At 33.0% G+C, this 144,179-nt stretch overlaps 1 protein-coding gene across 3 annotated transcripts; it reads left to right on the forward strand.

The window, feature by feature from the left end:
* The first annotated feature begins 26,587 nt into the window (after positions 1-26,587).
* On the forward strand, positions 26,588-116,803 carry LOC118188352 (poly [ADP-ribose] polymerase 2-like). Of its 3 annotated transcripts, XM_085808860.1 has the most exons (12): positions 26,591-27,084; positions 44,497-45,025; positions 64,021-64,419; positions 76,802-76,898; positions 81,949-81,999; positions 82,167-82,251; positions 98,035-98,173; positions 103,823-103,886; positions 104,041-104,175; positions 104,680-105,003; positions 111,828-111,955; positions 112,452-116,803. In XM_085808860.1, the coding sequence occupies exons 1-12, from the start codon at positions 27,078-27,080 to the stop codon at positions 112,588-112,590; spliced, it is 2,097 nt and encodes a 698-aa protein (XP_085664986.1). In that variant the 5' UTR covers positions 26,591-27,077; the 3' UTR covers positions 112,591-116,803. The 3 variants fall into 3 exon arrangements, with proteins under 3 accessions (XP_085664987.1, XP_085664988.1, XP_085664986.1); XM_085808861.1 differs by lacking the exon at positions 111,828-111,955 and having other exon boundaries at positions 26,588-27,084; XM_085808862.1 differs by lacking the exon at positions 64,021-64,419 and having other exon boundaries at positions 26,589-27,084.
* Positions 116,804-144,179: the final 27,376 nt, after the last annotated feature.

Consider the following 144,179-nt stretch of genomic DNA (forward strand, 5'->3'; position numbering starts at 1 on the left):
CTTTATTTAAAGGTCATTAGTGCACATTTGATCAAATATTAGTAGTTATATGCTTTGACTCTTTCTCAATTTTTAGTAAATTTCATTTCTTGGTTCTGAATTATTTGAGTGGTTATTCACTGCCAGAAAATAATTTTTCTTTAGTTTTTTTAGCCTTATGTATTAAAATTTGACACATTATATGATATAGTGTTAGTGTATTAAAGTGTATCGCAAATTTGTTTTTGAAGGAGAGCATGTAGGTTTTCTACACATGCCAAGAAAAAGTGTGCTTTCTTTTCTTTTATGTGTTTGTGAACATTTAATGAAAATGATCTCTTTCAGTAATGTATATAAATTCTGTAGTAGAAGTTTAATGTAAACTTGCACATATTACTACTGTTTATATGACTTTATTGTGAACAGATTGTACATACTCCTTTTCTGAACTTCACTTGTAGCTTTATTGCCTCTGATTTTTTAGTGTCTATGTAATGTAACAATTATTTATTATTATTAATTATTTATTTTTATACATTTACTACGTTATAAAGAAAGTTATATGTAATTATGATTAGATGCCATTAGATGTTATTTATTTGGAAAGTGCAAGTTTTTTTAGTCATATTCAGTATTATATATGCATTGTGATTGAAATAAAATTCCTTAAACTTATAGCTATCTTGGAGTTAATTACAATAAAAAGTTTTTCTTGTATAAAATTTATATTTTACGATACTAAATTCGCCAAGAATCGTTCTACATTTGAATCTATCACTGAACTTTTTGTATTTTTAATTTCAGATTATTATTAATTTAGTTTGTTCCAGTTTTTTTTTATTTTATTTTAAATTTTGTAGACGCCGATGGACATATTACAAAATATTATTCTACAGCATGAAAATTATCCTGTTAAATTTAAAAATAAAGTGTCCAATTTTAGGGAAATTATTAATTTTGGCTGGTGTTTATCGATCTAACCTCTTCTGCAAATTCAACGGCAGCTTCTGCGAAATGACATCTTCCCAAGTTCGCATTTCGAACTGAGAGAAAAGAGGAGAAAAAAATCGCAAGCCATGGTGATAGCCCGCCAAAGTCTGAGTTCAGTTCCATTTCATGCCCAAACTCCTGCAGCTCATTCCTGTGCCGCTTTTTCACCCAGTTTTGAATGGCGATGCTCCGTCTAGTATATAACAGGTCTATGGATGGCACCAAAAGACAATAAGCAAGTAATTTTAAATGACAAATAAAATAAATAAACTTTACTGTTAGCTTTGATGCAGGTGTTATATATTAAACTATCTTAATTCACACACAGAATCACTGACATAACAGATAAAAAAAGAGTAAGAATCAAACTCGCAATATATTGCCATTAAAAGAGACATTAAAGAGACATATATACTTTTATAGATTTTTTTTTAGAAACGGCTCAAAAACACCATTCTAAAAAGAGATTTCGAAAAACACCTTGGAAACAAAAGTCATAATCCATAAAAGAAATATTTCATTCAGAATTTTAACGTAAGAATTGTTTCTAATTTTAAGTTCTTTACTTAAGTAAACTCATCCATGAGAGAGGACGGCTTAGTCCAATGTACTAGAATTTATCCTGAAATATTACCACGTCACTTTAAATGAAATTATAGCAATATTTCACTCAGGGAAAGAACATATGGTCTGGCTGCCCGGGTTCGAGCCCAGCTTTAATACAGCAAGTCAAAACACATCAAATACCATTGAATGATACAGCATTTTGAAATGTTGCAAAAAATTTAAATAAAATTCTGTGAAACAGCTATTGCAATTACCTATATTCTAAAATTTTGACCAAAAATTCAACAAAACTAAGATACTCTTTTTTTTTTTTTTCGAAGGAATGAAAGTCATATAGTAATGTAGGAATGCTCAACTTATTGTACTATAAAAATTAAACATAGGAATGAAATTTTGTCAGCTATGTGAGATGTCCAATACCGAGAAATTCCGTAAATTGTAGAATAGAACGTAAGTCTGAAAACACACGAAAGGTAAAACACAATTCAAATACTTTACTTCTAGCCTTGAAGCAGGTGTTCTATATTAAACTGTCTTAACTCACATACAGAATTAGTAATATAATAGCTCAAAATATTGTAAGAACAAAACACGCATTATATAAACATTAAAAAAAAAAAAAAAAAAAAAAAAAAAAAACCTACATACATTTATTGTGTTATGAGGGTTTATTCTCAAATATTATAATGTCACTTTCAGTGAAATGATAGAAATTTTCACTCAGGGAAGGTACATTCTGTCTGGCTGCCTGGGATCCATCGCAGCTTCGGTTACAAAAGTTTCACAGAAGAATTTTAAAAATCCAGAAACGAAACTTATGACGAAATTATTGACCATAATTTGTTCTATGATTTAGTCATTCTTACAGACATAACAACTAAAATCTTAAACTTGAGGGGGCGAGAGAACTAAACTTAAGTCTTTGAATTCAAGGGTATTTTAAATTCGTTTTAAATCAAAATTAATTTTGTAAAAAATATTACACAAATATAAGAAATATACATTTTTACCATAATGCAATGTACGATTTGCCACTTTGAAAATCTGGAGAACTAAAGCATGACATAAAAGAAAACTGAAAAAACATTTGGAAAATCTCATCGAGCTTAAATTAGTTTCTAAATTAGATGTTTTTTTAGTGTATTTAAAATTAGGCCAACTACTTCATTCACTTCAAACCCATTACATAATACTAGTACGTAAGAAAAATGGTAAAAGATTGCAAATATGTTAAATAACAATTCTACTGATCTAGAAGTGGAAATAACTGACTTTCATCCTAATTAAGATCAACAATATCACAAAAAGCCATTTGAATAGTCCTAGATCAGAAAAATCATGAACTGTTAAACTTTTAAAAAGATAAATTCCTGCTTTCGATCTACTTAAAAATGTGAAAGAGGATTTTCAACAACGAACTCGTTAAAATCAATGTTCAGATACAGAATAACAAACAAACATCCGTAGTTCAGAACGACTGCATGGATTTAGCCATAACATCGCTTTACAGGAGGCAGGAAAAAAAACTTTCAGAAGAAATGCAGTGTTAAATTTCACATTAAAATATGATTTCCCTGTATTTAATTTTCATCTTGCTGAATTTTTTATAAATAATACAAAGAGTATACATTTACTTTAACATATTATAACACACATTTTTATACTTTGTGTAATGCACTTACATCTGAAATATTAAAAGTGCAATATATAATTGCAGCAAGCCAAAATTTTATAAACTTAAAATTGGCTCCCATTAAGTTAAAGTTGTGAATAATTGCACCAGGGAAGGAATGAAATTTTATTTCTTTGTCTGTATTTGGTTTCATTTTCATATAGAAAGTGTTAAAATAGGTTATCTAGGTAACAAATTTAAAGACACATTTTCAGTAAAAATTACAGAATAACAGATTTTGTTTCCCTGAAGACCCAACACCTTGCTAATTCCAGCTATGATACAGACTGCATACTGTCATAGAGAAATTCCTTTCTTAAACAGGGAATTCATATACTTTAATCCGTTTTTACACAAGTACTCTTTATGACTAATCCATGGTCAAGGAGTAAAATACTTTATAGTACACCTTTATAGTAAAGCGTGATTTCGCGTATAGGAGTACCTTAAAGGATACTGTTTAATTTGTCCACTGCTAGAATTTCACTCATACGTGGTGCAACATTCATCCATCAAAACCAGAAAGAATGAATCTGCTACTTTAAACAATTTCCATTGACTGGAAATGAAGTCCAAAAAATCTTACAAATCTCAAAAGTAAACGATGCCAAAGAGTTTTCACATATGGAAGACATAGAAGACAAACAATGAATCGGAAAATTACAAAAGAAGAATTGAGGTCTTATAAAACCCCTTGATAATAAAAGCGCTCATTATGAAGAAGAGCTTTTAACTGAAGATAAGATAAAGGAATTGTTAAATAACACAAAAGCAACGTCTGATCTTCTAGCGGAGAATGACCCAACTAAAGAATAAAACAGGACACTTTAAAACAGCTACTGGGAAACATGTGCTCTTTACAGCGACACGCATACAGTTGCATCAGTCATTCTTATAAGCAAAAGACATCAGCTTTTTCAAAAAATAATTCTGTCATGCATTTGCCAAGAAAATGGGAAGAAGTCTAAAAGAAACTTTCAGAGTGCTTTGCAAAACAATGTTGAAAGTTAATCTGCAGAATTTTACTTCGATAATAATAAAACATCCCTGATTTCATTTCAAAAATGAATTTTTATTTGTGGAATCAATTTTAAATAGATCTTCGCAAATTGGTTCATAAAACTTCACAATATGCCAAAACAGTTCAAATTAAGGGAAAAATATAATAAAGTATATGCTTAAAACAACTAAGAAAAAGCACATTTTGAGCAGCCTTAACAGAAGACAATTTGGCTCCACTAACTTTCTTTACGAATACTCATTAAATTTTTATTTACATTTCTTTTTTGTTCAACATTTAACTTTCAATGGTTTTAAGAGATACAGCACTTGTTAGAGAGACTCTAAATTCGGAAAAAACTGAAACAAAAATTGGTTTATACACAGGCAGTGCTATTACACTGACCTGTTGGGAAGAGAAGGTCCCGTTGGACAGGGAAAATATTAGGCCACACACAGAGGAAAATGTTTAGCCTCCACCTCGTAATGAGAAAGGAGGCCACTTGGGAAAAAATTACACTACAGCAGTAATTTTAAAACCACTAAGAAGCAACAGAACTCTAACAAATCTCAGACTTCTGATAATTATAGTGTGATTAACAGTTCAACCTCACTTTGAATATTACAATACAATATAAAGAAAGCACCCATTCAGACACTTCAATACGAAATTCAAAACCTAAGAAATTAATGCATAAATGCTACCCTAAACATTAAAACGTAATATGAAGCGTTCACGTAAAATAAATAACTAGTAAAACTCCAATATAAAGCAACATGTGAAAAGGTGTGGTGTGGTGTATTTAATTATGGCAAAGCACACTAGGGCTACGTGCGTAAGGGGAGGGATGCCTTCGTGGAGGACTTTCTAAGGGAAACTCGCTCGTATACATGTTACACATGGAGAAAACCACGAAAACACCCATGCAGCCAGCCCGTTCGCAGGATTCGAACCTCGGACCGAACTACCAGTGTTCAGCGACTTTACCGCTCGGCTGCTGGTGGCCCAACATGTGAAAATGGACGTAGAAATTATAACATTCAAGCATTTCTAGTGGAAATAAAGTTAATATAAAATAACAATTACCAGCCACAGATGTCTTTTTGCTCTGCACTATTTCACCATTCTTTTCATCTTCGATCTTCTTCTTTGACGATATCATGTTCTGCAATCCAAGAGTGCAAAAAATGATGACAAATTAACACTAGAAGAGGCCAAGGAGGAAAAATGAATCATTAGATTTTAACTACTTAGAAATTAAAGAATAATTATACACAAAGAGAAATATCTAATATCGTTTCTTAATATATAAAACTTCAAAAGTAGCTTCTTTCTTTTAAATTCCAGCAATGTGCTACATTGTTATTATAATCATGACTGCAGTCGATAGAAAAGCAAATGATTTCCCTAATACGACAGAAGTACAGTAAGAGAAAGGGGTTTTTAATGTATGGGTACAACATGAATAATGAAAGAAAAAAAAATTAGACAGTTATTACAGATACACAGAATAAAAGGGATAATGATCTTCGAGAAAAGTAAATAATGTCAGCGCTGGTAGAAAAATGGCACCAAAAGACAATAAGCAGGTAATTTTAAATGACAAATAAAATAAATAAACTTTACTGTTAGCTTTGAAGCAGGTGTTATATATTAAACTATCTTAATTCACACACAGACTTACTGACATAACAGATAAAAAAAAGAGTAAAAATCAAACTCGCAATATATTGACATTAAAAGAGCTATAAATATATACTTTTATAGATTTTTTTTTAGAAACGGCTCAAAAACACCATTCTAAAAACAGATTTCGAAAAACACCTTGGAAACAAAAGTCATAATCCATAAAAGAAATATTTCAGTCAGAATTTTAACGTAAGAACCGTTTCTAATTTTAAGTTCTTTACTTACGTAAACTCATCCATCAGAGAGGACATCTTTGTCCAATGTACAAGAATTTATCCTGAAATATTACCACGTCACTTAAATGAAATTATAGCAATATTTCACTCAGGAAAATAACATATTGTCTGGCTGCCCGGGTTCGAGCCGAGCTTTAATACAGCAAGTCAAAACACATCAAATGCCATTGAATGATACAGCATTTTGAAATGTTGCAAAAAATTTAAATAAAATTTCGTGAAAGAGCTATTGCAATTACCTATATACTAAAATTTTGACCAAATATTCAACAAAACTAAGATACTTTTTTTTTCTTTCGAAGGAATCAGTCATATACTAATGTAGGGATGCTCAACTTATTGTACTATAAAACCTAAACATAGGAATGAAATTTTGTCAGATTTGTGAGATGTCCAATACCGAGAAATTCCGTAAATTGTTGAGTAGAACGTACGTCTGAAAACACACGAAAGGTGAAACACAATTCAAATACTTTACTTTTAGCATTGAAGCAGGTGTTCTATATTAAAATGTCTTAACTCACATACAGAATTAGTAATATAATAGCTCAAAATATTGTAAGAACCAAATACGCATTATAAAAACATTAAAAAAAAAACCTACATACATTTATTAGTGTTACGAGGGTTTATTCTGAAATATTATAATGTCACTTTCAGTGAAATGATAGAAATTCTCACTCAGGGAAGCTACATTCTGTCTGGCTGCCTGGGTTCCATCCCAGCTTCGGTTACAAAAGTTTCACAGAAGAATTTTAAAAATCCAGAAACGAAACTTATGAAGAAATTATTGACCATAATTGGTTCTATGATTTAGTCATTCTTACTGACATAACAACTAAAAACCTGAGGGGGGGGGGAGAGAACTAAACTAAAGTCTTTGAATTCAAGGGTATTTAAAATTCATTTTACATCAAAATTAATTTTGTAAAAATATTACACAGATATAAGGAATATACATTTTTACCATAATGCAATGTACGTTTTGCCACTTTGAAAACCTGGAGAACTAAAGCAGGAAATATAAGAAAACTGAAACAAACATTTGGAAAATCTCATCGAGCTTAAATTAGTTTCTAAATTAGATGTTTTGAGTGTATTTAAAATTAGGCCAACTACTTCATTCACTTCAAACCCATTACATAATACTAGTATTTAAGAAAAATGGTAAAAGATTGCAAATATGTTAACAATTCTACTGATCTAGAAATGGAAATAACTGATTTTCATCCTAATTAACATCAAGAATATCACAAAAAGCCATTTGAATAGTCCTAGATCAGAAAAATCATGAACTGTTAAACTTTTAAAAAGATAAATTCCTGCTTTCGATCTACTTAAAAATGTGAAAGAGGAATTTTAACAACGAACTCGTTAAAATCGATGTTCAGATACAGAATAACAAACAAACATCCGTAGTTCAGAACGACTGCATGGATTTAGCCATGACATCGATTTACCAGAAGGAAAAAAACTCTCCGAAGAAATGCAGTGTTAAATTTCACATTAAAATATGATTTCCCTGTATTTAATTTTCATCTTGCTGAATTTTTTGTAAATAATACAAAGAGTATAACTTTTCTTTAACGTATTATACCACACATTTTTGTACTTTCTGTAATGCACTTATAACTGAAATATTAAAAGTGCAATATAAAATTGCAGCTAGCCAAAATTTTATAAACTTAAAATTGGCTCCTATTAAGTTGTCAATATCTGCACAAGGGAAGAAATGCAATTTTATTTCTTTGTCTGTATTTGGTTTCATTTTCATATAGAAAGAGTTAAAAATAGGTTATCTAGGTAACAAAATTTAAACACACATTTTCAGTAAAAATTACAGAATAACAAATTTTGTTTCCCTGAAGACACAACACCTCGCTATTCAAGCTATGATACACACTTCATACTGTCATAAAGAAATTCCTTTCTTAAACAGGGAATTCATATACTTTAATCCATTTTTACACAAGTACTCTTTATGACTAATCCATGGTCCAGGAGTAAAATACTTTATAGTACACCTTCATAGTACTTTACAGTAAAGCGTGATTTCACGTATTAGCAGTACCTTAAAGGATCCCATTTAATTTGTCCACCGCTAGAATTTCACTCATACGTGGTGCAACATTCATCCATCAACCCCGGAAAGAATTAATCTCCTACTTTAAACAATTTAAATCGACTGAAAATGAAGTCCAAAAAATCCTACAAATCTCAAAAGCAAACGATGCCAAAGAATTTTCACATATGGAAGACAGAGAAGTCAAACAATGAATCAGAAAATCACAAAAGAAGAATTGGGATCTTATAAAACCCGTTTATAATAAAAGCGCTCACTATGAAGAAGAGCTTTTAACTGAAGATAAGATGAAGGAATTGTTAAATAACACATGAGCAAAGTCTGATCTTCTAGCCGAGAATGACCCAATTAAAGAAAAAAACAGGACACTTTAAAACAGATACTGGGAAACATGTGCTCTTTACAGCGACACACATACAGTTGCATCAGTCATTCTTATAAGCAAAAGACATCAGCTTTTTCCAAAAATAATTCTGTCATGCATTTGGAAAGAGAACGGAAAGAAGTCCAAAAGAAATTTTCAGAGTGCTTTGCAAAACAAAGTTAAAAGTTAATCTCCAGAATTTTACTTCGATAATAATAAAACATCTCTGATTTGATTTGAAAAATGAATTTTTATTTGTGAAATCAATTTTAAATAGATCTTCGCAAATGGGTTCATAAAACTTCACAATATGCCAACATAGTTCAGATTAAGGGACAAATATAATAAAGTATATGCTTAAAACAACTAAGATAAAGCACATTTTGAGCAGCCTCAACAGAAGACAATTTGGCTCCACTAACTTTCTTTACGAGTACTCAATAAATTTTTATTTACATTTCTTTTTTGTTGAACATTTAACTTTCAATGGTTTTAAGAGAAACAGCACTTGATAGAGAGACTCTAAATTCGGAAAAAATCTGAAACAAAATTGGTTTATACACAGGCAGTGCAATTACACTGACCTGTTGGGAAGAGAAGACCCTGTTGGACAGGGAAAATATTAGGCCACACAGAGAGGAAAATGTTTAGCCTCCTCCTCGTAATGCGAAAGGAGGCCACTTGGGAAAAAAGTACACTACAGCAGTAATTTTGAAACCACTACGAAGCAACAGAACTCTAACACATCTCAGAATTCTGATAATTATAGTGTGATTAACAGTTCGACCTCACTTCGAATATTACAATACAATATCAAGAAAGCACCAATTCAGACACTTCAATATGGAATTCAAAACCTAAGAAATTAATGCATAAATGCTACCCTAAACATTAAAACATAATGTGAAGCGTTTACGTAAAATAAATAACTTGTAAAACTCCAATATAAAGGAGCATGTGAAAAGGGACGTACAAATTATAACATTCAAGCATTTCTAGTGGAAATAAAGTTAATATAAAATAAGAATTACCAGCCACAGATGTCTTTTTGCTCTGCACTATTTCTCCATTCTTTTCATCTTCGTTCTTCTTCTTTGATGATATTATGTTCTTCAATCTAAGAGTGCACAAAAATGATGACAAATTAACACTAGAAGAGGCCAAGGGGGGAAGAAAGGAATCATTAGATTTTAACGACTTTCAAATTAAAGAATAATTATTCACAAAGAGAAATACCTAATATTGTTTCTTAATATAAAACTTCAAAAGTAGCTTTGTTTTAAATTCCAGCAATGTGCTACATTGTTACTAAAATCATGACTGCAGTAGATAGAAAAGCAAATGATTTCCCTTATACAACAGAAGTACAGTAAGCGAAAGGGGTTTTTAATGTATGGGTACAATATGAATAATGAAAGAAAAAAAAATAGACAGTTATTACGGATACACAGAATAAAAAGGATAATGATCTTCGAGAAAAGTAAATAATTTCAGCGCTGGTAGAAAGATGGCACCAAAGAGCTGTAATGTACTAGAGAGAGAAAAGGCAACCCTGAAGGGGAACAGGAATGCGAACCACGTGACATTTGGTACTTTTCCCAGATCCTATTTCCCGCGGATCTTACTTACCATTACAGTTCTATGGAGAATTTGTGAGAAGCAAGTGTTTTGCGTGTACGCGCATTGTTTCGGACTTCAAAAATGGTACTTTCGTGCTCCGCATATGGATGTAATTCCAGATACGTGAAAGGTGGAGGAGTAACATTTCACAGGTGAGCTTTTTCTAATGTTTTAAAACCTAATTTTATAAAATGTAGAGGTTTTTTTAACCATTCTACTTGCCGTTTTCTAATAAAAAATAGATTTTTCTAATTTTATATAATATATGCATGCTTGAAATAACATTTAAATAAAAGTATCTTAATATATATGTATGTTTCTAATAACTGTGTTCTGAAATAAATGTTAAAATTTTAGTAATATAATATAATTTTAATTAGTCTAGTATTCTGCTTTGGCGACATTTTTTATACGGCAACAGACTGCTTTGAATGCGTTTGTTTAAATATTCTTTGTATGCGTTTGCTTATGCGGACATGTGCGAAGTAGTAATGTACGTATTTAATACTTGGTAATGTTGATGTAACACTGTGTAAGAACTGCATAAAATTATGTTTTTTTTGGGGGGGGGACATGAATGACTTTATTTTATCCCCTTTTCTTGCATCCAAATATAACAAATATGTTTACTTTCAATCACGTATTTTCTTTCTTATATCATGTTTCTGCAATTTATTCAATTATTAAGAATTTGTTAAGTATTAAGAAAATAGTAATTATATAGCAGTTAAATTTCAAAACTTTAATAGTTTTAAGTTTCTTTTTAAAAATAATGAACGTTATTTAAATTTTACCTTCTAAAATTATTTAAAATAAGTGCGACTATATTGTGCAACGTGCATAATATATATATATATTTTTGCTAGTAAAAGGAAGTCTTAATTTACCACCTTTTTGTTTCATAATTTAATTATTTACCTCTCTCTCTCTATTCCTTTTAACTTATATCTGCTATATCGACATTCATTTTTAGTTAATTTAATTTAATATCTTTCTCACTTTGATTTGCCTACTCTGTAGTTCTCTGTAATACACCGTATTAACATTAAATTTCCTTATCGTATTAATATTAAATTTCCTTTTTGTACTATTTTCTGTTTCCACTCATTTTTCTTATGTTATCTATTTTTTATTTTTTATTCTGTCCTAAGTACTAAAAAAAACCTTCTTCTTTATTTATTTATTTTTTTTTTCCTGGCCCGTTTTTTCCTTTTAGGCTTATAATCTTCCTGTTTTATTTTAATCTTTTTTTCACTCAAAATCATTTCTTAAATTATCTTTACTCCTTCTTTATGCATTACAATAAGTATATATATATATATGAATTTTATTTATTTTTAATTTTTTAATTATTTTATTTTTCATCCACTATCTTTAGTATGTATTTTATGCTTTGCCTAAATCACTTTTTATTTATTTATTTATTTTTAAATGAAAAAACACTTTTTTTATATTTATTTTATTTGTACTTTATTTATTTCTATTACCATTTTTCCGATATGTTGTATTTATTGTACACTGTTTCGTCTCATTCTGTTTTTGTCTTTTTGTCTACCTTTGTGCTGCTAAACTAGTATGACTATTTGTCTGGCTGTCGGGGGTAGACTGCATTTTGCAAATTTAATTTGTGCAGTATAGAAACAGCCTTATAGTGATGCTACCCTTCTGATAAAATCATCCTATTTTTCCATTTAAAAACAATTTTTTTTTTCCATTTTCTGCACATTTTTGTCACTTTCTCCATTTTCCCCTGCATATTCTTCATTTCAATATTATTATAATTTCTCTTATATTTTTCTATAGAGAGTATTTGCTTTTGTTAATTTTATTTTTGCTATATACTCACAATCTTTGTAAAAATCGTAATTTTATTTCTAGCTTTCCTAAGGATGAGAAAATAAGAGCATTATGGGAGGTTAGATTAAAAAGAGAAGGATTTAAAGCTACAAAATATTCAAAAGTATGTTCAAAACATTTCAAGCCCGAATGTTTCGACACAGGGAAATTTGGAGGTTGGTTAAAGAAAGATGCGCTTCCATCAATTTTTAACTTCCCAAATCATTTGCATAAGGACAAAAATAAAAGAAAGCCCCCTAAAGAAAGATGTGTTGTAGACCACACCACTAATAAAAAACCAGGTGGGTTTTTTTTTCTTTCTTTCTTTAAGTTTCCTAATTAAAGTACATATAATTTCTAAAATTGTCAGCACTTTTGACTCCCATGCAAATTATTTTATATTTGTACATTTCCTTAAAATTCTAAATCAACAATATATTTTCTATATTTATATCTTTTGTTAAAATTCTAAATCAACCATAATATTGGATTAGTTCAGTAATTAATCTTTTGTGAAGAAACGAATAGTCCATACCTGCCTGAATTTATCCGAGGATCCCATATTAATGAATTTTCATTTGAATTATTCTTTCATTGTAATCCACTACTAATCAGGTTAAACAATCACTTGGTATAAAGCACCATAAATAATTACGTCAATTATATTTTTTTTTTAGTCTGTTTATAAAGCATCTCATATCTGCTTTGTTTAGATACTTCTGAGAATGCTGTGAAAGGAACAAAACGAAAATGCTTTTTGGGTGATTTCACCGAAGAAGATGTAGCCTCGTCAACAAAGGCAAGAAAAGTTCTTAGTGTCGCAAATCATGTTGCCGAAGCATACAGGAAAAAAATCAGGAATTTGCAAAAAAAGAACAAGAGACTAAAAAGAAATATTTTATCTTTGAAAGACGTTTTGAATGAAATGAAACAGAAGTCGTTAATTACCGATTCAGCTTCTAAGGTATTAGAAATAAGTAAACATAATTATACTCTAAATTTATTTTACGTACTTTTTCACTGTTATTTAAAAAAAAATGTTAGTTTTTGTTAAGATAAAATTTTTACTTTTTAAAAAAATCTGTGCTAATACTCTTTAAAATAACAATCGTCCTAATTTTCTCAAAATTTTTCTAAATTCAAAATTCTCTTTAGCAGCTGGCATATCTATATATAAAATATGCAGAAGTCGTTTGCTCTATTTGCAAATATGTATGCGTGTGACCTCTTCATGAATAAAAATAAGAATTTGCAAGTGAATAAGTATTTTTATACATATTTTTTTTTCCCTCCTAGCTTTCTGTTCCTGGCTCTGCTGTTGAACTTCTTAGGCGGATAGAAAAGGGAAAGACAAACGAGACTTATCCTCCACAGTTGCGGGCATTTGCCTTAACTTTAAACTTTTATTCATTGAAAGCTTATAATTATGTCAGGAAAGTCTTTAATAGCAGCTTGCCTCATCCATCCACTTTAAGAAAGTGGTACCAGGGGGTCGATGGATCGCCTGGATTTACATCCGAGGCTTTTCTCGCACTTTCTGCTAGAGTTGAAGAAGCAAAAAAAGAAAATAAGAAGCTCATCTGTGGCTTATTAATGGATGAAATGGCCATAAGATCTCATGTTGAGTGGGATGGCAGTAAATATTTAGGATACGTAGATTTGGGAAGTAACGTTGACGACGATGAAATGCCTCTTGCAAAGGAGACTTTGGTCAATGCTTTGAACCAAAACTGGAAAATTCCAATTGCATATTTTCTCATTAATGGATTAAATTCCAATGAAAGAGCAAATTTAATAAAAGATGCCTTAGGCCGATTACACTGTATTGGAATAGACATTATCTCTCTAACTTTTGATGGTTTGAAAGCCAATGTGAGCACAGTAAATAATCTTGGTGCAAATATTAACGCTGAGCATTTAAAAAATAGTTTTCCACATCCGGTGACAAAAAAAGATATATACATTTTCTTGGATGCTTCACATATGATCAAATTAATAAGAAACACTTTAGCCAGTAAAGGTTCTATTTTTGATGAGAATGGTGAAATGATTAATTGGCAGTATGTAATAGACTTGGTGGAATATCAAGAAAAATGTGGGCTGCATGCTGCTAATAAATTGCGCAGAAGACACATTGAGTGGCAACGAGAAAAAATGAAAGTTAAACTTGCCTCTCAAGTTTTCGGCCTAAGTGTTGCCAATTCCTTAACTTACCTATGTGATGATCTTAAACTTAAGGAATTTCAGGGTGCTGCTGCCACAGTTCGCTTTTTAACGATATTCAACAATTTATTTGATATCCTTAATTCCAAAAATATATTAAGCAAAGGGTTCAAATCACCACTAAATGCAAACAATCATCATATAATTTTTGACTTTTTAGAACATGCTGCTGCATACATAAGATGCCTCAGAATATCGGCTAATGGGGACCATATCCTTGTAAGCAATAGGAAAATGGGAATTTTGGGCTTTTTAACATCTGTTAAAAGCGTTCGACGTTTGTACACTGAATTGTGTCGGGGGCCAAAGCCTATAATGAAGTTCCTTTTAACATACAAGGTTTCGCAAGACCATCTCAAAATGTTTTTTAGTGCAATTAGAATGAAAGGTGGACATAACAACAATCCAGCTGTTAAGCAGTTTAAAGCTGCATACATAAGACTGTTATACCATCATGAAATCATCACATCTGATAATGCTAATTGTATTATTTTGGATGAGACACATATTTTAAATATTACATCTGCCACGAACAAATATGTGTCTCAACTGAATTATTTTCATCAGAATAGTGATAATGACGATGGTATTTCAGACAACAGAAATGAATTAGAAATCCACTTATATTCGGATGAGTATCCTCAAAAAGTAAGGGAATACATTTCAGATATAGTGGAATACATTTCTGGATTCGTAGTGAGGAAATTATTAAAAAAAATATATTGTGCATATTGCTTATCAGCTTTAAGAAGGGACTTACACTTCGAAAACAGCTCTTTCATACAAAGGAAAAATATGGGTGGATTAATCACTCCGGCTGCCAACGTTGTAAAACTTTGTAAAAATGGGGAAAGAAATTTCAGAGTAGCGCAAGCTGCACGAGATTTAGTGAAACGTCATATTATGCATCGACTAATTATTAAGACCCTCCATGAATCTGAATCCATTCTCACCTCGTTAAATTCACACACTTAAAATTTTTCTCCATTAGAAAACCATAGATTATCTTTAATGAAAGCTATCTTATTTGAATATTTAAAAATCAGATTTTATCATGTGGGGAAACAGATTACTGAAAAACTGCAACTTAAAAAACTTCGTAGCATTAACACCAAAACAACTTTATTTAAAGGTCATTAGTGCACATTTGATCAAATATTAGTAGTTATATGCTTTGACTCTTTCTCAATTTTTAGTAAATTTCATTTCTTGGTTCTGAATTATTTGAGTGGTTATTCACTGCCAGAAAATAATTTTTCTTTAGTTTTTTTAGCCTTATGTATTAAAATTTGACACATTATATGATATAGTGTTAGTGTATTAAAGTGTATCGCAAATTTGTTTTTGAAGGAGAGCATGTAGGTTTTCTACACATGCCAAGAAAAAGTGTGCTTTCTTTTCTTTTATGTGTTTGTGAACATTTAATGAAAATGATCTCTTTCAGTAATGTATATAAATTCTGTAGTAGAAGTTTAATGTAAACTTGCACATATTACTACTGTTTATATGACTTTATTGTGAACAGATTGTACATACTCCTTTTCTGAACTTCACTTGTAGCTTTATTGCCTCTGATTTTTTAGTGTCTATGTAATGTAACAATTATTTATTATTATTAATTATTTATTTTTATACATTTACTACGTTATAAAGAAAGTTATATGTAATTATGATTAGATGCCATTAGATGTTATTTATTTGGAAAGTGCAAGTTTTTTTAGTCATATTCAGTATTATATATGCATTGTGATTGAAATAAAATTCCTTAAACTTATAGCTATCTTGGAGTTAATTACAATAAAAAGTTTTTCTTGTATAAAATTTATATTTTACGATACTAAATTCGCCAAGAATCGTTCTACATTTGAATCTATCACTGAACTTTTTGTATTTTTAATTTCAGATTATTATTAATTTAGTTTGTTCCAGTTTTTTTTTATTTTATTTTAAATTTTGTAGACGCCGATGGACATATTACAAAATATTATTCTACAGCATGAAAATTATCCTGTTAAATTTAAAAATAAAGTGTCCAATTTTAGGGAAATTATTAATTTTGGCTGGTGTTTATCGATCTAACCTCTTCTGCAAATTCAACGGCAGCTTCTGCGAAATGACATCTTCCCAAGTTCGCATTTCGAACTGAGAGAAAAGAGGAGAAAAAAATCGCAAGCCATGGTGATAGCCCGCCAAAGTCTGAGTTCAGTTCCATTTCATGCCCAAACTCCTGCAGCTCATTCCTGTGCCGCTTTTTCACCCAGTTTTGAATGGCGATGCTCCGTCTAGTATATAACAGGTCTATGGATGGCACCAAAAGACAATAAGCAAGTAATTTTAAATGACAAATAAAATAAATAAACTTTACTGTTAGCTTTGATGCAGGTGTTATATATTAAACTATCTTAATTCACACACAGAATCACTGACATAACAGATAAAAAAAGAGTAAGAATCAAACTCGCAATATATTGCCATTAAAAGAGACATTAAAGAGACATATATACTTTTATAGATTTTTTTTTAGAAACGGCTCAAAAACACCATTCTAAAAAGAGATTTCGAAAAACACCTTGGAAACAAAAGTCATAATCCATAAAAGAAATATTTCATTCAGAATTTTAACGTAAGAATTGTTTCTAATTTTAAGTTCTTTACTTAGGTAAACTCATCCATGAGAGAGGACGGCTTAGTCCAATGTACTAGAATTTATCCTGAAATATTACCACGTCACTTTAAATGAAATTATAGCAATATTTCACTCAGGGAAAGAACATATGGTCTGGCTGCCCGGGTTCGAGCCCAGCTTTAATACAGCAAGTCAAAACACATCAAATACCATTGAATGATACAGCATTTTGAAATGTTGCAAAAAATTTAAATAAAATTCTGTGAAACAGCTATTGCAATTACCTATATTCTAAAATTTTGACCAAAAATTCAACAAAACTAAGATACTCTTTTTTTTTTTTTTCGAAGGAATGAAAGTCATATAGTAATGTAGGAATGCTCAACTTATTGTACTATAAAAATTAAACATAGGAATGAAATTTTGTCAGCTATGTGAGATGTCCAATACCGAGAAATTCCGTAAATTGTAGAATAGAACGTAAGTCTGAAAACACACGAAAGGTAAAACACAATTCAAATACTTTACTTCTAGCCTTGAAGCAGGTGTTCTATATTAAACTGTCTTAACTCACATACAGAATTAGTAATATAATAGCTCAAAATATTGTAAGAACAAAACACGCATTATATAAACATTAAAAAAAAAAAAAAAAAAAAAAAAAAAAAAAAAAACCTACATACATTTATTGTGTTATGAGGGTTTATTCTCAAATATTATAATGTCACTTTCAGTGAAATGATAGAAATTTTCACTCAGGGAAGGTACATTCTGTCTGGCTGCCTGGGATCCATCGCAGCTTCGGTTACAAAAGTTTCACAGAAGAATTTTAAAAATCCAGAAACGAAACTTATGACGAAATTATTGACCATAATTTGTTCTATGATTTAGTCATTCTTACAGACATAACAACTAAAATCTTAAACTTGAGGGGGCGAGAGAACTAAACTTAAGTCTTTGAATTCAAGGGTATTTTAAATTCGTTTTAAATCAAAATTAATTTTGTAAAAAATATTACACAAATATAAGAAATATACATTTTTACCATAATGCAATGTACGATTTGCCACTTTGAAAATCTGGAGAACTAAAGCATGACATAAAAGAAAACTGAAAAAACATTTGGAAAATCTCATCGAGCTTAAATTAGTTTCTAAATTAGATGTTTTTTTAGTGTATTTAAAATTAGGCCAACTACTTCATTCACTTCAAACCCATTACATAATACTAGTACGTAAGAAAAATGGTAAAAGATTGCAAATATGTTAAATAACAATTCTACTGATCTAGAAGTGGAAATAACTGACTTTCATCCTAATTAAGATCAACAATATCACAAAAAGCCATTTGAATAGTCCTAGATCAGAAAAATCATGAACTGTTAAACTTTTAAAAAGATAAATTCCTGCTTTCGATCTACTTAAAAATGTGAAAGAGGATTTTCAACAACGAACTCGTTAAAATCAATGTTCAGATACAGAATAACAAACAAACATCCGTAGTTCAGAACGACTGCATGGATTTAGCCATAACATCGCTTTACAGGAGGCAGGAAAAAAAACTTTCAGAAGAAATGCAGTGTTAAATTTCACATTAAAATATGATTTCCCTGTATTTAATTTTCATCTTGCTGAATTTTTTATAAATAATACAAAGAGTATACATTTACTTTAACATATTATAACACACATTTTTATACTTTGTGTAATGCACTTACATCTGAAATATTAAAAGTGCAATATATAATTGCAGCTAGCCAAAATTTTATAAACTTAAAATTGGCTCCCATTAAGTTAAAGTTGTGAATAATTGCACCAGGGAAGGAATGAAATTTTATTTCTTTGTCTGTATTTGGTTTCATTTTCATATAGAAAGTGTTAAAATAGGTTATCTAGGTAACAAATTTAAAGACACATTTTCAGTAAAAATTACAGAATAACAGATTTTGTTTCCCTGAAGACCCAACACCTTGCTAATTCCAGCTATGATACAGACTGCATACTGTCATAGAGAAATTCCTTTCTTAAACAGGGAATTCATATACTTTAATCCGTTTTTACACAAGTACTCTTTATGACTAATCCATGGTCAAGGAGTAAAATACTTTATAGTACACCTTTATAGTAAAGCGTGATTTCGCGTATAGGAGTACCTTAAAGGATACTGTTTAATTTGTCCACTGCTAGAATTTCACTCATACGTGGTGCAACATTCATCCATCAAAACCAGAAAGAATGAATCTGCTACTTTAAACAATTTCCATTGACTGGAAATGAAGTCCAAAAAATCTTACAAATCTCAAAAGTAAACGATGCCAAAGAGTTTTCACATATGGAAGACATAGAAGACAAACAATGAATCGGAAAATTACAAAAGAAGAATTGAGGTCTTATAAAACCCCTTGATAATAAAAGCGCTCATTATGAAGAAGAGCTTTTAACTGAAGATAAGATAAAGGAATTGTTAAATAACACAAAAGCAACGTCTGATCTTCTAGCGGAGAATGACCCAACTAAAGAATAAAACAGGACACTTTAAAACAGCTACTGGGAAACATGTGCTCTTTACAGCGACACGCATACAGTTGCATCAGTCATTCTTATAAGCAAAAGACATCAGCTTTTTCAAAAAATAATTCTGTCATGCATTTGCCAAGAAAATGGGAAGAAGTCTAAAAGAAACTTTCAGAGTGCTTTGCAAAACAATGTTGAAAGTTAATCTGCAGAATTTTACTTCGATAATAATAAAACATCCCTGATTTCATTTCAAAAATGAATTTTTATTTGTGGAATCAATTTTAAATAGATCTTCGCAAATTGGTTCATAAAACTTCACAATATGCCAAAACAGTTCAAATTAAGGGAAAAATATAATAAAGTATATGCTTAAAACAACTAAGAAAAAGCACATTTTGAGCAGCCTTAACAGAAGACAATTTGGCTCCACTAACTTTCTTTACGAATACTCATTAAATTTTTATTTACATTTCTTTTTTGTTCAACATTTAACTTTCAATGGTTTTAAGAGATACAGCACTTGTTAGAGAGACTCTAAATTCGGAAAAAACTGAAACAAAAATTGGTTTATACACAGGCAGTGCTATTACACTGACCTGTTGGGAAGAGAAGGTCCCGTTGGACAGGGAAAATATTAGGCCACACACAGAGGAAAATGTTTAGCCTCCTCCTCGTAATGCGAAAGGAGGCCACTTGGGAAAAAATTACACTACAGCAGTAATTTTAAAACCACTAAGAAGCAACAGAACTCTAACAAATCTCAGACTTCTGATAATTATAGTGTGATTAACAGTTCAACCTCACTTTGAATATTACAATACAATATAAAGAAAGCACCCATTCAGACACTTCAATACGAAATTCAAAACCTAAGAAATTAATGCATAAATGCTACCCTAAACATTAAAACGTAATATGAAGCGTTCATGTAAAATAAATAACTAGTAAAACTCCAATATAAAGCAACATGTGAAAAGGTGTGGTGTGGTGTATTTAATTATGGCAAAGCACACTAGGGCTACGTGCGTAAGGGGAGGGATGCCTTCGTGGAGGACTTTCTAAGGGAAACTCGCTCGTATACATGTTACACATGGAGAAAACCACGAAAACACCCATGCAGCCAGCCCGTTCGCAGGATTCGAACCTCGGACCGAACTACCAGTGTTCAGCGACTTTACCGCTCGGCTGCTGGTGGCCCAACATGTGAAAATGGACGTAGAAATTATAACATTCAAGCATTTCTAGTGGAAATAAAGTTAATATAAAATAACAATTACCAGCCACAGATGTCTTTTTGCTCTGCACTATTTCACCATTCTTTTCATCTTCGATCTTCTTCTTTGACGATATCATGTTCTGCAATCCAAGAGTGCAAAAAATGATGACAAATTAACACTAGAAGAGGCCAAGGAGGAAAAATGAATCATTAGATTTTAACTACTGAGAAATTAAAGAATAATTATACACAAAGAGAAATATCTAATATCGTTTCTTAATATATAAAACTTCAAAAGTAGCTTCTTTCTTTTAAATTCCAGCAATGTGCTACATTGTTATTATAATCATGACTGCAGTCGATAGAAAAGCAAATGATTTCCCTAATACGACAGAAGTACAGTAAGAGAAAGGGGTTTTTAATGTATGGGTACAACATGAATAATGAAAGAAAAAAAAATTAGACAGTTATTACAGATACACAGAATAAAAGGGATAATGATCTTCGAGAAAAGTAAATAATGTCAGCGCTGGTAGAAAAATGGCACCAAAAGACAATAAGCAGGTAATTTTAAATGACAAATAAAATAAATAAACTTTACTGTTAGCTTTGAAGCAGGTGTTATATATTAAACTATCTTAATTCACACACAGACTTACTGACATAACAGATAAAAAAAAGAGTAAAAATCAAACTCGCAATATATTGACATTAAAAGAGCTATAAATATATACTTTTATAGATTTTTTTTTAGAAACGGCTCAAAAACACCATTCTAAAAACAGATTTCGAAAAACACCTTGGAAACAAAAGTCATAATCCATAAAAGAAATATTTCAGTCAGAATTTTAACGTAAGAACCGTTTCTAATTTTAAGTTCTTTACTTACGTAAACTCATCCATCAGAGAGGACATCTTTGTCCAATGTACAAGAATTTATCCTGAAATATTACCACGTCACTTAAATGAAATTATAGCAATATTTCACTCAGGAAAATAACATATTGTCTGGCTGCCCGGGTTCGAGCCGAGCTTTAATACAGCAAGTCAAAACACATCAAATGCCATTGAATGATACAGCATTTTGAAATGTTGCAAAAAATTTAAATAAAATTTCGTGAAAGAGCTATTGCAATTACCTATATACTAAAATTTTGACCAAATATTCAACAAAACTAAGATACTTTTTTTTTCTTTCGAAGGAATCAGTCATATACTAATGTAGGGATGCTCAACTTATTGTACTATAAAACCTAAACATAGGAATGAAATTTTGTCAGATTTGTGAGATGTCCAATACCGAGAAATTCCGTAAATTGTTGAGTAGAACGTACGTCTGAAAACACACGAAAGGTGAAACACAATTCAAATACTTTACTTTTAGCATTGAAGCAGGTGTTCTATATTAAAATGTCTTAACTCACATACAGAATTAGTAATATAATAGCTCAAAATATTGTAAGAACCAAATACGCATTATAAAAACATTAAAAAAACACCTACATACATTTATTAGTGTTACGAGGGTTTATTCTGAAATATTATAATGTCACTTTCAGTGAAATGATAGAAATTCTCACTCAGGGAAGCTACATTCTGTCTGGCTGCCTGGGTTCCATCCCAGCTTCGGTTACAAAAGTTTCACAGAAGAATTTTAAAAATCCAGAAACGAAACTTATGAAGAAATTATTGACCATAATTGGTTCTATGATTTAGTCATTCTTACTGACATAACAACTAAAAACCTGAGGGGGGGGGAGAGAACTAAACTAAAGTCTTTGAATTCAAGGGTATTTAAAATTCATTTTACATCAAAATTAATTTTGTAAAAATATTACACAGATATAAGGAATATACATTTTTACCATAATGCAATGTACGTTTTGCCACTTTGAAAACCTGGAGAACTAAAGCATGAAATATAAGAAAACTGAAACAAACATTTGGAAAATCTCATCGAGCTTAAATTAGTTTCTAAATTAGATGTTTTGAGTGTATTTAAAATTAGGCCAACTACTTCATTCACTTCAAACCCATTACATAATACTAGTATTTAAGAAAAATGGTAAAAGATTGCAAATATACAGTCAAAAGCCGTTAATTCGGACACCCATAATCCGGACCTCAAAGCTACAAACTTTCTGCGCATGCGTCGCGTTGACGTATGCGCATAAGACTTTTACGGCTGCGAATTTGCGTGTGCACGTGCGCAAAATACGTTTACGAATGCGCGTTTAATGTATAACGGACGGTATAAGCTAAGCTCTAATTATCTATTTCAGTTGATGTTGCAGATTGCGTTGTTCCTTAATCTTCGAATTGGATCCGGCTTATTATTTTTTGCAGACTGTTAGACTGTTATTTTATAAAAGTAAGCTTGAACTTTCGATTATGTCAAATAGAATTTCCGATTTATATTTACTAATATGCAACAGATCTACAAAGCGAAAGAATGTTTCGGAGTCCATTAAACAAAAAGTGGAATTGCTGCAAAAAATAAATAATGGAATATCCTTTGTTTATCTAAACTTTGTTTATCTTTAACGCCGCGGCGCGCACAATTAATTGGAAGTTGATCTGTCAGCACTATCCTTATATTCAGGGCAGATGTTTTTATTTTATTTGGCTTATAATTGCTTACTAAATGTAGTATTTCATTTCGATGTACTCTGTCTTTGATATGATTTAAATCAAATGCCTCGTTATTATAATTCGCTTCCGATAGCGAAGAAAGTGACAGAGTGTTATTGAAAACGAAAAAATTTCGATTAACAAATTAGTCGGTATTCTCGACACAGCAATTATAGGACTTGAACAGCGGAACTTTGTAACTGAACGAGAAATTATGTCTGTTTATAGAATTAAAGAGAATGTATTATCACATAAAAAACGAAGCAACTTAAACAACTTACATTGAAAGAAATGTTTAGTAAAGTAAACAAATAAATATTAAGCTTTTTTTTTTGTAAATTTTGATACACTTTAGATCATAATTGTTGTTTATTTCATAAATTACGGTTTCATATTTTTAATTTTATAATTTCTGCATGCCATTTTGCCAGATTTAAATTGATGATCTATAATCCGGAAAATCGATAATCCGGAATCGCCGAAGTCCCGACGAGTCCGGATTAACGACTTTTGACTGTATTAATAATTCTACTGATCTAGAAATGGGAATAACTGATTTTCATCCTAATTAAGATCAAGAATATCACAAAAAGCCATTTAAATAGTCTTAGATCAGAAAAATCATGAACTGTTAAACTTCTAAAAAGATAAATTCCTGCTTTCGATCTACTTAAAAATGTGAAGGAGGATTTTCAACAACGAACTCGTTAAAATCAATGTTCAGATACAGAATAACAAACAAACATCCGAAAGACTGCATGGATTTAGCCATAACATCGCTTTACAGGAGGGAGGAAAAAAACTTTCAGAAGAAATGCAGTGTTAAATTTCACATTAAAATATGATTTCCCTGTATTTAATTTTCATCTTGCTGAATTTTTTATAAATAATACAAAGAGTATACATTTACTTTAACATATTATACCACACATTTTTATACTTTGTGTAATGCACTTACAACTGAAATATTAAAAGTGCAATATATAATTGCAGCTAGCCAAAATTTTATAAACTTAAAATTGGCTCCCATTAAGTTAAAGTTGTGAATAATTGCACCAGGGAAGGAATGCAATTTTATTTCTTTGTCTGTATTTTGGTTTCGTTTTCATATAAAAAGAGTTAAAAATAGGTTATCTAGGTAACAAATTTAAAGAAAATATGCACTCATTATGACGAAGCGCTTTTAACTGAAGATAAGATAAAGGAATTGTTAAATAACAGAAAAGCAACGTCTGATCTTCTAGCGGAGAATGACCCAACTAAAGAATAAAACAGGACACTTTAAAACAGCTACTGGGAAACATGTGCTCTTTACAGCGACACGCATACAGTTGCATCAGTCATTCTTATAAGCAAAAGACATCAGCTTTTTCAAAAAATAATTCTGTCATGCATTTGCCAAGAAAATGGGAAGAAGTCCAAAAGAAACTTTCAGAGTGCTTTGCAAAACAATGTTGAAAGTTAATCTGCAGAATTTTACTTCGATAATAATAAAACATCCCTGATTTCATTTCAAAAATGAATTTTTATTTGTGGAATCAATTTTAAATAGATTTTCGCAAATTGGTTCATAAAACTTCACAATATGCCAAAACAGTTCAAATTAAGGGAAAAATATAATAAAGTATATGCTTAAAACAACTAAGAAAAAGCACATTTTGAGCAGCCTTAACAGAAGACAATTTGGCTCCACTAACTTTCTTTACGAATACTCATTAAATTTTTATTTACATTTCTTTTTTGTTCAACATTTAACTTTCAATGGTTTTAAGAGATACAGCACTTGATAGAGAGACTCTAAATTCGGAAAAAACTGAAACAAAAATTGGTTTATACACAGGCAGTGCTATTACACTGACCTGTTGGGAAGAGAAGGTCCCGTTGGACAGGGAAAATATTAGGCCACACACAGAGGAAAATGTTTAGCCTCCTCCTCGTAATGCGAAAGGAGGCCACTTGGGAAAAAATTACACTACAGCAGTAATTTTGAAACCACTAAGAAGCAAGAGAACTCTAACAAATCTCAACTTCTGATAATTATAGTGCGATTAACAGTTCAACCTCACTTTGAATATTACAATACAATATAAAGAAAGCACCCATTCAGACACTTCAATACGAAATTCAAAACCTAAGAAATTAATGCATAAATGCTACCCTAAACATTAAAACGTAATATGAAGCGTTCATGTAAAATAAATAACTAGTAAAACTCCAATACAAAGCAACATGTGAAAAGGGACATACAAATTATAACATTCAAGCATTTAGAGTGAAAATAAAGTTAATATAAAAGAATTACCAGCCACAGATGTCTTTTTGCTCTGCACTATTTCTCCGTTCTTTTTCTTTCATGATATCATGTTCTGCAATCCAAGAGTGCACAAAAATGATGACAAATTACACTAGAAGAGGCCAAGGGAGGAAAAAAGGAATCATTAGATTTTAACTACTTTGAAATAAAAGAATAATTATTCACAAAGAGAAATATCTAATATCGTTTCTTAATATATAAAACTTCAAAAGTAGCCTTCTTTGTTTTAAATTGCAGCAATGTGCTACATTGTTACTAAAATCATGAATCATGACTGCAGTCGATAGAAAAGCAAATGATTTTCCTAATACGACAGAAATGGGACGGCGCTGTGATCACGTACGATGGAGGTATAGTTGTGTGCCACTGAACGGAAGTGTGTTCTGAAGGTAAGTTTTTGATCCAGGGTGACTCCAAGGTATTTCGTTTCACTAATTCAGTCTATTTCTTCGTCAATATGCCAGGAGGGGGAGGATATGTTTCCCTTACGGAAAATCACTGCCTTGGATTTATCAGTGTTTATTTTAATCCTCCAACCGGTGAGCCATTTTCCCAGTTTGATGAGATAGTTTTGAAGTTGGTTTCTTACGGCGATTGTTTTGCAGGCTTTAGTAAGTATGGTGGTGTCATCGGCAAAGGGTGCAAGATGAACAGAAGGGTCTTTAGGCAAAGAATATGTATTGTATACATAGACTTTTTCGCATGTATTCGTTACTGAGTAACGGGTACATCGTTTGACTCGAAGTACCGATTCGGCAAGGTCTACGGACCTTGAAGTGAGCTAACCTTTTCTTTCTACGGACCTTGGCTCACAGCTATCCCTGTTTTGAGCCGGCAATGGAGTCCTGTGAACTGCGTATCCGGCTCTATCAAACTAGCCCCAATGGCGACATCACGATAAGTCAATCGTCACGTAATTTTTTGCTTTAGGGATGTCTTGCGCATATATATATATATAAAAGATACGGCGAAAGTACCGCCCCCTGAGGGACATCAGCTTTGATTACTCTCGTAGTTGAGAATGCAATTCAAATTTTAATTCTGAAAGTTCTGTTGCTGAGATAAGAGGCTATTAAGCGAATAAAATTATCTGGAAATTTGTGAGTGATTAATATGTAAATGAGGCCGCAATGCTATACCCTGTCAAAAGCCTTCGTGCCTGTAGTCAGGATGTTGCGAGCAATAACCTTACAGCTTGCCTTGTTTCTGCAACCTGTCCATTCTCTTTACATATTTAGGAAACAATGCCTTGATTCATACAAAAGGTTTTATTGCTTCTCAGTCTGTAGCAGTTCAGCGGAGAAAGTTCCACCCCATCCGCTTTCTATTACCAGACCCTTTTCTTTTTCGGGCTACATAGTTTACCAACGATGGCAACGTGGTCAAAGTAGTTGTGAAAACCGCGGGAAGAAGTTGATGTTCTAAAATTCTATATTCCGTGCTTTCTGTTTCGTTTCTTGGAGTCGTTGTGGTTCAGAGTGATATATGTTAACGAGGAACTGAAATTTTAACATAATGGAAGGTAAGGCTGTTTTCTTTCTCTGGGTTTATTTGGTATAAATTGTACATGCAAAATATTTCGGATATTATTTATGCTAAGGTGTTATGAAATCCATAGCTGAGCTTTCTGAGTACTTGAATAACTGTTCTGTAGTTTCGCCTTCCTCGGAAACTATTATATAAATTTTTTTATGAAGAGATATTTATGGAAAATTTTTGTTGTGGTCAAAAGTGGTTACCATCTTAGCGAAATAGTATTGCAAAGCGATCTTAGCGAAAAATTTTCTTTTTATGTAGCTTTCGCCTGAAAAAAAAAGCATAAAAGTGAAAAGCTGTTTCTCAGTACAAACTGCTGAATAACAAATTATTTTTTTCTTTGATAAAATTTCTTTTGAATTTTTCTTTTGATTTCTTTAATTCCTTTTTTTCTTTTTCTTTAATTTTTTTTTTTTTTTTTTTTTTTTTTTTTGTAAATTGCTTACATTTAAAATTCTGAGACAGTATGGGGTAAAAAAGCAGTTTTCAGATAACCGGCCCTTGGCGATTTTTGGCGGTACATGGATACCGAGTTTGTGCAATTCTTTGAATTATTATTTTGGTTTGCATAACGCCAATTTTTGCTCCAAAAATAGCCGCTACAGAAATCCAAAATAGCAAGACAAAGAATTGCCCAAACTTGGTATCCATGTACACATTGACCTATTTTTCACTTAAAAAAAAACCCCGAATTGCACAAAAATGGCATTGCGCTTTCCCTTGACTTTATCCATGTACATGTTTACCTATTTTCACTTAAAGAAAATCGAAGAATTGCACAAACGTGCATTGTGCACTCCCTTCACTTTGTCCACGTACACATAGATATATTTTCACTTAAAAAGTCAAAGGAGCACCCAATTCTACAATACAGGCAAACAAAAAATACGTAATCTTTATAAACTACATTTTAAACCAGACAATAAAATAACATAAAAAAGGAAATATATGTTATTCATTTAAGCACTACAAAAAGCAAATATTCACTTACCCTATTTATAAGTTCCTTCGTCTTTAGTCTATGGCACGCAAAATTCCTTAACAGCATCCAAAAATTTCCTAACATTATCTGAACTCGGAATCTGTATATCGGGTCGCCACATCCGATCCTTTCTTCCTTCAAACCCATTCAAATTCATCTAAACGGTTTTTACGTTCAACTAGATGCATATCCTTCCTACATACAGACCACTTATGACTACTAAGTAAACCTTCATTTACACACCAGTCAAATAACGCGCTTTTTCCCTTTCGTTCCAAATCGTCAAATTAATCTTACTACATTCAGCCATTCTACAGTCTAAACAATAAAACCAACACACACCATAAATGCGCTTACAAAACATCCCATGATTCAAAATTTCCCAGAATCATACACCGGATTACATCACGATAGGGTTTCTATAACATTCAATTACTCAGGCTACCATATATCAATCAACTTCGCCATAATACAAGGGGTACCTTAAAGTCTACTCTAACCCAGTATGGCTCTTAGCCTGTGCACGCAGCCCATATTTTACTTTTGGATTGTCTAATAATTGTTAACTTAGTAATGTTGTTGAATGTTTCTGTTATATATTAATGGTTTTCCTCTATAAATTGTAGGCTTTCTAATTTTATGTTTTCAGCTGCATGGAACTTTTAAAGAGGAAATCGTGTTTAATTTTTACCTGTTAGTAGTTGTGCTGTAATGTTATAAACTGTAATCTTTATTATGTACATAATGCATATTATGTTTAAATATTTGTTCTTTTGAATTAATCCATCTAACAAAGTTGAATAGAATAAGAGAATGAGTGATTTCTAGCGTATCTTAACTTATCTAAAAACTGCTGAAAACCAGAGAAGATTTTTCACTTCATGCAGTAAGTATTGAAGATTAAATGATAAAAAGTATTTTTTTCTGGGGGATATAACAATCATTTTTAGCTGTTCTTTATGAAATGAGAGTTGATAATTTATTTATTTAATTTTTAATTTTAACTGTATCACCTGTAAACTACTTCATAGCTTTTTAAGTGAAATTTTTGAATACTGTGCACAATTTCATAAATAAATAAACTTGAAAATGAATAATGAAGAAATGAAATATTTTAACAGTTACTTCTGTGAAATGGTGCTTGACAAAAGTATTTTTATATTCCAAGCTTAAATCATCGTCAACACTTTTTATTAGAGAAACAGTATTTTAGCCTCATTAAGTCTAGTATTCTCAGCAGTTGTGCATATAGCGGGCCTCTTAATTTAGTGCTGCAGCAAGATGTTTTCTTACTTCAGCACTGGAGAAGTTCCTTGAACATTCAAGGAAATATAGGACCTTTGATAGATTACATATAAAAACCTAAGTAATTTAAAATTGATTAAGAAATTCAAGAGTAAAAATTGATTGTATTGTATGTTTCTTTTACACAACTATTAGTTTTGATATCACTTCTATAGTGACTAAAATTTCTTGTATAAAATGCTGTTAGATCATGGCCTTAGCTTTTTACGTAGTTTAATTATATGTATATAAAGGTAAAAATATATTTACGGTTGCCCCTTGGCGGCACATGAACACCAAGTTTGTACAATTCTTCGACTTGCTGTTTTGGCTTTGTGTATCGCTGCTACACAAATCCAAAAGGTTGATCTTTGGATTATGGTAACTTGGCGAAAATTTGGCAACCAACTTTGCTACAGCAACCCTCTGTTTTTTTTTTCCGCTGCCATTTTGTCTTCACGAAGTAAAGACATGTTTCTTTTCTTTTTATTTACTCAACACTTTTTCCAACAATCTACTAGCCGAATTACACTTATGCTAGAAATTTTATGGAACAAAACTCCTTAATCATGACAAATATTAACTGCAAAATTGGGAAAAAGTGCAGAATCGCAAACTCCTTGCCGCGTTTTTCAAAATCGCACATACACAGTAACCATGTACACGTCGACTTATTTTTACTTAAAAAAATTCTTAGCATTCTTAGCAAATTTGTTTGGGTTAGGAGTCGTCTAAAGGATTGGTATAGTCCCAACCACTGAGATCAAATTTTCTTTCACCTAATATATCAATAGCAACTTATATAAACTGACACAGTCCCTCATTGCTACTGATGCTTATTTAGCAGTTATCCACATAAAAGCTAATTTACAGTTATTCTAAATTTTTGAAGGATACTTGTCATTTTCTTCTCTTGTTCCATTCAAAGTTGATTTCAAATCAAAATGAATCACAGAGGCAAGCAAAAATGGGTTACATGAAACACTTGAAACAATTCTGGAATATCGGAAGTACTTTAATAATCCATCAAATCTGTACCACAAGAATTGTACATAAACTCTGTTCACAGGATGGATGCTTATTTGTAAAAAAATATCTTATGGATATCAGATGTAATTCCAATTTGCTTCAAGTGAAATCAGTTAAGAATAGAAGGAATTAATTCACTGACATTAAACCCTTTTTCAACATAATCATTTAGACTAGTTGATTTTTTCTGCTTTTCTGAAGCATTGAAAACAGGTCTAATTTTTGTAGTGGCAATTTTCTTTCACAGCATGTCTATGGCGCAAATAATAACAGGGTAATTCAGTTTCATTACCTGTAATCTCTTCTATCATTTCCACTTTTATAGTATTTCTCCATAAGCTACATGTAGATTTTCTAATTTTAGACATTTGATTGTATTATTTAATCTTTTAATATCAAAATTATACACTGACTACCAATAAGTATTTGGACACCTATGCAAATGACGATATCTGCGGTCCTAAGGTACGTCACGGTATATATCGTGTAGGAAACAGCATCGGCTTTAGTCGCATGCAAGATGCCTCGCAGTTCGGAGCTCTCTGATTTCGAGAAAGGTATAATTATCAGGTATCACAAATGTGGCTGATCCTTAAGGGACATATCTAGTGATCTGAAGAACCCAAAATCGACAGTGGCCTTTGTGATTAAGAAGTGGAAGGTGAGCGGTGATTGTTGGAATGTGCCCCGAGTCAGCAGACCATCGAAACTGGAGATAGAGACCGACGAGTGCTGTTCAGAGAAATTCAGAAGAACCGCACCCAACCGATGGCACTCATCCGCGAGGAGTTTCAACAGGCATCCGGGAGTATTGTTTCAATGAATACCATACGTAAGAAAGCACATCTGTTTGGTTTTCATGGTCGGGCTGTTGCCGATAAGCTTTTGATAACAAAGTTCAATCGCACTGCTTGGTTAATGTGATGCAAAGCACATCGAAATTGGACCGTGGATCAGTGGAAACGGTTTCTTTGGAGTGAGGAATCAAGGTTCACCCTTTACCGTTCGGATGGCAGGGTCTGGGTCTGGCGTCTACCTGGAGAACGTCTCCTGCCAGAATGCATTGTGCTAACAGTCAAGTTCGGCGGCTGTGGAATTATGGTCTGGGGGTGTTTTTCCTGGTATGGGCTGGGACCCTTGGTCCCCATTCATGGTAAGCTCAACTCCGATGCCTAATGCACTATTTTGGATGACAATGTGCTTCCTACGTTGTGGCAGTTTTACGGGTTGGACCCCTGTTACTTTCAGGATGACAATGCCAGTTGTCATGTTTCGACGTTAACCAAGGCTTGGTATGGTGCCAATAAAGTTCATCGAATGGACTGGCCTGCCCAGAGTCCAGACCTGAACCCTATCGAGAACCTCTGGGATGAGTTGCATCGCCGAATTCAGGGGTGCACTACCCGTGCAAAATCGGTGAAGGAACTTCTATGTCTTCTCCAAGCTGAGTGGAAGAAAATACCACTAGCTGTCATACAAAGATTTGTGGAAAGTATGCCCCGGAGGATCCATGCTGTAATTACCTCTCGTGGAGGCTCTACCAACTATTGATTTTGAATAAAGTTAGTTTTTCTTTTCTATCACAGGTGTCCAAATACTTATTGCTAGTCAGTGTATTATAAGGGTGCATGGTTTTGGGCCATGGTAAGTTTATATGAAAGCGACCTACATCATGCATTCTAATTCTGTTTCAGAAATGTTCTCTTACAGCTTCATGCAGCTGTAATTGATTTTTCTTTTCAGAAGGTTCTAAAATCCCTCTTGAATCAAGAGATCATAAATCAGATATTAACACTTCCTTATTCAATGTTGATATTTCTAAAAATGTTGAGTTATTCAAGATCTTTAAAATGGTATTTTTATCCATTACAGTCCAACCTAATTTTGTCTCTGTGGCTGAGAGTCCTGGAGCTAGAAGTTGAAAGCATCTTGTCATTAATTTACATGTTATATCATCACCTGTTAAGATTTTCTGTAGGACCAGAATTTTGGTCATTAAGAGTAATGCCATTTTTAACTAATTCAGCTATCCGTTTCCCAGTAACAAGTAGAGGCACAGTACCACAAATAACATCTTGACCAAGAACCTTGAAATTGCAAAGATAGCTTCCATCAGTTTTAGCTATAAATAGAGTGAAAATATTGTGCTCTGTTATACTTGTTGAAGTTTCACCAAATAACGAGTGACAGAGCTTTTCTTTAATGCCTTATCCAAAATGCATTTCTGCTGCAATGCTTTGTAAAATATATGATCGTTGGGTAACAGAATCTACTATAGCCCATGCAGCCAGAACCATGGCCTCTTAGAGTAACCATTAAAGCCATTAGAACCATGCCATTTAGAACCATGCCCTCTTAGAATAACCATTAAAGTTAGAAGTAGAAGATTTGGGGACTTTGAAAAACTCGCTGATATTTTCATCTTGAGGAATTTGGCTATTCGGTTGATCTTTACATTACGGTAACTTGGCGATTTTTTGGCGAAAATTTGGCGACCAACTCCCCTACAGCAACCCTCTATTTTTTTTTCCCCGCCGCCATTTTGTCTTCACGAAGTAAAGACATGTTTCTTTTCTTCTTATCTACTGAACACTTCTTCCAACAATCTACTAGCCGAATTACACTTATGCTAGAAATTTTATCAAACAAAACTGCTTAATCATGACAAATATTCACTGCAAAATTCGGAAAAAGTGCCCAATACCATACACCTTACGCGTTTTTCAAAATAACACATACACATAAACCATGTACACGCCGACTTATTTTTACTTAAAAAAACATCCCAGAATTGCACAAAAATGGCATTGCGCACACTCTTCACTATATCCATGTACACTGCTTTTTTCTCATAAATTCGAAAAATTTCACGAAAATACATGACAATTTTCTCAATCTTTAAACCCGGTAAAAAGAACATATATGAAATTACCTGATCGCGAAAAAGTATTTACCCTTTACAAATATGAACATTTCCACATATAAAATAAATAAAATATCCAAAAACTTTTACCTCTAAATCATCTATTACATTATACACGTCACCAACGAATTCATACATGAAGCATTACAAATATTTAGTATCAAATATTTAAATTATTTCCATGCACGTTTATTTCAACTTAAACGTAAACCAAATTCCTACAAGCATAAAATTCACAAAATAACTATCATTTCATTAAAATATCACTGAACCATGTACACGTCGACTTATTTTTACTTAAAAAAACATCTCAGAATTGCACAAAAAATGGCATTGCGCACACTCTTCACTATATCCATGTACACTGCTTTTATCTCATAAATTAAAAAAATTTCACGAAAATACATGACAATTTTCTCAATCTTTAAACCCGGTAAAAAGAACATATATGAAATTACATGATCGCGAAAAAGTATTTACCCTTTACAAATATGAACATTTCCACATATAAAATAAATAAAATATCCAAAAACTTTTACCTCTAAATCATCTATTACATTATACACGTCACCAACGAATTCATACATGAAGCATTACAAATATTTATTATCAAATATTTAAATTATTTCCATGCACATTTATTTCAACTTAAACATACACCAAATTCCTACAAGTATAAAATTCACAAAATAACTATCATTTCATTAAAATATAATTAAATTCAAAAACACCACTTAAAATATACATGAGCACATACATTCAATTAATAAAAATTACCTTACAATCCTAATTACTTTAAACTAAATCATTGCTAATAACAATTTTCCCAATAATACCAAATTCATTCCACCTTACATTTCCAACAATGCATAAAAATAATTAAAAATACTAACTTACCTAATCTCCTTCAGAATCTTCATTACGTGGCGGATACACTTTTCTTCATTCTCTTTCAGAATCTTTAAAATCATACTTATCTTTCAAAGCAAGATACCACGTAAAATAAATAACATAATAAAACATGTTTATTTCTCTCTCACACAACCTTAAAAAACATTTCTTACTATCCTTTTCAATACCACTAAATACCCATTTCGAATTCACTTTACTTACGGCCATGGGATCCAAAAATTCACAAACACTTTTTCACACAACACAGAATAAAGCCAAATACAAAATTCCCAGATTTTTCCCCATTAAAGAACAGTAATTCGTCCATTAAAATCACGACATATCCCATGATCTCTTCCGATTAAAGAACCGTAATTCGTCCATTAATATCACGACATATCCCATGATCTCTCATTTCCCCCACACAAAATAATGCGTAATCGGAACTCAGTACTGCTCACATTATTACCAAAGTCCCAGGTACTTTATCGCCTCCAAAATGTCGCCAAACTACCAGTTACCGTAATGTAAAGATCAACCGGCTATTCATTCTCTTTTGTAATAGTAGAGCTACTTTCATGTTTATTGTAAGTGTGGTTATTCCTATGCAAGATTTTGTAATTCCCCCCTACAAATAATACTTGATGCTCTTTTCTCAGCATTAAGCTATGATATGATCCTGATCTAAGCAAAGTAAACAACTCTAACTACTCTGTACAATATTTTGTCTTTCTTCTACTGCCATTTTTCAAACTTTATAGACATGCATGATCTATGAAATACTGAACAAAATATACAATAATTTTCTTTTGTAATTGAAATCAAAGAATATGCTGATTGAAATGGTGGAAATTTACTCTGGCTTTTAAAATCAGTACTTATTTAGCTATAACTTTTAGATGGTTCATTTGTTCCAAAACCTCTTTAGGCCCCATTCAGACGAGGGCTTAAAGGGCATAAGTGGTTAAAGCCGAGCTCCGTTGCCAAGGCAACTAGTCACTGCTATGTCACAGAATCTGGTTTAGGGCTCGTGGCATAGTGTTCCAAGTTTTCAACTTTACGCCGAGTTTGGGATAAGCATTGACCAATCAGAGCGAAGCTAAAATGAAGCGGCTTTCTTTAGACGATTTTGCTGTCACATCGAAGGCGATGTTTTTTTTTAATATGGAACACATCGTATCCGAACAAAATAGTGAGTTGTAATCGTATCCAAACGAAATAAAGAGTTGATCTCGCAAGAAATCTACGATGATGACATGCATTTTTTAATGAGTTTTTCAATTTATATTGAAAAATATGGATGAAACTCGTAAAGCGAAAGTTAAGCTCAGGATTATGCACGCTGTGTATGATCCTGTAGATGATTGATCCCATCCAGTATTTTTCATTTTATTATGAAAATTCTTTAAAAAATGCACGCTTGCAAAGATTTTATTTTTTCTGTGTAAATTATTATTATTACTTTCTTTCTGTCTATAATTTTTTTTAAAAATCATTACTGTAATTTTTTTCCTGTTTAATTATTTTTGTATTTAAGAATAAATTTATTAAAAAAGCTGGAAATATTGTATTGGTATTTGCTTCAAATGCTGATTTTCTTTCCAAACAAACTTCATGAATTAATTTTACTAAAACATCAAATCAATATCAAGAATCTGCTGTTTTTTTAACAGTAAAAATATTACTTTAAAAAAAGAAAAGAAAAAATTATTTTCACTTGTTTAAGAATAGTCACAATAGTCAATTCAATGGTGTAAGCTTTGTATAAGTAATAAAAGATTAATCTTTTGAGAAAAATGCTCTTATGAACTCCAAGAAAGAAAAAATGTAGTGAAATATCCTTAAAACTGCAGTCAACAGTCTAGACAGTTTTGTCTCCTGTTGAAGTCCAGTTTTGTCTGTTCTGTTTTTTAATTACGTTCTCCATGAAAGGAATTTACTTTTAATGAAACTAAATAGCACACATAATTCATAACATGGACTATAATTTAATAAATAGTATTTGTTATTATTATCCACTCTTTATTACTATCATTTGAATGGAGTTTTAATCATTAAATTCATGCTATTTCTCTGGTAGAAATTCCTGGATAAGGTATGAATGTTTATAATTTTGATGTATTTGAAGACTTGGGTACCTAAAATTTGTCAATGTGAAATTACTTTTGAGATTTGGTTGTAAATAGAAATGACAGCATATCTTGAAATTAAATTCAGGGGTGCGGCTTATACATGCAAATTATTAAAAATAGATGTATACAAACAGCTGGCAAGACAGCAAAATGTATTTAATGATTGAGCATAAAATACATTGTTGGGTGAACGTTTCCTAGTATTGTACTAGTTGTGTTTGCTTTTCATTGTGACCAGTTGTGGGATACTAGTACAAGTGCTAATTGATACTGGTGGTGCAGCAAACTACTATAATGATCGACAGAGACAATGAATAAGGAGTGCTAAGTACACGTTTCATTGTCACAGAAACATGTTCCTTTTGATTGAAAATTAAAAAAAATAATAATAATAATGCTTAACTGCTTTCACATCTGCAAAATGAAAAAATATTATATACAGGCTATCTGTTAGTTATCCTCAAGATTTTTTTTTAATTAGGCATATTTAGAATATCATATTTCTCCGAAGACAAATTATATATAAAAATTGAAGAAGGCTTTATATAGTATATAAATATGCATGTACATGTTTATAGTATAGAGAGTACTACAGTACAATGCAGAAATATTCCATACTGTTTTGTACAGAAAGATATGTGCCAACCAAGTATTGGTCTTTCAAAAAAATATCTCTAGACCATTTCGTTATTTTTCTTTTTTTACCTTCTTCCGTTGCCTCTTGGCTAATGAGAAGGGAAGATAAATGATCATTCTGCTGAGCCAGTAAAACTTTGTGGTGGGCTGAAAAAGTCATGACACACACAACGAAAAAAACAAGCAGAGCGAACGCGGGAAATCAATCGAGCGGGAGAACAGCACGGGAAAGTTGTAGACATTCCACGCATGCACAAATTTAGCTTCTCTCATTAGCCATGGCTTACACCTCGTTCTCACAGGTGTGAACGGATCTCCCATATTTTATGCCCTTATGACTATGCCTCTATGCGCTTTACGCCCACGTCTGAACGCACCTTTATAGGCTACAGGGAGTCGCTCTTCTCTCTCTATTTCATCAAGAAAAAATTGATGTAACCTATTTAAATCCATTTATCAGGAGGAATCCCTATCATTTTGATCACCATCTTCCTTATTTGCTTCAAATTCTCTGCACTTTTGAATTATATCTGAGCCATTGCCATGCGTTAATAGTTTTAGTAGGTAATGATGATTCAACTAGTGGTTATAACATTGTGACATACTTGAAAACTTTTTATATAAATTTTTCTCTGAGACTAAAAAATGTAAATCTCTAATACAGACTTTTGTCAGGACATCCGTACCATAAAGCACTTGTAATAATTGCTCTAAAGCTTTGCTATAACTTTTCACTACTCCGTAGGAATCTTTTAATTAATTCCTCAGCAGATGATCATCTCTCCATTAACTGCAGTAAATATACAAATTTATCATGATCATCTAAACTTGGATCACTATCAATCTTCTTAAATTGCCTCACCTAACCAGTTTTTAATATTACCATCAAGAAATAGCAACTTTAATTCAGGATAGTGAAGAATTGTGTTTTTCGAATCATTTATGGGAATAGCAGAGTTACAATCTACATTAACTAAAAGGTGTGAAAGCTTAAATTCTAATACTCTATTTACCAGTATAAGAGTAGAGTCATTAGGTAATTTGGAAGCAACTCCCCCCTTTTTTTGTATGCTTTAGGCTTGTTCATTTTGGTGTTTTTTCACAATAAAATATGGAGATAATTTCATAATAAAATGTTTTACACCCCTGATGCCAAGCTGGCAAATCATTATTTATTGTTTTTCCTTTCATCAACACAGAGCTATCAACATACTGCAGTGTGAGAAATCATTCATGCAGCAATGTCTAAACAGTTTTTTAATATTAATAACTGAATACCAAACAGCGTGATTAACCATTTCTGTTAACATTATGTTTGGTGATAATTATAGACTTCAGCTAACTGAGTTGCGAAGTGTGTTGATGAACAGAAATTTCTTCCATATGCATAAAATATGTTTTATAAATGATAGTCAAGGTGTCCCTTGGATTATCGCTAAGTTGTTGTTCCATGTATCACAAAGTTTTTGTTTCATTTATGGTAACCTGAATAGTTGAATGTTATGGAAATCTTATTATGACGTATTTGGTTACGTAATTGTGGTGAATTTGAATTATGGGAAAAGATTTGTAAAGGCTTGTTTGTGTGTTGGATGTTGGTTAAGAAGTACATTGTTATTTTGTGTTTTACATAGTAAAATAGTTGAATGTGGTAAGATTAATTTGAAGTTTCTGTACGATTTTGGATTGAAAGGGAAAAGCATTAATTGGCTGGTGTGTAAATGAAGGTTTGCTTAGTAACCATTATAAGTGTCCTATTTATAGGAAGGAAATGCCATATGGTGAACGTCGGAGGATACTGCCACTACGGAGAATATTTTTGACTCTTTTTTTTTTTTTTTTTTTTTGTTTTTGAATTTATGGGTGATGCCGGTAGCTCAGATAATTTTAAGAAATTTTTAGATGTTGTTAAGGAATTTTGTTTGACTGAAGACATGGAAATTTGTAAATAAGGTAAGTGAATATTTCCTTTGTGTACTTGCTAAGATGAATTTCCTTTATGTTATTTCATTGTTTGATTTAAAATGTAAGTTTGTTGAGATTATTTATTTTTGTTGGCTGCTCCTTTGACTTTTTAAGTGAATCAAGATCGATGTGTACATGTACAAAGTCAAGGGAGAGCACAATGACTAATTTGAGCAATTCTCTGATTTTTTTTTTGAAGTGAAAATAGGTTGATGTGTGCATGGATACCGAGTTTGTGCAATTCTTTGACTTGTTATTTTGGATTTGTAAGTGGCCCCAAAAATCGCCGCTACACAAAGCCAAAATAACAAGTCAAAGAATTGCACAAACTCAGTGTCCATGTACCGCACAAAATTGCCAATTATTGCCAAGGGGCACCCGTAAATATATTTTTACCACACTAAGCAATAAAATTAAGGGATGGCAAAATCATTAGAATTTAGAGAGGGCACTGGGACACAAAATTTTAAGGAGCATTCGACAACAGAATTTATGATGTGCAGAGATTACATCGGGCCACAAAATGTTCTAGCTCTGGTTAAGCTTTAAGCATATGTGATATTCATGCTTAACTTCATCAGCGTGCGATAAAAGCAAGACAAAATTTAGTGGAACAACATGTCATTGGTCACCATTCTCATAATACAAGGTTTGTACGGTCCTTAAGAGTCCGTAAAAGTCCTTAAATTCTTTGGAATTCGATTTTTGGTCTTTAAAAGTCCTTAATTTTGGCCAAAATCAGCAGAAGGTCCTTAATTTTAATCATCTGAAATTTCTGTCTGTTTTTATGACTGCCATTTTGAGTGTGAATTAGCATTTTGGAGGAATATTTTTGGCGATTTACTGACACATATGGTTATCTTTTGAATGGGTTATAATTTGTTTCTATTTCTAATATAAATGATGGGATACTCGAGTTTCTAAGCAAGAAGTGAAACATAAGCATTTCGAAATTCATTTTTCTAATAAAGAAATCTTAAACAACTTTTAGCTTTTGGGGATGTGAATTCTTTTATTAAACGGTTCTAAATTTTTCGACTTGTCAACATTTTGGCGATTTTAAGATCAGTTTCTATAGAAAATTTTTAATTCCGAGATCTGAGAATTTTTCGACGATTTTTTTTTAAAACATCACAACATTGATAAATTTCATTAAAATAATGGTAATATATTGAAATTATATTTAAAAAATAACATTAAAATAAAACATCTCTATTTTTCACTGTCATATTATAAAGTTTCATTTTGGCAACTTATTATTACAATATTATAAATCTGAAAAAAAAAAAAGGCATAATGCTATAAATCGTAATTTACGAAACAGCTCGTAACAAGAGCAAAATTAGCTATGTAATTAATTAAAAATGTCTTCTTTTTAATTTTTTCATAGTAAGCGTTTTTTCCCGTCTCAGAATATTCAAAATTCTCAGAATATGCATCAGTTTTCTCTATAAAATTAATTTTACACTTTTTCCCTCCTTTTTTTTTTTTTTCCAAAATATTTCTGCCTTTTTGCTGTTACAGAATTGGTAGGGATAATTTTTCTCTAGTATTTTAGACATTGCAGCTTGGAAAGTTTAGAAGGATTTGAAGGCAAGATTTATAGACCCATGATTCTAGAAGATTCGAGAAATATGTGACAAAATGAAAAATGTCTCCATGGTATCAACACGTAATAGATGTATTTTACAGAAAGTTTGCGATGAATTTCTTACCTTTTGGAGAACGTCTGGAAGAACAATGAAAATATAATATTTGAATGTTTTACTTCTGATACTAGAATCTTTTTCCTAACATGTTTATCTTCCCTTTATTTTCTCTATATCTCACTAGACACAAGTATGGAAAATATCAAAACTACTTCTGATCTTCTCACTTGGGCAGCCATTATAGAAAGAGATTTTTTTATTAATAAAGAAATCGAGAGCTTACAGTTTAAAAGATTCATCTAATATGTCTAAATGTATCGTACATAGAGCTGGTGCTATGTGCATTTTCCCACCTGATGCAATCTCTGTGTATCCTAAATTCTTCTGCCTAGTGCCTATCTAAATTCTGCTTCCAATGCCTGCTCTAAATTCTAAAAGTTTTGCCATTTCTAGATTTTGTTCTTCTGTGTGTCACTAAATTCTAAAAATTCTGCCGCACCAGCTCTGTAACCGGCCTTTACCATATATATTTCATATTTCTTCTGAATGTTCATATTACTAAAGAAATAAAATTAGCTGCTTTTTCTGTACATTCTAAATTAGTGTTTTTTAGAGTAACAGAAATCCTTAATTAAATACAAAAATTCTAAAATTAAAAGGAAACACGTTGAAGAAAGAAACCGAATACATAAAGAAAATTATTCTTCAAAGATATGTGCAGTTATTATTATGTAAATTACCCAATTGTTTATGATTTCAGCCTTTACTATAACTTCCCATTTCTGTTTCCTATGATAGAGTTACTGAGCCAGATTAAATTAAAATTAAATTGTATGATCTTTGACCACTAGGCCACGTTTTTAGTTTGAATTTGACTGTTCTTGTTTAACTATGTCACCGTGAACTGTAATTGACTTTGTTAGCATCAGAACATGCCTTAATGTTCCAAGTTCTTTGTCTGATATTGTAGTTACTTTCAGACATAGTGATAATTTGCTTCACGTCTATCGGGTGGGGGGAGGTTGGGACTATTTAACTTTTACCAGATCAAGTAAACCCTCATAGGTACATTGTGGAGAGGTTGACAGGTTAGGAGATAAAGTACACAGAAACTAGCAAGAACATTGGTTTGCATACTGAGACAAATTTCTAATTATTGTCAAAAAAGATCGATAATTAAAGAGGAGGAAATCAATATAAACTAGCCAAAATGTTTGGGAAGCCTTGTAGAGACATTAGGTATTTTTGAAAGCAGGAAAGATGAAAAATTAACAACGCCTTCACTGGGAATTGAACAGCGGACCTCTGGAATACCGGACCACTACACGAAGGCTCGCTAAGAAGGTGGGAGAAATACCTAATAGGCTTCAAATTAAAATGACGGATAAATATTTTGTTGAGTGTTGTTGTATGTGTATCCAAATATCATTTATCATAAATTACATGTATTTGAAACTGCGAAATTTCATTAGATTTTTATTTTAATAGGGCTTTTTTTTTAACAGACATTGTTAAAAAATAAAATTTAATAGTGGCCATGTAAATCCATAATGACTAAGGTTATTTAATTACCTAATTTAATTATTTATAACTAACTACTTACCCTTAAAAATTATCTCTACATATTAAAGCGAGTTATTGCCTTTCATTAATACTCACTGTGGTCACAAGATAAAACACAAAAATGTAAAAATTCAAGTAAAACTTATTCTTTGTATCTACTGAGACTTATATATAAAACAACTTATCGCGTCTGGTGCTTTAATGGCTTATTGGAACCTTAAAGTATATTAACTGGGTTACACCTGGAACTCTATGCAAAGCTATGACATTAACTGCATTAAGCAGAGCCTGACTAACTTTCAACACTTGCCAACTGTGCCTATATCAGGCCTTTCAAGTTTGTTCAAATCAGCAAGTCTCTCTATAGACAAGCAGCAGAGGGACAACATTCAGTCTTTTGTTACGAATCATGCTGATTATGATCTCACTTCTCATTTTAACCTATGCCGTTTGACATAAAATCTCCCTATTATTTGCTAAACCTCTAGACTGACCAAGTACGTGACAAAATGAGACATAAAAAAAAAAAAAAAAAAAAAAAAAAAAAAAAAAAGTCAGCATAAGCTAACTATTAGTAAAACGTAAATGTCACTTATCTTCTTTCAAATATGTCCAACTATTATAAGTGTAAAATATTTTATGCTACTTGATAAACTAACTGCATGAAGCTTATTTTATTCTCAAACTTATTAATAATTATGTTAGTTAATTCATGTTTAGTGATAATGCATACTACTTAGGGATCTATTTTATTTTTAGGATGGTATTACAAAAGTGAAATTCAGGCATAGAATAATATTTTTAATTGAATATATTCAGTTCCCATTTGTGCATAGGTCCTTAATTTTTTTCATTAATGGTCCTTAAAAGTCCTTAAAAGTACTTAATTTCCGTGTGCGGAAATGTGTATGAACCCTGTTAAAAGTACTTAATTTCCGTGTGCAGAAATGTGTATGAACCCTGTAATACTTTGCCAATAATGTATAGCAGATGCTAGCTAAGTTTATGCTGCTTGCCACGGATTTGAAGGTTTTCATGTGTTGCAAACAAAAAGCAAAATTTTCCAATTAATAGAATTTATGAAAAAATGTGAAGAAGTAATATGTGATGGTGATATAAAAGAATTTTTTCATTGTGATAACAATGTCCGAATCATTAATCATCTATCAGATGGCAAAATCTGTAAATCCAGAATCTGTAATCTAAATATAGAAAATATTGCTACCGACAATGAAGAAAGTGTCAGAGAGGTAGCTGAGAACGAAAAAATTGTGATTGGCAATTTAGTGCTAAATCTCGACCCGGTAACTGCAGAATGTGAATAATAGAACTTAGTTACTGAACAAGAGAGTTTATGTCTATATATAGAATTAAAGAGTAAGCATCAGCTTATAAACAGAACAACTTCAAATCTTTTATGCCTTACGCTGAAAGAAATGTTTAATTCAGCATTTTTTTTTTTTTTTTTTTTGGTAAATTTTGATTCCATTAAGGTCCTATAAATGCTTCATTATTTCATAAACCATTATTCCTGTTTTCAATTTTTATAACTTTTGCATGCCATTTTGCTAGATTTAAACTTGCATTTCGATATCTTACTTGATATAATATCTGGAAAATCTCGAATCCAGCATCACTGAAGCTTCCATGAGTTTGGATTGTGGGCTTTGTACTGTAATTTTCTTTCTTCTTGTTTGAGAACATCGCCTTTCTTTACAGTACATTGGCACAAATCCAATTTCATCAGTAGTCATAGCATAATAAGTAAATGATTATGATGAGTTTTGTATCATGTTCAGCATTCAACACTATATCTAGAAAAAAGATGGAGGATAAATGGTTTTAAAATTCATTTAAATTAAAACCTTTGCATATTATTTTGTTTACTGTTGATACAGATATTTAAAGATACTTCATTTTTTTAAGTGAATGAATATTTTTTAAGACCATATTTAAAATCAATGTTAAAGTATTTCCTCTGGATATTTGTTACTTTTTTCCACACCTAAGGAATGTCTCCCTTTGTTATCTAATCACAGTGCTTACCTTGCATTTACTGGACAATATGCTCATTTGAAACAAAAATAAATATTTCGATGCAAATATTATGTCTATGTGCCACATGTAAATTCTGAATCAACATTTTTAAAGCTGATTCAAATTTTAGTATTCTGGACAGCAATTTTGATTGAAAAATGCTGTCTTGTTGCCAAATTATTCTTTTGAAGTGTCACAAGTGTACAATAAAATCATTCTTAAAATGTGTGAAAAGGTCTTGGTAAATTTTTGAAACATTATATGCATTTTGCAGATTTTGTTTAAAATCTTATTTCTTTCTTTTTAGGGTCTGTGCAGCTGTGTGATTTTATTTGGCAGCATGAATGTAGAAGAAGGTGGATTATATATAAAGAAGAAGAATTGACTATACTAAATAAAGCTATTGGGAAAAAACAAAAGACTGTCAAGTTGCCAAGTAGTAATATTAAAAAAGAGATTATTGTTCATCTGGATAAAATGTATCAAAAAAATCAAGTTACATCATATGAACAGCGAATTCGATGTGGAGTTTATAATAATGGTTTCTATTCTTGGTCTTGGCAAGATGATGATGGTTACTGGTATTGCTATCCTGCATTTGTAGTATTATTACTAGAAGTTGCATATGAACAGAAAAAAGAAAAGCTGAGTATGTATCTTAATGGAGACTTGGAAATTGACTTAATAAACTTTGTCGAAACTAATGAGGAGACTGGAACCTCTCGACGTATCAACAGAGATTGTCTTGAAATTCTTCTAACCAGTCTTGAGGGAATGATGATAACAGCAAATTGTAAAAATCACGTGCGTAAAATCGCATGTGAAGTAAATTTAAGGTAAGTGATAAGAACACTTCTTTTTTTAACGAGGAAATATATACATGCATAATTTTTCACATTTGAACAAAGTTTATTAAGTATGTTAACGAATGCAAGAGTTTCCCAAAATAATGGTAGCACCTAAAAAAATAGAAAATTGTATGTTGAGTATGGTATAGAACATATCTGCCAACTCTCTCGGTTTTACAGGGAGACTCACGGTTTTTCGTCATATCTCGCAGTACATCACTGAATCTTCCAGTTTTTAATTTTTAACATTTGCTGAGGAAAATATTTTCCATGAATAATGGAGATTCTTTAAATTATTGAAACTTAAAGTAGGCCATTCCATTCCTCACCTCTAACAATTTTGAAAATACTTTTTTTATTAAATTTTATTTATCTGAATTGTATTCTGTGTTGCATTTTATTGAGCATGTTAAATTTCATTTGATTTAGTTGCCTTAATTTATTGCAGGTATTTGTAGACTTTTCTAAGATGATTAAAAAGTGTTTAATCAGTTAACATTTACATTTAATTTTGTTTACTTTAACATGTGGTATATTACTATGTTTATCCAAACAAATACTATGTACATTAATTATTAATTTTATTTTCATGGTTATTTAAAAGTTCTTTGGTGAATAAAAGCTTTCTTTCACTAAATGGGATTGTCTCAGTGTAAAAGGTATAAGAAAATTAAAAAAAAAAAAAAAAATAATAATAATTTAGCCAACAAACATAAATAGAATATCCAATAAGCTATTTTACATGAGAAATGAATTTGAAATAATTCATAACCTGTGCCATGGATTATAAATTAAAATCAATATAGAATTCTTTTAAAATGGTTTGAAAGCAATGCAATGTGAAAACTTTCAGGTTACCTTGCAAAAACATTCCAATTTTTAAGATTTCAAGGTTGGCAGCTATGGTATTGAAGTATCTTTGGCATCCAAAGCTCCAAATGACAAATTTCATTTGTAGTTTTATGCAATCTTGAGAGTATGTACAAAGTGATCATATAAAAAAGTGGTGACTCTTTTTGTGGTTTACTGTATATTTGATAGAAAACATTTTTTTTTAATTTTTTCAACAACACCTATATTTTTGCTGTATGAAAATAAAGCCTTGATTTTTAAAGAATTAATGCAATCAAAATGCACTTTAATTGAAGTTTTAAGCAAAATAGGTATACTTCCTTATTGATTTATTTCTTGATATTCTTTCTGTTGTTCAATGCTTTGAGAATACGGAGAAAAAGCAATTTGTGTTCATTTTGTAAGAAATGTATAAAATTAATGTTTGAGAGAATGTTTGAATGAAATTGCTAATTCATGACTGGATTTGTGTGGTAATGAAAGTTTATTTATCAGTTTTTGAAATTAAAGTTCATATGAAGTAACAATATTATTATCAAGAAATATGAAATATGTTAATTTTATTAATTAATGTATGTCTTCATTGCATGTAGTTTTGCATGAGCATTTGTCTTTAAAATTTTTAATAAACATGTTGAATGGCTAATATTCATTCATTATGTACTCTTTAATTTTTGTTTACATTTCATTAGTATTAGTTATAAGTGATTTGATGTGTAATGAAACATTTGTATACTTATATGAATTGCTTGGATAGAGGTGGATGTTTGCTTTTTTTAATTGTGATCATTTAAAAATGTTGTTGCGTTTCTCTACGGGGGTTCGTGGATTTGGAGTGATTGGCGACAACACTTAATGAAGAATGAAAACAATTTATTTATCCAGTATTACTCAGGATAAAGGAGGAACAGAGAAAATCTTCAAGGGAAAAGAAACAACCAGTTAGGTATTCTAATCCTGAGACTTACCAAGTATAATAATTTGTGCATTTCCGAATCAGATGATGGTGGTTCAGTGAGTTTACTAATTTTAACACTTTTACATTTTAAAAATATTTTAATTCACTATATACAGAGCATGTTTTTAGGCTGCCGCCTTCAACATGAACAAACTGTATTCTCTTTTTACTATGCGAGCAACAGCGCCGTCTAGCCTTTTCTTTCAAATTACGCAACACTCCCCACCTGAACTCAGTGGAGAGTTCATCTTTCAATAATATATTCTAGAATATTCAATTAATATTTCGACAAACAATCCTAGACAAATGGTTATATATAACAAATATGCATACATAATTATAAGCACATAAATTTTACAAAACATTAAATGATACCTATCAGCGAGGTCAGGAGAATCAAACCTAAAAATACAAAATACAAACATTAGTTAAGTTCCATATTATATAACAATTGTATAGGCCTTTTAAGATACCAGTAGGTGTTTTAATTATGCAAGATCTTATTTTACCATCTCTTCCTGGCATTAATTGCAAAATTTTACCTATTGTCCAGAGATTTCTGGGATGTTTATCATCATGAATCAAGACAACATTGTTGATTTTAAACTGAGATGCATTAGAGTGTGGAGGACAAATATTGACAGATCTCAGATTAAAAAGATACTCTGATCTCCAACGCTTCCAAAAATGATTTAAAATATCTTGATGGTATTTATATCGTTTAATAATTGAATTTCTTGATCCCATCAAATTATTTGATGTTATTTTATTAGCAGGCAGAGATAGTAATCGTCTACCAACCAGAAAATGAGAAGGTGTTAGTGGAGAAGGTTCACTGGGATCAGTAAACACGTAGGTAATTAGTCTACAATTAATCATTGCCTCTTATTTCAATGAGCACTGTTTCAAGCTCTTTCACAGTAAGGGATGATCGACCAATAATTTTGCGTAAGCTTTATTTTATGGTTCGTACCATATGCTCCCAAAACTCTACCCACCATGGACCCTTCTCAATAATAAATTTCCAATTTATGCCTCTAGCAGAAAATAATTCTTTTACAGATGAGTCACTCAAAGTTTTGAAAATATGCTTTAGTTCTTCGTCAGCTCTTTTAAAAGTCTTGGCATTATCGGTAGTACACAGTCCTCGGCGAGCTAAAAATCTTCAGAAAGCTAGCAAAAACTTTCAGTGCTGAGATCAGTTACTATTTCTATATGTAAGGCACGAGTGACCGCACACGTTAACAACAGCATGTAAATTTTACCTTGCCTGTCTTTTGTAAAAAATGAACCGGCGAAGTTCAATCAGGTCACAGCAAATGGAGGCGACTCTTGGATTTTGTCTGGAGGATGTGGAGCGATATCCTGTATTTCTGTAACACGATTGGCAATAAATGGTTTTCAATTATTTGGCAAACCTTTAATCCAAGTAATGGCAATTTCGGAATCACTCCAAAAATAAACATCCTCAATTAAATCGCCAAACAATTTTTTAAAATATTTATACATTCGAGCAGCCACGAGTGCTCCCATTAATTCTAAACGAGGAAGCGTGATTGATCTTAAAGGTGCAACCCTGCATTTCGACATGGTAAAGGAAGTTTTAATTTCTGAATCACTCGTACAGTACCTGAAATATGCGATGGCCCCATATGCTTTAAGACTAGCGTCCGAAAATAGATGAAGGCTTATATTCATTGGATCGCCATCAAAGAAATTTCGCTGTATCAATATTTCAGTTAAATCACCAAGTTCCTCCCGCCAAATGTTGAATTTGTCCTTAATCTCTGCAGGAAGGACCTCATCCCAGTCAGAACCGGAGCACCAAATTTCTTGCATAATAATTTTTGCCCTAATAACTAAGGGTGCTATAAATCCAAAGGGATCGTATATTTGGATGATACTTTGCAAAAGTTTCCTTTTTGTAGCAAAATCATCAATTAAATTTTTTAAATTTAACTTTATATTGTCCCCAATGGAATTCCAAATCATGACTAAGAAATTTGATTCACTAGTTAACTTGTCATCTGATTCCTTAATCCCGTTTAAGACCCATAAATCGTTTAATGCTTTAGAATTAGTTCTTAATTTTCTGAAATTCATCCCAGCATCCTTAAATATGTTAATCGCATCTACAGATAACCGATATGCATCTTCAACCGTTCCTGCTCCAAAATATAGGTCTGTCGACATAGACAGAAGAATTCAACATTTGGAAACTGTCCGGCATTTATCTTTATATTTCCGAATGTGATATTTTATAGTGGTGGCCAAAATGAAAGGAGATAGTTGAACCGAAAGCTACACGACACATTTGCATAATCTTAAAGGAGTCTTTAGTTTCATTAAACCAAAGAAATTTTAGAAATTGTCTATCACCTTCAGCAATTCCTATCATCAAAAAGGCTTTTTCAACGTCTCCACAAAATTCTATCTTAAACTTACGAAAATTTAACATAATGTCTAGTATATTTGGATTTAGATTAGGTCCCAATTCAAGGCAATCATTTAATGAATTCGTGTCCTCTGTCCTTGAGCTAGCATCGTACACAATTCTCACCTTATTAGTTTCACTAGGTCGTATCACTGCTCGGTGCGGCATAAAAATTCCCAAATTTTTATCATTATTCAGACATTCCTCCACAATTCCTTCTAATATCTGGTTCTCAATTATATTTTTATATTCCTGAAAAATCTCCGGAGTTTTACTCAGTTTATTGTGAAGGTTTGCGAATCGTTTCTTAGCTACCTTAAAATTATTTCCTAGATTTTTCGGACTGTATTTCCAGATTAAATTTGCCTCGTATCTTCCGTTTTTAAACTGCAAATTTCTTTCAAACTGGTCTATTATTTCACAGTCAGTATCGGAATAATCATCAGAATCATTTATTCCCATATGCTCTAATTCCCAAAAACCTCTTAAATCTTTCAACACAATAGTGTTTGTCATTACCGCTAAATTTTCAGAACAATTTTTATTTGTTTTATTTTTCTCGATTCCTGCAGCAACCCAACCAAACACAGAACTGACTGCGTACAACCCTTCAGATATTTTAATTCTTTCTGAATAAATTACATTTTCCAGAATTCATCCTCGCCAATTAATACCTCAACATTTATGTTATTTTTCTTGAGCAATCGGCGATCTGCAACCCCAGATGCTCCATGAAGTCTGCAATTTGTTTACTAGGCACACTGATGGGTGCCGAGGAAATAACATCGGAGATGAAACATTGAATTTTTGTTTTATTATTTTGTTTCCAATTCTGAATTTCGATTTTAACGACTGGATAGGAATGATTAATTGCCTTGGTCGCACCAAATGAATAAACAGAAAGTCTTTCATAACGGATTGAATTAAGTTTTAAATAGTTGGCCAATTTTTTCGTTATAAAGGATCTGTGACTGCCTTGATCAAGAATTAATCTAGTTAATTTTGATTTATACTTAGAACAAGCATAAACTGTACAAGTTTGTAATAATATTTCCCTGGCATTACATTATCTTATTATTATCACATTGAGGAACAGAAGCAATCAATTTTAAGTTTTGAACTTTATTTCTTTCCTCAGAATTCAAAGTCAGAGATTCAGTTTCATTTTCGGAAAAACCTTGTTCCGAATTTTTGTTTACAGGGGATTTATTAGTACAAATTGATTCATTGTGATACATACCGTCACATTACATTTCGTTTTATTTCTATGCTTTTTTGATGTATGAAATTTTTTAAAACAAGAATAGCAGCGGTTTTTGGATCTTAGTTTCTTTAATTTATCAGAAACATTCACTTTGCATTTAAATGACTCATGCAAATTATCACAAAAGATGCATTTTCGGTTAACCACAGTATGAAATGCAGCCATGGGTGTATTTTTTACATATTTTCTAGTTTCATATTTTGATTGATCGACTCGTGGAGGCACAGGATTTTTCCTTTCATTTAATACTAGATTTGAAACCTCCCTGCATTCTATTTCCGTTTTAATAAATTGTGTTAATTCCAAAACTTCAACTTTATCTTTCGATCCTATTTGCCAATTAAATTCCAAAACTAAATCGTCCGGAATGAATTTTAATAATATTGGAATTAGTAAATGTCCATATGAGCCAGAAGTTACTTCTAAAGTTTCCAAATTACGAATCAAAACTTCTAATTTGTCATACAATTTACATAAAGTCTTTACGTTAGCAGACTTTTTAACGGCTTCTAAATTGAGAATTTTATTCATGAATGAATTAATGATCAGGTCTTTTTGACCATATCTGTACTTTAGTGATGCTACACAACTATCATAATTACTTTCTGTTAACTCAAAGCCTGCAACAACGTTCGAAGCTTGTCCCGTTAAGAATGTTTTTAAGTATGCAAATTTTTGTATTTTTGAAAGCGTTTCATTTTTATCTATCGAATTTTCGAAACTATTCCAAAATTCATTCCATTGTTTGGGGTCTCCCCAAAATTTATCAATCATTAATTTTGGTAATTTCAGCGTACTACTCCCACTAGAACAGGAACTTACATGCAAAATTCAATTACCACTAGACTGGTTTAAATCAGAACTTTGGAAATTCCACATTGGCGGTACTGCGGTAATCGCATCTAGAAACTGCTTAATTTGACTACAAGCAATTATACATTTGTCATTGTATTTTTCACTTATACTATAATCTTCTTCATTTAAGATAACATCAATTAACTCTTGTATTTCATCATCAAGCGTTCTCAAATTATTTTTCTTTTCGGTTAATAATTCGAACAATTCCTGTAATTCTTTAATCGAATTTTCCTCCCCTTCAATTTTTAATTTATCTTCAATCACTTTAATTAACCTAGTAACAGACGATCTCAATGTGGAATGTTTACGTTTCAACGTATCTAACTTATCTTCCATTTTTTTAATTTAAATACACCCATGACAGCAATAATAAATACTTACTAATTGACTACAAATAATCACTAAATAATTAATTTAATATTTCCCTACCTTTATTTGGAATTCCATTGTCCCTTGAATATGAAATATCCATTGTTAAATCCAAATCGAAACACTCAGATTGAACACCTAAATCTTCACAAAGCCTTAATTATCGGCCGCATGCGCCATCTAATAATTTTTGCATTTCCAAATCAGATGATGGTGGTTCAGTGAGTTTACTAATTTTAACACTTTTACATTTTAAAGATTAAAATTAAAATTTTAACAATATTTTAATTCATTATATACAGAGCGTATTCTTAGGCCGCCGCCTTCAACATGAACAAACTTTATTCTCTTTTTACTATGCGAGCAACAGCGCCCTCTAGCCTTTTCCTTCAAATTACGCAACGCCAAGTGATGTTTGCACAACAAGACACTCTGACATTTGAAGCTATTCTAAATCTATCACAAGTAGAACAAAAACTATGAAAAAGAGCTATGGACAAGGAAATGAAATGTATGGAAGATAACGACGTCTGGGATCTAAAGTTTACCCCCTGATAAAAGAGCTATTTCCTGCAAATGGGTTCTACGTAAAAAACGAGATGGAACTTATAAAGCCAGGCTTGTTGCTCGTGGCTTCATGCAAAAGGAAGGCATAGACTGTACAGACAGACACGTTTTCTCTAATTAGTATGTGCTCTTTACGTTTAATCCTGGTAATCATCAATAATGAAGGTTTACAAACTTTACTTTAGATGTCAAGACAGCTTTCTTGAACGGCAAGTTAGTTGAAACCATCTATATGGACCAGTCCAAAGGATATGATGATATGAGTGGTAAGAAATGTAAACTTAAAAAGAGTTTATATGGTCTTAAACAGTCTCTTCGACAATGGTATCAGAAATTTCTTAATTTTGTTATTAAATTAGATTTTAAACAATTGGACTCTGAACCATGTATTTTTATCAGAAATCTAAATTGTAAGAAAGTAATTATGGCTCTTTATGTGGATGACTTATTAATTGCAGGTTCGGATGTAAAAGAGCAAGTATTATAGTATGATTGTTATCTAAAGAACTTCAAATGTCAAAATCTGAAAGTGTCTCAGAATTTTTAGGCATTAGACGAAAGTTTGAGTCTGGTTGTTTATATTTAGATCAGAAACCATATATTGAAAAATTATTTGATAAATTTTAAATGTCTGATTGTAAAACTGTCCAAACTCCCATTGAACCAAAATCTACATCAGCTGATTTTCAGAAAGGAAATGCATTTCATGGCCCATACAAGGAATTAATTGGATCTTTACTTTACTTAGCATATATTACTAGGCCAGATATTTTATTTGCAGTAAATTGCTTAAGCCATCTGCAGGAGCATCTTACTGATGTTGCCTGGTGTGCTCTATAGAGAATTCTTAGGTATTTAAAAACACCTTAAATTTAAAATTGATATACAAAAAGGATGATTTGGAAAGGGCAAACTTATGTTTGTATGTAGATGCAGATTGGGGGGGGGAGATACTGAAGATAAGAAATCAATTACTGGTTACTTTTATAATGTTTTCAAACCGTCCTATTGTGTGGTGCTGTAGCAAGCAAAAGTGTATTGCACTTTGATCAACAGAAGCTGAAATAATTGCTTTATGAAAAGGTACTCAAGATGTTTTATGGATAAAAAATGTAGTAAATGAAATTTCCAGTGTTAAAAATGTCTATATTTTTGAAGATAACCAGTGTATTAAAAGTATTGTTAATGAAAACTTTTCAGGTAGGCTGAAACATATCGATATAAAATTAAAGTTCACTCGTAAGACTGTTAAAGAAAATAATATTAAAATTGAATATGTACAATCAAGTTTACAAATCGCAAATATGTTAACTAAGCCTCTGTCCAAAAGAAAATTCTATGAACTATCGTCATTTAGCTGATTGTGTCATTCTTCTATCTTTTCTATAATGTGCGATTAAGGCAGAGTGTTGAGATATTTGTAATCACATTCTTATTGGTTAAAAAGAAGTATAGCTTTCTGTCACATCTGATGCATTAGCTTTCTATCAGGTCCGATGTATTCTGAAACTTAATCCCATTCTATTTGTTTATATTTTCTTTGTTATTTTTAATTGGTTGTTTATTGTGTCTTGTTTATGATTTGTTAAAACATGACCTGTTGTAAAGTTACGTGTATAAAACCTTTGTAAACTTTTTCTCTCCCTGCGTGTATCTCTGCGTATTGCTCTGTAATAAATGTTTGTTTTTTGAGCCACAGCATTTTCAATGTTCAACAGATAGCAGCATTAACACGGACTAACATCTCACTGTACACTTTACTGTCGAGGGTTTTACCATTTTCTAGATGCTCATTGTGGATAATACCACGACAATCCCACTAGATGCAGAGATGATCTTTTGGTTAGTTAAATTGCGTTTTGTGTCACTGCCAACAGGCTCACTGGAAGCAGACCAACCCCTCCCTTTTTGGCCTGTGTTGTTGAAATAAATCCACTTTTGATCACAAGTGGAAATTCGGTCCAGAATTTTGTCCTTGCTTTACATATTCGAGCAGATTAGTGTAGGCCCAAACACGTCTGTCCTCATCTTTTTGATTCAGCTCATGTGGCACCCATCAGTTGAACTTGTACGTAAAGTTTATGCAATGCATAGCACGACTAATGGAGATGGCACTACCGTCTGACTCCTTAGTAAGCTCTCGAGTGTTTGCATACTGATCTTCTTCCACAAGTTATTACAGGTGGGCCTCAACAACATCAGTAGGTAGGCCAGAGTGCTCTGCTTCTTGAATATCACAGTCCTTGTTTTTGAACTTTCAATACCAAGCCTTCACAGTGTCATATAATACAACATTAGTACCTAAAGCTATTCATATGATTTGGTGACATTGTGTAGCTGACTTTTTGCAACAGAACTGGAAGTAAATGTTGGCTCTAATCTGGTAGTTTGATAGTTCTATTTCAGATACTCTATGATAGCAATATTTTTTTACTTAATGATAACGATATTTTTTTTTTTTACAAATTTCACAATACAGTGTTTTAAACATCTTTTTCTTTCAAATGTCAGAAGTCATTTGGCAAAATATGATTAAACATGTCAATGAGAAATGTTTGCTTAGACGATATTTGTGGTGGTGAGAAACTTTCATTAAAAAATGCTATAAAATTAATAATATTAAAATGTATTAGTAAATATTAGTAAAAAATGAATTTTGACAGTTGAAGATATTTATTAAAAAACACATTTTAAAAATTGTATATGGGCACATTAATTGAAATTCTAAATGCGATTTGGTTATTCTCTGCAAGTCTTTTAAGGTTTCTGTTCCTTACCACATCCTTTATAAAAACTACATTTCAAGTTTATGTGAAATAGTAAGAAGAAAGTCCATATGTTTCAGATTTGCATAATTTTCCACTAATGCTTCCAAGTGCCGAATCAGTTGTGCATATTTAGTTTTTCTAGCTCCTGTGTTACGAATTCCTGCAGCAAAGCATGTTAAGCAGATTTCCACCATATCTTGCTCTTTTTAGAAATGATCAATGAGTTTGTAGAGCAATGGATGATGGCAATCTACAGTTTGCTGGAATGCTCTATACCACACTTCTACCGAATTATTTGTCTTCAGAAGACCATTGACTACGCACTGAGGAACATTCCACACATGTATTGCAAATTGTGATTGTGCTTGGCAGTTGCATCTTACTTGTTCTTTATTATTTATTTTCCCAGTAGTCAATAATCGGGTTTAGTTCTTTTGGGAAATTTTCAATTAATTCTTCAAATACTCTGATAACATCATGCACTGGTACAAAACTCGATGCTAACAACGTTTTTGTATAAGCACACACATTTTTATTATTTACATAAGCTTCTGCCAAATTCAGTTTTGCACTTTTTGCCGTACGGACTGTTCCAGATGAAACAAACATGTGAAATGCAATTTTGGTAAAGAATGTGGTAAGAAACAGAAGTTTGTAGAGAATTGCCAAACCACATTTAGAATTTCTATTAATATGTTCATATATAATATTTAAAATGAATTTTTTAATAAATATTTTTGACCGTCAAAATTAATTTCTTACTAATATTTACTAATATATTTTAATGTAATTAATTCTATATGCTTATTTAAGTAGGCTTAGCTATTACTTTAGGGCTATTTTATCGGGGCCATTTAGTTTGAGACTATTTTTTTAGTCTTGAGCTATTTTGACAGGTAACAGTCCAAGACCATTATATTTTAATATAATTAATTCTATATACTTATTTAAGTAGGCTTATCTATTACTTTGGGGCTATTTTATCAGGGCCATATAGTTTGGGACTACTTTTTTTAGTCTTGAGCTATTTTGACAGGTCACGGTCCAAGACCATTATATATTTTAATATAATTAATTTTATATACTTATATAAGTAGGCTTAGCTATTACTTTGGGTCTATTTTGTCGAGCCCATTTAGTTAGGGGCTATTTTTTTAGTCTTGGGCTATTTTGACAGGTCAGGGTCTAAGACCATTGTTCAACATTCTGAGTGATATGAATTTTTGGATCTGTTAATGAGAAACTGTATTAAACCCTCTAACTGGCAAGGCCATATATATATCGCATAGAATATTTTTTATGATGTGTGTAAGAACATATATATGCATACGTCTTGAAATACATCCAAAAAATCAAGGCAATATATCAAAAGTGTGTAAATAGAGGTATAAAGTACCAGGGATATTTTGGCATTAAAAATCAAGAACTCAATTCATGGCAGCTAGCTTTCCACGTTGTTCTTTTTCACTCGTGGTTGCCAGATCACTCTAGTTAAACTATACTCTTATTAGATCTTGGCATCACTTCACTTCTGCCTTAACAGTATTTTAAAATTATAAACTAATATACAATAAGTAACAAAAAAGATCATGATGCCACTCAGTGAGTTAAGAAAATAAAGCTTTCACAGCAACTTTTTCAAGCACTTGGCATTTTCCAATTAAATAATCTCTTGTTATGTAAATATTATTGACATATATATTATAAAATACACTGAAAGGTCGAATAAATTGCTATGCAGTCTGTGCTCCAAATTGGTTCACACATGTTATCTTTTTAAATCTATCATAGAAAGATGTGCTATTCTCTTTGTGTTTACATTGAAAGCTGTAGGTCACTAGTTAAAATAAATGAAGTAACTATTAATAAGCAGTGTGATTTGACAGTCATTTTTAACCTTCCAGCAGGAGCACCTTCTGCACCAACAAGAAAGGTCGTCCGTATTTCATAGACACGCTATTATAAAAAATAGATTTTCCAGAGCAAAAATATTAAAATTATTTTGTAAATAGTTAAACGTTAATAAGTGCAATTGAGTTAAACAATATTAACTTTAAAGAAAATAAAATAAGTATAAAACACTAAAACAATATAAAAAGGACTAAAGACTTACCAAACTAACTTGAAAGTAAAACAAAATTAAACTGCCAATATTTCAACTGAACTTTTATATTTTTAATCAGTAAGTGGAAAAACACATTAATATTACATAAAAAATCAATTTCATAATCACTTCATTACATCGCTGCATTCTGAACAAATATGCTTACAGTGCTCTAGACAAATGAATTTAAGCAAATCTCACAGTTGAACCTCGTAATTCTAGTGCGCTTGTTATTTTGGCAGGGTTTGCATCTTTTTCTTCCCTGAAGTCATTTCTTCAACAACAACTAATTCTGCTTTTCATTTCAACAATTTAAATTTCAGCTCGCTTTGAAGAAAGGTAGGGCTTCTTCTTTCAACGTTTTCCTTCATAAGAGCATTTGCTAGCTTTCACAGATATTGCCTTCGAAGTAATTTTTCACTATTATTTGTTGAATGAATTATGTAGCTGTTGATTGCTGCTATATTCAGCATAGAGAAGAAAACTACAAGAGGCCAACGCCTGCTGTTCTTGGCAACATTGTAGGAAGCACAGAGTTTGTCGACTGCATCCACACCTCCTTTGGTAAGATTGTAAAAAGTGATAATCTCAGGCTTTTTTTGGTCCTGGGTATCTTCATCTATTGCTACATCATCATGATGACTTGAAATCACTGTGACGTTTCTATAACGTTTTGGTACATAGGAGAGAAGTGTCATATTTTTTCTAAATCCAAAAAGACTCGCATTAGGTTTGCGAGTTTTCGTCTGCTTGAACTGATCCGGAATTTGAGGTTTATTTTTTTTCAAAGTACCTACAAATGACAATTTTTTTTTTCATCTAAATCTCGTACTAACTCAAAACTTGGAAACCAGTTGTCTGTGGTTACATTTCTTCCAGTGTTATGAATAGGTTTTGTCAACCTTTTCACAACATCTTGTGGTTTGTTGCTTACGCAAAAAGGACCTGCGCTCCAGCATAAATTTCCATATTGTATGTGTAAAACATACGAGCGTCTACCTTGGCGTAAATTTTTATACATATTTATTCGGTTTTTTAGGAATGTATTGAATGAAACCACATCTTCCTCGAAATCCTTTTAATTTCTCATCGACTGTGACATTTTCTCCAAGTCGACTCCTCTTTGTTCTGCTCTTGTGTTTATGTCATCAAGCTGTAAAGCTCTTAGTAAAAACAAAAATCTCTTCAAGTTCATCACTTCTTCAAAATCATCATTCTCCACAGTTCCTCAAGATTAACTCTGTTACCATGATAAATACTAGCTAAGTAAAGTAAGCCCAAAAGAGCTTTTATTTCAGCTCTATCCGTGTCTCTGCTGTCCCTTATACGAGAATAATTGGACCTCGCAGAAAAAATAAACTTATTCGTATCTTCAGCGATGATTTCTATCATACTAGCAGTAAAAAGGCATTTCCATATATCCAAAATATCTGTTAGATATTTAGCTTCACCGATGACTCCAGGAACATGAACACATATGTTACAAGGCGCTTGTTTAGTTTTCTTAACCGGTTCTTTATGCCATGTCCAAGAATCAATGACTTTTCTGTTTTTCATTTGATGAGCTATATACACGTCGGAAGAATTATCATCATTATTTTCCTCTTCAGAATTGCTCTCTGCACTTATCTCTGATTCTGAATCTTCTTCATCTGTAATGCTTTCATCGAAAATAATGTTCTCATTGTCATCACTGTCACATAAAAGCATATTTTCTGTAATTTCAAGATTCTTCGGATCATTCATGTCGAGCATTTTACTTTTATTTGCCATAACTGAAAAGAAAAGAACAAAAATATAATACATGGTTGCACGTATGTGATGTATACAGTGCTTCTATTTTATCATTAAAAGTAATTATATAAAATCATAAGATTTAGATGCAAAAGATGCAAAGATTTTCTAAAATAAAGAAGGAAATTAGATATAACAAAAACTTACTTCAACAGTCACGCGTATTTCTGGAATACAAATAGTAAATCTGCAGACTCGCATTAGCCTCTCGAAATCCAGCAGACGACTGAAAGAAGGGCGAATGAAGAGGAGAGAATAGCCAAGGACACACAGTCATAGTGCCTTCTGGCCTACGAAACAGATGCGAAATTAATATCTAGTGTATCTCGCACATATGCGCGCCCGCTGGAAGGTTAAATGTAGATTAACTTTACAAGCTGTGTTAAAATTTTGGTTTCTGAAGTAATTGTTGTACTGGGATTTCACATTTGCTTTTGGGAAGAGCATATCAAAGGCAATATTTATACTGGAAAGATGATCACCAAAAGAGGTTCATGGGCCCTGGAAATCGTACTTGCTGCATCATGACTTTTGTTGCCTAACTTTTTGTGTGCACTCAGCTGAGTCACCTTGCAGTAGCTTTACGTACCAAAAAATGCAGCAATTGGCAATCCTAACAGTACTCCCTGAAAAAAAGAATGCTACCATTTTACAGGTATTTTTGTTTGGCATCTCTCTTTTCTGATCTAAGCCAATATTGTTTCGAAGAATAAGCATGAGCACGAATGGCTGACTGTTCAGTGACGTCATGATCAGAAGACCAACCCGAAGCTGTGGAAAGTGTCTCCCACAAGCTCAAACCAATATTTCATCAATGAGTGTATAATTTGCACGTCTTTACTATGCTCTTGCTTTCTAAATTCGAATTCTGCCTTGCATTTAGAATGTAATTTTAAATTAAAATTTCCAGAACCTTGTGGAAAGTTGATCAGAAATTATGAACAACGGAAAATATAAATACCATGTGTAAATTTTGTTTTCTGCAAATGCTTGGATATTTCCTTCTTAAATGGTGTGAAAGTGATTTAAATAATAATTGACAAATATGCCCCAAAGCGTAATGAAACAAATAAAACAGCGAGAAAATTTCTGATATTAAAGCACAATGATACAAGAAACTAGAATGAAAGAATAGTAAATACTTTAACATTTATTGTTCTTTATCAGACATATTTTTCATTTATACATTTCAGAGAAAAGTGACTAAAGAAGTTCATCTCAAAAATATAAAATCAAACTATTTTTTAATTCAGAAAATGAAAAAAGACTGAACCAGTAAATATGTTAAACATTTTATTCTAAATTTAGATTTTTAACTAAAGATAGTTGAAGGAATTCCTGTAGGATGTAATGATATTGTTGCTTCAACCACAAAACAAAACTAGTTGAAACTTGCTGTACAAAAGATTTCTACAAGCAAAATGAAAAAATAAAATTTTATTGTTGAATATAAGCTCATGACATAAAACACATTTTATATTTCTAAAAATTTTTTTATTATCTTACTTTTGAAAGTAAATCTTCTATATAGATTAAGTACTTAGAAGACAACTATTTAACAAGAAATTAATTGTATATGTCTTTCAAGAGATATTTTAGTCTGTGAAATTTTAGGCAAAAATTTCCATTGATATCATGCATTACTTTTATATATTAGTGTTTGTGTCTGTATATCATTTAAAATTCATAATTTTACTCCTTGAAGCACATTAATTTCTTTTTTAGATTTAGCTGTTTTTTGGATTAAATTTGCTATTCCATTCACGTACGAAAAGTTAATCTTTAAAAGAACTTGATACATTTGCTAACAACTTTAAACAGAAAATTAAATTATGATCAAACAATTAAAAATTGTTACTGAATCTGATAGATGTCGGTCACTGTTAGAATGTAGTGAAATTACTTTTGTCTTTGTATAAACTATTCTTTTTAAAATGACATCAGCTATACTTAATTTGTTCAATAACTATTAATCAGTTACCTTTTTCAGAACTGTAGACATATCTTTATCAGGGCATAATGCTGAAGGCATAAAAAATTGTTTTTATAAAAGGAATGATGTAATTAAAAAAAGCCTAAGAAATGGAAAGTTCAAGTTTTTAAAAATATCTGCATATTGCAGAATTTACCATAATGGGCATATAATATACTGTCTATGGTGAACTGGTTTAAATTTGTTTAAACACATTATCATAATGGATACAAATTTAATGCTTTGTTATTATATATATGTATTCTTTTTCTATTTAATTTAATTAATTTTTATTTATTTGCTTCTTGAATAGTTTTAATTTTGTTAATGTCTTGTAATATTTATTTCTTGTATTTTTTTTACCTCTTGTATAGTTTTAAATAATTTAATTTTTTAATTCAAAGAATTTTCTTTTCTTTTTCTTTTTTACACTTATTGTGGCTACATTGCATAGATTTCCCATATTGTATATAAGAAATAATCAGTAATATAGTTACATTTATAAATATCTTTATACCTACGACATCTGCTTTATAAGTGCATAAAATAGTCCAGATATTTCTATAGTACCTGCAGTATTTTTATAGTATTTAATAGTACTTACTATAATAACCTTATTCGAAAGAAAATAATTCCAGACGGGGTATTATTTAAAAATATAACCTTTTGATGAATTGATTAAAATACATTATTGGAATAACAATTAATTTAAAGTTTTATTCCTTTTTATATGTCTTGAATAAAAGTTTCTTTTCATATATTTCTTCAATAACTTCTTTTTGTGTGTGAATTTTTATTTCATCTTGTTAACTTCTGATAATTTTTGATAATTGCTTTATTTCATGAAAATGATTATTTTAAGTAATTTTTATTTTAATTATTATTTTAAGTAATTTTTTGTAACTACTAAGAAAAACGTTTTTAACAGGTGCATTTATTTATATTTGTTTATTAATATTTGCCTGCTTAATTTGACACAAAAATTCCTTACCTTTGATAAAAAATTATTATTTAATATTTTTATAGAGTATACCAGTTTTTATACTCTGAAAAATGCCATATATTATATATATATATTTTTCTTCAGAGCAAAGTTTTATTTCATTTTGAAAAATTTTTCAGTGCTTGTTAAATTAGAATATGAGGTTTGAAATAAAATGGCTGAAAGAGAACAATAGAAAAATAATAATAGCAGTTCTAGTTTCATTGAATAATAAATTATGCAAATCAATATTTGCTTAAATTTCTTCTGAAATTTACATCTTTTTGAAATCAGAAATTTCATGAGAAATAATCTCTGAGAGTTACTTCATTGGGAAAAGTTTCATCTCTTTAGTCAACAGAATCCAAGGGAATTTCTTCCTACTGTAAAGAGAAAGTTACAGGACAAGTTCTATTGATCATGTAATAATAATAATCAATAAAGAGAGCAAATTAGTATTTGTACTTATTCATCAACTTTCATATCCTACAATTTTCAGTGCAACAAAAAATCAAAGAAATCTTCCTTACTTCTTCAAATAATATGCAAGTTTAAAAATTCCATTCTGAATTTTATTATAAATTAGATATCCTAAATATTAAGTGAAACAAACTGGAAACAAGCAGGAGCTAAGTAGATAAATGAGCAAAGCAAGGAATGAATAAGGATTGGACTCGTGAGCAACCGATCTTTTGCTGTGACGTCATGCTCAGCCCTTGTAACTATCTAAGCAGTTAGCCCTTTTTGAGATTCCATTGTTGGATAAGCTATTTCAGTTCAGTATCATAATGATTTTGTTTGCTTTATAAATACTCTGTTTATTGGAGTGTATAATATCTCGACTGTGGAAACTTTATGACCCATCTATTTTGCCGTTGCAACTTTTTTTTTTAGTTTTGGGCATAGTGTGCACTCTTAATAATCTATTATTTTCTTTCAGCATTTGTGAAAAATTTTTGTAGGTAACAGCAACAAAACAAAAAGTTGGACACCTTTTAAATCACTCAAATGAACTATAAGTTCTTTATATGCATGAATATTATAATATTAAAAATTAACAGCTATTTATTAAGTGTAGATTAAAATTAGCATTGCTAACAAAAAAACACTGGGCAAGTATAGCACTACACTCTTGCGCAGATGTTAATACCAGACTTGTGTTGCACCTTTGATGAGACAATGCTGTGGGGATTTTTGAATGATCACATATGCGCATCGTGCGTGTTGACCATGCCTTCTGTTGTAAACCTGACTTCTTCTGAGAATAAAAGAGCAGTAGGAAACTGCGAATCATTCTGTGTGGCATCCAACATAAGTACTCTACCCAAAGGGGATAAATGGCATCACCTAGGAGTTTGACTTGCACATGGAGGGAGTGCATGTTTTCTGCACACAGAACCTTTCACGCCACAACTACTTGTGGTTTGCAATGTTCTATGGTAATATTTCATCCTCTTAATGCCTACTATCACCCCTCTGAATTTGGCAGCACTATGTATGAAACTTCATTTATGGGTTTACATAATGTGATTTCTTTAATACTTTTTTTTTCTTTTAATTATTGTATTTTGTCTTAAGAGAATCTTTTTGCAATGAATTCAGCAAAGCCAGTTGTACAAAATGAAAGATATATGATTAGTCAAAACTGATGATTTTCTGCTTATGAAGAGCCATGATACCTACGTAACCACTTGTGTCTAAATCTCAACCCTTTTAGTTATTGGTTTTGTAATTTCCTGAACCAGTATGCTTCTGTAAATTATTCTGTGAACTAAGAATAGAGTATTTTGTGTTTTATTGAGTAAATAAAAGATTTTTAGAAGTTTAAAAATCTCTTCTTTTTTTCTGATTTCTATTTTATTAGCTTTCTAATTTATCTTTTCAGTTTTAATCATTTTTATGCAACTTTTGTGTACATGTTTTATTAAACTACTAATGACATCATTTTGGTATAGGTGCTGTGTAACTGTAGCTTCTAGGTTAGGATACTTTTTTAATAGTATGACATTTTTTAATCACCATCATAGTTTTTTAAATTAATTTATATCTTTTGGATTCTAGTCAAAGGTTTGTTTTACCTGAATTTTCTGCCAGTGCCAGAGCAATTGGAGATACAGTTCAGTCATCAGTTATCACTGTTGGCATGACTCTTCTAAATACAGAAGAAGAAATTGCTTTAAGTCCTGAAGATTTAAAATGTGTTCCAGTGGACTCAGAGTGTCAAGAACGTGAAAATTTTCATCTGTACTTTGAGAATGGCGTGCTTTTTACTGCCACATTAAATCTAACAAGTTTGCAGAAAAACAGTAATAAATTTTATATTATTCAAATTTTAGAGCATAATAAAAGAAAACAGTACTGTGTCTGGCGCCGATGGGGCCGTGTTGGTAGCAAAGGACAAAATGAACTTGTCAAATATGGTTCTAACATCGAATCAGCAAAAGAAGAATTTGAAAAAAAGTAATTAAAAAAACATTTTTTTTTTTCATTTTTTTTTTGTGTAACTATAATGCATCATTTTAACATTTGTTTTGATACATTTGTGATATGTTTAAAATACTTGATAATTAGTGATGGTTGACTAATGGAGCATCATTAAGACTCACAGTTATTTGCTATATTACTGATAATTATGTTACAATACACATCTGACTTACCCAATAGGTTAAGAACTTCATTCTGAAGAGTATGTAGTAAACAAGTGCTTTCTAATGCGAATTCTGTTTCATGTTGCATATTGCTATCATCACATCCATCTTAATACCGCAAACAGTTTTATCTTTTATCAGACTATCCGTTAATTGTGCCAACTTGCCTGTTTTAGCTTTGTTTTGAAGGTCAGTTACATACTCATCTGGGGTTTCCGATGTGGTTTGATTTCTAGTAAAGAATAAATGTCTTTCATATGTAGTATTATTCTTAGGTATACGATATTCCATAAATTTTGTATTAATTTCATTTAATTTAATTTCTTTACCATCTACAGGAAATATATTACGTATTTCAAGACCGTGAATTCCTATTAAATGAAGAAAAGTATTAACTTTCACCTTCTCTTCTTTATTATGTAATCCACTGGCTGCTTCTTGAATTTTGAATGATAGCAGCCATCTTTGCCCATGAGATTCTCATCAAATGTCATCGGATCTGGTGCTTTTAAACTTTCCATTTTAAAAGCAAAACACACCTGATATATAAAATAAAGCGTAGGAGTGCACAAGCTTTTTAGTAGAAGGGCCACTCACAGAAACGACTTAGTTGCCGAGGGCCAATAGTGTATGCAAAAAGATTTGGGGAGGGGGTCAATGCAATAATTTGCGTAATTTGTAATTCAGACATGTACCGTATCAAATTTAAACTGATTTGGAAACCATTGCATATGTATGTAAGCAAGAAGGGAGGAGGTTTCCCTTTCCTCTTGCATGTATTACTGGGGCCAACACACTCATTTGAGCTTGAAAAAAAAATTAGCTTATGTTTGTGCATGCTAATTTAATATATAAATATTTTTATAAAAATGTGAACTGGTTAGCCATAGTTTAATGCATTACTGTGATGGTTGAGACTAAATTTTATCAACAATTTTTTATATATTTGCTTGAAAGCTAGCCGTTAATATTCTTAAGACAGATTGCAAGTGTTGATCTGTCAGTTTATTTCTTAACTTTGACTTACTTAAATTCATAAGAGGAAATGTTTGTTCACATATATAAGAACTACCAAACATGGTAGCACATGTGCTTGCATTACTTTTTAAGTGCAAAAATTCGGTAGGTAGAGTTTTATGAAAGTCAAGAACGTCTAGCTCATGGAATCTGGATTTGCACAAGTCAGAAGTTTGTAAATCACTAAGTTCCGTTTGAACATCTGGAGCTTCTTCAACTACAACAGAAAATGGATCCCCAAACAGTTTAAATTTAGCCTTATGCAACTAAAAATCTGTAAATTTCTTTTCAAATAAAGTAAGCAGTATCATTATTTGATCTGAATAATCCAGTTGTTTACCAGGAAAAATTTCCTTGAGTTTCCTCAGGTAAGGAAAATTGATAAAATTTTGACAGTCAAGCTGTTTTGAAAACAGCTGGAGTTTTAGTTCGAAAGCAGATGTTGCAATGGCCAATTGACTGATGTACTGTTTTTTTTCCCCATCAATTTTTAAGTCATTCAGATGGGCTGTCACATCAACTAAAAATGCTAAGTCACACTTGAAAGATGGTTTCTTTAACATCCTAGTTCGTTTGCCGTTTTCTTCAAGGAATGATTTTTTTTTCATCAGTCAAATTAGCAAACTTTTACAAAGACTCTACATGGTTGAATCATTATACTTCAGAGTAATATATGAGATCATTATGTGGTGCGTCTCTATATATTGTAGGATTTCCTTTAATTGCCTGTGGTTTAAACCATGTGAATAAATACAATTGATTGTATTCAAATTTTAAATGGAGAATGAAGTATCAGCTCCCAGTTGTTTGCTGCTTCATTGATCTCATTCTAACAAGTTCTTCAATTACTTCAAAATTTTTAGAAATTATTCTAACAAACAGAAGCAGCTAAACTGTTGAAGTAATGTCCTTTCTCATCAGCTGCTAGAGAAAAGTACTTAAAATTTATGGCAGCAATCTGTAATTGTTATTTAACATCATCAGATAAATTTTCAATTCTTTGAATTGTCATTCTGCTCAGACTCACCTTTTCAAATTTCTTCGTAATGTCAGGGCATACTTTCTTGGATGCCAACAATATGCACTCCTTTGCATAACTGCCATCAGTAAATAGGCAGCCATTTTTAGCAATTAAAGGTGCGATTCCCAAACTAACTTCAACACAGTTATCTAATTGTGAAGATGTCTTTGTAAATACACACTTTTGTGCAACGAGAGAACAGAGAAGAGATTCGATTTTGCGATTTCGATCCTCTCCCTCAAGCTTTGAAAATGTTGAATGTTGTAATGTCGCTCAATAGTATACTTCTTGCGAACACTAATCATAAAATTACATATCAAACATGTGATTCTATTATTTTGCTCCATAAAAAAGTTTTTCGAAGTCCTGGCCTCTGAAAATTTCCTATTATTGCCCGCTACCTTTCTTTTCATTTTCAGTCTGTTCATCATGGCAAGCAACTATCAAAACCATGTGGCACAAAAATGACAAAAATTCTACGTTGGTTCCTTTTTCAAAGTAATAGTTAAAAAAAGTGAAATATTAAAAAAAAAAAAAAAAAAAAAAAAAAAAGAAAAGAAACTTTTTAATAGTTTCCTAAAAGAAAAATGAACACACAAGTGATAAAACAACATATAGTCACAAAGCCAAAAGGTGCAACAATGCAAACAAATGAATGCAGTGCTTTGTTCTCCATTTCTGAACTGTGCATGAAAAAATTAAAAAACTTATGGCTTGTTTAGGCTATTATTCTCTATATTGGACATCTGGATTACGGATTTTGTACCGTATTTAATTTGTAGAAAAAATTACATGGATACGAGTCATATTCACAGATCGAAATGTAATGCTGATATGAGCCAGTTCCCTTTGAAAATCCTCTGCGAAAGCATCTCTTCCCATAGATAGCTCTCAATTGCTTTGCCATAATCAGAATAAACCAAACCATTTTTATAACAGATTATGATTTTTTTTGCATTTATGGAAAGATAAAGAAAAAAGCGACTTAAGGGATAATTTTAGGAACATATCTTCCTGTTCTACAATACGAGTCTAACTGAGCATGAGAAATCAACAGCACATCTCTCGTCGGTGGGATGAACTGCAACTTTACTTGCAAGTGTAGATTATTTAATCAAAATTAATCTTTAAATAAATTGTGCAATCTATTTATTTTCACAGCTTGCATAAAAATTTCATAATTTCATTGTCTGTTCTTACAACTGTTATTAGAATTAGAGTTTTCTTCAAGGGCATTAAAACAATTTTTATCCCCATTTTTAATTTTTCTGAAAATATGTAACAGTTCTTTTCTAGAAAATTCAATGTAAAATACTTTAAATATTTCAGATTGGAATTCACAATCTTGTGCATTGTTATTGCACATAAAAAACTTGCCCTAGAGTGGTACTGTATTCCAAGGTTTTCAGAGATTGGATGTTTGTTTATAATATATAGGCATAGAAGAAAGGCTTCTTGGAGGGAAGCTGATTAAATTTATATTTAAACATGAGGTGAACCATAAAAATTTCGTGTAGGCAGTCTATCTAATCATCAGGAGTAAGAATCCGTGATAAACTATCAGTGTTCCGATGGAGTTAGTTGCTTAAATTTCAGTGAGCTCTGAAGGATTTTTATATAAATTAAATTTTTTAAGTAGGATGGTAAGATAACAGGACTGAGAGGATAATTGCCTGGAATGGAATACTTTCTTTGGAAAATGGATGAAAATTAATATTCTGTGTTCAATGGTTCTTGTGGTGTTTGTTGATGGCTGCCCCACTTTTTGTAATGATATGCAAGGTCTGTTTTAATTGAAGACTTTGGAAGTTAAAATAGAATGAGGAGAAATTTTTAGTATACCCAAAGATCCTTCATTAGGTATTTTTGATGCTGGAGATGGGGAAAATGAACGATGCCCTCCCTGGGGCTCAATCCTGGACCTGTCAAATACGTGCCGAGTGTGCTACCATTACACTATGTAGGCATGCTGGAAGCAAGGAGAAAATACCTTATATTCTCTCCCTTTTAAAGAGTGACTGGAGATTGGAGAACCCAGTTGTCAAATTCTGGTGGTGATGAATTATTGTCAACTACTTTTTAGTTCAGGCGCCACTTGTAGAGTTATTAGGTTTTTTTGATGCTAGAGACATAAAAAATGAACAGTGCTCTTGCCGGGACTCAAACCTGGACCTATCAAATATGCACAGAGTGTGCTACTGTTGTACTATGAGGGCATGCTGGAAGGAGGGAGAAAATTCCTTATAAGTTTATTCATTTAAAAATATCATGTAAATGTAGATGAGACATCTGATAGAATCAATGTTCTTGTCAAATACAAGATTTGGTCTGTAGCATTTCTTCAAGCTAAAGGCTGAAATTTATTGCAGGTGCGTAATTTTTATTAAAAATTTTTATGAGCAATAGTGCTATGTGTAAGCATTTCATTGAAAGAAATGGAGATGTTCATGGGGAGAGTTTGTGCAGATTCATGTTCATGGAACAAGAGAAAAATTGTAGCAGCAATTTTTTCCCCCGAAGCATGTAAAGAGTGCTCAGTGGCAAGACAGGAAGATTCTGTGACAAATACAATCAAAAATATTCACACATCAGAACATGTTTCAACTGAAAAGACAATTGCATACAGCAGTAATGTTATGTGTAATTTTGTGTGAGTTATTTTTCTTCATTCCCATTTTTATTTGCAAGTTGTTGGAACTTAAATAATAAATCTTATGTATTGGTTCTATTTTTTGTAATCCACATAAGAAGGGAGAACACTTTTGAACCTTTTCAACACAAATTTATTTGAGCATAAAAGGTGTAGAGGATCTGTGACTAATTTGATATGTAAACCAAATATCCAAGCCTTTGAATATTACTGTAAATGACTTTCTCTCAGCTGCTGAGATCTCGTTAATTTTCGGTTGCATAGCATATAGAACATAATTTTCCTTCTCTGCTTTGATATAAACAAGCACTGATGTCTGTTAATGAAGCATCTGATTATATCACAGTATTCTCAAAACTTGGTTTCCTTATCTCAGTTGAAATAAACAAGTACTAATGCCTATTAATGAAGCATTTGACTATGTCACCAAGTGTCCTCAAAGCTTGGGTGTATACAGATCACAACTGCATTATGAGGCTAAAGAGGCTTTTTTCATTACTTTTTCAGGATTCCTCAGCTGACAGTCTTCACAAGGTGTAAAGTGTTCTGCGATATTCTTAACCATGGATGGGCAATAAAAGTTATGCGGAACCTGTTCTTTGGGGTTTATTTTTTTTTAAATTCCTCAATGCAGATTCATAGACTAGTTGAAGTTTTCTAGCCTCTTTTCACCGCCAATACCAACTGAGATATCTTTTCTCAGGCAACTTTGTTGTAATCATCAGTTAAAAGAAAATTTCCTTATTTATTAAGCTCCATTTGTTCTTTTAGTTTTTCTCCTTCTGATTTCTCTGCTCATGACCTTGGTTCATAATTTTGACTCTATTTGATTTAGTATTAGTTGATATAAGCCGATTATTTTGATTTTCTGCTAAAGGTGTTTCCCCTACATCTAAACTTCGGAACAGACTTAAATCGTCTGCCATCTCTGAGTCTATACTTTTTCATTTCCTATTCCATTGTCTTTCACTTAATCGTTGAATGTTACCGGAGTAAAAAATTTCTTGTGTTCAGTAGTAATCCTGGACTTCTTTTATTTGTCTGATATGATTAGTGTAATTTCTATTGGTGCTCTAAATGTATTGCTTCTCCCCTTATTTATGGGCACAAAAATTTTAATTCTTTTATTTCTTTTTCAGAAGCTTAACTGAAAGCAATCATCCCACAATCAAAATTTACATGAAAGTCATGTTTTGGTCATAAAATTGTTATCCCAGTTCTGCTGTTTTCAATCCATTCAACCTCTCTCCCATTTACATTGGCAGCAATGAATCTTAAGAGCTGAATGACCTCCAGTGCTTCTATTGCCTGTTGATCCCTGAAGTTGTGCAAAGTCACTTTCGCTATAAGAGCCTTGCTATTTCGTCCTAGTGATGGCAAGTCTTTTGTTTTGTTTGTTCTTTCTGTGCAGTTTTGCACTAAATGACTTGAGTTCCCACAAATATACTCTCTTTTATTTGATTTTCTCTTGACATGTCAGTTAAAATATTTCCTTCCTAGCTATGTGGTCTTCCATTTTGGATGTGGCTATGCTTCTGGCTATATGGCCCCCTCCTAGGTTTGGGAGGTTAGCTCCCATGAATAGGTAATTTGAAATTCTCAGGTGTGATACTTATTTGCATACAAAAGACATGATTTTTTTTAAAAGTAAAATGCAGATTACTTTCTTTAGCTTTTGGATTGAACTAGTTTTCTCCTTATATTTTTCGGCGTGCTGATGTTTCATTGTCTAAAGTTTGAATTAATTTCTCCTGTATGATAATTTTTTTAAGAGTTCTAAATCTTCAACTTTTCTCAATTTGCATTAGTAATACCATGCAACCTTGACGCAAAGTGAATATGTGTCACAATTCTGAATCACTTAGCTTTCGCAAAATTGTCTAAGTATATTTTCTGTAATATGTTAAGTAATGCAAATACTTCTTCCATTTCATTAAGAAACTTTCTTAATTTCAAAACCTTTCTCCAACGAATTTGAATTCCAGACCTCTGCTTGTTGAAGTATGGTATAGTTCGACTGCCTCACCTGCCACCATGAGTGCAAACATACATAGAGTGGAAGGATGGAGACTTTCTTTCATATAAATTCTATCTTTCCGGAGAAGGGATGACTCATGTGACCTTTCACATCACAGCAAGTAATAATGCCCGTTTTAGACAAGGCTGTGTGTTTTGGCAGAATTCCCAGCCAAGGTAGCTCTTTAGATGGTCGGATAATAATTTTTGATGTGCAGACGCTTTTAATCACATCTTTGAATGATGTTACTCTTTCTATATTGGAATCCTTACTTTTGCACTTTTAGCCAGTTCTAGTTGAGTTTCACATTGCAATCGTAAATGTTTCTAATTTGAAAAATCTGTGTTTACAGTTAAGACTGTGTGAAACTGTGCTTCTGAAAATTTCTTAATGAAATTCTAATCATTCTCACATTCTGAAATTGGTGAAATAAGTCTTCATAGTTGTGCTATTGTTAAGTTAGGGGGAAGAGTCTGTCCTAATTCTTCTGCAACAAATATTAAAACTTCTTTCCGATTCCTTCTATCATGAACATTTTCTTGTGGTTTTTTCTTTTTCTTTCCAACCAACATACATCTATGGAAGAAATAAATTAGACTAAGAACTGGAAATTGGCCTACCTTCTTTCTTCTTGATGGCGAACCTGCTCCTGATTGCAGGAATATTGATTTGATTTTTTCTAATCCACATAAGAAGATGGTACTTTAAAAGTTTTTAACACGTATGTAAATTTATTCAGACATAAAATATATAGAATTATTGTGTTCAATATTTACCCAAGATTAACTTTGCTTGCCTGTCAATGGTTAAATTGCATTGAAACTTTGTGTCATTTATTCAGTAAATGGTAAGTACACATCTGTCGCTATTGTGCAGTTACATGGTTCTTATACAAATGGTAACTCCCTGTTGCAGTATGCCATTAGAGAGAACTATGTGCATTTTCCTGTGTCACGAGAGGAAAGGGAAGTATCAAATAATACATGGAACTTGGCTTCTGAAAGCAATTGAATTTTCTCTAGATTATATCTAAAACAAAACATTGCGAATCAGATGGGAGTTTCTGCTTTGTGAGTGAGAGCATACGTATCCAGAAACGTTGTTCTCCAGTTCTCCAATGGGCATCGAGCTCCACTGCGTGTCATCTGGCATGTATTAGCCAATGAGCACAAAGCCATTATTTGGATGTTCTTTTGTTATTTGGTTCATCTTGTCCTGAGTTGTGTACGTGCCTTCGGGAAATAGTTTTAGAAATTATCATCTTTTGTGATGTCTGCAAGAAAGGTGAAATACTCGTGTACATTTCAAAAATCGTACACAGTTGACTTTCCTTCCATTATTTCCTCGAGGAAATGTAATAAATTTGCGATGTGTACCATCTGTCGTTGCGATTTTTCGATTTCGTTTGGTGGAAGGGTGGATGTTCTCAAACATGTGCGCACACACAAACACAAGGACAAGAAGTCAAACAACAAAAATCAGCGTTATATTTACAAAATTTTCACAGGACTAGTTTCGATGGTTTTACCGAACCACCATCTTCAGAAAAATTAAATTTTTCTTTGGAAACAAAGGACCGAAAAGTGATTAATGCGGAATGTCTGTTCTCTGCCTTTTTACTGGAGCACAACCTGCCACTGAATGCATCGGATCACACTGCAGCTTTATTTAGAAAAATGTTTCCCGATAGTGAAATCGCTAAGAAATACTTAAGTGCAAGGACGAAAACAGGTGCAATTATTAAAGAAATAGGTTTGAAAAATAAATCTTCAGTTATTGATTGCATTAAAACAGCTCTGTTCTGCCTCTCTACCAATAGAAGCAATAATACCGATTCAAAACTGTATCCAATTGTTGTTTCTTTTTTAATCCAGAGTCTTCAGAAATTGAGTGCAGTTTACTTTCTGTCCCCACTTTAGAAGGACATTCTACAGGCTTTAATATAGCACAGCTAATTATTAAAACTTTAAAAGAAAATGCAATCCCTCTGGATAATTGCTTAGCACTTGGTCCCGATAATGCACCAGTAATGGTAGGCTTGAAGACTGGTGTTGCAGGCATCTTAAGAAAGGAAAATTCAGATTTGCAGATTATGAGGTGCACCTCTTAAATTTGGCAGCCGAAAAAGGGGCAGCTTCTTTAACAATAAATGTGGATGAACACATTGTTGATATTTATTGTTATCTTGAAAGGAGTTCTAAAAGGAAGGAAAAATTGAAACAGTTCAACAACTGCATAATACTGAAATGAGAAATAGTTTGAAACGTGTGTACACGCTAGCTGTCTTTAAAGAAACGCTTATCTAGAATCCTCGATCAATGGAACCCACTTCTAGCATTTTTTACAGAAGTAAATGCTTGCTCCGAGAGTTAAGATGAAAGGCTCTATTGAAAGTTGTAAATACCTAAAGTAAATGGAGATGTAGTTACTACTTCCATTGTTAAAAATAGGTTTGAGAAAAATAAAGTAATTTTTGCACCATTCAGCAATTCAACTGGAAGTTCTCAAAATAATACTGCAAAATATAAGCGTAAAGCTGATACAAATTTCTCTCAAAATAAAAAAATTGCTCAACACACGAAACATTTTCCGATTACTGTAAGTTTATCTTGTGAAGAACGAATATTTATGTTTTTTTCTTCGGACCTAAACAAAGCTTTTTGCTTTTTTTTTACAATTCATTTTGGATGTTCATAACACAATTCTACAAAGCAGAATTCCATTAATTCATGTTTTGCAATCAATGATTTATGATCTGTTTAAAGACATTTTATCAAAGTTTGTAAAACCAGTCTGTGTTTTGTCTTGTAATTCTATATATGATGTGATTTATGGTGAAATAGAAAATTAGAAGAAAGATGAAGATTTGGTAATAGGAGCTGCAACTACAAAAGTAGTGGAATAACTTTCAGAAGAAGACAAAAATAAGTTTTATCTTCATGTTAGAAGTTACTTCTGTCGAGTAAGTGATTACATACTGCATAAATTTCCTGGCAACGAGGAAGTGATTTTGCATGCTAAAGTTGCTGATGTTTCTGCTCTAGCAAATGCATCTTTTTCTGATGTAAGGTACTTTTTGAACAGATTTCCTGTGTTACTTCATTTAGTCATGAAAGATGATGATATTGATGTTGCCACTGATATACTGCAGACACAGTTTTGCAGTTTACAATTAGAAGACTTGGATGATGTTATAAAATCAGTTAGGATTGATACCCAGTGGAGTTTAATTGGAAAATTGAAAGATGTTGATGGAATTTTTAAATATAGTGAGCTCTCTAGAATTATGTTGGCCATCTTGACAGTTCCCCATAGTAATACAGAGTGTGAGACGATTTTCAGCCTTGTTGTGAAAACGAGGACTAAATTTAGATCTAATATTGGTTATGACACATTAGGAAAACTTTTATTAGCGAAAGCAGGCCTACGGGGCAACTGCTATTATAAAATTATGAAGTTTCTTTCTTAATGAAAGCAAAATCTGCCACTGTTCATAACATTTGTACGAAAACTGATTAAAGTGACTTTTTTTTTAAACTATACTAGTAATAAAAATGTTTTTTATGTGTAAGGTATTTTTGTGTTGCTTGCATTTAAGAATTAGTAACTATTTAAAGTTAATTCATTGTTAAAAACTATATTTTTATCATTTAAAAAGTCTTTTTAACATTATGAAAAATATCTTGATTTTGGGTGTCGTAGGTTGGCAAGTATGTGAATCAATTCAGAAAGAAGTTTCCAAGATGAATTAAGATTTTATTAATGTACAGAGAGAGCTGTTGAACTGGCTAATCCAAAGTAACCTGGTTGTTCAATTGCTGGAGATAGAATCTACACTGAAGAGTCAAAACATTATGACCATCCCCACATTTTTCAATGAACTCATCTGGATGTTGTGGAGGGCACGTGATTAAGTGGGAATGGTATTTAACTGCTGCTGGAAAAGGTAAAGAATCATTCTTGCGCTTACTTTTGCAAGTGATGGGAAAGGCTGTGGATCTAAGCGAATTTGATACAGGGCAGATTCTAATGGCCTGAAGACTGAACGAGTATGTCTGAAACTGCATGACTGGTTGTTTGTTCATAATCTGTTTTTGTTAGTATTTATGCAAAGTGCATAATTAACGGTGAAACCAGCAGTAGATTGCAATCTGTTAGACGTCCAAAGAAAAAGGATGTTGGAAACTCTCCCACTTGGTACAGCAAAATCGGTGCCAGGCAGCAGCTCAGCTAACAACCCAATAAAATACAAGTCCAAATGCAGGAGTTTTGAAACGCACATTTCGGCGGATTCTTTTGGATATGGGATTGTGTAGCATACATCCCACTTGTGTGTCTTTGTTGACCGGGTGTCATTGCCAACTACGCCTACAGTGTACCTGGAATATTGAGATTGGAGTGTGGATAAGTGGAATACAGTTGTCTGCTTGGATGAATCACGATTTCTCATTCACAACATCCATGGTCTTGTCTAGGTACAGGCAAACAGTTGCTTCCCCGTACAGCAGGTCATATGCAGGTTATTGTTAGTGATATTATTCTTAGGAAGATATTCTAATGGGCGACTCTGGGATTTTTAGTTGTGGCAGAACAGACTGAAAAAACTGCAGACTATCTGAACATAATTGCAGATCAGTTTCATCTTTACATGGTGTCTGTCTTTCCTACTGGAAATGGAATCTTCCAGGAGGACAATGTCCCATTTCAGATGGCTCGAATTGTGTTGGAGTGGTTTGAGGAGCACAAGGATGAATTTCAATGAATGTCCTGGCCACTTGGTCACCTGGTCTTAACCTCTTAGAGCACATTTGGGATGCCATGAAGTGCCAGCTCAGAGCTCAAACACCACCATGTTGGAATATCTCAAATTTGCTTGACAGCTGCTTGTATGACCTGTCTCCAGTCATCTACCAAGAACTTATGGCATCCATGCGAAGGTGAGTTGCAGCCGTTTTGCAGACCAAAGGTCACACAACATATTATTGAGTAGATGGTCATAATGTTTTGTCTTTTCAGTGTAGAAAAGGGATGACTTGATTTAGTAAGTGCATGTTCCAATGATTCGAGCTATTGCCAAACTTCTGAAACTGTCATGCTGAGTTAAGTCTAAAGTATGACTCATTGGCATTAAATGAAGTAGCAATGTCCAGTTGGCTCCCTAATTTATGCATATTTGCAGAACAGTGATTGTACTGAACTTATTGTAATATTAAAATCAGTATAAGCAAAAACTGGGAATTTGCAATTGTATGGCAGTTGTTAAATAGGTACCTGTAAACTTCCATTGGGGTCAGAGTGGCAAGCTAAGTGCGAAATCAATGAAATTACTTATTTTTGATAACTTACTTTTCTTTTTTGCAAATTCTAATGATGCGTGATATGGCAAATGTAATATGCCTCATCTTTTGTAAGTTTTAATTGTATAAAATTTTTCTGAATGCATATATTTTGAAAAATCATATTTCTTAATTTATAATATTTTTAAATAGATTTTTTGAGAAAACCCATAATGATTGGAATAACAAATCGAAGTTTGTCAAACATGATGGAAAATATGATCTCCTGAAAATAGACTTGAATTCAGGGGTAAGGTTTTTGGTTTTATGTAGCATTTTAATCATGTTATTATTTTTTGATGCAAATTACATTTAAATCAAAATATTTTTAATAGTTTAACAGCATTTCATTTTCTGATTAAGTGAAATGAAACATTTGTTGAAAAATTGCCATTTTCTTCAAAATTGAACATTTCAAAATTTCAATTTTCATATGTTCAGAGTTTAGTTAATGTTCTAGGGCAAATTCTTGACATAATGTTTAATTGGATAAGTATGTATAAACTATTGTTAAATGTAGTGTATAACAGTAATGGTCAGTTGCAGGCTACATGTGACCTATGAAGTCATTTTCTGTAGCTCATTGTAAATTAAACAAAATTTATCATTATTTTTTAAATTTTATTTATTTATTTATTTATTTTTAGTGCAGACTACTTGCTATATGCATCTGTGTTATCTTATATATGATCTTTGGGTTCTTTTGTTTGTACATAATTTAAAAAAAATGTGGCTGCTGTCTTGAAGTAACTTGAATTCATTTGAAAATGTGCTGAATAAAATGTACTATACTGTCTGCAATGCCAACATGCATCTTAAATTGTCATTTATAGGAATAGAAGTTAGCCACCCCTGCATAGTAGTAAGAAAGAAATAGGAAAATTATTTATTAAGCATAGAAAATTAAACCTGTCTAAGCAGTTATAGTAAAAAGGAAGAATGTCGAGCGGCACTCATAACACAAAGCATCAGCCATATAATGACCTCAGAACTTATGAATACATTATGTTTGCCAGTTGTATGGTTGCAGATTCTGCAAGCATGTGCCTAACTATCCACCATTTTTTGATGGGTAGTAGGCAATTGCAAACTGCCACATGTCATACTATTGCATTATTTGTGTGCTTGTGCACCGCTGAAAGTTTGTTTCTCATTGGGAGACGTGATAGCTTCCCTTATTAGTCTGTGACACATTGTTGTGTTACTGAGTCTACTACTTGGTGATACTGTTTTAGACTTTGCTGTGTTAGTGATGATTTTATGACCTCTGATGTTTTTTGTGTACTAAAGAACATTTCATTTGTTTTCCTTGAGCTATATTTAGCTTATTATCTTATCTGCAAGAACTGTTATTCATCTTAAACTGGAATCAAATTTCAAATTATTGCTCTTCTAGCCTGGTTACTTGATATGTCTTTGAACACAGAAATTTGCTTTTTGTGTCATTGAATATAAATATTTAATTTTTTTTACTAGCCATGGAATGACACTGTTTGTGAATTGCATCATGTATAAACTGCCGTTGATCATATTAGGTATTATTTTGTTCAACACAGATGAGTTTAGCATTTTAAAAAATAGAATACTCTTTCTTGTATTGGTGTTTTATAAGATTTCAAGAATTAAATTTTATTTTTTAATCATTTATTGGATAGTGCAAGTATTCAGGAAGACTTGCAGAGTAAAATACATATATCTGTTGTCACAAAACTTATATTTCTGAACTAAATAATTTTTTACAAATTCAGAAAAATGAAATATATCTTCAAAAGTTATTTGAGACATTTTTGGATTCCAATTAATTTTCTGATACCAAATATCATAAGTTTGGGTCATGAAAGAATGCTTATCTGGAAGGATTTTTTGATAATGATTTTAATGGATACAAATACTAGTGTCAAGATCTGTCAGCAAACATGTTCAAAATTAAAATTGTGCTGAGGGCATTCCGAAGCTGACTTACTAGGGAATTTTCATAATTTGGAGCCATTTTGTTGCTCCTAACATATACTGAAATGTAGACTGAAACTTTTTTGGATGTACCATATATATGGTTTTTTTTTTTTTTTCCCATAAACAATATGAACAAGGAAATTATTTCAAATGAAAAACTAGTCTGTGATGAGTATATGAGAATATCTGGTGAAAAGTATAAAAATATTTAGTATGGGTGGGAAGAGGGCAGAATATTTTCCTTAAAATATTTGAAATCTCAACTGTTTAAAGGTTGTATTAAATGGAGGACATTTGAGCAGATTTTGGTATATATGATTGGAACCATTAGAACAGCAACAATACACAGAAGGTAGTTGTTGATATTGATATAGGTTTAAAAACATTAGACATGTCTTTTTTATTTTATTTTTATTTTATTTTTATTTTGGGTAAATGTTTGAAGGAAAGAATAAGTGACATGTCTGTAATTGCTATGATAGTATGGTACTGATATAAATCTTTTTCATCTGCAGCAGTTATTTACCATCCTGGTAAATATGACTTTGATTTCACGAAAAACGTAAATTTTGATATGCATTTATTCTTTACTCTACAAACCTTCTCTTTATGAAAGACCTGAGTGAATACTTATAATAGCAGAGTTGCCAACTCTCCAGATTTTCGACCGCTCTTCCGCCAACCCGATTTACAATATATTTCTTCTCACTTTTTCTTATTCTTAAAATTTCTCATGATTTTTATGGAACTTGGCTTAATACTTCATTATATGAACAAAAAAAGGGGGGGGGTTGGGCATCTGAAAGCAATTGAATTTTCTCTAGATTATATCTAAAACAAAACCTTGCGAATCAGATGAGAATTTCTGCTTTGTGAGCGAGAGCATACGTATCCAGAGATTTGATTGATTGAGCAGATTTCTTGTGTTACTTCATTTAGTCATGAAAGATGATGATATTGATGTTGCCACTGATAATACTGCAGTCACAATTTTGCAGTTTACAATTAGAAAACTTGGATGAAGTTATAAAATCAGTTAGGATTGACACCCAGTGGAGTTTAATTGAAAAACTGAAAGGTGCTGATGGAATTTTAAAATATATAGTGAACTGTCTAGAATTATGTTGGCCATCTTGACAGTTCCCCATAGTAATGCAGAGTGTGAGAGGATTTTCAGTGTTGTTGCGAAGACGAGGATTAAATTTAGATCTAATATTAGTGATGACACATTAGAAAAACTTTTATTATTGAAAGCAGGCCTGCGTGGCAATTCCTATGAACAAAATTATGAAGTTTCTTTCTTAATGAAAGTAAAATCTGCCACTGTTCATAACATTTGTACGAAAACTGATTAAAGTGTCTTTTTTTTTTTTTTTTTTTTTTTTTTAAACGATGCAAGTAATAAAAATGTTTTTTATGTGTAAGGTATTTTTGTGTTGCTTGGATTTAAGAATTAGTAACTATTTAAAGTTAATTCATTATTAAAAACTATATTTTTATCATTTCAAAAGTCTTTTTAACATTGTGAAAAATCTCTTGATTTCTTAAAAAAAAAGTCTCCTGATTTTTGAGTGTCATAGGTTGGCAAAAGTAATCTGAAAAAGCATGAATAATTATGATACAGCATGTGGATTAGAGGTAGTGTTGCCAAGAAATTTTGCTTGTCAAGAATTGCATTGTGGCTGAAAATAATGGTCCTGATTTGAGCATCTTACTCCAACCGAAAGCTGAAATTTGCTTTCACACATAGAAAGGGCATAGAAATTTTAGACGTAGTAATCTAATAAATACCAAATATTCTTAAAATATTAATAAATTATCTTTGCCCTCTTTGTTCTAGAACATTAGTGCTATATTTCCTACTACTGAGCCTCTGATAGCCAATATATGATTGTCGTTGCCATTACCTTTGATTTCTAGTATGCTGTTTTTTATTTTTGAAACCTTAAGCTACATAATTATTTTTATATTATCTATGTATCTACCATTTCATTATTTTTATACTGCTGTTTTGAGATATTTATTTAATAATTAGTTAGGGGAGCCTGATCGCAATACCAAAGGGCCCGGGTTCGAATCCCGGAGAAGGCATGGATGTAAAAATTGTCTGTCCCTTTGCAGAAGGTAATGGTGGCCACCTATTATGTGCCTTCACAATAAAATGGTCACCGCTTCTGGCCTTAGTGGTCAATGCCTTTATAGACAAGTGCCCACCATTTGAATATATATATATATATATATATAGTTTGAAGATCTGGGAATGGTCAAAGCCATTTCCATTTCTATTTCTTTCCTTTACTATATTTTGGTTTGTAATATGTTTCACATAAACACTTTAATTTTGTAAACTGGGAAAAACCTGTACTTTTGAAACTGAAACAGGTATAGTAATTAAAAATGTCACTGAATCATAAGTGCATCTACTTTTTTTTTACAATAAAATTGATATGAAATGCAAAATAATAGTTCTAATGGAAAAACGAGCAATGTAAGGCCTTATGCAATCAATCAAATGGAATTCTTTTAACACAGCAAAAGAAATTGTTTGCATAAGAACATGTAAATATTTTTGTGAGTGATCATGGTACTTCAGAATTACAAAAGTATCCAAGTCATCATGTTAAAATTGCAGAAAAAATTGGAACTGCAGAAATACATATAGACTACACAGTGTAATATTAATAAATAATAATACACTGTGATTAATTTATTAAGACAAAACTACTTCAGGAGATGGACTATTTAAGGAGAAGGATGCCTTTGTAGAGAACTTTTGAGAAAAAATTGGCTTGTATCTGTATTATACAGGAGAAAAATTCCAAAAATGTCCATGCAGTTAGCCTTTTTACTGGGATATGAACCCGCGGCAAATTACCAATGTTTAGCATGTATACATCTTGGCCATTGGTAGGCCCTTACTGATAAGAAAACCAGATCTGCGAGACTGAATTTAATTATGGCGAAAATAGTTACAAAAGTGAGTAAATTAATTTAAATTTGTATGTTTTTATTTCACAGCATAAGAGCTGGAATTTTCTTCATGTCTGCTTCATCAGTGACACGCTTATAAATTAAAAAGATTTTTGGAAAACTTTTGATTTGATAACCACTTAAAATGTGCCATCTGTACTTGCTAATTTTAAAGAGTGAATACATGCTTGCAGCAGATGGCAAGTTATGTTTGTGTGAAAATTATTTTAAAAAATTAACTGCATTTCCACATGTCTTAAAAATTTTGTTTTATAATAATTTTTGCCAATAAAAGTTTGCAATATTAAGCCATAAATGTGTGAAATGAGAGGGGGAAGATATAAGATCTCTGGCTAATTTATGCTTTTACGATTTAGATTACAGTTCCTAGAACAGCAACTCAATCAAAACTGGATCCCAAATTGCAGGTAAAAATTTTCATATATTTATTTTTTATATTTGTTTTAACATTAATTTTTCATAAAGGTTTTATATATGATTATTTTATGTATGTGTTACTTGTGAATGTGTATGTACTGTACCTCAAATGTATGGTATGTATGAGTTTGAAAATTACAGATAATTTTTTTTTCAGTCTCTTCTGAATTTGATTTGTGATAAGAAACTCATGGAAGAAGTGATGAAAGAGATGAATTATGACAGTAAAAGAACACCCCTAGGTAATATTTATCAGGTTTCTCTGCAAAGCATTTAATTGTATTTATACATTTAAGCAAAAATTTCACATTTTCTTTTAACTTTCTGTGAGCACACAAATAGTAGGTAGAAATTTTAAGTTTTCTTGTATAAAAAAGCATATATATCAAGGGCAGCAGAATCGAAGTTGAAATGAATTTTAATTCTGTTAGAATGAGAATAGTTATGCTTGATTCTGGCTGCTTACTCTGAATTTGCAAGAATGAATGCTGTTCATGGGAAGCTTGATGGCTTTTGTGTGTTTATACAGAGATTGTCTGTTGTCCATATTTGCTAGTTATGGGTATTAGCTCTGTGACAAAAAGATATGTTTCTGTTCAAAAAATGTTTAGAGTCCATGATCAACTTTTCACAGTGCGAATCTCTTGAATTCCTTGCAATATCCTGAGGACTCTTAATACTGTTTTCTGATTGCACTTGTAGAATCCACCATTTGCTGCCCTGGCATTTACAGGCGATTTAACCAATGACCTTTGAATCCTTAATTCGCCAAACTCAAAAGTTTCCTTGGGGCACTGCACGAGAATCTTAGCACTGTCACATTCGTAGGGCTTTGATATGATGAAACTTGTAAAACTGCAACTGATTTCCCATTCGTGTGGAGCAATTTTCTCAGCAATGCTTTATTTAAAATGTTGCCGATTTTTTTTTTTTTTTAGTATGCTTTTTTATAAAGTAGTCGAGAGAGAGAATTTCATGGGAACTGTTATTGATCAATTAAAACATCTGAAGCTTGTGTGTGGATAACAGTCTGTTTTGTTGGTATATATAAATAAAGCGCATGACAGACGGCTCATTCTTTCACACTTGCATCTTGAAGTGTGTTTGGACAAAGCACCATTTATATTGGAAGAAAGAGTCAAGGTACTGCTACTGTTCTTGTAGTGTACAGTGCATTTTTCATTTCAATTCCTCGTTTTCCTGTGCTGTTGAGCCTGTCTCATTCTGAACAGATGCCAGTATTGGTTTTCATCGCAACCTTCGGAGCAGCCTTGAGAAAATTTTTTGACCCACTTATTCATGGTGTTATGCAACAAACTGTGTTTTCCATAAATAGAAATCATTCCCTTATGATTATTTTTTGCACAAAATCTTTTAAGCCCCCTCACCCAAAAAAAGGATAACAGCCTGATGCTCTTGTCTTGTACAGTCACAGAGTTCCATTGTCATTCATTGTCACTTAGTAACAAAATGAATATCATGAACTAGGATGGATCTGTCACCTATTAGCATGCATGGAAAGTTCTCCATGTTATTTTGAAATATATCTTGTTCCAGTTTGAATTTACTGACCTTCCTTCACATTTAAATACTTGAAAGTTGTATCACAGTATTATGTTCTACTTCATTTGTTAATCATACCTCTCACTTAATTGGATATTCTACAGTGAGTCGGTTATTTAATCTAACCAAAAGAAATTAACTGCTTTTATTTCAGTAACTAAAGCAAAGCACAGCATAATTCCAAAAGTTATTAGACTTTTTAAATTCATAAAATATAAATGATTTGTCATATGAGAATAATATTTACACATAAATTCATGCCATAAACTTGCAGCTTTTTGGAGGGAGGAACCTCAAAATTTTGCTGATGAATACTGCACTGTCATCTTTCTCTTCTGGTAATATTAGCACTAGAAAAACTTGCTTAATACATACATAATAATGCACTGTGTTCACAAAAGTCCTTACCTGGCTTGTATTTTCTCAAGCATTGGTCATAGACATATATTAACAAAAATGTTTTAAATGGTGCAAATTTTGATGTTTTGGCATTTTTGAATTTAAAGAAATCACTGTTGTAAAAATTAATGAAATACGACTTTTTGTATGCTCGTCTAGTCCCTATAGTTATATTTAGAAAGATTTTGTGCTCATTTTAAAAACTAAAACATGAGTATGACTACCATATGACAAGAATTGACAGAGAAAGTTAGAGATCATATTCAGAAGCTGTACACAAATTGAAGAGGGAAATGTTTGCATGTAACTAAGAATACCAGCTTAGAAAAAGTTTTCTGATGTTAACAGATTAAGTGAGCATTTCTCTACAGGTTATTGTGAAAAGTATTGATCAATATATTTTTTTTTTCAAAATGGAAATCTTATTCATACATTTTTATAGAATTTATGTTCTAGAAAACACCGGCAGGCATCAGTATTAGCATGAAGACAGCTCATGTTAATTATTTGCATTAATTAAAAATGAAAAATATTTTTACTTTAATGAAGTTTTTGTTTTGTGTATTTTAAAGTCACAGAAGTTCATTAGAATATTAATAGCATATTTTATACTTATTTAACTTATTTCTTTTTCGAAATTTTTTCTTTTGTTTTTCTGTTGTGGTTGTTTCTTTTGTTTCTGATTTGTAGCTTTATATTGCTAATCAGGATATTGTGGCAATGTGTGATTTATCTGTTTTTGATGATTTCCAGATGGATGATGCTTAGGTAATGGCAAGTTTATAGCTAAATCTTTTAAACACAGAGCAGATGTTTTGGGGGATCAAATAGTAAGAAAAAGTTTCAATACATTTATGATTATTTGATGCTTGCATCGGCAACAACTTTACTTTTTGAGACCTGTCTGACAAAGCCTGTTTATTAGATTTCTTGGCGAGTTTTCCACGAAACCAGGGGGATATCAATTGTTTTCAGCAGTTTCTAGTGTGTAATTATATTCATTTTCATAAAACTCTGGGTTGAAATTTACTGTATGGTTCCGCTTGGTTTTTGTCTGAAAAAATCAAGTGATATTGATTGTTTGTGAAATCTGGAAGCCCGCTGCTTAAAGTAGGTTTTTTGGTAACCCTAATGTTGATAATCTTAGCAAAACTACTCTTCGGGAAAATTGTAAGTATCGCCAAATGTGTTGTGATAAGTTGAGATTTTGTCTATTTTTTGTAATAGTAACCCTTTGGAATGGACTGCAGATTTTGAATTGCTGTGTTTCGTTGCACATGTGTAATTGTTTTATGAAAGTGGTACTTGTTAGTTTCCTTGGTGTTATAAATGAGTATATTCTTTCGGTTACGACTATAATTTCTGACTGCTGGAAGGAGAAATAGAAAGAACAGATTTATGGCTTTCTTGGATGCTATTATGCGTATTTATCCACTATCATCAGTGGATGAGCCGAAATGACCAGATATTTAATTGAATTGCTTACATGGACGAGATGCTGGTGGGAGGCGTTAACGTATGCACATGAAGAAAAGGTATGTGAAAGAATTGATGTTTTATTTAGTTATTGGTGTCTGTGTATTAAATTTTGTTGAAAGATTTGTTGTTTAATGTTTTTTTGCTAGGAAATATGTATTTTGGTTATTTATTACTCTCTATGTTTGTGTATTTTTGGTTATTTGTTCATGTTTGTGTTAAGACAGTGGCGAATTTTTTTCTGGTTAACGTGATAGTTTTAACTTTGTTTTAGCTTTCTGATTTTGTTTAAGTGAAAATAGATCAAAGCGTACATGGAGAAAATGAAATTAGTTCGTAATGCCTAGTTTGTGCAATTGTCTGATTTTTTTTTAAGAAATAGGTTGATGTGTACATGGATAAAGTTAAATTAGTGAGCAATGCCTAGTTTGTGCAATTCTCTGGTTTTTTTTTAAGTTAAAATAGGCCAATGGGTAAATTACACAGAGTTAGTATAAGTGTTTGATTTCTTGTTTTGATTTTCTGTAGGGGGTGGAAGGATTGGCACCATCTTGAAATTGGTGCAGATCCTTTGTGGTGCTGATGCTGGAGTGAAAAAGGATTTGCACCATCTCGAAATTGGTGTCGATCTTAGCATAAAAAATCAACGATTCGGAACCGTAGAGTAAAGATTATCCAAACTCTGAAGTGGAACAGAAGTTTTTGGATAAAAAATAAAAATACTGTTCAACTGTTTTATGTTTAAAAGAAAAATAATGAGTCGAACAGGATTATTGCTGTATTGCCTGTTGTTTTGTGATGCTAGATAGATTGTAGTGTGATGAGAATTGTCTTCTCTAAAATCAAAAGAAATGGAATGCCAATATTGGCTTAATAGTCTATGTTGGTAAACTGCAAGTTGTTGAAATTTTCTGAAATTAAGGATAACAAAACTAGAAACTCATCTTCTGAATGTTTGCATTGTACAGAAATATCATAACAAAATATATTTTTTTGGTAACTTAGAGGAAGCAAAATTTTCCACATGTTGCTCACAGATTTCAGCCAAAATAGTGACATTCATACTCACATAAAGAGACGTTGTTATTTGCAGATTATCCAAACTCTGAAGTGGAACAGAAGTTTTTGGATAAAAAATAAAAATACTGTTCAACTGTTTTATGTTTAAAAGAAAAATAATGAGTCGAACAGGATTATTGCTGTATTGCCTGTTGTTTTGTGATGCTAGATAGATTGTAGTGTGATGAGAATTGTCTTCTCTAAAATCAAAAGAAATGGAATGCCAATATTGGCTTAATAGTCTATGTTGGTAAACTGCAAGTTGTTGAAATTTTCTGAAATTAAGGATAACAAAACTAGAAACTCATCTTCTGAATGTTTGCATTGTACAGAAATATCATAACAAAATATATTTTTTTGGTAACTTAGAGGAAGCAAAATTTTCCACATGTTGCTCACAGATTTCAGCCAAAATAGTGACATTCATAGTCACATAAAGAGACGTTGTTATTTGCAGATTATCCAAACTCTGAAGTGGAACAGAAGTTTTTGGATAAAAAATAAAAATACTGTTCAACTGTTTTATGTTTAAAAGAAAAATAATGAGTCGAACAGGATTATTGCTGTATTGCCTGTTGTTTTGTGATGCTAGATAGATTGTAGTGTGATGAGAATTGTCTTCTCTAAAATCAAAAGAAATGGAATGCCAATATTGGCTTAATAGTCTATGTTGGTAAACTGCAAGTTGTTGAAATTTTCTGAAATTAAGGATAACAAAACTAGAAACTCATCTTCTGAATGTTTGCATTGTACAGAAATATCATAACAAAATATATTTTTTTGGTAACTTAGAGGAAGCAAAATTTTCCACATGTTGCTCACAGATTTCAGCCAAAATAGTGACATTCATAGTCACATAAAGAGACATTGTTATTTGCAGATTTGCCTATTGGCTTTTAACTCTATAAATTTATACATCTCATGAAAAGCTTTGTAAGTGTTTGTAATAAATTTGGATATAATTCTCTGTTTTACAGTCAAGGTTTTCACTAAAATAATTTGAGATTCAAATGGAGGGACAAAGATTTGATATTGATGGTAAACACGGTCACCTCGGGACCAACTGTGCTTTAGGAATTTGTACAGGAAATGCACACTTGATGTGCTGCTGTTTACGAAAATGGTGCAAAGTTTGACAAACTTGTGTTTAAATTTATTGGCTAGTAAAAGTTACTCTGTAACAAAGATCTGCTTGGATAGTTTTGTTTGTGAGTTTTGATCTGTGAGAAAAGTTTGCTGCACTTTAATCAAGATCGGGTTTAATACTACCAAAGCAGTCTTTTATTAACTCAGCTGTTCTGCCAGATGAATTATACAGTTTGTTGCTGTTGACATTATCTCCAACACTTTTTATATTCTGCGGATATTCCATTTTAAAAATGCTAGAATGATGGACTGCTGCTGTAAACTAGGATCTAGCTGCATTAAGTCCAGTGATTAATGAGTTCAGACTTAGAGCACAAGTGAGTAATCAGTCATTCTGGTTCAAATGCCCAGAGGTCACCATTTTGCATAAATATGGCATTTTTTTATCAAATTTTGATCTCTAAAATTTGGTATCCATTTTCTTCACGTAAGACTATCCTGTTACAGCACACCATTCCAGTGATTAGTTGCACATGGCTAATTCAGGAAAGAATGGGCCAATGATAATAAATGCTTTAAAACTACATCACAAAGTTATACAGGCCATGTGTATTCAATAGTTATTTCTGTTAACTCTGTAACAAAAGCATACATCTATTCAAAAGATATTCAGAGTGTAGTGTAGCTCATAATTTTTCAGTGGAATTCCTTCTGTGTGTAGATAACGCTACGTTCCAGTGATTGTAACATATAGTAATACCATTGCGACAAACCACAACATGCCCCACCACTGTTGAAATTGGTAAACTTGTTCTTGCAGTTTCCTTAGCATTGTTAATACTGCTTTCTGATTGCACTAATAGTCTCCATGATGTGGTGCCATGCACCGTGCAGGGAAATTGACCAGGGATGGTCTGTCTCTGCATCCTGGAAACACTGTATGGAAGTTTTATAGTACTTTCACATTCATATGGCCTTGCATGATGAAACTGCTGATCTCTTATTCATGTAGAACAATATTCCCAGTAATGCTTTATGACTGAAACTGAGCTTTCTTTTTCATTATTTAAGGCTCTGAACAGAAAACAATTCTAAATATTGAAGTTTTTTGAGTGGACGTTTCTGTTAAAATGTCATTTGCATACTTATGCTTCCTACAGTACATTCTTATAGCAAAATTTGGAATTTTTAGGGGATATTGCTTAAAAAAGTCTGGATTTATAAATTTTTAATGCAAGCTGCATGTTTCTCGGAAAACGTGTTCATTTTTGTATGAATTTTTTAAAAGGCTATTGAGTTTTGGTGCACCCTGTACATTGCAGTTGATGCCGCAGTAATATAAATATTGAGGTTATGCCCAGAGTCTTCAGAATGTAGATAAAAATGGAAATATGCAGATATCTCAATTAAGGAAAAACCCTAGTGTTATCAAATTCCTATGTTCTGTAAGTGTGCAAAACATATAAATGCTATTTTAATTATAAAGTATATAAGAACAATTTTGATTATTAGGAATGTTAATTCCAATGCATAGTTTGCTGATATCTTCACAGAAGCTTGCCTTGAAACAAAGTCTGGAAGATTAAATTGAATGTCTTTTACTGAAAGAGACACAAAATTAACCCTTTGATGGTTAGGGAAATGAGCAGTTTTCATTTACTTAATTTGCACAGTATTACAAGTAAACAGTAGTCGAAAGTGGCAGCTGTTTTCCATCGCCTTTCTTCCGAAAATGTCACCCTTCTTTGGCGATGCCGTAGATAGCTCGCCCCACGCGTTTTAAAAATTTCTTTAAGTATTTTAGTACATAAATAACAATTTTTACATTCTTTAAAATAATTATTAAATAGTAAATTATAAGTGGTTATAATCAATTATATAAATAATAGTTAATTATAAATATAAGGCATATTAAATTGAAAGGACTAAATAAATACAACTAATGTAAAACTTTATGAAGCATTTAAATACAGTAATTACCAAAAACAGCTCGAAGTACTCTAGTGGATCAGAAATATTTGTCACGCAGGCTGTCATGCCCACATCACCAGTAAAACTAAATCGGCTAAGAGCATGAGAACTTGCACCAATTGTACACCACTGTCAAATACTTGAAAAATCAAAATCTTCCTCATCGCTTGAATCGTCTTCTGAGCTTGATATATTGTGAACAAAGTCTTCACCAGACTCAAAACGTGATAAGCTTTCTGTATCACAACCATAATCACCATCATAATTATCTAACTTTCGCTTTTGAGCCCTAAAAAACGCGCCAAAATACGTATAAAAAGAAAGAGGTAAAAAAAAATTTCTCCCTTTCTTATGAAAAGAAATTCATGGAACCGGTACTGCCATCTGTAGACAGTAAAACTAACTAAAATTCGCAAGTGGGATTCCTTTGTAACATAATCAATGCAGAATAATAATGGCAAACGAGCTAGGCTCATCAGCACGCATTGGGGGAAAATTTCACTTCGCAAGTAGTGCTCGTTTCTAACCATTTCAGTTGAAATCTTGCTCCCGAGCGGAACTCGTTCATAACCATCAAAGGGTTAAGCATATGTTTTAGAATTTTTATGAACACTGTGATTGTTTCATTAATTCCTACTATGTGCTATTTATTGTTGACTATTTTTTAGATATACTAATATTTGTAATCGTAAATTATTTTGTTGGTGTATTTGGTTAATCTAACATTTTGTAGCCCTCATGGCCTCGCTTTTTGTTAGTATAGGTGTGACAATCCTGAGGTACCCCAGTCCTTCAGGGGATCATTTTCTTGGTGAGACGGGTGTCACGATCCTGGAGCCCAAGTGATCTATCCTCTTTTTTGTGTCCTCTCTTCTTAGCTGGTGCTCTTCTCCTTTGTGGTTTTTCCTCTTTGGAGATTGGGGCTAATCGTGAGAAACTAGAACAGACCTTGTCTCTAGTACCCATGTGTTTGCCATGCGTGAAGATCCATGTCGCTGGAAAGGAGGGCCCTGGTAGTTGAGGGGTGAGGTACTGTCCCTAAAACATTGCTTTGGCCTCTGCTTCATCTGAACAGAAGGCACCTTGTCATCCTTACATGTATCTATTGGCTGGTGACTAGTCCTTGTGCCAGTGGCTCGAGGATAAGCTCTCTGTATTTGACGGCATATAAGACGCACCCTTATTTAGACGGCCACACACAAGGAAAAAAAGTTTCAATAGAGTGGTTTCTTTTAGTTCTCACGTTTCGTTAAAGCCAAATAAACAATTATTGAATGCAATTACCTTCACGTATAAGACACAGGTAACTTTTTTGAGACCAAATTTAGGAAAAAAAGTGCATCTTGTATGCTGTCAAATACGGTACCAACTTTTGGGAAAGCTGACTGTATGGCTTCAGTTTGTGTATAGGTCTGGTCTATGTTCCCTTGTTGGGCTCTGTGATGGGTGGGGTGGTCGGACCCAAGTCATTTCTCTTTTCAAACATGGATTTTCTCAAAAACTTAATAATCATGTTCAAACAAATAAAAACAAATCCTGTGCATCTTACTACTGAAACTAATGCCATTGAACCTAATAATTATCCACCTTTCCTTGTTCTAGGTAGTCCTCCTGGTGGTTCTAGCTAGTTTCTGATACATAAATATATACAATCAAGTACAGATTAGCCAAGAAAAATTGTCTCCATTTAGGAGACTTACTCATTGATACATCTTCGGCCACCCAGTCTGCTTTCCTTCTTCAAATGACTAATCTTGGAAAACCACCTTCAGTGTAATGAAGCATAAAACTTTGAACTTTTGTCAATTTGTAATTTAGGAAATTGACGTTCTATTTGTCTCCAAAGAAGAGTTTGTCTCCAAGCTTGTGTAACAAAATGTCTGTGGTACTAGGCATATCAAGATGTATAAGGAAGGTCAGTTGATCGACACAAAGCATGTAATCCTGTCTTTCAACTCACCTGATCTGTCTAAGAATATTAAGGCTGGATACCTTAATTATCCTGTAAGACCATGTATTCCCAACCTTATGTGATGCTTTCAATGCCAGCATTTTGGTCATTCTTAGCTGTCCTGTCATGGCAACCTTACATGTTTTAGTTGCTCGATGGCTGGTCACGATAGTGATAATTGCACTGCTGTGCCATTGTGTGTAAATTGCAAGGGTGAATACCCAGCATTTTCTTGCTCATGTCCCAAATGGAAATCTGAAAAGGAAGTTCAGACAACAAAAATAAGTAGAAATGTATCTTATGCTGAAGCCAGGAGTATAGTAGAAAGCTCACAAATGGGCCAAAATTTGTCTTTTGCTGATGCTGTTAAGTCCACGAGATCAGCTGCCATCCAAACATCTGTCTTTTCATCAGCAGAAAGCAGAGAGCCTCCAATAAAAACAAAAAAGACTTGGCACAATCAAAAAAAAAAAAAAAATAGTAACTGAAAAACTCCGAAAACAAGCCTACAAAAACAGCTAACAAAAATCAAAATCTGAGTGATAGTGATCTGAGTGAGTTTATCTCTGATATTCCAGATAATATGGAAATAGGAGACAGAATGGAAATCCCAAAACATCTCCTTCCTCGAAAGATAAAAAGCAGCACTGGAAAAATAAATATGCAACATAGTGGCCGCCCTCATTTGATATAACTGTTGCGGTTTCCACCAAAATTGTGAGAATATCAAGCATATGATTGATGTCCATTAGCCGTGTGCTTGGCTGTACAAGAAACTATGCTGAAACCTTTGCAACAAGCTATGCTTCGGAGGTATTTTGTCATTAGAAGAGGTATTCCAGTAGATGACTGTGTCAGTGGTGGTGTTGGTCTTCTCGCTTCACTTGACTATCCGTCAAAAACTCTTCTTTGAGGAAGCCTCCAAGCTGTTACTATACAAATTAATTTTTGTATTTTTGTTTCGGTTTGTTCCATCTACTGGCCCCCGATTGAACACATTGATCAACCACATTTGGATGATCTCATAAAAGAGCTACCTAAACATTTTTGTTCTTCTAGGAGACTTTAATGCCTGCAGTCCTCTCCGGTGAAGTAAAGATTTAGATTCACGAGGTAGAAAAATTTAAAAGTTAATTGAGTATCACTCAATGTATTTGCTAAATAATGGTCAGCCTACTCATTTGCATCAGCTTGCAGGACTTTTCATGCCATCATTCTTGCCATATGTTTGCCTTCACTTGTGCCACTTCGTTCATTTAGTGTCGAAAATTATCCCTATGATAGCGCCCACTTTCCAATCTGCATTTCATTTACTGGGCTTGGAGCCTCATCCACTCCTAGACCTGCACATTTCATTTTAAATAGAACCGACTAGGAACTTTTTTCATCACTTTCTGAGACCAGTGAAATTGTGAACGAAATTACATGTAGAATCATTCAGACAGCTACAAATTCTGTACCCCTCACATCTACGAATCTTCAGAAGTACTCAAAACCATGGTGTTTCCAAAACATGGTGTAACCGTTTGCTAAGAAAGTCCGAGAAAACAAAGAAAAGTTTGGGGAGTTTTTCATAGATACACCACTTTGTAGAATCTTATTGCCTTTAAGAAAGCTAAAGCAAATGCAAGACACGTGAGACGGCAGTGCCAGAAGGATTTTTGGACCTTATGTGTGTCATCGATAACATCCTCTGCATCAAGCAAAAAATTTTGGGAAAGAGTTTAGGTAGGTATGTGGATAGACAATTGCAGACTGCCCTTAACAGGATTCAGACATGGTCTACAAATCATGGATTTGTATTTTCAGAACACAAGAGCACTTGTATTCTGTAAAAAAACGAGGTGTCCATTTTGAGCCAGAGTTTCATCTCAAAAGTTAACAAATTCCAGTTGCACCTAAAATAAAATTTTTAGGGTTAGTATTCAACCGAAAGCTGACTTTCCTTCCACATATTCAATATTTGAGGAAGAATTCTTTAAAGATATTAAAGGCTCTGGCTAATACTACCTGGGGTGCAGAATGTGGCTCAGAGCTCCGTATTTACGGAGCCCTTGTCCACTCTAGGTTGGACTATAACTCAGTTGTCTATGGATCAGTTTGTCTTTCTGTGCTATCAGGACTAGATCTGGTTCACCATTAGGCGTTACGGATTTGTTCTGGAGCTTTCAGAACTTCTCTGTTTCAAGTCCATATGTAGATTCCTATGAACCCTCACTCAAGTTAAGACGTGAGTAGTTGACTCTCTCCTACTATTTTAAGATACTATCACTACCTGGTCATCCTTGTAAGATGGATCTGTTAGATCAGGGCTTCTTAAACTTTTTTCAGTTTTCCTATTATCAGAGATTTTTTTCGTGACCCCTGGACCCCATAATATTTACGAATATTTTGTGGGACCCCATAAGCATTGCGCAAATCCGGCACACGCATGAGTCAAACTTTGCAGTTTTAGGTCATTATCTTTAATTTCTAATTTTAAGGCATAGAACAATGTGAAAATTTTAAATAAGTAACAAACGAAGTGACAGCAACATGTGTAAAGCAAGTAAAATGAACGTTTATATTATAAAAAGAATGTGTCAAAATGTTTTCATTTTTTTTTGTCTGTATTATCTTTATCTATTTTCAGATACATTGTGTAAAAATATTTTCTAATTTTAAAATTATTATAAGTTAAAGAAGTATCAAAACTGCTAAAATTCTTGGCGACCCAGTTTCAGAAACTTGTGTTAGATGATATGTGAGAGTGTCTGCTTAATGTTCGACTTTCTTGTGTGCCTTATTTTCCCCTGAGCATTTGATCACTGCTTAAAAAATATCAAATCATACATTTGAGCACCTATGCAGTAAAGTATTTTGAAACATTGCCTTGGGAGAATATTCAGTTCCGATTTCTTTATATTTTCCAATATCTTGGCAAAAAAGATACTAACCAGTTGGTGTGCTGCCTGCACACCTTTTCTTGAGCATAGGCAAAACTGCAGTTGTTATGTTCCTGTAGATGGATCAAAAGCAGCTGGGCATGCTGATACATCTTTTATTATTGAAGACCACATGGTAGGCAGACAATTGCCTGAAGCTTGCTCAGTCCTCACATCGTAATTAACTGCTGTTTATTATGCACTCTCATTCATATCCACGTTAAGCCAGAGAAAGTTTGTAATATACACCGACTAACTTTGTGCCTTAAAAGCATTAGAAGCATTTTGTGATACCCCGAACCCTGTCTTAATAGATGCCATCATCCTCGATTTTAAATTGAGGCACTATGGGTAAGAGATCTTGTACTGCTGGATACCTGGGGATATAGGCATAAGAGGCAATGAGCTGACAGACGCTACAGCAAAGTCGGCAATCAGTTTGGTCCAGTCAGGCTGTCCCTCCTGACGATATCAGCAGGGTTATCAAAAAGAAAACACAGTACAAAGTCCGTAATCCGGACCTCGAAGTCACGAACTTTTTTTTTTTGTATGCTTTACGCAGGCACGTAATGCGTTTAATGTTTAACGGACGGTATAAGCTAGGCTAAAATTTTTTTTACTGATTCTAAGGTATTTCAGTTATTGTTGCAGATTGCGCTGTTCCTTAATCTTTTAATTGGATCTGGCTTATTATTTTTTGCAGACTGTTAGAGCAATTTTATAAAAATTAAGTTTGAACTTTCGATTATGTCAAAAAGAATTTCCAATTCTGGAGCTGCCAAAGGATCTACAAAGCGAAAGCATGTTTCGATATCCATCAAACAAAAAGTGGATAAAGGCATATCCGTCTCAAAATTATGCGAGGAGTATGACATTGGAAAGTCAACTGAATATGTCATAAGCAAAAAGAAAAAGGAACTTTTTAAATTTTTTGTGGATTCCGACACCCCACTTGCAATGAATAACAGAAAAAGGGTTCATTATGCTAAAAGTGACAATCATGACAAAGTGATGATTAAATGGGTCAGACAGCGTCGCAGCGAGGTCGTGCCATTGATGGGTCCAGTGCTAATGGTTCAAGCCAAAATATTTCATAAAGAAATGAACTTAAACACTGAATGCACATATTCGACAGGTTGGTTAACCAAATTTAAAAATCGCCATGGTATAAGAAAAAAATTTCAGGTGAAAAAGCTTCAGCTGATACTGAAGCTGCTGAACAATTTGCAGGTGAATTCATTGAACTCATTACTAGTGAACAGTTATCTCCAGAACATCTGGCAATATGCACCGCGAAATACCTTGGCAACCTCTACAGAAAATGCTCCAACTGGTGTCAAAGATTCCAAATAACAATTTTAACGTGCACAAATGCTGCAGGAACGCACAAGGGCAAACTTTTCATAATCGGAAAACATGCACGACCTCGAGTATTTAAATGAGTAACGATTTCCCACGTTATTTATTGCGCAAATAAAAGAGCATGGATGACACAAGCGTTGATGAAAGATTGGTTTGAAATTTATTTTATATCCGAGGCTCGACGATATTTGAATTCGGTTGGTTTACCTGATGACTTAAAAATAATCCTGATTGTTGACAGCTGTTCGGCGCATACTTTACTTAAAGTTTTAGTGAAAGGCAACGTATCCGTATTATTCTTCCCTCCAAATTGTACGTCTATCATTCAGCCTATGGATATGGGAGTAGTGCACGTGCAAGTATAAAGTAGCGTTTTTAAAATCTATGTTAAATTTCTTCAACAATGACAAGACCATTCAAGACCTTTTGAAATTTTTTAGCATAAAATCTGCTGTGTGGAGTGAATTTGAAGGTTTTCGGACATCGCAAATTAAAGGTGAAACTTTCCAGTTATTGGCTTTTGTAAAGAAATGTGGAGAAGCGGTAATAAATGAAGATGATATAACAGAAGTTTTTCATTGTGATGACAATGCTCCAATCATCAATCAATTAACGGACAGAGAAATCTGTAATATGGTTCTAGATCCAGAAAATACCGCTTTCAATAGTGAAGAAAGTGACAGAGAGGTTTTTGAAAACGATAAAATTTCTATTGACAAGTTGGTCGGTATTCTCGACACAGCAATTACAGGACTTGAACAGTGGAACTTTGTAACTGAACAAGAAATTATGTCTGTTTATAGAATTAAAGAGAAAGTATTAGCACAAGAAACGAAGCAACTTAAACAACTTACGTTGAAAGAAATGTTTAATAAAGTAAACAAATAAATATTAAGCTTATTTTTTATTTATTTATTTATTTTTTATTTTTTTATTTATTTATTTATTTATTTTTTTTTTTTTTTTGGTAAATTTTGATACCCTTTAGATCATAATTGGTCTTTATTTCATAAATTACGGTTTCAATTTTTAATTGTATAATTTCTGCATGCCATCTTACCAGATTTAAATTGATGATCTATAATCCAGAAAAACCCCTAATTCGGAATCGCCAAAGTCCCGAAGAGTCCGTATTACAGACTTTGTACTGTACTAGATAAATGGTAGAAACATTGGGATGTGCAAGTAGAAATTAAGCTAAGAAGTATGAAAACTAGAATCAAATACTGGGTTGCTACTAGGAACCTGAAGGAGGAAGTCCTACTTACTCAACTTAGAATTGGTCACTCGTGAATTACTCATAGCTATTTACTAAAAGCAGAGAGGAACTGATTTGCCCCAATTATAATGCTGTAATCTCAGTTCATAATTTTCTAACCGTCTGCATTTTAAAAGACTTAAGTTACTGGTGCCATCTGCTGATGAAACTAAAAACCAGAGCATAATTTCTTTAAAGGTTGAAGGCAAAGATGGAGTAGAATTAGTGTCATTAACTAGAACAGGAAGATTTTTTTTAATGTGAAATGCCTCTAGAAAATCTAATTCACAAATGGAAGATGTTTTTTGAATAATTTTGGCTGCAGAAAAATTGAATGTGTGAGTTTCGGACAAACAATGCTGGGCAATAGAAGACTTCTGTGTTTCCTTTAGTTCTAGTATTTAATTTGATTTTGTTTTGATGTTGTATCTTGCTGTTTTACTAACATCTATTTTAATATATTTCATGTTTTAGGATTTTACACCAGTTCAAATCTCATCTCATTATCTTAATTATAGAAAACTTCATCATAGCATTCGTAATTTTCTAGCTTCTTTTGATTTTGTGCATTTTCATGGTTTTAATCTTGTCTGTTTGTCTATTTTGTCTGTATGTCTCTCATTTGTGTATGAAAGCATCTGACATGTATTCGGCACAGATAGCATTTAAGGTTTTGTTCGAGTTAAGTCACTACCACCACTAACATTTTGTATTTTAACTCTCATTGACAACAGCATCGAGGACAATACTCTTATCAAGAAGCTATTTTTATTTATTATTTTATTGTTGCAGCAAATTTTTATTATTTCATCTAGCAATACTGTATCACTTTTTTCAGTGTTTTATTGCAGTGTCGCCTTTAACACATGATTTTTTTTAGCTCTGTACTAATAAATTACTAGTAATCAAACAGTAATATAATTTATATAAGTCTACCATTTCATATGCTATCATTTATATTTCTATTGTATCGCAGGCAATTTAACAAAAACACAAATACATGCGGGATATGCTGCATTAAGTGAAATTGTTCAACTATTAAATTCTGGAGGTAAGGGCAGTGCACTTGTTAGTGCCTGTAACAACTTTTATACCAAGATTCCTCATGATTTTGGGTGAGTGTTTTATGAATATCTTTTAATTTATGAATGTATTTTTATTTCATGCACTCATTTTAATAAGAAATTAATTCTATTTTCCTCTCTGCCATGTTATGTTATATGTTGTCTGAATTTGCCAGCCTCTTTAAATAGTTGTCTTATAAAGTATTTTTCCCACATCCCTAGCGTGCCTTCGTGGTGTAACGGTAGCGTGCTGGGCCGGTATTCCAGAGGTCCGTGGTTCGATTCCCGGCGAAGGGGGTTGCATATTTTTCATCTTTTCTGCTTCCAATTAACCTAATGACTCTACAAGTAGCGCCCGAACTAAAAGGGTTGTGGATGATGATTTTCCACACCCAGAATTTGCCGACTAGGAGATTCCCTAAAACCCTAGTCGCCCTTTAAAAAGGGGAGTATATAAAGTATTTCTCCCACTTCCCTAGCGTGCCTTCGTGGTGTAACAGTAGCGCGCTGGGCCGGTATTCCAGAGGTCCGTGGTTCGATTCCCGGTGAAGGCGGTTGCATATTTTTCATCTTTTCTGCTTCCAATTAACCTAATAACTCTACAGTCTAACTAGTCAAAATATTGCAGAATATTCTGCACTTAATCTATTTAATCTCTTTCATAGGAGATTTTTGGAAGAGATTATACGTTATGTTTTTTAATCGTGATATTATCATTATTGTTTAAGTTACATATATATATATATGCAGTGATCTCAAACTGGAGCAATTTTATATGGACTGCCAATACAGTTCCCATAAACTGACCCAATTTTACATTATTTTCATTACCAAAGACAGACATGAGTAATGCCCTGAACATGTACATTGAGCAAAAATAAAAAAAAGGGACAGTTCTATATTTCCTGTCTTACTGGGCCAATTGATGAAATTCAACTTTTGTTCTTCATGTCTCAAAAGCACAACTTAGGCTATGTATTAGATTTATATATAGCGTTGTTCTAATATAGGTATTTTGAGACAAAATCGGACTTTTCTGAAATGACATGCGAATTTTTTCTGTATTTCGATTCTGTGACTCATATTCTGCCAAATTGCTAAAATTTATAAAAATCGCACGAGTAGTTTTTAGAAAATTAGCTCTCAAAATTTTATCTCCTCACTGTTAATTGAATTTGATATATATATCTTTATTTATATCTTTTTTTTTTTTTTTTTTTTTTTATTAAACTTGCTTGATTCCTTCATCCAGAATTTAAAGTTTAGGTTCATTCCAAATAAAATTCACCCATTTCTTATGCTCTATTTTTAAAATTTGTATTTTTAATAATTTTTATAAATTTTTCGAAAAAATGTTTTGAGTTATAACCTATAAAATTTTTACCATTGTCTTAAAGTAGATGTATTTTTAAGTAGAAGTACAAAAAATTAGATTTTAATTCAAAATTTCCTAGGGTATACCTGAATTTACAATATTGGGGGCATTTTGAAATTTGGCGTATTTGTTATAAGTGATAATAACACCAAATGTGGTTTATGCACTTTGTTAAAATTATTTGAAATAATGAACAATGACTTTATTCTGTTCGTTTACACTGAAAAAAAGGGTAGGAAAATAGGTTGCTGTAAACTAAGAATTTCACAAAGTGGTGCATTCTTGGCGCAAACTGAAAAAGCGTCCTAAGATAAAGTTTTAAATTTTTCACCAAAAATTACAAAATTTAATATTTAGGCATAATTTGAGTCGTAGAAATATGGAAAAACATTAGCATGTCATTTCAAGAACAGGCTGATTTTGTGTCACAATACCTATATTAGAACAGTGCTATATATAAATCTAATATATATCCTAAGAACAAGAGATGTAGAACTGTCCCATTTTTATTTTGCACAGTGTACAAATAGAGCTTAATTACTTTACACTATGGTATAAATCATATTCAAGGATTTGAAGATACAGATTTGATTAACTTTTATTCTTTAGTTTGTCAAAAGAGAAATATCCTCGGTTCCGAAGTTTTGCAATAAGAATGATTTATGTTATGGCACACTATCTTTTAAAGTTGGGAAAGAAAAGGGTAGGCAGTCCGATCAGGCTTAGATGAGCGTACAGGTAAAATTTTGTACAGATAGTACTTACCGTTTTAATTCTGTGGGTGTGCCCAAAGCAGGCTCACTGAATGAATGGTGCTTCGAAAATAGCATTGAAGCGAGCATTGCTTGGAAGCTCATAATAGAGTAAAAGATTTTGCCTATGATTATTAAAAAAACACTAGATTCTGATTACCATAGTAGATTTAGCATTATGCAGGGTGCACCATGGGGAAACCTATTTACTTCTCTACACACACTCCCCCAAAAAGCACTTCTTGTTTATATGATGATTACATGTGTATAAATAAAAAAATTGTTACTTAGCTATATGATATTTACATTTCATATTTAGACTTTATGACACATTTCTATTTTTTCATGGTGGGACTTTTTGAAGCTAGCGACACCACCTTTAAGAAAACACAACCCAACTTTACATGTTTTCATATGTACTGGGATCTGTATGGGATTCACTGTTTGAAGGCAATTCGTTTGGCACTCTCAGTGTTTCAGAAATGGTCAGCCCTCCGATCCATTTGCAAAATAATTAAAAATCAGAAAAAATAAACTAATATGTATACAATTAAGAAAATATAAACCATGAAATAAAATTCAATAAACATCTACAGCTCAAAACTATCAAAACATAGAGCTAACAAGACCTCTTTGAATGAAAACAAAAGAGAAAAAGAGAACTGCTCTCATGAAAAACCAAACAGCTAACTGATAAAATTACCCCTGACCATCACAAAATCACCCCAACACTTTCATAGTTGATAACAAAACCTCTCCTCCCCCCCAAAAAAAATTAAAAACAGGAAATGAAACACAGATGTATCCACCTTTCTATTGCGAATGAGCTCACCGAAGAAAATACTGCAGTGAAACAAAGATACAGTTGTTGGTCTGGTCCTGGAGTTTCATTGATCCCACTCTGGGCACGCCATATATTCGTTTGATTTTAGGCAAGATTTCAAGGCAAAAACTTGAAACTAATATTAATAAAAGAGATCAGCATACAGCCAAGAGCATAACAGAAATTTCTTTTCAAACAATTCCTTTTATATCCTAAAATAAATCTGGAAGATTTGTGTGAAAAATGAGGGTCTTTAAAAACTGAACGTGGCTAAAATGTATGGCATGGTTTTTGTTGTACTGCCATCTAGTATAAATAAGGTTAATGTAACCTATAAAACTGTTTCCATTCAATTTTTCTGTGTGTACAGGGAAAATTTTTGGGGTGTGTTAGACTGGAAACACTGTGAGGAGAGGTTTAAGAGAGAAGTTTTAATGTCTAAGATAAAAACATTTAAATTTTCATGTACTATAGCTACAAGAATGAAATGTAAGGACACACATAGTAACAGGTGAATAGATATATTAACTTCAGCACCTTCCTGTTGCATAGAGCCACATGCAATACGAGTAACTGTGGCTATATCTTTATATAATGTTCCTTGATTGGTGACCATGCTTTGTATACTCTTGGTTCATGATGCATAATTGGTAGTTTCTTTCACAGGTCTTTCATTTTTTGCTTCCTATGGCAGATTGCTTATTCCTTTAGTAGTGATTTCATCTGTAGTTTTTATGTCATAATCTTTAGTTGCTGTTTCAGAAGTATTGTCAGAAATATACTTTCTGTGAACAGTTTTCATCCTTTCTTCATTGAACTTCACATTTTGGGGTAACATAATAATGCACTTTGGTACTGGATCCATTAAACAATATCATATTTCAGAATAATCTCCAAATAAAAGTTTCTTTAAATTTGCATTCAGTTTCACAGCCAGCCAGGTAGGTATCGATATATAAATGTCACAACTAAGCATGTGAATACTTTTCCTTGCCTTGCTTTAAGCTATAGAATGTAAAATTTTCATTAGAACTACAGTGCCTACGTCTTATTAAACTCACTAGTTAGTTAACTTAGCCACTTATTACATTCATATTTCCAGGAAGGGAAATGAATATGTACTAATTAATAGAAAACCCACCATTCATTAAACTCATCTCCATCGCTAATGAAACTCATTTTTAAAAAAGAAAGCAAAAACTAATTCTTCAGTGCCAGATTATCCTATTTGTACCTATCAAAGTTTTTTGTAGTTCATTCATTTAACTTACTGTGGACTATGGCTTTACTGCTCAGATATGTCATGTTTAATAAAATAAGTTTGACTGAAATTTTGCTGTTCCTTTATCCTGTACCAGTAAGACACTGTTTTCAGATTTCTTTGTCTGCGCTAAACAGGCAGAATTTCCTCATCTTAATGTTGACAAAAACAATCTTCTAGAGGCACTGTAAATGAGTGAGAATTCTTTCTTGAATACCACTTGATAGGAGTTGGAATTGCAACTTTTGCATCCCATCTTTTAAAGTTTCTACAGTAAAATTTTTCTCTTTGAGGTGGATGTATTGTATTCACAGAACAGTTATAGAGAAAGAGCATGAAATGTTTCTTAACACTAACATATAGTCTTTAAATGAAAAGGGGGTAATTGTGAGCTGAAGAAAAAGCAAAGAAAAACATTGCTCATACTTTTAATCATGACATGAGAAATCAACTAAACAAACATAGAGCATTATTTCTACTGCTGGAAATGCAAGTTCTGGAATTTAAATGGATCACTGCAAGAAGCATTTCTTTTTTAATTCATTGTGTACTTTAACTTTTAACATGTCGGACATGCCTAGTGAAAAGATTTAAGCCTGCAAAAGAAGGATAAATTGTTTAAAGATTTTGATGTTCTTGGTAATTGCAGCTACAGAAAAACTACATTTAAACTGTGAGTTTCCCAAACAGCATTGTCCAGTTTACTTGAACAAGGAATTATAATTGGTGAAGAACTGACAAAAAAGTCAAAAATGTCACACGGAAGTGCATAAAAGACAAAATTATGACAGATTGAAACTGGTTATCTAGAATGGTATCAAGGTATAAAACTAGTGTTTCTATTTCCAGAATTTTTTTTGTTATCGAATTTTAAGATGAAGATTTTGTTTTCATAGCTGATGTATGTATATAGTTTCTTACTTTGAAATTATGTTTGATTGCTCTGAATGAGTGATTGTGCGAGTATGAAGAATTCGTAATATTTATGCTAGAGTAGTACTCGCACTAAATTTTATAGCGCTGTTTAATACTGTATTGCTTTAGTTTTATAAAGAATAAAAAAATTAGGAACTTGAACACCATGTAAATGACTTGCTTAGTGTTATTTTTTATCTGACAAAGTACTAGAAAAGTTTTCATTTACAGTTTCTTCTCTTTTCGTTGTCTAATTTGGCATGATGTTTAGTGAAGGCTATCTGGTACTCCACTAAGTTTTCAAATTTGGGGTATGATCAATGCTAATTGGTATCTTGAAAAAAAACGGGGGCACTTAAAATCGTATTAATTCAGAAACCTGGGGGTAGAAGTGGATATGAGTTCCTGGGAAGTGTTTTTAATTGATCTGATTTGGAATTTAAACCAGGTAGCTCTAATGTGTTTTGCCTTAACTCAACAATCTTCTTTGTTTTCCTGTTTCTTTAAAATTTTAATGCTAATCAGTTTATTATATTTCATATATAATAGTCTAATTCAGTATATTTTATTGTAGACGCAAAACACCTACCATCATTACTACATTAGATGAAATACAAGAAAAACTGAAAATGTTAGAAGTAAGTTGTCTTTGGTTTATACTTTTGTCTAATTACTTCACTATAACATTTTGATAAACTGCTAAACATTTACCTATCTGAGAATAGTAGAATTCAATGCATTTAATAGTTCTTTTGTGGAGTTTTTTTTAAAAAAAACTGATGTCCATTTTAGGCTCTTGGCAACATCAATGTGGCCATGAATTTAATGAATGAAAGAATGGATATTGATGAAGATCCTCTTGATAAATACTACAAAAAATTAAAATGTCATTTGGCAGTGCTTGATCATTCTTCTGAAGAATTTGCTGTAAGTATTATTCTTATATATGTGACAGTTTGGAGCCCTAACTGTAATTTAAGAAGTATTGCTACTTATTATTGTAAAACAATTTGAAAGAATATGCTGTATTTGCTCATGTACTTCTCCCCTTCCTATATTTCCTCCTAGTCTTTTCAACATATGATTTGGAAACTTCTGTTTTGTAATTACAGTGTAAAATGCATCCACAAATGGAAAATAATTTTGTTGAAGTAAAAGGAATATTATTGAAACTGATAAAGTCCCTTGAAATACATAATATAATATTAGTGTGTCTTTATATGTATTTTTAATGCGTATGATTTAAGTTGTCTCTTTAGAAAGAGTATATATCATGTACTTTTCCTCTCCTGGTTTCCAATTGGTAAAATTGGTAAGAAAAGGGGGAAAATATGTGAGTAAATATGGTATTTGTTTATGCTATTCTGTTCGTTGAAATATAAAATTGTTTATGATTTCTCCATTTTCACTTGCCTATTTTTTGATAATTAGGTTATCGAGAATTGTATTCAAACTACGCATGGTCGAACTCATAACAGCTACAGCATGACCGTCATCGATATCTTCTCCATTAGAAGAGAATTGGAAAGTGAATCATTTTTAAATTATGGAAATGTTATGCTGCTGTGGCATGGTTCACGTCTAACCAATTGGTTAGGTATTTTAAAAGAAGGGCTACAAATTGCGCCACGTGAAGAACTCATCTCAGGCACTTTATTTGGAAAAGGTATCTATTTCGCTGATGTTAGCAGCAAAAGTGCAAATTACTGCAAGGCAACTAAAAAGAACAATTCAGGACTTCTTTTATTATGTGAAGTAAGTATGCAGTTTCTTTTTATGGCAGCACATGAGTATGAATAATTTCCTGAGAAAAAAAAATGAATTTTAGAATTTAGTAATTTTAGAATACAGTACAAAATCAGAGATCCAGAATCATAAGAACTTCAGCGTTTTAGATTATCATTTTAAATCTAGTCAGATAATATGAAGATATAACATAAAAAAATAAGATTTCTTTAAGAAAGGTATTTTGCATAAAAAGGTATTTTTTGATGACTAAATGATTATTTATTTCTATAGTCTTCATAATTCTGCCATTATCTGGAATTCGCTGCACTAACGATGTTTGCTTCTCGGGGTTCTGGTTTTGACGTTCAGTCGATTTATGGCTAAATTTTTTACATTTAAAACATTTTATCCTGGTCGATTGGTTTTTACACTCAGATGATTTATGACCCTGTTCATCGCAGCTAAAACACTTCACTTTATTTACATTAGATTGATTTCAGTTTGATAATGCAAGCTTACTTCTATCTTTAATTTGAGTGTCTACTTTTGGTTTCGAATTTTTAAACTTATCATTGTACGCTCTCATTTTATCATAAATGTTTAGCCTTTATTTAAATTCAGGTTTTGTTTTGCAACCATATAGTATAGTTTTCCTCACCACCGAATCTGGAATACCATGTATGACATATTTAATTAATGAAGAATCTTCAATGTGACCTCGCGAACACGTTTCTTTCATTTTCAAAAAATACCCATCTAAAGATTCATTAGGCATTAATTTACGCTTACATAACATTTCAAGTTCAGCTGAATTAAAAGCTTTACCATATTCAGATTTCAAAAGCTTTTTTAACTTACACCAGTCATTAACTTTAGGTTCACTCTGAATAAATAGTTTTTCTTTACCTTTTAATGATCTTTTAGCAAAAACTAATTTATGCAAATCATTCAATTTCAAAGAATTTATGACATCTTCAAATTCATCAATCCATTTATCAACATTTTCATATGCATTACCAGAAAAAGGATTAACAATACTTTCAATATCCGAAAAACCAAGATGAGGTTTAAAATAATCTTGAATTGGAAGCTGCATACTGTTATTTACTTGAGACTCATTAAAACCAGGATTGTCTCTTTGATTATCATCAAGCATTGCTACAGAAATTTTATTAACAGTTTCATCTTCTATATCACTATTTTCTTCATACAAAATATTTTCAAATAATACAGATAAATCACATGGAAAAGAGACAATTTGGGTTAATACTTCCGTTTTGGAACCCTCTGAATTTATGCATAGTAAGTACGTTACAAACTTTAATTAACTCATTCAAAGAAAATCTATTCTGTAATGTATCTATTCTCTTATTAAATTCTTCAGAATCTGGTTTAAATGTAAAGCCAGAAAATTCACGTAATCTTTTCTGGTTATTTCAGTCTCCTTCAGTATTAAAAATAAGCTTATGCAAACTTTTAATTTCAGATCTTTTACTGTTCTTTAAAGCTGCTTCCAATTCTGGAATTTCTATTAACTTCATATTGGAAAGGAAGTTTTGTACTCACCCGACAGATGATCATCTTCAACCAGTAATCCAAACACTTTGGAACAGTAATCCAATGTTTCGTAAGAACAGTCCACTAAATTCACAGTCAATCAATGATTAGTTTAACTTGGAACACTATTCGCACACTTTTGAGTTCTACTTAGAACACTATTTTTTGGATTTGATCACTTAAGTTCATTTGTCGAGTTTGTGCTACAGTTGTGCGCCATAATTTTGTAGGATTTACTTTCAAAAGAACATGGTAGAGCACAAGTTAAGTATAATTACTGCTTTATTTTTACTAATATTAAATAAATGAAATAAAAGATGAAAGGTAAGAGTTAATTTAAATGGCAATCTCACGATGGAAGTAAGTCCAACAGTTCTACAGGATTCATGTAATGATGACTAACACACAGTCCTCAATAAATACATTCAAGGGCCCGTCTGCCCTAATATGGCTAGCTATAGACAAGCATCTTGGAAGATCTGTGGATCGTCTGCCCGCTTATTCCATCTCAAAATATCCGCTCTGCGCATGGACACGTCTCATCTCCAGCACTTCCAACGGTTGTCTGTCGCTCTGCGAGCTGCACTACGTCATGGCTCTGCTGAGATGGAAGTGGAAGTGAAGGTAGTCAAAGAATCAATCTCCACATAAACTATGCCAAGCATTTTTAAACGTATCTGAAGACACATTCTCCCACGATCTTGCGATGCTCTACACAGCAGATTTTATGCTAAAATATATAAAAAATTCGTGAATAGTCTTGCCATTGTTCAAGAAATTTAACATGGATTTTAAAAATGTTACTTTATATTTGCATTACAGCGTGAGCAACACCATTCCGATATCCATCGGCTGAATGACAGACATGCATTTTGAATGAAAGAATAATGCAGATACATTATCTTTCACTAAAACTTGAAGTTGAGTATGAGCCAAACAGTTGTCTACAATCAGGAACATTTTTGTGTCATCAGGTAAATCAACTGAATTCAAATGTTGCCAAGCCTTGGGTATAAAATTATTTTCTAACCAATTATTCATTAACGCTTGTGTCATCCATGCTCTTTTATTTGCATGATGTATCACGATGAAAATTGTTACGTCTTTAAATGGAGGTCGTGTATTTTTCCGATTACGAAAAGTTTACACTTGTGCATTCCTGCAGCATTCGTGTACACTAAAATTGTTAATCTTGCGTTGAAATCTTTGACACCAACTGGAACCTTTTCTGTAGAGGTTGTCAAGGTATTTCGCGGTATATATTACCAGAAAAGACCAGTTTCATCAGCACTGTAAATTTGTTTTGGGGATAATTTTTCACTAGTAAAGAGTTAATGAATGTATCTGCAAATAGTTCAGCAGCTTCAGCTGGAGATTTCTCACCTGAAATTTTTAATTGTATTGTACCATGGTGATTTTTAAATTTGGTTAACCAACCTGTCAAATATGTGCACTCAGTTTTAATTTCATTTCTTCATGAAGTATTCTTGAGCCATTAGCATTGGACCTATCAAGGCATGTCCTCACTGTGATGCTGTATGACCCATTCAATCATCACTTTGTCGTCATCGTCACTTTTAACATAATGAACAATTTTTCTGTTATTCATTGCGAGTGGGGTGTCAGAATCCACAAAAAATTCAAAAAGTTCCTTTTTCTTTTTTCTTATGTTGTATACAGTTGACTTTCCAATGCCATACTCCTTGCATTATTTTGAGACGGATATGGCTTTATCAATTTAATTCAATGCAGCAATTCCACTTTTTGTTTAATGGACATCAAAAAATGCTTTTGCCTTGCAGATCCTTTTGCAGCTTCAGAATTAGAAACTCTTTTTGACCTAATCAAAAGTTCAAGGTTTAATTTTCATAAAACTGCTGTAATAATAACAGCCTGCAATAAGCTGTATCAAATTAGAAGGAGAAGAAGCAGTGCAGTCTGCTACATTAACTGAAATTCTTTAAAATCGGTAAAGATAATTTTAGCCTAGCTTAATAGCTTCTGCTATACATTATTGGCTGTGTATCATAAGATTGGTGACGAAAGACAAGTTGTTCTGCTAATTTTATCTTGCTTCCATAGTGTACTGAATTAAGCCTGAACTGTATTAGTTTAGTTATTTATTATACCTACGTCTATTCCTTGCACATGGTTAAGGCTAATCTGCATTCTGAATAAATAAACTCCCACATATACTTAACGCTTATGTAGGGCCGGTGCTAGATATTGCCTGATGCAGTCTCTGCAGGTCCTAAATTCTGCTACAAAGACCTACCTAAGTTCTAAATTTTTGCCGGATCTAAACCTTGGGTCCCAGTGCTCTTCCTAAATTATAAAAATTTTTTCATCCCTTAATTTTGCCACTCAGTGCTTCTCCAAATTCCAAAAATTTTGTCTTCTCTAAATCCTGCTGCCCGATGCGGCCATACGAGCACTGACGCTGGTTCTGGGTTTATCTGAATAACATATCAGTTATTCTTAATATCAAGTAGCATTAAATGTAATCTTTTGGCCTATGAGTTTCATCAACCAAAATCTATTTTTAGCATATTTTTAAAGAAATTTTTCTTGAATTTTTCTTCGTCAATGTCTTAGTGCATTTAATTGTAATCATCGCCAAGTGTAATGTCAGTATAAAAGTTTGCCATGCTCTTGTTATTCAGTTACTATATACAACATTATATATACATATACATATATATAAAGTTTAGACATCGCTGTATGTGTTATTACTCAATTTATCATGTAGTGATAAAACATGCGGTGATGAAAGCAAAATATAATAAATATGGATTCATCAGGTCAGCATTAGGGATATAAAATCCTAGAAGGTATAAAATCAACAATATTCCTATGCAGAATGTTTTTCGGTTTGAGATGTATGCCAAGCAGATATGCAGCTACGTAGCCAAATTATTGATCTCGCAAATTTATGATTGCTTCTTTAATAAGTCAATTTAGTACCTAAGTGAAATTAAGAAGCGGGTCTCTCCATGATTTATTTTAGCAATAATGTTTGCCATATTTCGCAGAGATAAAACAGTTTTACTGTGCTTGCTAAGCGGATTGTTTTTCAGTTAGTTCCATTGGACTACTTTTTTATATAATTCACATATCGAAATGTCAAAAGCATTATTTAGCTGAAAAATCTAAAAAATGGCTACAATCTACTCCCTTTCCTCTTTTACCAGTTACGCTCGACTATCCAGAATTTTCAGATATTCGGCAATTTCCGAGTATGCTGGTTAGTTAAGCTTTTACTTTTAAAGAATGACTGCATGAAGCAATTTCCCGCCTTCTGATTTCAGAAAAGTTTCTGTTTTTACTTATTTTTACTTAAATTACTTTGCTTGCAATATCTGTTAAGGGAAAACTGTTATACAATGAAAATTTAGAAAATGTTCAGAATTTTGATTTAAATTAAATTATTTAAATATCAATAGGATTGGAAAAATAAATTGTATTTATTTTTAGGGGCCAAGCTTATATAATAAATATGGCTTATTATTATAAATTTTCTCTATTTTGAACTTAAATTCCATCACTAAATCTTGTAATATAATTTAGTTCTGGATAGCTTTTCCCCCCCTCTCATTGTAAACTAGTTCTGTAAATTGAACTGTTATTTAAAATTAAAAAAAAATAATGTTATTGTTTTCCGTGTTGAGTAATTCTCATTTTCTCATAATAAATATTGAGCTTCTCATATTTTAAATTACGTCTAGTTTTTCTTTTAAGGTTATGCAGTTGTGTATATGTAATTAGACAGGTGCTTATTTTTTTTCTTAAAATGTCCTTGAAAAGTGCTTATAGGTGCTTACTTTTTTTTAACTAAAATGTGGCTACGAACCCTGTTTAAAACATTTAAAAAATTTTACTTTGTCGATTGGCCAACTGGGACTACCCCACATCTGTTTGTAAGTGAAAGGTAATATTAATTTCTACCATGTTTTATAATAACATTGTTTCTGGGCCCATGGAAAAGTTAGATAACGTTCATTTTTACAAGACAATGTCTGGCATCGATATCATAGCTTAAATACTCAAATGATACTCACCTAGGAGTTAACAAACAGATGGCCACATGCTTTTTCCAGGCATTCTGGAAAATCAGTTCTTGTTTATATAATAAATTTGATAAGTAATGATGAACTTGAACATAGAATCAGCGATCATTATTTGTCATCATTTATGTAAAGAATTGTCTTTCAGCAATTCAAAATTGGCCTTTAAATATTCAAGCTAAGAAACAACTTCCAGATCAGGTACTGAAAGAATTCTGAAAATAACACACACAGACAGCTTGAGGTATCATCAAATTCGAGCACTTCACTGGCCTCAACATGAAGATTGTCTACCTAAGGATATAATCTTTGTTAAGCTTCATGTTCCTTCAGGAGGAAATTTCTGAGCATAATTATTCATCTTATGCATGGGAAAATCCATGGCTGCTTCATTGAAGCAATGCAGAAAAAAATTTTTTTTCCTCCGACCGGCGGGCACTTTTTTGTCTTTTTTCAACAGTGGCCACTCCTAAGGCAAAAAGTGGCAACCATTTTATTATTCAAACACCAAATAGGTTTCCACCATTGCCTTCTGTGAAGGGAAGGGCCCTCCGGTGTTGCAGTCAGGCTTCCTTAACCACTATACCATCTAGGCGGCAATGCAGAAAACGTGGAAATCATGTCAAAATTGTAAAATACTTATGCATGATAAGCATCCATAAACTATGTGTCAAATAGGACCTATCACATGTTCTGAAAAAATAACAACTTTGACATTTATGAAATCTGTCTTTGATTATTTTTGAATTAGTTTTTTTCTGTAGGTTTTGCTTGAGTAGATCACCACTTCCGACTGCATACAAAAATGAAAGCATCTTTTTCTCTGTAAAGTACTGTATTTAGTTCAATAGCTTGCCTTTCATTCTAATCAGAAAACAAATTAACTCTAATCAGAACCATCTTTTCATCAAATATTCATCTACATTTTTATTTCTTAAACTTTATCCTAAAATGTAAGCAGAATCTTATTTTCAAGTAAATTACACTGTTTTGATTAGAACCAACAAAAACTACAATATAATTTTAAACAATGTATTATGTACCTGGTATTTGATATAATGATGTTATGATAAGCAATGTCTGTTAGAGCAAGCAGATTTTTGAATCTCTGCTTATAAAATGAGTTTTTCCCAACTTATGAAATATAGGACATGCACAATGAATCTGTAAAACCGACTTTTATTAGAATAATTGTACATTTTTAAATTAACTGTTTTCTTTCCAAAATAGGTCTCCCTGGGACAGCAGTTATATCTTTATGATAATAGAGACATAAATCTGCAGTTACCTGAGGGCTACCATAGTGTAGCTGGAATAGGCTCTATAAAACCTACTAATTATCACTTGGGAGTATTATCGTAAGTGTTACCTTTCATTTGAAAGTTATGCTTATTTACTTCTCCTTGAATAAAACGAATTTTGTAGTTGCAGTTGTCTAATCTAATTTGAACTTTGGAAACATGTCCTAGTGTCACTTCATACTCCTTATTAGTATTTAAAACCATAATAGAAGTTGTTGTTTCTTTTAGACTAAAAAAAACCCCTCAGATGTTGTATTAATCTACAGTTAAGAAAAATATCATATTTGATTTTTATAATGTAAATCTTAAAATAGGATACTAATAATCAAATAGGTAAGTAGTGGAGCAGAACCTCTTGGCTTTTTACCTATTTGGTAGGCAGTTATTGGAAGGTAAACATATTGCATTTTGAAATTTCTTCATTTTTTAATCATTAGAGAATATCAGTTTAAACTTCTAAAATTGTATTTGTTAGAATTTTTCAAGCTTTAAAAAAAAAAAAATGGCAGTATCAGTTCAGTTCTATTATATATATATATATTTTATGTTACAGGGCAGAAGCTAAGTTACCAGGAGGTCCACTCGTAGAAGAAAATGTGAAATGTTATTTACAGTACAATGAATATGTTGTTTATGATCCAAAACAAATAAAAATGCGCTATCTTGTTAGAGTTAAATTCAATTTTAAATGAATATTTCTGTTTACTCTTTTACATTCACTTTTTAAAAATTTTTAAACTGTTGACACTTTTTAAAGTATTTATTTTGTTAATATTTTATATTTTTATACTATATGCAACACAATTATATTGAAATGTTTTGCATCTGCTAGATTTGTGGTTCTGAATAAAATGACCCGTGGGAAACTCATTAATTGTAAAGGCGATATTAAGATCTTGAACCAGAAAGACAGTTTTAATATTGAAATGAAACAGATTGTATAACATTTCTATGAGCCAGACATGCATTAATTTTGTAACAGTTTAAATTTTTTACAATTTTTAAAGATTCAGAGTGTGTTTGAAGACTGAAGAATTCTTCTATAATTTGCAGCAGATGCCTTATTAGTAGCACTGCTTTACATTCTAAATTTAACCTGTTAATTGGGGATGTCATTTATATTATTAACAATGCTTTAAAGTACCTGAAATATTATACAGTGTGATGTTTAATATATTAGTGCTGATTTCAGTGTTCAAAAATTTGGTGCATTGTAAAACCTTTTGCTGGTTTTAAAGAATAATAATCTCTTTTGAAAGGAACTGATATTTTTTTAACTGAAATTATGGCAGTTGTTACACATCTAATATTTTAAAATACAGTAAGATTGCGTGTTCTATCTGCTTTATATTTAAAATTAATTTTTCTTATTATGTTCATTTTGTTATTTAGAATGTGTTTTCCATGTACTTTGTTATGCAGCATATATTTATCCCCTCTCCAAAAAATGCATGCTATTTTTAAAGATATCAGCTATACCTGATACATGAAAGTATTCTGTTTGGGGGGGGTCATGTAAGTAAGCCTTTTCTTTACAAATTTATTAATAAAAAATGAATAACTTTATTAAGTTTTGGTAGAAAACATAATAGTGATATAAAATTCTGTAAAAAAATGTATGTCACATTAACTCAAAGTAGCAATGCTACAGCTGCTTAAGTTGACTTTTACTTTTTTTCTTTTTGTGTGGTGTTGGCTACAGGTCTTTCTAATTATGTGAAATCAAAAAGTGAATTTATTTTTTTTTTGTTAAAATCTGATCTTCAGATCTTAAACCTAAATTTCAGGGAAGGGGAATTAAAAATTCAGGACACTAGAAAAATTGATTTATTTTTTTTGAACAGTTTATTATAAACAAGATTATTAATTTTTTAATGGTATTTTATATTTAAGATAAGCTCAATAAGTTAATCTGAGTTGAATCGATTGGTCAGTTAAGTTTTTAGCTAGGATTCCATCGCTTGCAGAAAAATGTGTTTAAAGTTTATGGTTAGAAAAAGTAGTACTCAATTAATGATTAAGTGGACATATTGCTAGAGAAGCTTAATCCATAATGTCAAGCTCATATAATGTATGCCTTACTGTTCTGCAAAATTATCCATTTGAACCGTTAATTCCTGTTTCCAAGATGGCCTGGCCTCTTTCCTTTTTCTTCTTTTCAAGTGGTCCTCAGTGTACGATATTTTGATGATTCCATGTGGAGTTTCAGGGCTCCAGTTTGGGTTTATAGCATTAAAAATGCATTTTCAGGTGTTAAATATATTTTATGAACTGTAGAAGAGTGTAAAAATATTCAGTTCTTCATGACCCTCACCCCAATATAGCATTTTGTTATGAATTTTTTTAATAATTAATCCATATAATGCATAACAAATTTTAAATATTGTTTTTGCAATTGTTTCATTAAATTAAACCAGGTTAAGAAAGGTTGTGATACAAAGAATTTCATTTGTTGTATTTATTGTACAGTCAAAAGTCGTTAATTCGGACACCCATAATCCGGAATGATCTATAATCCGGACCTCAAAGCTGCAAACTTTCTGCGCATGCGTCGAGTTCACGCATGCGCACAGGCGTTTACGAGAGCGCGTAAGACCCTTACGGCTGCGAATATGTTTGTGCGCATGCGCGTTTAATGTGTAACGGAGTTATATGCTAAGCTAAAGTTATCTAATTCAGTTAATGTTGCTGATTGCGTTGTTCCTTAATCTTCGAATTGGATCCAGCTTATTATTTTTTGCAGACTGTTAGAGCAATTTTATAAAAGTAAGCTTGAACTTTCGATTATGTCAAATAGAATTTCCGATATATATTTACTACAAAGCGAAAGTATGTTTTGAAATCCGAAATCTGTTTATCAATTTCACGCTGCTCTGCGGCAGAGAGGGGGGGGGGGCAGAAACGTCATTATTAGATTATGATAGATTAGAAAGATTATGTCAAATAGAATTTCCGATATATATTTACTAATATGTAATTTGTATCTACAAAGCGAAAGTATGTTTTGAAATCCGAAATCTGTTTATCAATTTCACGCCGCGGATTGGAAGTTGATCTGTCAGCACTATCCTTATCTTCAGGGCAGATGTTTTTATTTTATTTGGTTTATAATTTCGTACTAAGTGTAGTATTTCATCTCGATATACTCCGTCTTTGATATGATTTAAATCAAGTTCCTCGTCATTATAATTCTCTTCCGATAGTGAAGAAAGTGACCCAGAGGTTATTGAAAACAAAAACATTTCGATTGACAAATTAGTCGGTATTCTCAACACAGCAATTATAGGACTTGAACAGCGGAACTTTGTAACTAAACAAGAAATTATGTCTGTTTAATAGAATTAAAGAGAAAGTATTATCACATGAAACGAAGCAACTTACATTGAAGGAAATGTTTAATAAAGTAAACAAATAAATATTAAGCTTTTTCTTTTTGTAAATTTTGATACCCTTTAGATCATAATTGTTCTTTATTTCATAAATTACGGTTTCATATTTTTAATTTTGTAATTTCTGCATGCCATCTTACGAGATTTAAACTGATGATCTATAATCCGGAAAAATCGATAATCCGGAATCGCCGAAGTCCCGACGAGTCCGGATTAACGACTTTTGACTGTATTAATTGTAAGGTGTGCTGTAGAAAGGTCAGTGGCATTATATAATGCTAGATAATTCACTTTTCTAATTATTGCCATTTTTCTGTGTTTTAAAATGATTCAAAACACTAGCTGTGCAGGAAGAAATTGCATTTTTCAGTTATTTCTTTTCACGTGGCTGTAATTAACATTAGTGTCAAATAATTTTTTGCAGCAATATGTTTGCCATGTATTGTCAAAAATTCATTGACTTTCTGAATACTTCCATGACAAACAGCAATGATAACCATTTCAAAAGCATTTACAGACATTGCCTATTTCCCTTTTATTCTGTGTATAGTGATGAAGTAACCCCTGAAGATACTTTCTTTAATGTCTGACCTTAGGAATAGATATATGATGGGGGAATAAAAGGTATCATATAGGTGCAAAAATATTATGCAAATGATTGAAATCCAATAGAGAAAATAAAAGCCATTCTAGTAAATTTGTCAGAATTTCTAAAAGCAGGTGGAAAAGTGACATATTGTTCTTCATCATATTTGTAAAAATAAAGCTGTTATGATATATCTTCAACCTTTGTCTTAAATTAGAAATGCAAGATTTCTTCGAGAGGGGATATGCAAAATTTCTTTTCTTTGAATTTCTTAATATATATTAATGTAATTACAGCAGCATGCAGCCATAGCTTTAAAATAAAATGCAATTCATTTATATATATGAATGTAATTACAGCAGCATGCAGCCATAGCATTAAAATAAAATGCAATTCATTTATATATATATATGTGTACACACACACACACACACACACACACGTACTGCGTATGTCAAAATGTGCAAAACATGAAATAGTTCTTTTAATGGCAAGGTTCTTAAGAAGTGTCTTGATTCTTTCTAAATTCTCTGGCTATGTAGGTGTAATTTAAGATGAAAACCTTAAAAATGTAGATTTGCAATATTTTAGAGTACTGGAAGCATGATTTAGTTAACTGAATTTCTACTTGCACAAACAAATATGATCAGAATTCAATTTTTAAAATCTATTTAGTTTAATCCTAGATTATCAATATAATGTTTCTTCTTAAAATAAATATCCAAAGCTTATATGTAAAAATTATTCTTGTATATTTTGAATATCCAAAGAATGTATCATCTAGACTGCTTTTTTTAAATCTGAATTTGTGAAATATAGTGGTTTGACCAGTGAATTTTGTGTAGTATATATGTGATTTTCTATATTGCACTGTCATTATCTTGCATTGTATTACTGTGAATTTGTTTCATAAATTGTGATTTTTCAAGATTTTGTGTTTGTTTCTTAATTTTTTAGCCGATTGTTCTATATATTTGAAATCATTATTTCTGTTAGAAATACTATAATTTAATATTGTCTAACACATTAGAATTGCATTTCTAAATTATTTCTTCAGAGCTTCCTAAATTTAGTGAATGCTATGTATATGCCTAATTCATTCCTTGTGCTGACAAACATTTTAAAAATCTAGGGCTTTAAAAAGAATATTATGGCTTTTGTGTGACTTTGAAACAAATGGCAAAGACTGAAAGGTTACATTTAGTTCGAAACTTACTCAGTTACCACCTTATTATTGCCACATACACTGGTACGTTGTAATATGCAAAGAATTCTAGGCTACACATGAGTAGTTAGTGTTTTTGTACTGGAAGTCCTTTAGTCTGGATGATGATCTTGCAGCTAATAACAGAAATTTCAAATTGGAGGGTGCACCATTATTGTTAACTTTTTAAAATGACATTCATGTTGACGTTTTATAATGTATATGTTGTTGGAAGCTTTAGATCTCACCTGCCAATCAGCATCTGAGTGGCAGAAGCCATGAACAAAAATACCCGAAGTAATGCAGGCTGAATTAAGTTCTCAGTGATTTTTTACATGGATTGTAGGAGCTTTTTAAAATAACAATATAAATAAATCTACCAGTTTCTTTTAGAAAGCCTTCTATGAAGGCATCCACCATTTTAAGTAGAAAATCTTTGTGTGCTTTTGCCATAGTCACCTCTATTTTAGAGGCACCAGATGGCCCATCTGCAGTATTTTTCAAGTTTTCGTATGTGTCTAAGATGACACTGTGTAGATAGAAAGGCCCATTAGGCCAGCAGTTTTCCATGCTGTTATCTTTTAAACCATACTGCATGCAAAAATATCAAACTTCGCAGTATACCAAAAGCATGTATCATCATTAATTTGATAATATATATATGTTTTTGACCAATTAAGATAAATAATTTTGCACCATTATTAACTCTTTGTTGCATCATGTCCACTCTAGTAGACAAAAGTTTAAATTTGTTTATTCTTCTGTAAATGCCTTAACAGATTCCATTCCTGTGTTTATTCATTCTATATTATTAAAACTTTCAACTGTCGATCATAGATGGCTGTATATTCTCATAGTAAACATTATATAATATTGCTCACATTTTCTTATACTGCCATTTTTTATTCATAATTAGTAATTTTAGACATTTTATTTTAAATATCAGTTTGAGAAATTTGGGGTGTGGGTAGATAAAGATCTACCGAAAAGAGTGAATTGAAACCCAAATGTACTGCTTATCAAGCCAAAACACCACTGGAAATGTTTGTTTGACAAGAAATTTCTAGAACATTTGACATTTGAATTCAGTAAATACAGGTTACAAAACCGTAGCAAAATGAATTCAATCACAATCCACGAAATGAAGGTATTTTGGGGAATCTGTATGTACATGTCAGTTGTAGGTTTACCATTTAGAAGATTGTGATGATCACTGCAAAAAGGCAGGAAATGATTTCAAATGCAATGACCGTAAATCGTTGGGAAGAGATTTGTATTCATGTACATATATGCATGCTGTCCACTGTAGTGAACAAACTGTAGCAATTATTTAAAACAAAATTTGAATAAAATAATTTTTTTTTATTATTACTAAGGTTATTTTAAGTAGAAAAAATACAAACATTTTTGTTTAACTTCTCTAGATTATTTGTATGCAACAAAGGGTTAACTCCGAATTGGTAATGAAATATGTTTCACCCTTAGCATAAAATATTTTTAAAGACATGCAAAAACTTTTCAATTTTCCCCAAGAATTTTTATTTTACTTATATTTTTACTAAAAAGTACTTGCTATAACATATATACTTATTAAAATTATTTGAAGCAATACTTGTTTCCTCACCTCCAATTTGTATGCATTTAATGAAGTGAATATAAGAGCCTTAGTGTTTGTTTTTATACATCTTTAAGATCACATTGGCATATTCTTCTATCTTCCACAGTATCCAAGTTATTATTTGCACACTACTCTATACAAAAATGATTCAGATCAAGTAAAGGCTGTCGTAAAGATAAATATGTTCTAAAAAGAAATTTTTAACAGTGAACATGTACTGAATGTTTTAATATGTTTCGAGGTTATTTGTTCTGCATGTCATATAAGGAAGCCACCTGCCTTCTGAGACAGAGATTGTCTCTTTTGGCACCAGGAACTGGTTCTGTGTATTTTATACCAGTGTTATTTATAGTCGAAAATGACTATCATTTTAGATAAAATAATCATTAATTCAGGATAATGTTGATTGGTTTATTGCTCTAATTCTATGATCTCCATACTGTCCATTTACATTTTATTTTCATGTTGGGTTAGGATTTCTGTATTTAAAGTTGTTACTTATAAAGTGCATTATGTATGTTTAAACACATTTCTTATTGCACTGATAGGTGTTGGGCCTAATAACAAATGATGCAAACCTTTTTAAAAGAGCATGGTTACATGTATATTTGATAAATGTATATTAACAATGAGCTAAATCAAAATCATAGCAAGAAAAGTCGTCCAATAAATTGAACACTGAGGAATTAATTCCTTTTATACTAAAAGTGGAGTCACTATTCTCATAGTATTTTGCAAGTTATACATCAGTACTATGCAGATGCAACTCCAAAATGCTGCATAAAATCATATCAAATAGTGAAATTCTCTCGAATTTGTCTGAAAGAAAAAAAAAAGAATCTGATTTTAAAATTAAATTACAGAAACTTCGGAACTGAGAAATAATAATATATATTAATGGTTTAATTCCCATCCCCTCCCTTTTTTTTAAATTTCACTTTTTTATTTTTTAATGTTTATGCAAAAGTAATTCCCAAGGAAGAAGAGTTTTCCTATACATACAAGTATTAAATTCAGCACAATGTACAGTGGAACCTCGAGATACAAGTTTAATTCCTTCGAGCATAGCGAAATTCTCGCATCTAGAAACAAACTTCCCCATTGAAAATAATGGAAATCTAGTTATCCATTCTGCACCCCCAAACATATTGACATAAAAATAACTGTTTCTAATAAATAACTGGTAAATAATATAACCGTAGTTTGCCTTTATGATAGCTTTTGATACCGAATCACCTTTTAACTGCTTGTTAATCCACACCAACAACAGCTTCTCAACATCTAGGAGTTTGATGGTGCTTGAAAGCAAAGGTAACTCATTTGGCCTTAAGGTAAGGTAACTCTTAATTTCTTCCTCCTTCTTCAAAATAGTACAGGTCGTCGATATCGAACAACTGTAAGTCTTCACCAATTCCGTTACTCTTATACTACGCTTATGTTTATCTATGATTTCTTTCTTAATTTCAATGGCCATGTCTTCCTTCTTTTTATTTGCAGCACTATCTGAGGCAACAATCTTTTTAGGAGGCATTGCGAAGTAATTATTTTCACGTTAAATGCCCTGCGTGATCTGACTAGAGGATTTCCCGAGTTGAGCCGGATTGGGAAATAGCGCCATGAATACCAACAGCCTGGCTCATTGCTCGTTAGTAGAGTCAATGCTCGTATTTAGAGACAAATTTTTCGTTCATACGTTCCTCGTATCTCGAATTTCTCGTATATAGAGGTGCTCATATCTCGAGGTTCCACTGCATTACTATGATGATAAAATTGCATGCTTTTTTTTTCACTTTATATAACATAAGTTTAGGAGAACAGCAAAAGAGTGCAATTAAAGAATTTTGTTTTTAAACATTTCAGTATTAATTAATCAAGTTTTGAGAATTATATATGAATACTCATTCAAAACATTTACATATAACAAAGCCTTGCATGCTTTACTGTAATAAATTAAGTAAACAATTTGTCTCTCGGTATTGGTATATTGAATTTTATTCTTGGTGGTTAATTTCTTTGGAAGATTTTAAAATTATTAAATAGTACCTTTTCCCCTCTAATTTTCAATGAATCAGTATATAATAAATATGTGTTTCAGTATTATTATTCTATTTACGATAGTATTGTTGGTTAGGTTATTTGAATATGGCAAAGTACACGAGGGCTATCTACCTAATGGAAAGGAGGATATTTCAGCGAAAGCTACCTAGTATTCACATACACGAAATGGGAAAACCAACCATGCAGCCAGCACATTCTCCTGCGGTCGAACTGTCAGTATTCAGCGATCTTAACTACTTAGCCATTGGCGAGGCCAATAATTTTGTATTGAACAATATATTTAATAGTAAATTGTTTTTGTCTTATGAGATTTGGGAACCATTTAGGTAAAAATTCGTCTGTTTCAGAAGATAGATCTTAAAAGAAATTTAAATCTCATTTCTGTTCAGTTTAAGTTTGTAATTCAAAAAGTTTTGGAATGCTATTCTTTTACAGAACTTAATAAACCTTGCTAAAGCAGAGTCGTGCATTATTTATGTAATGAAACCGACCTTTCTGTTTTTCAAATGTATAAAACAGAATACTGAAAGAAATTTTTTTCCATCTCTTTGTGTAGGTCAAATTTCGAAATTAATTTTTCATCCCCTTCTACCGTCCCGATTTTTCCGGATTATTTCACATATAATACATATTTACAATGCCAAACAATATTCAATAGGGAATTATGGAATTTTGACAGTTTTTCAAAAACTAATTTTTCATATATTATACAGTTGCCAAGAGCGATATATTTTTATATCAAATGATTTAATTCGTATTATTGGCAACCTCACGATTTTAAGTGGTAATTAGATCAGATATCTAAAATGTAAAAACAAATTTAAATATTGAATGTAACTATATGGCATGGGATAGATCGATTGACCTTGAAACAAAGATGACATCTGCTGCGCTTATTAATGGGAATAGTTTCTCGCATTTGAAAGAGACGATTTTCTTTATTATTTTTTCCCAAGCTAAAAGGGTCGAGCAGTAAAGACGCTGAACACTGTTAGTTCGGTCCGAGGTTCGAATCCCGCGAACGGGTTGGCTGCATGGGCGTTTTCGTGGTTTTCCTCATGTGTGACGTGTATACGAGCCAGTTTCCCTTAGAAAGTCCTCCACGAAGGCATCCCTTTAGGCAGATAGCCCTCGTGTGCTTTGCCATAATTGAATAATCCAATCCCAAGCTAAAAGGCATAAAATATATGAAAATCTTTTTGAGTGGTTTTTAATAATTGAGGTGTGAAAACTAAGTATGAGAATTGGTAGAAAACAATCAACGTTCGTGGCGGCGTGACTTGCACTGTTCTGTACACGTTTTTTAATTCCAGAGTTCAGAAACCTTGTCTGCCCAAAAAAAGTTTATGTAATTTTTTTCATCCTGGTACTTACCGAAAACAAATCGAAGAAAATAACGCTTGAAAATGTCTTACGTTGTTAAGCACTAAAACATAATTTCCATTGTTTGATAGTCAGGAGAGCAGAATTTTCCCTATGTTCGCGGCGTGGTACGCTTTGCTTAAATGCGCTTTCCCTTTTAAATCGTACACTGGTGTGCAATATTTAAAGATGAAACGGGTTTTCGAATGTAACATTGTGAAGAAATGTTCAGTTTCGACCGAATTATACCAAAAGATGAAGATGTAAAAATATGGGTCAGGTGACCAAAACCACACAAATTGGGAATAAAAAAGATGAAAAGCCACTTTTCAGAAAGTGGCTATTTATCTTTTTTTAGGTTCTGTGCACAACTAGACAGAAATGTCAATGAGACAGGCGCCTCGCAAGAAAAATCCAGTGTTTAGAGGTCTTCCCCCCCCCCGGAGTGCGATGCAGAAATTACAACATCTGCCCATGCTGAGGGCACGAGGCTGTTGAAGTATTACGACTTATTCTTACAGCGCCAATTAGCTGCGAAATTGTTACTCGCGGCGGATGGTCACGTGCAGTCAAGCGTCTCCGTAGAAGGTTCCACGAGAATTCTGTGGGATTTTGGTCCGAGGACCTTGGAATTCAATCCATGCGCTGAATATTTTCACTCTGCGACATCTACTGTAAGATGACTATAAGTGTGCATCTACTGTACACTTGTAGCGTTGTTATCCAAGAAGAGGAGGTTGGGAGACCCACGTACATCTAAATAGATGCGCATGAAGAGAATTGCGGTACACCAGTGACTCAAACTCCTTGGGAGATGTGAAGGTCAGTACTGCTACCAAGTATGATACCACCCCAAACGAGAGCTCCGGCACTTCCTAAATGGTTTCTTTCGATGATGGGAAAGAGACTGCGCGATCCCTTCTTTCTCCAGATGTGTATCCATCCAGAATTTCGCTCGTCAGATTAAACTGCTGCCTTCTGTTGTGTCCAGTTCTTGTGTTCCCGGCACCAAAGAAGCGGGCGTTTGCGATGAGCAGTTTTTAATGGCACACATTGTACTTGTCATCCTGTGTATGGACCAAATTTGTGCAGCCTCTTGGCGAAGTTAAAACGTGAAATTGGACGTTCAATAGTCTGTTGCATATGCCTTGCAATATCTCCGGCTGTCTGCCTCCTGCCTATTCTCGCCAGTAGGACAATATACCGGTCTTCCACCGCCGTTGTTGCTCGTGGAAGACCACTGCTGAACCCTCGAACGCTTATTCCTGCCGTTTGAAATGCTTTCCAGGCTCGTGAGCGATCCCGAACTCCTCCGCTACGCTTTTCACATTTCGACCTTTCTCTAACTTCCCAAGTACGTGACCTCAGTAAAATCATCTTACTGATGTCTCCTGGATTGCCTGTTGGCCGTATCACACGGTAGTAGCAACTCAACATCATTTAAATCACTATACACCTTGTAATATTTTAACCGAATAACTGAGCGTACATCCAATAGCGTAAATAATGGTATGCAAAGAATGCCGTCTTATAGGAGCACGAAGACTTAGGGGCCCTTGAATGTCCTGCTGAACTAAATTTATATGTTTAAACTTAAAAGACTATGGCTTTTATAAACACTATATATATAATAGAATCCGTCTTCTTTTGAATTCCACAGCGTCATATGACACAGTTAGAGGGCTCTTCGAAGCAGGCAAATAAGCTGAATTCAGCGTTACACCAAAATTTCAACTGAATACAAAGCGGAAAAGCTATATAGTTTTATTTTGATTCCCTTCTAGAAGAAAGCTTTCATGACATTAGTGATTAACTGGGGATAGACTGTTTCTCGGGTTTATTGAGAGAACAAGTCCTTAATTTTTTTAGACCAGCATGTGACAAAGACTGCAGAAATGAAGGACTCTTGAAGTCAACTAGAACTCCCACTTTTAGGAAACGATTTTGTATTGTAGCCACATGTCAACAAAAAGTGAGTTGGCGGAATTACTACTTTTCTTGCCCATTGTAGACTTTACACCAATTCTTGTTGTAAAGCTTGGTTATGCAATTAATTTATTTACATAAATCTTACTATAATGATTTAACTTCGAATAAAAGTTAAAATCATCTCTCCTCTTCCTTGCTTTCTTTCATAGTTTTTCACTTTTTTTCGTTTGTGAGATTGAAATAGTTTATAACTCTGATGCGCATTAATTTCAATACTAGTTTTCGTATACAAAATGTTATGACAATGAAATCTTATTCGAATATTGAAACATTTAATATTTGTATTTAATTTTTGTTTTTGTTTTACTTCAGTGTATGGTACATTATAAGGTTTCTCCGATTGTCAATTATTACATTTTTTTCTTATTTAAAAAGCACTTTTATGTATTAAAGCTTTCCTCCCCTACTCGTGATTTCCTCAGCATCAACATCAAACTATAAGAAAATTAAAAAAGGAATGAAACGGCGTGGAGATTCAATACCCGTGGAAGACCGAAGACAACAAACCTTATATAAGCTAGCAACCTGATAATGTGGCCTCGAGAGGCAGAACACGCTCTGTCTTATATTCTATAGGAATTACTTAATATATTTTGAAATATATTAGAATATATTAATTAGAACATTTGAAATATATTAGAATATATATATTAGAAAGAAATAAGCGAACCACAAATGCGCGTTACATGTTTATTTACTTGACTAACTTAAACTGTTGCCATTCAGCAAAAAACAAAAAAAGCTACACATGAATATTAAGGAACATAATCTATAATTATAGCATTGCTTTGGCAGATACAACATCATAAAAATAATGTGATGTAGCCGTTCCTCAATAGACACTAATGCCGGCTAGCTTTAAAAGGATTTATTAACAGAGCACACAGGAACGGTTACAAACAAAAGAAATATATATAAAAATGAAACATAAACGAAATGGAACATCAAACATTGAGAATAACATAACATAGTAAGCTATCATCATGGCGGCTGGAGGTCGACTGACGTTTTTTCATATCGCCACGAGATGGCGTTTAAATAAAATAGTTCGGTTACAGTTCATGACATGAATAAAATAGTTCAATTACACTTAAATAGGTCTGTTACATCCTCCCCCTCTGACTTCGTAGACGTCTCGGCAAGAAGTCAGGAACTGACATTTGTCTACTTTGTGCAGCGGGCGGAGAATCAGATGGACGGGCTCCAGTTTGACGAGGAGTAGATTTCGCGTCACCAGCACCTTGTGCAATAGGTGCAGATTCGGATGGTATTACACGTTTCGGGCGTCCTCTTTTCTTTAAGGGAACCACTGGAATTACACGAGCTGAGTTTTGCTTATTTCGATCTTGATATGGTTTCAAGGCTGAAACATGATACTTGCCGAGAATTTTGTCTGGTTCATGAGGATTGGCAATATCATAAGTGGTTGCAGATCTTGTAGTCACTATCACATAAGGACCATCTCTCTTGGGCATGAATTTAGCAGTTTTCTTCAGTGGACCTTTGCTGATTGGGTGGACGGTGATCCAAACTTTATCTCCAGGAACGAATTTCGGTGTTTCTCTTCGTTTTTTGTCAGCATATCGTTTCTGCTTATCTTGATGCATTTCGACTCTTTCTCGTACCTGTGGTACATTTCTTGCAAAATGTTTCAAATATGGAGTAATTTCGGGAACAAAATTATCGTTCTCAATTACGGCTTTTATATCATGCTTTACATCATCTAAGGTTCGTAACTCTCGTGCAAATTGAAGAAAAGCAGCAGAATGTCCAGTTGAATCACATTTGGCTGTATTCAAAGCAAACCTTATTAATGGCAGTTTATCCTTCCATGACTGATGGTCGTTACCAACAAGTATTGCTAAATGTGGTTTCAGATCTCTATTCTTCCTTTCAACTGGGTTAGATTGTGGGTGATAGACAGGAGTAAGACTTTGATCAATGTTCAAGATATAGCATAGTTGTTGCATAACAGCACTAGTAAACTGGGTACCATTATCACTTATTATTTTCCTGGGTAACCCAAATCGAAGGGCGACTTCCCCCAAAAGAATAGTGGCACATTCTCTGGCCGTGGCTTTCTTTAAAGCAAATAGTTCTGTCCACTTCGTAGCACAGTCCTGCACAATAAAAATCCATTTTTCACCAGACGGTGTTTCAGGAAGGGGACCGAAAAGATCAATTGACAAGGTTTCAAAACGTTGAGCATAGACTGGAATTTGAAGTAAGCCAGATGGCTTTTGATTAGTGGTTTCTCCCCCTACTATGAAGACAGTGTGATATTTGTTAAGCAATGCATCAGTTGCAAGCCGTTGGGCTGTAGTTAATTGCTGTCCTTCATTTTCTCGTAGTCGGCAGTTGTTTACAACAACTGGGGTTTCTTCCAGTACTTGGGATTGATGAGGTTTCACGAAGCTATATTTTCTTCGAGGTTCATCAGAAAAGTTCCACTTATTTTCAGCAAGATTTAAAACAATTTTAGCTTTTTGAAGAAAGTCAGTTCCTAACAGAGTCGAGTTATTTTTGGCATCAGGCAACACAAGGAGCGGAGTTTTGAACTCTCTGCCTTCGAGAAGAATGATTTTTTCGGTGCGAAGTACCTCTTTTTCAGATACCAAACCATCAGCGGAAGACACCTGTAGTGTTGTCTTTTCAAATACTGCATCTTGTTTTTGCAGAATATGATAGAGGGATTCACTTGCAATTGAGTGACTAGCACCAGTGTCGGCGAAAGCTGTACCGGAAACACCACCAATACTAATTGGAAATAAAGCAGTCCGAGTGGAAGATAAACAGGATCGGATTTGGATAGTGCCAAAATTTGATGAATTTGAAGTCTTTGGGGGGTTACAGTCTGAACATTTAGACTTGATAAAACCAGTTTTTCCGCACCCATAGCATGTTAAAGGAGGTCGCTTTTCCTCTGTTTGTTGCTGAACACGATTTGAAAAGGTTTTATGAGTTCCCTGTATGTCACTTGTTTGATTTTCTACTTTGTGTTTGGATGGATTAGTCGGTTTGTAAGAATAGTTCCGCCTGCCAGGAAGTTCAGTTTTATAGTTCGTATTTTTAACACGTACAGCTTCATAATCATCCAATTTCTGTACTAATTCAGATGAACTCTTTATTTTCCCCCAAGTATCAATAAAATGCTCCTTAACGTCACTACTGACTCTTCTTTTAAGCTGATCCGTCAGGACCAAGTCTTTGAGTGATTCAAAGTCTGTAACATCGAGACTATGGAGCCACTCTTCGAGATAATTGTTTAATTCGTAAGTAAAATCTTTCCATAAAGACCCAGGGTGTTTTTGGTGTGTAGTAAGTTTAATTCGAAATGATTCAGCATTTAATTTGAATCTTTGTAGCAGAATCTTCTTGATGTAAGAATAATCTTCTAATTTGTCTTTTGGTTCTCTTAAAATAATTTGCGAAATGTCTATAGGCAGAAGAGGTAGGAGATGAGTGATGTAATCTATTTGTTTTATATTAACTTTCTCACATTGTCTTTCAAAAATTTGCAGGTAGGTTGCAATGTCAGAAGTTCCTGTAAATTTAGGGATTAGGTGTTGAATATTTGCTCCAATAGCTGCATTTGAAGCAAAGGCGGCATAGTTAGGGTTTGAGCTAGCAGCTGCCAGGTTTAATTTTAAACGTTCCAATTCTAATAAAAGTTCTTGTTCTTTTCTTTGAGGTGTCTCCAGATCGTTGCTTTCACGTTGTTTTTGTTGTCTAGTTTCGATTAAAGATTCCAGAAGATTCCTGGTAAAAGCCTCATCATAAGTGTCAGAATTGACAATAAGATCTTTAAGATCTATTACTCGCATAGTGTCGTTTACAGTGAAACCCAGTTCTGCAGCGAGAGTTTTTAAATCCTCTTTTCGTGCTTTGGCAAGGTAAGCCATAATTATATGAGAGGTCAGGGGGGAGGGAAAAGATGAAGTTGAATTTGTTGTTATTTCGATTTTATTCACAATACAGTATTTTAGAATTAATAATTATACCTTTAAGTAAAATGTATATACCCCTATTAAACAGCATGTATGAATGTAAACAATGTTACTCGTACATTTATATACCACTATTAAACAGTATTTATAAATGTAAACAATAATATTCACAAAGTTTATTATTTCGAAGTCGTAAAAATATCATAAAATGCCCTCATAAATTCAACTTGTATCAAGAAAATAACATATAATAAATTGCTCAAAAATTGTTTACTACTTAGCAAAACATACAAAACATACATAAATGTCTTACCATAAGCTTTTATATTTAAGCTGAATTCTTCGAAATCTTAATCTTAACAAAATATTAAGCTGATTAAGCAACACACACTTAGTAACTCTTTTACTTTATTTAAATAGTCATTCGATTTTATTCATAATTATTTTCTTTCGCTTCAAGAAATATTTTCAAGACATGCATTCATTAAAGGAAAACAATCGTATTTTCTTAAAGTATTATACTATAATCATTTTCTCAAAATGTTCGTCGAAAGATAAATCAACAAGTACAATATTTTATTTTATGCAGAATAAAACAATTAATGAGAAACAACAGCATTCAAAGGAAATAAAAATAATAAAAGATTTGACGTAAACACATCATAAATCATCGCTAGTCTAAACATTTCCGCGGGGGGAAAACATCTGCTGCTGTATGTCAGAATCGAAACTAATAAATTCTAATGAACAACGTCCATGAATATATTCAAACTTTAACATCAAAACATGTATTCAGTGAAACAATATTATTCACAAATTAATTTACTATGCGAATTAACATTTTAAAATAACAAATTACAATTCAAGAAATAACGTTTGGTTAACAGAAAGCTGTTTGCTTTCGTTTAATACTCTTATGTAGTATCAATAAATGAGATTTCAGTAAAGAATTTACATTTGCTTTAAGAAGCAGCTTATAATAAATAATCAGTTTAAAAGAACTTTAAACTCAGATTAAACGATAATGTAAACGAAACTTATCTTTTCCGTGGAAATTGTCCAGTTGATGATTCGATGTGCTAGCAGCACAATTTAGCAATTAGCAGTTTAGCAGACAATTTTAATTCCAGAATTGGTTTCCAGAATATTTGACCAGTAGTCCACACCTGAAAAGAAACTGAGCCGATCTCCAGCAACTAAAAGTTAAATTCGGGAGTAAGAGCTTGTTAAAGCCAAACAGAAATTCTAAACATTTTGTTGCGCCATTTTGGATTCAAATTTAGTTGGCCAAGTTTATTTCTAACACTCCTCCTTGGCAAAGTATGCATAAAAAGACTTGTAAGGTATTTCTCCCGCCTTCCTAGCGTGCTTTCGTGGTGTAGTGGTCAGCACACTGAGCCGATATTTCAGAGGTCCGTGATTCGATTCCCGGTGAAGGCATTGCATATTTTTCATCTTGCTTGCTTCCAAAAAGTATCGTAATGTCTCTACAAACTTTCACTTAAATTGATTAAATACAGCCTTAAAAAATGAGGGATTTGAAAAAAGGAACTTACAAAAACTCTTCGTAACTGAAGAATAAAAAGAATGGTAAAAGAAATTTACAAGTGTTATGAGCATACGCAGGTACCTTATATATTACACATGGAGGGCTATTTGTGAAAATCTAAATGTTTTCTCAAGTTGGTTAACACTGTCTTTAAAGTGTTTTTATTCAGAAGATCAGTTATGTTTTCCTTGGAATTTACGTATTCCAATTTAATCACACCTTGTTCAGTATAGTCACGGATGAAATGATGCTTCATGACCATGTGCTTACTGCGTTCAGATGTAGTTTGGTTTTGTGCGATGAACATAGCTGCTTGGTTGTCTACTTTTATAACTGAGGGCGATGGAATAAACTTCAACAGTCCCCTTATCCATAAAACTTCCTTTGTAGCAAGGCCAGCAGCCACATATTCGGCTCCACCCGACGATAGGTGAACAGTAGACTGCTTCTTACTGCACCAAGATATTGCAGCACCACCTAAGATCAGAACATATTCACTGAAGGACTGGGGTGTCGACCTTGTCAGCATCAGAGAATGTTTCAAGGACTCTTCGTGTCTTTTTGAATGTAAGGGATAAATGTTTGGTCTCTTTAAGATAGCGGAAAAGATGTTTAACACTCCTCCAGTGAAATTCAGACGGCCTCTCATTAAACTGGCTGATATAGGTTGCATTAAATGCAATACCAGAACGTGTTCCAGAAGCAAGGTATAATAAGCTGCCTATGTCTTGCTTATATGGAATTTGGCCACTTTCTGCTTTTATAAATCTCCATTCTCCATCATCTACCTTTTGGTGTTTTACAGTGGGATCCATGGGTGTTGATGCTCCCCTGACTGATTCTAATTTGAACTCTTCCAGAATTTCTTCTATGTAAGCTGTTTGATCTAATATTAAGGCGCCATCAATAGGCTTCTGGATCCTCATTTAACATGTCATCTACATAGATACCAAGATGTAATGCTTTGTTTGGATGGTAATAAATGCATGGATCACATTTTGAGCGTGACAGTCCACAATTCTTCAAGAAAGTATCAAAGCGTTCATTCCATTGTCTTCCTGATTGCTTTAAAACATACAAACCTTTTTTAAATGGCGCACTAGATGCTCTTTACCTTGCTCTTAAGATCCTTCAGGCTGTACCATGTATAAGTCTTCCTTGAGTAAGCCATTTAGATAGGCATCAGTGATGTCCATTTGATGAATTTCCATTTGTAACTCGACAGCAAGGCAATACGACTAGCTAGGCGACGACTACCCATGGCAGTACGACCGTATTCGTTTCCAAAGACCTCTTGAATTGCTCACATGTTTTCGTCTACATAAACACGGCTACTTCATCGTTGCAACTAGTTTATCTTAGGCTTTACGTTGTCAAACACCGAGCACCAAACTATTTTGACATTGAAATTAATGGAACTGTCAAAAGAAATTCAATTGATAGACTGAAACAATGTTTTACCGTAAAAGACAATGATGAGCAAACAACCTTTTCAAACTCACAGGCACATGGATTATCCAGATCCGCATATACAGGGCGAACCTCGAGGAAAAATTTCGCCGCCTGTCAATCACAACCATACCACAAGCAGTGGAAGGACCGTCAGGTTTGCACCCCATTTAAAGAATTATGCCTGCTAATCGTTTTCACTGGGAAGGAGTGTGTAAAGTTCTCTGTGTTTCCTCTTTATCTTATCTTTAATTTCTGTACGTTTTATTTTTTGAAAAATGGCATCACAAAAAGACTATTCGAAAGATAAACATTCATTGGAATTTCGTTTAAAAAAGGTCACTTGATATTTGTTCCATTTCTGCATTCTTGTTCATAAAATTGTTTAAAGAAGTTCTTTCTTTATAGTGTATTAATAATACTTTAGATTTTATGCAACGCACATCAAGGCGAAGTATCAGAATATATTTCAGGTACAGTCATAAAGAGTGACGAAAGGTCAGATAATATTCCAATCGCTTTGAGAGATGTACGGAATGAAAGATATCCATTCGATTTTGGTCATTATACAGAAATTCTTACAAAGGATAAGAAAGGATTTATTTTAAATTTTGGGCCTTTGTAGACCAAAAGACACCGATTTCCCACAAATTCAAGACAGCAGATCATTTTCTGTTCATTGTATAATTATTAATAACTCCGTTTTAGAGACAGATTTTGCTTTGTTATTTACTTGAACTTAGCAAAGACTATTGCGAAACATGTTGGTTAATTTCAAGATGCCAGATGTGGTCGACAGGAATACAGCACTGGCAAACATTACCCATAAGAAAAAAAAGCACGAGGTTAAGTTCTCATGATATCGCAAGCTGTATTGTAAAGTAAAATTGGGAAGCAATAACTGTATTGATCAAATATTTGGAAAAATCTGTAGAAGATGAAATCAATTTCAATTAGTTTTAGAGAGCTTAAATCCAGATAACTTTAGCAAAAATTAACAAATTTTTTTCCCCTCGAACACGGAGAAAGTAACTCAGATACATACACAGCTAATTTTTTATGTGATGAAAATTATTGGCAGAATATGACATTGCGATTATATAAAATTCTCTCAAGCATTGTTACTACACTGCTGGCCATTAAAATTGGTACCAGGAAAGAATGATCTGCCTAACGTCAAAATCACATGAAAGGAAGAAGTTGGGATATGCAAATGATTGGTATTTCAGTGCATTTAGACGACGCAGGAGAGAGAAACAACATCTGAAGCACTGCATAAAAGAAAAGTTGTGTATAGAATTTCTCATTCGGAAAGTACTTTGTAAAGTTGGAGTTTGCTCAGTATATCTTGTTATGCCTCGAATAAGAAGAGGAAATGCTTACCAGCAAGTTTCGAAATTCGATACAGGCAGGATCGTTGCCTATTGAAAGTGTAGATTATTGTTCCGGTGATATCGCCGGTCGCACTGGTCGACATCCAACCACTGTCATGTTAATATGGAATCCAATGGATTGCTGAGGGTCATACTGAACGGCATGAAGGATTTCAACGCTCTCCCACGCCTAACGCCAGAGAGGACAGATATATTGTGAGGTCAGCTCTGCAAAACCGTACAACCACATCACGGACTCAGGAAATAGGGCATTTTGGCAGCACGCCCAATATCAGCTTATACGGTGCCTCGATGTTTGCAGCAGCGTGAACTATCAGCACGGTGACCATTACTTCGGTTTCCTTGAAAATGCGGCATAGTAAGAGACGGTGACTCTGGTGCGCCAAAGGACAAACCTGGGTGCAGGAGTGTCAAAAATTCGCCTTTTCAAACGAGTCCCGGTTCTACGTGCAGTATTCTGATGGCCGTATACGTGTCTGGAGTGTCCGAAGAGACCGCACGTCGCCTGCTCGCATTTGATATCAATATAGGGGCCCTGGACCTAGTGTGATGATTTGGGCAGCCATTGGGTACACGGTACGCACATCTCTAATTCGGATCGACGGTAATTTGAACGTAGATGGACACATTTCTGATATCTTACGTCCAGTGAATGTGCTGTATCTTCGAGGCCCCCAAACGCCATGCTCCAACAAGATAATGCAAGACTACATGTTGCACGTCATGTTCTGATCGTCCTCGATACACAGGTGACAGGGGACAGCAAGGCCGGACACCCGGACGGCTTTCAAAGACTAATCGGGTATAGTCCGGGACCCGCTCCATCTAGAGCATAACATGTTTAAAACTTAAAATACCTAGCGTTGCATTACCTACACGACAGGTGGCGGCGACATAACATAGCTCAGCATAGATATGACATGGCATAGCATATCGACGTGACATAGTATAGAATATAGTCATTGCATAGCGACATAAGATATTTACAACATTAAATACACAACGTAATGTAACTTACACGACAAGTGGATATAGTATAGCGACATAACATAGTTAAGCATAGATAAGACATAGCGACATAACATATTGAAATTACATATTTACAACATACAATTCGCAGTGTGGCATGACCTATGCGACAGGTGGACATTGCATGGTGACATATCATAGCGTAGCGTAGACATAACATGACACAGCATTGCAATATGATATGACATAGCATAGCATAAGGATTACATATTTACAACATTAAATACACAACGTAACTTAACTACATGAAAGGTGGATATAGCGTAGCGACATACTATAGCGTCTCATAGACATAACATATAGACGTCACAGATTTACAACATAAAATACACAGCATCATATAGCCTACACGGCATACAGAGCATAGCCTTGCATATGAACATAGCATAGAGGCATATGTATTGACAAAACATTTTTATAACAAACGAAATATATATATAAACAGCATAACATCACCTATACAGCAGGTGGGCATAGCATAGTGTAGATAAATGTGACTGAACATAGCATAGTATATTGTCATAGCATACATGGCCTACACAACATTGCATACAGAAACATGACTTTTACGAATTAGCACAAAAAGACAAAAACAGTCACTACTTGGAGATTCTTTAGATATTATTCTGCTTGACACAGCTTTTGTCCAAGCGCTTCGAGTTTATCCATTATCCATTTAATTTTATTTGTAAATGCTGGTTGCTTTATTAGAAAGCGCTTGAATGGGGCCTCAGAAGCACCGAAACTAATGTACCATTTCTGTGTTAAAGGGCATTCCACAAGATAATGATCGGGCGACCCTTCATTGCCGCAGACACAGATATTGGTGGTAGATCTGCTTCTGTCTTTGAAATAAGACGGGAAATGTCCATGACCCGTTATGAAGCGCGTGAGGTAGGGTGCAGAGATAACACGGTCTGTAGTCACTCTATGTATAAAGTCATGAGTTCTCCGGCCTTGTTGGATTGTGTCCCATTCCTCCTGCCACAGGCTTAGGGCTGTTTCCCGCGCGCTTTCCTTTTTAGGTACGATTTTGGAAGTAAAATCGAAACTTCTTCTGCGTCCTGATTTTGGGCTGCCTCCTTTGCCAGTTCGTCTGCTTTCTCATTACCCTGGGTTCCAGCGTGTGCCTTTACCCAGGATATGCGGATCTTTGAAGTGGGGGGTGTTCTCTCTTAGCGTTTTTTGCACCTCCGTAATAATAAGATGTGCTGAATGTCGTGGGTTTTTAATTGCATGAATTGCTGAGAGGCTGTTGGTGAAGATTGTTGCGTATCGTTGGCGGGTTGTTGTTAGCCAACCTATTGCCTTATGCAGTGCCACAACTTCCTCCTGGAACACTGTGTTCATATATCCTTTCCAGGTTGCTAGTAGATCTCCTTTATTGCATGCTACAAAAGCCCACCTCACTTCTCCATCTAATTTGGACCCGTCTGTAAATATGATTACTCCCGGGCCGTCTGTGTTTGGTGCAAGAGTTGGGTCGCGGTACGTGAAGACCCCCTTCGCGTAAAGGGACGGGTGCGTATCCAGCTGGGAACTCTTTAACTCATATTCAGAGACGTCATAAATGACGTCCCCGAAAGTCTTACACATTTACAGTAGGAAAATCCAGTCAATTGCAGCCTCCTGCATCGCTTTAATTAGCAGTGGTATTAGCCTTGCTAGGACTGATGCGGCTGCTGTTGAAGTCGTTCGGTACGCCCTAGTTATAGCAAGAACGAAAGGTCTCTGAATGCTGTTTAGCAATTTGACTTTTCTTGTGGTCATCGGGCAGCTCCACATCTGCCATAAGTAATTATCTTCTTTACGACTGTAGAACAGAGAATGCATAAGATGTGAGGACGTAGCCACCAGTTTGATCCCTGCATTCTTCTGAGGCTATTTGCAATGCGGTGCGCTTTCTCACGTTGCGCCCGTAGGTGGGGTATCCAAGTGAAAGCCTCATCTAACGTGATGCCAAGGAGCTTTAGTTCTTTAACACGTTTGATTTTCCTCCCCTGCATAGAGATACATGGATTTTGTGTGATTATTTGCCCCGACTTATGAAATATCATGTATTTCGACTTGGCCACAGAAAATTTTAACTTCTTTTCCCGGTACAAATTGCCAAACATTGAGATAGAATGTCTCTACTCCTGCCACTTACTACAAAGGTTGCATCGTCTGCAAATGTAGTTACCTTTGAGTGAGCTGGCAAGTTCGCGTTGAGAATGGAATTGAAGGTGATATTCCATAAATCCGGACCTGCACAAGATCCCTGCGGACAGCCCCTTAATTGCTTTTTGGTGATAAGTCCTCCATTATGCACTGCTATGAAGGTCCTGTCACTGAGATAACTCTTGAAAACTTGTAATACGTTGTCAGGTATTTGAGCTTTGTGAAGTGCCTCTAAGATTGCCGGCCACCACAGGGAGTCGAACGCACTTTGCAGGTCCAGACTTAAGACTGCTGCATGAAATTTGTTATTATAGAATTTTTTCACCTGCCCACATATTAAGTCTAATGCTCTAAGTGTTGATCGGTGTTCTCGGAAGCCGAACTGTGCTTCTGCGCTATAAAGTATTTTAGTCTCAGGGGGATCAGCTTCTCATATAGCTTGCCTAACACTGGTAAGAGGCAGATTGGTCTGAGGGACGCTGGATTACTTTGATCCTTCCCTTCTTGGCGAAGAGAATCACTTACCCTGTCTTGAAAGCTTGAGGGAAGTATTTAAGTTCCAGGAGCTTGTTAAAGAATTTTGCCAGGGAACCCGGGCGTGCTCTCTGCATTGCCCTCAGAATTCTATAATCAATTGAGTCATGGCCTGGTGCCTTATTAATAGGAAGTGACCTAATGACTGTACTCACCTCTTGATTCGTGAATGGTACGTCGTTGGGCGTGCTGGTTTCCCTATTGTAAGCCGGGTGAGTATCTCTGTCTTCCTTATATGCATTGGAAAAATCGCAGCCAGAATTTTTCAAAGGGTATCCTCCATTATGCCGGTAGGCCATGTATGTAGACTTGGATAGATTCGATGTTGAGGGGGACGAAACACCTTGTTTGACTCTATTTTATGCAGAACTTCATAAATTTTAGTGTTTCTCGTGCAAAAGGTCCCTCCAGCTTTTTAATTTCGAGTTTAAAATTGCCTTTTTGTAATGAGCTTGCGCTTTTTTTTATAAATTATGCTGAGTCTTCGTGCCGCATCTCGCTTCTTTTTCATTTTGCGCCTCATGGGCCTTGTACGGCTTCGTAGAGTCCTAAACTCCTTTGCCCACCAGTTAGCTGCCTTAAGATGTTTTCGGGACATGATGCCAAAGGTAGTGTTACAGATGGACTGCAGCTCCTTTATAATGTTATTCGTTATGGTGTCAGCTTCTTTTGCATCTCTGCTATTAGAGCGTCCTCTATTCATGCCAGTGATGGGCCCACTTTATTTGCGAATTGCTTTACCTGGCACTGTGAGGTTTTATATCTTTTATGGTATGTGGATAGCTTATAATCAATGTGATGTACCGATAATTTGAATTTTAAGAGACATCTTGGGCAGTCCACTTCTGGATTTTCGAAGCAAGAGTAGCAGTTGACAAAGTCAGGTCAGGCCAGCCCTATCCCATGATCCTATCAAATGTTAGAAGACAGTCTGGTGTATTGTGGAGCACAAGGTCATTGCTGGCAATATAATCCTCTACTTCTATCCCCCTCGGATCCAAGTTGGGATATCCCTACGTTTCGGAATGAGAATTATAGTCACCTGCCAGGAAATGATGGGCATTTGGGAATTCTCTAAGGACTTCTTGTTGCTGTTCTAGCGACTGTGTTATATTCGCAGTAAGAGTAAGTGATAAAAATGCTGAGTTCCACTGCCTCCACTGAAATTGTCACTATATCTCTTGATTTTGCTATAGTGACTGGAGACAATTTTGTCTACAGCATACGGTAGCTGTTTTTGGACCCTCCCCTTCCTGCTTCTGAATTATTTTCCAAGACTGAGGAAATCCAGCTACTTGTTTTGCTTGGAGGAAATGCTCCTGAATTAGCAGAAAGTCTGCATCTTCCTCCATTGCAAACTGGACCAGTTGTGCCGTGGCAGCTCTCGCTTTCTTCAGATTGATTTGAATTATTTTAATTTCGTCATGCTCCTCAGTGTGGGAATTGATGTCCTCTTCTGTGAGCAAATCAGTCTGGATATTGGATATAATGTCAAGTATTGAGAAGAAGTGAGTAGGCAGAACTGTTGAATAGATGGAGTACTGTAGCTTTGACTTTTTGGATGCTAGCTCTTGATGCTGATGTATTTGGGATCCGTTAAAAGGTTTTGTTTTAGTATTCTGTACGGGCTTGTACCTTTTATATTTGCTTGCGGTAAGAGGCGCATGCATATGCTGCGTGCATGATATCTAGTGCATATGCTTGTTTGATGCATATGCTACGTGCATGGTATCTAGTGCATATGCTTGTCTGATGCATATGCTGCGTGCATGGTATCTAGTGCTTCATTTGTTCTATCATTACTCAGCTGACAGTTTATACAGTGCGGTGTCTCTGCTTTACCGTCTTGATATCGTGAATGCCTCCGCAATATGCACAGTAGAATTTGTGTGGACAGTCTTTCGCTATGTGTTCAAAGCCCTGACAACGAAAACATCTTTTTACACCCGTGTACTCTGTTACTCGATCCCCCCTCCATCCCGTACAGAACTGTGGATTTTTCATGAGAATGCTAAATGCCTTCGAAGTGCATTCTATCATCCACTTTGTCGCACGATTCCTTCTGTCGCTTAACCTAAAGGACACATTAACCTCTTCTTTCGTTAGTGGGAAGTGCTTTATCAGAAGTGTTTGCACTTCTTCCTCAGATGTTCCATACAGGATATTAAAAACTGTGCATTTTGGGACCCGCTTTTGCGGAATACGCATATTATATTTTCCTTTTATGTTGTGTATTTCTTCAGCACTGCATTGAGCTTCAGCACGTCTTCTTTCGTGTCACAACGCACTGCAAACCCTCCACTGTTAAGTCTCGTGATACCTCTGAGTTGAAGTCTCAGACTCGCAATAGGACTGTGTTTTTCCAATTCTGCTTGCACATCTTCATCTGGAGCATTATATTTTGGGAATATTAGAAGGGTTGGTTTTTCTTTTAATCTCCTCCGTGCACGTTTCCGCGTTATATCTGGATAGGTTGGTGCTTGTACTATGCTTATGCTGGGATGGCTTATGCTGGGATGGCTCTCGATGATGTACATGGCCACTATTGTCAATTGGCATTGCCTGCAAAGGGTACTGTGTGGTTGTACACTTCTCTTTCTCCGTGTTCGTACCTCTCTCCGCCCTCTGTATTGTCGGCGAGATGGCCGGGTCGTGAAGTACTAGCTGTCTTAATGCTTCTAGAGTTTTTATAAGAATTTCTCTAAGGTCCAAGGATAGAAAGTATTTTTTGCCGCTTTTACTATTTTTTACACTTCTGACTCCCTGATAAAAAATACCAATTTTATCCTCATATGAGATATTGGTAGAGTTTATTAGTTTGTTTGGATCCGTTCCACTAGCAGACACTGAAGTCTTCATATCAGTCATTCTGGACCACTATGTAGACAGCCTATTACTATTTGCTTGGTAGGTTGCTAGAATATGGTGGCTCAACCTGAACAATTAAGCTGTGGGCTCTAAGATACTGAGCAAAACTATTGGGTTATTAAATTCACAAATGTAACAAACATCTGACTCCTAATTTAAGTCAAGCAGAGATGTGAAGAGTTGTATAACACTAAAAATACACTAGTTATTGCAATTGATATTTCAAAGAGGGAGCCTCAGGTGGGATGAGGTCGTGTAATACGAATAATACTGGCTATAACCGGTTAAAGAAACACCGAAATCTTATAAATGTATCCGTAGTTGAAATGCAGAATTATCATTACAATATAACGTTATTACTATTCTGATAAATTGCATTACTTCAAAGTAAAATATATCAACATAGACATAACGTAACTTAAATGTTGAAATTAGGTTAATTGGCTAATCCAAACAAAATAACAGGAATGCAACTGATTAGTAATAAAGGAATACAGTCGAACAGCTAACTAAATGATTAATGTTTACAATGAATGAAACACACATTATCCTCACACAAATTGTTAAGAATAAATGTTGCGTAATCATTATTATAGTGAGTTAATATCCCAGATTTAAACTATAATCTTAGAACACTATATTAAAACATAATATTTAAAATATTATTTATCACATAATATGTTAAAAATGGTTATATTATATTGCAAAGAAATGTTAATTTGAGAGTTATGCTGAGTTAGAGGATGCAAATAAAGAAAACAAAGCAAGAATATATATATATATATAAACAACTGAATTAAAATTGCAGAATTTAAAAGTGTCTAATGAATATTCCCCGGTTGAAATTAAACATAAAAAAAGAAAGAAAAAAGAATTAGCGGTGATATGTTTAGTGAAATATAAGGAAATCTGTCGTAACTAATTAGAGCTTGCCTAGTTAATTAGGATGAATTTACTGTTCAGAATCAGAGATTAACAGTTAATTGACAAAGGATAAATTTATGCAGCATACAATTTAGAGGAATAAGTCAATTATTCGATTAAATAAATTAGACTGCAGAATTTAGTTCTTATTACAAATGACCTGGAAATTTCTTATGATCCTTTGTAGCTATGCTTCGTCTGTTCTTCATCTGTTATAAAACATATTGTAATCCAATTACTAAATGAGATAAATACACACTGTCGTACAAATTTAAACGCAATCGCTGCGCTTAGATGAGTAAATGATGTAGTTACACACTGTAACATAATCACTGCATTTAAAAGGTAGTACTGCGTAGGTAGTTTTCACTACACACTACGGGCAACGAGAGTTTTTTCGTTGCGACAAAGTCTAGAAAATGAGAAATAAATTAGTAGAATTTGAACCCTCTGTCCGATTTTTTCCAATATTCCATTTTTGGATTTCTTCTGTTGTGCTGTGAAGAAATATCCTGGTTTCTATGTCTTAGATAAAAAATTGCGGAAGTTATGCACGTTAAAGACAATTGTCCAGCTAATGCGGTTGATGAAGTGTGGAGACCCCTCTCTAGCTAATGCGGTTGATGAAGTGTGGCATAGACTTGAAGCAGCATGGAATGAGTTGACCATTTCTGTCATTCAAGCATAGTTTGACTCCATGCATAATGGAGTAAGGTATGTTTTAGCTGCCAGGGGTGGCAGCTGTGCCTATTAATTTCTCTCCCCTATAAATCTCCAAAATGCTTACAAATTTAATTATTTTATTTTCATGCCGTACTGTTTATGTGCAGTAAATATCTTTTTTGTATTTGCTTTCCTTCATGGTATTGCAATTTTAATGGCCAGCAGTGTATTTGAATCCTGCAACATAAAATGAGTTAATTGATTGTTTAAGTAGTAGTTGTTTGAAAACAAAGCTTTTTAATTAAATTAAAAATTCCTTTTTTTAATTCTTTGTACAAATTGAAGTATTGTAATAGCGAAAAGCTTCAGTTATCATATTTCAACGGAAATATCCATTTTGACCTTTTCCCAATAAATCAGGGGCCCACCAGCGGCCGAGCGGTAATGTCACTGAACAGTGGTGATTCGGTCCGAGGTTCGAATCCCCCGAATAGCCTGGTTGAATGGGCTTTCTTAGTTTTCCCCATTTGTTAAGTGTATACAGGCCAGTTTCCCTTAGAAAGACCTCCAAGAAGGCATCCCTTTCCCTAGGAAGATAGCTCTCGGAGTTTTGCCTTAATTACATAAACCAAACCAAACAGAATTCATTTAGGCCTTTTTTCCCACGTGACGTCTGTACGTACAGACAGAATAAAGGACCCCTTTTCCAAAAATGAATTGTAAAATTGATTTTTTCTTGTCATTTGTATGTTCGCATGTACGTACGTATGTATGCACCGTATATGTATATATATGTATCATATAACTCAACGGTTAACCGTAGAGCATTGAAATTTTGAACATGAGACTGTTATAATATTCATTTGTGCATTTTTTTATTTCAGTTGGCAGTGTACATATACATACTATATATCCACTCCCTTACCCGGCCTTTATTTTCGCAATCGGGGGTTGGTTGTAGTCATATCTTCCCATTACAGAAGTGTTTCAAATGACGAAAAATTTTTTGGCTATGTCAAATTTAAAAAAACATAATTTTCGACAAATAATCAAATTTACTTTTTTAATCGGTCTTCCGGTTCCTATACATGGGAAAGTTTTATACTCGTTATGAAAAATGAGAAGATGTATAACGAGAAGGTGTCTGACTTTCCGTACATCAGAAACTGACCGGGATATTTAATTCAAAATTTGCAAATTTTGATGCCAGTTTCAACTGGCCTTGAGGGATCGGTTAATTAAATTTAAATTGTTCGAGGAAATAACTTTAAATGAAGTGCAACAAAAAATATGTGTAATTTAATAGGCGGTATAAGGAAGTCATGTGTGTCCATCTCAGATTTTTAACTATTAGTCCTGATCTAATAAAAATCATTATCAAAATACAGGGTGTCTCAAAAAATGTACTCACACTTTAACTGTCGTTAACATGCTGCCTTTTTGAGTTGCAGGTGTAATTAATTTATCACAGCACGGCAGGAAATCAACTTAGCTTAGAAGAAAGGAAGTTTATGCTGAAATGTTATTGGAAAACCTAAAATGCCATTGAAGTGCAAAGACGATATAGAAAGGAATACGCAAAACCGCCACCAACGCGCCGGACCATTGGTCACATCAGAGACAAATTTGAAGCAGATGGAACCGTCCCGAACGTTAACAAGAAACGTTCTGGACGACAACGGACATCCACGAGCCCTGGAAAAGAAGAGCAGGTGCAGGAAACACTCATTCGATCATTACAGAAATCTCTTCGACAAACTGCTCGGGAAACCCACATCTCAAAAGGTAGCGTCTAACGCATCACGAAGCGACTGCAATTGAAATGCTACATTCCAACACTAATCCCTGCTATCTACGAAGATGATCCTGACCGGAGAATTCAATTCTGTGAATGGTACCTGACAAAATGTGCAGAAGATGCAGGGTTTTCACAAAAAATTGTGTGGAGCGATGGGGCATCCTTTAAATTAAATAGCGCCGTTATTGCGCGTACTGGGGTCCTGTGATTTCACATATAACACTTGAACACCATGTAAACTTACCAGGAGTAACAGTGTGGTTGGGATATTCTCATTTGGCATCATAAGACCATTTGTTTAACGGAATTGTCACTGTTGAGACTTACCTCAACTTGCTTCAGGAGTTTGTCGGTCCACAAATTCCAGAGATGTTTGGTAATGACCACGAGATTTACTTTCAGCAAGATGGAGCACCTCCCCACTATCATCGCGATGTACGAGCTCACCTCGATGAAGTTTTTCCAGACAGGTGGATTGGACGAAGGGATACCACTGAATACCCTGCGCGTTCCCCAGACCTCACGCCCATGGACTTCTTTTTGTGGAGATATCTCAAAGACAAAGTTTATCGCACGAAATCAAGAAAAATTGATGCATTGAATTTGGAAATTGAAAGACAATGACACGATATTCCTAGTGACCTGTTTCGTGACGTTTGCGAATCCTTTGGTGCGCGTTATCAGCTTTTTCTGGATAATGATGGTCATCGATATGAACATTCACGAACATGATTTACTATATTTGTCTTCTGTATTTGAAGCCCTTCCATTTAACTCTATGTTCAGAAATAAAGTTTTTCTGGTCATTCTAAGTGAGTGTACATTTTTTGAGACATCCTGTATTGGCTCCTGGAAACCCCGAATTTTTTTTTTGGGGGGGGGTTAGTATTGTAAATTTATTTGGGGGTCGTCAAGGATTTCTTTTTGCGTAGAGACCTAGAGTTCTAGTTACGCCACTGCGTACATCGCCCATGTTCGACATCCTTTTCGATACGCCTTTCCCTAAGTAATGTGCTATATATGTCCTACTATACCGCTGCCAAGTATATTTCCTGATTGGTCTTTTGGTCTGTTGGTGGTGCCTTGTTCCATTGTATGTTAATTTCTCCGCCTCGTCCTTAATTTTTGCACACTAATATAAATTATAGATTATTTTCCCCTCAAATATTAAATTCGTAAGCCTGTTCAAAGCTCGAAAGAATCAAGTTTTCAGTATTAATCTTGCTATCATAGTTTTTAATAAGATTGATTCATTTCTTTGCGAACTTTTAAGAGTGTGACTTTATTGTAGAATAATACTAAGACGGGAACTAGATATTTTACAACCATTTGCTGAACAGAGTTACTATATGGTATTTAAACAAAAGATATGTTTTCGTTTTCATAGGAAATATCTGTTCTTATGGACATTAAGATTTCTCATTGTTTGATTATGTTGTTTTGCATATAATTTATTTCGAATAACTTAAAATACTCAAATTTTGTCTTACAGCTGTAGCATTTCATTCGTGCGAGAGAGAGATGCGCCGCATCAACCAATCAGCAAGAAGTGCACATCACGTGTTATGTATTACGTCACAACTTCTCTCTCGCGTCAGCATCTCTTTTATCGGATGCTTTTGGGAAGAGAAAGACTGCTATACAATGCTCCTAGTATGAATTTCGTTTGTGTGATGAAATAAAAAATATTTTTATGTTAAATGCTGTTCCATGCTGTGTCATTCATATCGAGGAGTCAGATCAACTAATGCTACCTTTAA

The sequence above is a fragment of the Stegodyphus dumicola genome, chromosome X2 (genome assembly GCF_044657685.1).
Source record: "Stegodyphus dumicola isolate Sdum_Otavi_A_Nest chromosome X2, ASM4465768v1".
NCBI classification, from domain to species: domain Eukaryota; kingdom Metazoa; phylum Arthropoda; class Arachnida; order Araneae; family Eresidae; genus Stegodyphus; species Stegodyphus dumicola.

Coding starts and splice junctions, on each gene's coding strand:
- LOC118188352 (XM_085808860.1), top strand. Junction 82,000..82,166: donor AACTGGATCCCAAATTGCAG/GTAAAAATTTTC, acceptor TTTTTTTTTCAG/TCTCTTCTGAATTTGATTTG. Junction 105,004..111,827: donor GACTTCTTTTATTATGTGAA/GTAAGTATGCAG, acceptor TTTCCAAAATAG/GTCTCCCTGGGACAGCAGTT.